The sequence below is a fragment of the Tachysurus fulvidraco genome, chromosome 5 (assembly GCF_022655615.1).
Source record: "Tachysurus fulvidraco isolate hzauxx_2018 chromosome 5, HZAU_PFXX_2.0, whole genome shotgun sequence".
Lineage (NCBI taxonomy): Eukaryota > Metazoa > Chordata > Actinopteri > Siluriformes > Bagridae > Tachysurus > Tachysurus fulvidraco.
In genome coordinates, this window is record NC_062522.1 from 12425728 (window position 1) to 12555389 (window position 129662).

Sequence of the window (129662 nt, forward strand, 5' to 3'; positions counted from 1 at the left end):
CGCACAGCTCTGGCTCCTCTCCAGAGGCCATCATTATGTGGATTTGTTCTGCTTGCACTTATAGTCTCGCAGATCAATCGGCAAAATAAATAAATAAATAAAAAACCTCACCAGTGTGCATTAAAGCCTGTTACTGCAGTCGCAGTTTTGGGGAAGGATTTGAGAGAAGCGTTGTTTTCAGGGCTGGATCGTCTCCTGAAATCCCCGTCGCCACCACCCCCACCACCTCCCACTTTCCCTCGAGCCCACTCTGCTAATCAATTAGGATGAGAGACACATTTCACGCTACCAGTGCATTACAAACATTAATGTATCTGCTGTAATAAAAGTGCCTTTAGGTATATTTTCTTTTTTTTTCTTCTTCTATTTTTTTTATAAGATAACGATACGCTCTCAAACAGGTTTTTAATGCAAATGTTTTAGATTTTGTTAAATGTCTAGCGACTCTCTTGAACTTTACTTTGCATGTCTCTTGACCACTATTAAATATATTATATTTTACATTCAATCATCTCATCACATCAAGCACATATTTATAACACAAACAGTGAGAAGGGGAAAAAGAACAAATGTGTGTGTAACAACACAGGATTTAAAGTTCTTTATACACCAAAATATCCAAGTGTGTGTGTGTGTGTGTGTGTGTGTGTGTTGCTCGGTAAGGAGGGTAAAAGTTTGCAAACTTTCTGATGAACTTTGCTAATGGCTTTATTTGTATTTCTGCTTTATTAATATTAGACCATATCATAAAGGAAAGAGCCAGGTGTCAAAGGTCATGTTAAAAGCAGTAAACTGACATAAGGCATCATTTCTATTTCCCACATCAGAAGTGTTAATAAGGAGAGATCGAGCATGCATATGGCACGGCTTTCCAAATCTGGGCCGCAATCTGTACCGACACGGACGTCGTCTTGAAACTTACACATGCTTTAAAATGTCACTTACGGTTTGAAGAGAAGAAAAAAACTAACGGAAAGTAAAACCGGATGCGGATCTCTTTAGCGTTCACCTTCATCGGTTTGTTCGGTTCTAACATTTATTTGCCACTGAGAGACCAAAGACGTGAAAGGGAGTGAGAGAATTTAGGCGATTTAAGGCACAATGGCTAATGTTTTCATCTTCAGACAGAGAAGCATGTGATGAATGTGTTATTTGCTCTACGAGGTGAATTCAGTTACTCACGTGTACTAGGGAGTTAAATGAAAAGGTAGCAATCAAATAGGCATTCTATGGACACTTTAACTCTGGACTTGCACAGCACAGTGCCACTTTATACACTATTTAAACACCATAATGCACCTGAACACTTTAAGGACAATCTTCATATACCATACACATCTATGTATATGCATACTATGCATATGTATATACATTATTTCTTCATCTATATTTTCATATTTTTATATAGTTTTCTTATATAGTTTATACTTTTATATATCTTTTTTTCATTCTTATACCGGACAGTTGCATAAAGCATTTCACTGCATATCGTACCCTGTATGTATGTGTATGTGACAAATAAAATTTGATTTGCTTTGCTTTTGATTTGATATTTATTTTGCTACTTCTCTCCCAGATGGTGATCGATATTTTATTCTACCAAAGAACTCTATAAGAAATATCTAGACATCGCCGTTATATAGCATGAGGCACAGAGAAGCCCAGAGAAAGCAGTACGTCTCTACGTCTCTGTAAGACGCAGCGTCCCCTTCGTACATTTTCCTGTCTCTGTCATTTTTATCCTATCTCACGCTAGAAATGTGCAGTCCACTTAGTATACGGAGAGTGATCCATAGAAAGTGCCCTCTGCCGAAGACAAAACTCAATCATCTGATGAATAGGGGAAAAAAAACGGAAAAGCTCATTAAGGAAAGACGAGAGACTCGAGCAGAAAGAATGTGTGAGAGGAGAGAAGAGGATAGATGGCGAAGACGAATAAGATAGGAGAAGAAAGTAGAGGAGGACAAAGAGGAGAGGAGCTGAGGATTATGCGTGGATACAAAAGCGAAAAGGAAAAGGCAGAAAAGCAGGATGAGGTATAGAGGAGAGGAAAGAGGTCAAAGAAGAGATGGCTGGTGAGACTTACAGGACTTTTCTTTGATGGACAGCGATGAGTCACAGGCAACTAACTGCGGAGGGAAAGAAAGAGAAAAAGAGAGAGAGAGATTCCTTTTAGTGCAGGACTTAACATCTTAACATCAGGACAAGACATCCACGACAAACTCCAGGAACACACCCAGCTTTTGTCCTTTATATACTTTTTCAAAATGATCTCACACAATGACTCTGTGAAGGTATGCCGAACTTCAGTCTCTGACTCAAAACCCCAGTAGAGGATTGTGGGATATAAAACTCTAATAATAAAACTAATAATGACAGCAATAACAAGAGGGGGAAAAAACACACACACGTACACACATACACACTCACAAACACACACGCACACTATCACACACACACTCACACGTACACACAACTTGCTAAGGGAGCTGTTCTCCTGGTTTATTTCAGGAGAAGTGTGTATCCTGTTTGGATGCACAGGTAAGAGTGGGACGGGGTGTGTGGTGTTTGCTCTCTACGGGCCCACACATGCATTCCCAGCTCACAGAGCGACTCCTTTGTTCTCAGATAAATCGACACTGTCAGGTTTCCCACGTTATCAAGAGACCACGGGGGGATAAAAAGGAGTGGGAGCGGCACTGCTACACGCGATCACACGTTTCATTTGACTGTTACGGTTTCTGCGCCCTCCCCCTGTCCCTTTTTTTTTTTTTGGTAACTTTACTTTCTATCTGCAGAGTCTGCACAAGCTTTCATTTCAAAGCTCTGATTGAGGGCAATGACACAACAGAGATCTCTTTGTGTGCAACCTGATATCCAAATGTGGAGCGTCATGTCCATGTCGTCTGGAAACTGAGAAGTGCGAGAGAGATGTATAGCACGCTGATAAGCCACTCGTTCAGATGTGTAATTACGATTGTTCTGCCAGCATACAATGTGTTAAAATAGCAGCACTTTAGTGAATGTGGTTTGTCTATAGAACAATTAAAATCGCATGAATGTTGCTTTATATACACTGCAATACACAAAGCACCATCACTGACCATTTACTGTTTAGGTATTGATCCATTGGGGCAAGTCGTGGCCTAATGGTTCGAGAGTCTGACTCGTAATCCTAAGGTTGTGGGTTCGAGTCTCGGGCCGGCCACGACTGAGGTGCCCTTGAGCAAGACACCGAACCCCCCAACTGCTCCCCAGGCGCCACAGCATAAATGGCTGCACACTGCTCTGGGTGTGTGTTCACGGTGTGTGTGTGTGTTCACTGCTGTGTGTGTGCACTTTGGATGGGTTGAATGCAGAGAACGAATTCTGTCACTTCATTCTGAGCACTGGAGATCTTCATCAGTGAACATTCAAAGACTTCAGCAGTAAGGAGTTAGTATGAAGAGAGTGAACAGAAGAGTGAAGAGACGTTACATACGGCCCATACTCAGAATTCGTTCTCTGCATTTAACCCATCCAAAGTGCACACACAGAGCAGCGAACACACAAACAGAGCAGTGGGCAGCCATTTATGCTGCGGTGCCCGAGGAGCAGTTGGGGGTTCGGTGTCTTGCCCAAGGGCACCTCAGTCTTAGTATTGCTGGTCCGAGACTCGAACCCACAACCTTAGGGTTAGGAGTCAAACTCTCTAACCATTAGGCCACCACTTCCCCACCCTTTTTTCTTTTTTTTTAATAAGTCTGTAATGTACTCTGACCTATCAGTTCCTCAGGAGCTCTTGGGTGCACAATTCAACTCGACTATAAACTGTTGTAGAAATGACATCGTTTACATTTACATTATTTACTGTCCAGTGTCACCCAGATGACAATGGGTTCCCTTCTGAGCCTGGTTCCTCTCTAGGTTTCTTCCCTATATAATCTCAGAGAATGTTTTTTTCCTTGCCACCTCACCGCAGGCTTGCTCATCATGGACAGATGTTAGAGATATAAAGTAAATGAATATTAATGGCACTCGCAGTTCAACATCTATATAATATCAGCTCAGTTCTGAACCATAGCAGCAGATGCACACCAGTCAGTAATGGCATAGAAGGTTTTACTGCTAAAATGGGCAACATGTAAAGGCAGATCAACTCATCACAATGGCATTAGTATAAGGTGAAATGGATAGCGTGATATGATCTAGTACATACAATGGAGACAAAGGTTTAGGAAAGTTCAACTCAGTTCAATTCCAATTTTTTTGAATAGCGCTTTTAACAATGGACATTGTCTTTAAGCAGCTTTATAAAACATAAAATGTTTATGTACATTCATTTTAATTTATTCCTATTTATCCCCAATGAGCAAGCCTGTGGTGAACGTGGCAAAGAAAAACTCTCGTACATGGTATGAGGAAGAAACCTTGAGAGGAACCGGACTCAGAAGGGAACCCATCCTCATTTGAGTGACAATGTAGAGTGTGAATAGTGTGAGTGAAAAGTTCATAAACTTTACATCAAGATTGCCTTGATGCAGTGAATGATACACCAAAGAGTCCTAAACGTGGCTTACTGCCTGAACCGAGGTTCAGGATCAAACCGTGTCCATATGAGTCTTCTCTGACCTTTCCAGTTACCTCCCATGACGACGTACATGTATGTTTTGGCAGTCCAAGATGTTGGACTATTTCCCGGATGCTTGTTATTTGAAATCCCAGCACTGCCAAGCTGCTACTGTTGGGCCCTAGAGCAAGGTCCTTAACCCTCACGTGCTCATAAATGAGATAAATGGAAGTTACTCTGAATAATAAATAAGATAAATGTAATGACATTTCCAGGATTGCTCAATCCAGGATTTTCCCACCTCATGCCCAACGTTCCTGGGATAGGCTCTGAATCCAATCTCAACCCACGCCAAGATAAAGAAGTTACTGAAGCTATATATTTATACCACGGGCACAGAAACCATTTCGTTTTTCTTATTTTTTCCAATAAATAAATTTCAATAAATGCAACTCCTGCTATGTACCTGATGTGGAATCACAAATATAGTCTATTTATTGTGTCTATCTAAAATGATCTATTTAGACCTTGTCTATATTTACACACAGAAGACAAAACGTTATGTTGCAATTAAACTAATACGTTGAATAATACAGAACGACGCTGTTTACACAACACGCCGAACGGGTTTAATTGAAAAGGACAAGAATAAAACATAATAGCAACACAACCACACTGTTACCCGGCGATACCCGTTATACACACTGTACTGTATATCAAACCCGGCCCACTAGGGGAAAAAAATCCCAATTCCAAGTAAACCCTGAGGTCTGATCAAGAATTTCCTGCCAAGACAAAGGAATCCAAATCCATGCCTCTGTTTCCTCTAAAACATTATTTTCATAGCTGTCTAATTAAAAAGAATGCGTCCTCGGTGCTGAAACACAACCTCAGCGGATCTAATCCAGACGTAGGCCAAGTTTCCAGACTGGTGGAATGACTCACCTAATAAATTAAAGCGACTCCAATAAACTCCAATAAATTCTTCATGGCTTGCAGCCAAGAGCGAAATCCACAGCCAAAGACAAATTCACTGCACTCACTTCCGCTTGACAAGCTTCCCTCATCTAATCATTATATTAATTAATATTATTATTATTATTATTACAATAAACTTCTGCCAGCCACTTCCGATATCCAAAAAAATATAAATAACAAACATTCGAATCTGCAAGTCGGCTCTCGTCGTGAAAAAGTCTGCTGTTCACTAGCAGTTTCGTCCTCCAATAATTCAGGCTTTAACTCTTTTACTCTCCTATTTTAAGCACAAATGGCAGCAATTTGATTTCAATTCCAATTCCATTAAGATAATTGAGGTTAAACCTTTTTCAAGTGCATAGACAAAGGCGGAAAGACAAATTCTCACATTATCTAAGTCATTTGCCGAGGGAGAAGGGGATCTCAAATCATATTTAAACAATAAGGCAATTCAAGAACATTAGGTCATTAACACATTTCTAAAGAGGATAATCTGTCAAAGGAATGCAATTTAGCTACTGAAAAGTACTGCTTCTTTTACATATGGGAAAAGCTCCTTATTGTCAAACGAAATATGGCTTCTTTCTCTTTCCTGACCCAAAGTGACTCCGTCGCTCTGCCACGCAGGTAACCTTAGAGAACATGGCAAAGTGACCTTACTCTAATGTCAGTCTTTTTAACAGACCCCAGATCTGCATAGAAGCTGTTCAAAGACGTCAACAGCTTTACAGTTATATAGTGTTTCTGCTTCAGCTCCAAGATCCACAGTTTAACCCTGAGCTTGAATTTAAGATTTCTGAAATTTAGTTACATGTTCCAGTCTCCGATTCTTCCCGGTTCCCAAAAACATACTAGGATCGAGTGGTGGATTGAATACTAAGCGTCAGTACAGTGTCCTATGAAGAACTGCTTTCCCATACTGTCTGAGTTAGTGATTAGAAGGTAATTGGATAAGTTAATATACTCTGGTGGTAGAATGAACTTCCCATCAATGTCAGAACAGCCGAGTCACTGGCTGTCTTCAAACGACAGGTGAAGACCTTCCTCTTTCTGAAATCCTAGCACTTATCTTTTCCTGTTTTTACTGTTAAAAAAGTGTGTGTGTGTGTGTGTGTGTGTGTGTGTGTGTGTGTGTGTGTGTGTGTTTTATTTCCTCCCAACGGTTTTTAAGACTTAATCCGTGACCTAGCAAACCAAACCAGTATTGATATATTCGTTGAAAGAGACTTCAAAGTTCTTTTGTACACCGCACTGGATAATGGCGTCTGCCAAATGCCATATATGTAAATGTATTACCCACAATGCAACGTGAGCACAGGTCAGTTTAAGCAAGTACAGTACAACACTAGCTTACAAATAAATATATGATGAAATAAGTCGTTTTTCTTCAAACTTTTAAATGGCTAAAACAGGGGCGGTTCTAGGATTTCATCTTTAAAACAAGAAGAGTTTTATATAATATATTATATGACAACTCTGGTAATAAGAATAGTGAAATTTCACTGCTTTTGGTTGCCGTCTTTGCGTCTTTCCGCCGATTAACGTTATAGATAAACGCCTCCGGCTCTGACTGCGCGTGCACGCTGCGCGTACCTGTGCTTCTCCGCTCAAATAAAGCAGACGGCTGATGATGCACTTTTGAAAGACCACAACACACGCGTGTAAAAGCAAAGTAAAAAAAATCGCTCTTGGATCAAACTGATAAATAATTTTCTTTCCCATCGACGACATGTCCTGCGTTTTAACATCATTTTTATTGTTTATTTATGAAAGTAAAAATTATCCTTATAGTTTTAGGGTGGCTGAGATCACAGACAGGGGGCTGAAGCCACCCTAAAAAAAGGGCTAGAACTGCCCCTGGGCTAAAATATTAAAACATAAGGGTGGACAATATCATGACCCTAGAAAAGTTAGAAGTTAACAAGATGGATAAAAAAAAGACTGAGTAGGCCTAGCTGACCTGAATGATGGATAAAGATAGCATGAAGAAAAAGGGTTACTTACAATAACATTACTGATCGTTACTGATTCTTTACTGTACCTTAATTATTCCTGTCAGAGGACAAGCTGTAACAAGCCACGGGCTTACAGAGCGAACTAGCCTGTTGACACACAGAAGAAAAATATCCCTAAGTTGAACAAGAAACAAGGGAACACCTAGAAAATATTCCAACGCTGAAGCCACCTCACTGGTTGTGTATTGTAACATTCCTCATTGTGCTAGCTGTAATTAATGTGCAACATGCAACCGACTTGACCAGTCCCTCTTCATGCTTCATTTGAATCATCTATTCGAATCTTTTTTTAAGAAAACTCATGCCCTTTACCCAAGCACATGTCCATTTTAGCCTCAATTTTAGTTTATGGAGCGGAGAACACCTACTGTATTAAAACCCTCAGCTGAAAAAAGTACCCTGCTGATAGCCAATGAAAAATGCATACCCATGAAATCACCTTCGCCTTTTTACCTTGATTCTTTACAGGATATAAATGGGAGCGATTCTTTTGGCTGCAGGTGCAGGAAACGCATGCAGTGAGGGTTAAATGCCACCACTAATGGGTTTTGATAAAGGGTTAGAGGGCCATTAGTGGCAAGAGGCCCTGGGAGACTTTGTTAGGCTTTGCTCTTTAAGTCAGTCAGGATTTTTTTGTGTGATTCCATTCAAGCCCTGATTTACGTAGACTCCGAATAACAAGCAGTAATTTGACTGAGTAATTGGATAAATGTAGTTAGTGGCCATGTTGTGGGTGATGTGCAAACATTATTTGTAGAAATTATATCACATGGAAAACAGAGGAAAGAAAAAAAATATATAAATGAGATGAGATTTGTGTGTGTGTGTGTTTTGTGGCAAAGAGAGTGCTTGTGAGTGAGAGTGTGTAAGTGTGAGTCAGTGAATGTTTGGGAGTGTGTGGGTTTGTTTGTGGGTGTGTGTATGTGTGAGTTTGTGAATGTGTGTGTTTGTGAGTGTGTGTATGTGTAAGTCAGTGAATGTGTTTGTGAGTGAGTGTGTATGTGTGAGTTAGTGAATGTGTGTGTGTTTGTGAGTGATTAAATAAGTATGTACGTATGTGTGCATGGGTGTGTGTGTTAGTGAGTGAGTGTTTGCGTGGGTGTGTATTGAGTGAGTGTGCGTGTGTGTGTGTGTGAGCGTGTGTGTGTTTGTTAGTGAGTGAGTCTGTGTGTGTGCGTGAGTGTGTGTGTGTTAGTGAGTGAGTAAGTGTGTGTTAGTGCGTGCGTGTAAGTGAGTGAGTGAGTGAGTGAGTGAGTGTGTGTGTTTACATGTGTTAGTGAGTGTGTGTGTGTGTGTGTGTAAGTGAGTGAGTGAATGAGTATGTGTGTTTACATGTGTTAGTGAGTGTGTGAGTGAGTGAGTGTGTGCGTATGTGAGTGTGTGAGTGAGTGAGTGAGTGTGTGTGTGTGTGTGTGTGTGTGTGTGTGTGTGTGTGTGTGTGTGTGTGTGTGTGTGTATGTGTGTGTTCTAGTGAGTGAGTGAGGTAATTGTTCTCAATAACTGTGACAAGCTCAGTGACAATCTTAAGAGACTTAAGAAAAACTCATGGACCTGAAACAGAAAGTCTAGTGTAAGTCTGATTACAGGCTGTGAAACAAACAGAATGAAAACAATATGACATTTATTATGAGAATATAAAAGAAATATAAATGCTGTTGATATTGGAGGTGGAAGCCTGTAGTGAATATCTAATCAGATTATTTTACTAAAGTCACTTAGAATCATTACTCCTCACACGCCACATGATGAGCCCAATAACAAAACTCTGAATTCTGTACTACAGACTGTGTGACAACACGTTAGATTAGACAACAAAGTTCCTCTGACTACAGACCTGTGATTTTAGAAATTCAATTCAATGTTATTTGTATAAAATACTTCTCATAATCTTCAGTGTTCTAATACATCTGATCAAATCCGCATTATATAGCAGAATAGCATCTAGTGCTTGCTAACATTGTGAACATCATCAACGCTAATTCCTCTCCGCTAGCTTTTCTTTTTTCTACCATCCCGAGGCATCCAGAGATTGTACCAGCTCCAGGTGTGTTCTGTGTCATGAAGTATTCTGACATCCAAAGAGGAGATTCCAACTACATGTGGTCTTTAAGCACAACAACCTTCTCATCGATACACAATTGTCAGACTGTATATTTATAATCGCACCCTCCGGTGTCACCTAAATGAGGATGAGGTTCCCTTTTGTGTCTGGTTCCTCTCAAGGTTTCTTCCTCTTCCATCTAAGGGAGTTTTTCCTCACCACAGTCACTTCAGTCACCTCAGGCTTCCTCGTTGGGGATAAATACAAACATGAAACAAAAATGAAACTTTTTGTATTATGTTTCTTGTGTTCTGTAAAGCTGCTTTGAGAAAATGTCCATTGTTAAAAGAGCTATACAAATAAATATGAATGGAATTGAATTATTAAAAAAAAACGTTTAACAATGCACATTATTACAAAGCAGCTTTAGAGAAATATATAAAATGTGCATATAAATTTGAAATTAAAACACTGACCAAAACTGACCAGAGGTGAAGGAGGCAAAGAAAAACCTAGAGATGTCAGGAACCAAAGTCTAAAAGAGAACCCATCTTCATCTGGGTTACACTGGATAGCGTGAAATATAAATAATTTTGTTCGTATGTCTTTGTACTATATGGTCAAATGGTGAAATTGTGTAACCAGGGACCTATGAGCAACTGAATTCATTCATTCATTCATTCATTCATTCATTTTCTACCGCTTATCCGAACGTCTTGGGTCACGGGGAGCCTGTGCCTATCTCAGGCGTCATCGGGCATCAAGGCAGGATACACCCTGGACGGAGTGCCAACCCATCACAGGGCACACACACTCTCATTCACTCACACACTACGGACAATTTTCCAGAGATGCCAATCAACCTACCATGCATGTCTTTGGACCAGAGGAGGAAACCGGAGTACCCAGAGGAAACCCCCGAGGCACTAGGAGAACATGCAAACTACACACACACAAGGCGGAGGCGGGAATCGAACAACAACCCAGGAGGTGTGAGGTAAACATGCTAACCACTAAGCCACCGTGCCCCCCTGCAACTAAATTCATTCTAGTTTTAATTTGAAGTTATCTAATCAACTAATCAATGATGCAGACTTTATTGCAAAAGTGTTGGTAAGGATTCCAGACCTGAGGTCATCCAAGGAAGAAATCTCCAGCCACCTCTATGGTTTCTACATGATAAGGTGATCCTTAATGCATAAACTCTAACAGGTCTCAGGAACAGAAACTCTTCTTGAGGTAATAAGAATATTTTCTTGCATTATGTACACTTCACCACCTACGTAAAATTTTAGACCAGCGGTGTCCGATCTTATCGGAAAAGGGCCAGTGTGGGTGCAGGTTTTCATTCCAACCAAGCAGAAGCCACACCGGGGTCTACTAAAAGCCAAGAACAACCGATTAAACAGGTGGAATCAGGTGTAGCTTCTGCCTGGTTGGAATTAAAACCTGCACCCACACCGGCCCTTTGTGGATAAGATTGGACACTTAGACCATTCTCCTACTGGTGGCTTTCAGACAAGGGATGTAGCACTCTCTGATGTTTAAATAATAAATTCTGACTTTTCCATCTGCTGTCTTTCATCTCTATGACACTAAACTGACTGCCGATGAGAATATTATTTATTTTAAGACCACTAATCACTCCTTACAACCGAGGAATTCCTGTATCGTCTTGCGTTTTGTGTCCGACAGCAGAACTGGGTTGAAAACGATACGCCGTAAACGAGGTTTGTGAATTTATGAATAAACTTGCTCATTATTGGCTCGGTGTCCTTGGCTCCCTAAGTGACTTTCAGGTATAGTGAACTGAAATGCAGGTGAAATGACATCTAAAATAAATCGATGTGTATTTAATCAGTAAAAAAAAAAACGTGCATACTCATTAACGCTGAACACGTTAAACAACACACGCAATTTGGCTCAGAAATGTATATCTCGAAAGACACAATACGATGATTTAACAACAAAAAAAAGGTTCAATCAGCTTGTAGTGGTTTTACACATGCAAACTTTTAGATCCAAAGCCCCAAAATGCAGGTTTCAAAATAGATAAAGTAGGGCAATGTTAACTTTATACTATTGGTTGAGGGTCTTGAGACAAAATGTGTGCTAGGAAAAGCAGTTAATTTACATCTTGTCAAAAGAAATCTGGTTACAGACCCATGGGAGATTTCCAGTTGCATGGCTGAGGTCTATATCGTTCTATACGGCATGTTTACTTCATGTCACTATGCACCGTGCATGCGTGTGAGTGTGTGTGTGTATGTGTAAATTGGCAGGTAATTGCATCTTGCCTGTCTGAGTGAGTACCCGAAGCTTCCGCTGTCTCCTCCATTGATCTGAATGAGCAACTGGTGAACGTGGCACATTTATCACATCAACATCAGTGGCCCTCGCGGGAACTTCTGAGGTGCCACAAATCAAACTGCAAAATAAAACTCTGCAGAATGGACTATCAGCCACAGCCATCAACATGAAGGACAGCCCTCGAGTAAATAGGATTCCAAATCACATGCAGCCTTTTTACATGGAGATACAAAAGCGGCACAATCTCATAACTCTCACATCTGAATGCTAGTCTATCGTCTGTTTAGTGCGATCCTGTTCAGCCCTCCATTAACTCAGGAATGCTCAGTATGCAAGCAATTTGGGATGGGAAACAGACATCGTAGAACTCCGGAGTGGCCTTTTCCGGTTTATCGCTCCCTATGCCTGTGTTTAATGGAAGAGCGCCAACCCTCTGAGTCGCTCGTCAGTCAGAGTCAGAGCGACATGCTGCATAACCAAGAGCCGATGTTTCTAACACGCACTACGATAACTGACCTGGTCACATTAACCTTTATTTTCGTGCTGAATTTAGAAACTATGATGTTAAAATAAATCACAAAAAAACAATGGATTATTAAAATCTATGGATTAGATGAAAAAATATCCAAGAAATATCCACTAAATCCTATGTGGGCCAAACACTGTAGAATAAGCGTTGGCTCAGTGTTCAATCGCAACATCATCGGCTGGGCTTCGTGCCTGTGGGCAATGTGTTTACACACAAAAGCTCCTGGAAAAAAAAAAAGATCAAACCAGTACTCGCTCCTGCGGCACACACTTTATCTGCGCTGGATAGTATTACAACTCAGTTTAATGGCTCGACAGAGACACATCACAAGCTAAATCACTTCAAGTGCCAGGGGCTGATCTTTCTCTCTCTCTCTTTCTCTCTCATATTCTCTAGTGAGATGACACACATGTAGCATCCATCCAAAATCTCCAAAAAAAACTCAGCTCTGTTTATCCCCACTGCTTCCATTGAACTAAACAAAACAAAATTAATCCCATGACTTCTGGGGTAAAGTTCTCAGACCACGGAGTTTCTATCACACCTGGTATGCAAATATGACTGGCCTTGACACATGGGCTTAAAAAACATCATTCCAGTCAAATGTGTGGGCATGTTGAGTCATTTTGCTTTGTTAATTCCTATTATTTTAATTATTCAGATGGATGACTGGTCCGACTTCAGAGCCTAGCGTTTGGGGTATTTGTTGCTGAATCGTGAGAATAACCTAGAGGTTTGTGCTGCGACACGAGAACAATCAAATCTGCAGAAAATTCTCAACTGACAGGTGACACGGAAAGTTTCTTTTTGAGAGATCTGAGAGAAAATCTTTAACTAACAATAAAATTGGTCTGTTTTCTCATTTTAATTTTGATATGAGGAATAACTTAACCAACCAGCATCAGAGTTTCGATAAAGTTAGCTACAGTCAGCTTAATGTAAGTTTTTAAGTGGTTTAGAGTTCATGTACCATGCATAACATAAGCAGCATCGGGGTACCAGTAGATTCCTCCACTGGAGCCAAAGAAATTGTATTCCAAAATAAATGGCATTCGTAGCTGAGGTAAAAAGATTCCTTAATGCTTTTACAAACTACTCAATCTGGTTTATATCTGTCTGCTGTCAATAAAATGCCTCTCATTCGAACCCCCTCAGCATTACACCCAAACACTTTAAACCGTGTCCATCATCAGAGGAAACAGCAGTAAAGACAGTCTTATAGACAACGACAGTAACACAGAGGAGACGGAGACACACACACACACACACCTGTATAAATAACTGCTCATATAATCTAATCTCTCTCATCTGCAACACACATTATAATTTATTCATACAAATACATCTACACACCATTTTTTCCCCAAGTACACCCATATAAACTGTTACTGGACCAGTGGAAAACATTTATTTAAGCTTTTTCTTTCCCCGTTGTTGTGATAACATAGAAAGCTGCTGGGTGGTAATCTGTGACAGGCAACTGTTTGGCTTGTGAGAGCAGATGGGAGAACCCATGCCTGATGTCTAAGCGAGGTCCACTGGGGAACACAACACACTCAACCCTGCACACAAGAGCTGATCTCATTTATCCCCCTCCTCTCATACTGGCTTTTACAGCTCAGCTTTTTGGATTTGGAATAATCCCACTTGGCTCGATCGTGACACTCTGTCTAATAACATCTCAGTTAGGGATTCTTTGAAAAAAATCTGTCTCAATATTTGGACAGTAAGCTGTTCAAAACACAACACTGATGTCACTACATATACATTTATTTAATTTGGCAGACAACCTTATCCATAGTGACTTACATTTCTACAGCTGAGTAACTAGCGCCTTGCTCAGGGGCACAGGAGTGGCAGTTTGGTGGGCCTGGGATTTGAACTCATGACTCATGATTATTCACCTAAACCACTGAGCTACCACATCCCTCACAACCACAGACATTATTAGAGTATATAGAAGCATGGCCTAATGCCATGTCCTGGCAAGTGGTAGCTCTGTGCACTGTTGGAAAGGTTGTCAGCTCAAATCCCAGGTCCACCAAACTAGGCCCTTAACCCTCAAGTGCTAAAATGTATAATGAGATAAAAGTATGTCGCTCTGGATAAAGACATCTGCCAAATGTAAGAAGCAGTAAGTAATGCAGGAATTACTGCAGAAACAGAAATGTCTAAATGTTATTCTCTCAGCTCACTGAAGCAAATGTCTTTATAAAAAGTAGAAAGATACAAAATCACAGATTGTTTCTTCTCTAATTCCTTTATTATTTTAGTCCTAACTTAACAGGTTACAAGCGAGCTTAACATAAAGAAATGATATGGCTTACTTTTTGTTTTGACTCAAGCTGGAGAATAGAAATAAGTCATCTACACATAGCGTCTCTGTTCACAGGAGACCTGATGATCTTATTTAATATCAGGTATGTTTTAACTGCTTTTTAGTTTCTTTTACAGTTATGTAGGGAATCGGAAAAACTTTTTCATTCAGAACTTACAGGTTTAGAAGCTGTAAATTTAGACATGTAGATATGACCTTTACTAAGCAAACACAGGATTTTGACAGCGTTATCTAAAAGAACAAAATCACTGTTAGAAAGCAGAAAAAATACCATTTCTTCTATGATGATTGACTTTCGGGTATGTTTTGACCCTCTTACTGTATTTCAGACTGTGCATGGAACAAATACACAGTGAAACACAATACAGGAAAGGCTATAAACAGTGAAGCAAAAACCAGAAGCTGACGACATAATTAGCTAAACAGCAAACATTGAAACAGAAAAACTTAAACTTGAGGGTGATTGTGGTATGTGATGCGAAGGTTATTATCATGTGACATGCAGGGGCTTGATGGGAAATGTTTATTTCGGCGTTTGTCGTGTAGTAAATTTACTTATTATCGTCAGCCACCGCTACAGAGGACGTTTACGCCTGTCTGTCTGAGAGAGGCCCATTATAATAATAAATACAGCATGTTTCATTCTGAGAATAAAATGCAGATTTGAAAACTGTTTAAAAACGAATATAATGTTTTTGGTACAACTGGTGAAAGTAGACTTCTGGTAAATAAAGCAATAGAAAATACACTCTTTCAGTGTATTTACACCCTTAAAAAGGAAGCCTTGAGATGGCATCAAACGTTCTTGATTTAGAGGGACCGTGCAATTTCCGAATGCTGTGAACATTAAATTGATTGCTGGTGCTTGTATTACAGCCAAGCGATACAAGGCACATGTGTGTGTATTGTTCATATACAGTACAGACCAAAAGTTTGGACACACCTTCTCATTTAAAGAGTTTTCTTTATTTTCATAACTATGAAAATTGTAGATTCACACTGAAGGCATCAAAACTATGAATTAACACATGTGAAATTATATACGTACATAACAAAAAAGTGTGAAACAACTGAAAATATGTCATATTCTAGGTTCTTCAATGTAGCCACCTTTTGCTTTGATTACTGCTTTGCACACTCTTGCCATTCTCTTGATGAGCTTCAAGATGTAGTCACCTGAAATGGTCTTCCAACAGTCTTGAAGGAGTTCCCAGAGATGTTTAGCACTTGTTGGCCCTTTTGCCTTCACTCTGTGGTCCAGCTCACCCCAAACCATCTCGATTGGGTTCAGGTCCGGTGACTGTGGCGGCCAGGTCATCTGGCACAGCACCCCATCACTCACCTTCATGGACAAATAGCCCTTACACAGCCTGGAGGTGTGTTTGGGGTCATTGTCCTGTTGAAAAGGTGGTGTGTCCAAACTTTTGGAAGGTGTGTCCAAACTTTTGGTCTGTACTGTACATTCAGTTTTTCATCGCATAACACAAACATTCATATTCTATATTCCTGCTACTTAATTTTCCCATTCCTCATATTATACATTGTTGTTTTGTTTTTCATATTTGTGTACGGGAACATCGAATGTCTAAACACCCTTAACATCAGAATACGTACACATATATTAGAGAGCAATATATAAAATATTGATTGTGAAAGAAGATCTGCGAGTGTTCTGCCTCGGAGGGTTGTGTTTTCTTTTACAGAGCTCATTTTCTGCTCTTTGATCTTTTAAAACTGTAAAGAAGCACTTTTGACATTTCACCGCTTCATTCCGTTCAGTACATTAGAGCCCTTTTGAGAGTTCGCAGCCCGGTGTGGTGCAGACTGGCCTTGGTCCAACTTTTCCCTTTTTTTTGGCATCTCAAACAAAAGAGACAGCTTGCACACGCTGACTTTTATCTCTCCACCAGATCAGTATGTTGACCCATATTAAGTTTGCATGTTATAGCCGCTAATACTTTAAACAAATATGTTTTAAAAAATAATTAAAATGATTTAAATATAGATGTCAAAACATGGAAAGCTCCTTTGGAAGAAATCCAGAGGACAAAAAGTTCCTTACAGGACCATTATTGTGTGTATAGATTTGACTCATGAGCGTCAATGAGAGAAAATGAGATGACTGTAAATGAATATGGGTCAGCACTGAATGTGTGTGTGTGTGTGTGTGTGTATACACAAGCAAATTCACCCCAAGGTCAGACCGCAACATGCTTAAAGAAGTCTCCAAAAACCTTAAAATATTATCATAGGACCTACAACAAGCTTTTGCTACAGATGATGTCAAAGTGCATAAATCTACAAGCAGAAAGAGACTGTACAACTTTAATTATCACGGGAGGTGTGCAAGGAGGAAACCTTTACTGTCTAAGAAAAACATGAGGACAAGACTGAAGTTTGCCAAAAAACACAGAAACAAAGGCAAAGACTTCTGGAATAATGTGCTTTGGACTGAATTATTTGGACACCATAACAGAGGACATGTTTGGTATAAACCAAATACAGCATTTCAGCAAAAGAAGCTCAAACCAACTGTGAAACATGGAGGTAGAAGTGTTCTGGTTTGAGGATGCTTTGCTGCAGCAGGACCAGACCAGACCATCATCGCAGAATCCATTATGAATTCTACATTGTATCATAAGGTGCTTAAGGAACATCTGAGAACATCTGTCAAAAAAAACTGAAGCTGAAGCTGGAACTGAACCTTACAACATGACAAAAACATACCAGTAAATCCACCAAGGACTCACTGAAAAGTAAAAAACAGTGAATTCTGGAATGGCCAAGTCAAAGCCCAGATCTAAATCCTATGAGATCCTGTGTGGTGATTTGAAATGGACTGTGCATGCAAGGAACCCCTCAAACATACAGATGGAAGAATTCTGCATTGAGGACTGTGGGGAAACTTTAATCCAGTTTGTCAGAAACTGTTAGACAGCTAAAAGAAACATCTCATTGAGGTTAATGGATGTTGTAGCTCAGTGGTTAAGGTGTTAGATCACTGATCAGAAGGCCATGAGTTCGAATACAAGGTCCACCAAGCTGCCACTGCTGGGCCCATGAGAACGGCCTTTAACCCTCAATTGCTCAATTGTATAAACTGCAATAAAATGTCAGTCATTCTGGATAAGAGTTTCTGCTAAATACCAGAAATGTAATGTAATGAAATGTTATTTCAGCCACAGTATAAAACACTAGATATTAGGGTGTCCTTTCAATAAAGTCTGCGGTCACGTTGAGCCTTTTGACAAGAGACAAGGCTTAAATAGTTAACCAAAGCTAATGACTATAGTTACATACATCTTCCTAAACTCTATTTTAAAGGTTTAAGAGCTATAAGTGATGCAATACAAAACGCGATAAGCTGATTAGGCTGTCTAATAGGTGGAAATTAGTCTAATCTGCTCGCAAACTTACCTTCGTGGCTCACGGGTTTCTTTCTGCATAGAAGCATTACAGCTATCGATTTTTAACAAAACAGGCCTACTCAAATGTATCTAACCTATTTTCACTTGTTAGTGTCCAAAAAGCAGTGTTTTACAAGCACAGTGCCAAGAGAGGCATTGTCTATAAATAAGTAGGCTGACCTAAAGTCAGTAAAATAATAATAAAAACAATAATTTAATAGTGGTATCCAAAACATTAAATTTAATTCAAATATTATATTAAAAACATTTTAAAACGTCAATGAGCATGTATAATAAGCAGTAATAACTCAATCTTGAGGAGAAATATGCTGCGAAGCTCTCCCATGGAGTGAAGAAGAGGTGGAGTTACGAGATTTCTCAGACAGTTGAAGTGTCCAAAGGAGTTTTGAGATTTGCACTCAAGCTATTTTCAAGACTTTAGATTGGTTAATAACTTGTAAAAATAACAGACCCATGTGGGGACTGACCAATAGCATCAATATGTGAAAAAATATGAAATTGACAAAATTTGGACACAGCGACGTTCTCCAGGTACAATTGAAAATAAAATCTGAAACTGGCATGTTGACACACACACACACACACACACACACATTCATTCATTCATGTATGTATATATATATATATATATATATACATATACACACACACACACACACACACATATATATATATATATATAAAATTCCAGCTGCATCCTGAAATCCCTTTAATCTGGGATTAGATGAATCATAGAATATTGATGTTATGCAATCACAGCTTTTATGTTTTTCTTTGTACATAATAGTTATAAATATATAAGTATTTCATCCCCAGAGCAATGAAACCACTAAATGCGACTAATTACCATCGACTAATTACCACCTGATCTCAACAGAAATACTGTACCTGTTCCTGGAAGGCCCCAGAGCTTGCAAGAGAACATTCCTAGTGGTTGCTAGAGAACATATCTAAACAAGGAGCTTTCAAAACAAGTCAACAGCAAACTTCTGAAGAAGTCCCAATTGGGTTTGGGCACAAAGAACTACTCAAAGTTTGTGCATCCCATGGAGCACCATTAAACTCATTATTAAAAATATGATGAAATGATTGAGACAGCAGTGTGACTCTGCCTAGAGGATCTGAGCGAGAGAAATAAACATTCAGCAACCTGGTAAAAAGGGCATTAGTCAGTAAGGTTGGGAACCGGTTCTGTTTTTTTAACAGGAACCGGAACCGCACAGAATTTTTAAGTTTCGGTTCCAAACACAGTTCTGATGCAATGACGGGCAAAGCTCTGGGAGCGGTCACTTTAAATAGCCATGTCTTACCTCATGAATATTAAATTGTTTACACTGTTTACAGTCACGCAACCAAATTAACACAGCTTACCACAGAAATCAGTCACTCGCGCTGCTGTGCTGAGGGACGCTTTGTGTTAAACAAAAAAAACGCTTTATGTCTAAAAAAAAAGTCTAAAGTGTGGATTCATTTCCAAAGCTACAACAATGAAGCAAATTTACCCCATCTGAGAAGGTTTTCTCCACAGCTGGAGATACAATAAGCCAGTAAAGGTCTCGTCTTCTACCAGAGAAAGCAGACATGTTAATTTTTCTTCAGAAAAATTGCTAACTGTTTTGCTAAGTTGTAATTCGGGATGTTAAATTTGATGTTGGATTTATTTAAATTGATATGAATTGAAATGCTCTGTTTAAAATATTTAAAGAATGATTAATAAACACAAATGGAATTGTTTAAGTATTGTGCATTATTTTTCACATTTCTTTTATTATGGAATCGGAATCAGAACCGGGAAACGTAAGGCAGAACTGAAACCGCAATCGGACCCGGAAAATTTAGTTTAGTCAGAGAAGCAACCAAGAGCCGGGCTTAATGAAAGAGTGACAAGCCAGATTTAATAACATGTTGGAAATTCAGCAAAAATGTGGAAAAACTTCTCTAGTTTGATAGACCAAAACCGAACATTTAGTTCTTGGTACAAAGGGCTATGTTTGGTAGAAACCCAAAACGCTCAACACTCTGATATCATCCACACAAGTGAAGCATGATGGTGGTAGTATTATATTGAACTTAATCCTTAGCTTCTAGTTTGCTTATCTGACTAATACCTTCATGCACTGTAAGCAGAAACAATTAAACTGTCTCCATGAAAGCAAATGTCCTAGCAAAAGTTCACTGATCATTTCAATTCCTGATGTATAAAATCATTGTATACAATGGCATGGGATATGTAGCTGATCATTTTGCTACACGTGTGCGAGGTGGCAGCTAATCAGCTTGCAGCAGTGTGTACTTCAGGAACCTTCAGTACACCACCAATAGGGAAAGGGAAAGAAAAAATATCAACAAATGCTACACTGATCTGTTTGTTTCTGTTTTATTTTTAATTGTTTTGCTGCCACTACCTAAGCAGAGTTAAAACACCACTCCTGCCAGTTGGCTGATTTGGGTCAGTAGTTAATCGTACTACTGAATCACAGAGAGCTCAGTCACAGATCATCACTAAAGGCCATGTGAGCCACGAGCACGTTCACTGAGCCAAGGAAGAAGAGAGGAACAGACAGGCTAAACACACACACACACACACACACACACACACAAGCTCTTGTAGCACATATATTATCTAGCGCCTGTTTGCTAGTGTATAGATTTCTGCACAGAACAACTCTTAATACATTACACAATCAATTAGAACTTTTACAAAAGAACTAAAACTGCCCACAGCTATTTCTCCATTTTAGAACTGCTTTGTGAAGTGCGACATCCACAGAGACATATGTTTTTGTCCCCCCGTGAGTTTACTTTTTTGTTTGTAGGACACTGTCACTTGAAGGACACTTAAAGCCTCTTAAGCTGAGTACTTAATCAGGCTGACACACCTGTCTGTTCACACTGAAGTTTTCAGACATAGAATAAAGATATTTCCCCATATAAGACAGATGTCGAGACTATCCTATTGCGTGTGGGAATCTTTTGCGCCTTTACAAATTACCCGTGTGTGCTTGTAAAATTGTTGTCAGACTATGCTGGAAACCTGCTTTGCAGCCTGCTATGGATGCACGCATGGATGGCGTAGACAAAGACGCTCTGGAGTCTGAGTGCTGCTTGATGAACAATTGCAATGTTTGTCTGTTCTGCCTGATTTCCCAAAAAAAAAATCTGGCTAATCTGGCTTTTAAAGCTCTAAATAGCTTAGCACCATTGTACCTTACTGAATGTCCCTCTCACTCAACACGTGAGCTAAAATCTGCTAATGACTGCTTTCCAGAAATACCCTCAGTAAAAGTCCAACAAAGTGGAAACGCCTTCTTTTATTACTATGCTGCAGAATAGTGGAACTCATTACCACTTTGCATTAAACAGCTATTAAAAGCAAGGCACAGCCATTTAATTGAAAACGCTTCTTCGGCTTTGATGTTTATAGTTTTGTTTTCTTCCGGCATTTTTAAAATTCTTTATGATTTGTTTATTCTAAATGTTATTTTTTATTCTAATGATAATTTTATTCTTTAAAGTGCTTTATTTATACTATAAACACTTGAATAAGAAATCAAATACACCTGCATGTTCATGCAATTATCCAAATCGTCCAATCAGGTGTCTGTAGCACATTGCAGACAAAAGAGCTTCAGTTAAAGTAAAACCTCAGAATCAGAAAACAATGTGATCTCAGGGACTTTCACCTGGCATGGCATGATTGTTCTAAAAAACTGCTGCGTTCCTGAGATTATCAACAGAACAGAGTTTATAAAGAATGGCGTAAACACCAATGCCCAGATTGGATAGGAAGAATAAAAATAATACCACTTGTTACAATCACGGTGAGCAGAAAAGTATCTCAGAATGCACGTTTTACAACATCATATAACCACATCAGCTTGAATAGGAATCTTTGGCTACACTGAGCAGGTTCTCTGAAATTGGACAGATGAAAATTTCATAGCGGTAAAAAAATAAATCTTAATAAATTGGGTCTGAGTGAATATGTATCATTTTACTCCATAGTTGTGTACATTTTGGTCTCCTTACGCGCTTATCTTTGCATTATTATTTAGTCTGTGTATATTCTTTCACATTATTTTGAATGATATTTAATTTGTTACTACTTTATACTGAATTTTGGAGAACCTCATGTATGAAAAGTGCTCTATAAATAATGTGTATTCTTGTTCTTATTATAATTAATACAGCTAAAAGTAATACAAGTAAATATCTGAGGAAAAGGAACGTGGAAACTTGATACATGGTGGAAAATGGCAGACTGGTTCGTTTCTGTTGGAGTGTCAGATAATTAACGACATATGACTTGGATTCTTGGATATTGCCACCACGTGACTTACAGAATTCTGTTTGTATGTCAGCTAATGTCACGATGTCAGGACACTTAAGGGTATTCTGGACTAAGTGAGCTGAAACTCTCTAGGAAGAGACTTCATGCTCTTGTTTGTCCTTCAAACACAGTCTGTAGTGCATGATAGTGAGACTTTGCAAGAATAACAAAACATTCCTAAGAAGCCAGTGGACAATTTGGGGAAAGACGTTTAGAAAAGAAAACAGCATAAACACTTCGGCTGATAAAATCCAAGTGTCAAGCATCACAAGGGAAGACAGTAAAAAGTTATTTAGGAAGTTTAATTGAGCTGACTGTTTTAATGGGAAACTAGAACAAACATTTCTTGGAGTATTTTACTGACACTAGCTAAGCTAAACCTTTTGCGCTTCCTTTCCCATCTGTCTGAAAACATTGGCTACTACTGGGCAGTAATATCTAATATTAAAAATATTACAAACAGAGCAAATACATCTACATACTTTACAATTGGGGTGTCTTTTAAAACTAGAAATTGTGTCTCAGTAGGAACACTAACTAACATTATGCTTTTACACTGGCATTTCACTGGCATGACTGGCATGATATATATTTTTTTTACCGTTTAGATTTATTTTACTGCTATTATGTGTATATTACTGTTTTTACTGCTATTACACACACACTATATATATATTAGATAGATAGATAGATAGATAGATAGATAGATAGATAGATAGATAGATAGATAGATAGATAGATAGATAGATAGATAGATAGAGAGAGAGAGAGAGAGAGAGAGAGAGAGAGAGAGTAGAAACATAGCAGTAAACATGCTCAGTGTGAAAACAACCCAAGACATGACCACTAGCACTTGAATGGACTTGAAAGTCCACTTTTACAAACAATGGGAGAGCTTCTGAGAAGACATAAACAGTGAAACCCTCATACCCTGATGGATCACAAAGATAAAACCTGAATCAAGCACATTGTGGGCTACATTAGGACACACACAGCAATTTCACACGGAGTTTAAGCCAACACTGTCTAGAGGCCAGAATCTAGGTTTACCAGAACAGCAAATTGTTTATGGGAAGGTCCATTCTCTCATCATACATAATACACTTACAGAAGATTGTTTTTGTTCATGATAACATGGGTTACATCTCATTATGCTATTCACCACACACAGCTCACTAGAAATCTAGATTTGGTTTGGTCAGAAGGTGTTGATTACGTTTCTAAAACAACATAGTTCTGACAACGGACTCCCAAAGTAAACAGATTGGGGAAAAAATGTGTATTTGTTGGATTGGTGAAGTTTTGAAATATTTATTTAGCATTTTTGGCAGGAGTCTTCAGTGTAACAGACTGATTTAAAGCTTGTGACACTGAAAATTCTTCAGTATTTTGTGGTTTCTCTATATAATGACAAGTTTTGGCTTTTTTTGGCATGTTTTTGTTTCCTTTATTAATTTGTAGAGGGAAAAAATATCAAGGGTCTGGTGATAAGTGTAATGTTGTCTCTAGCTGTGATACAAGAAAAACAGACAACAAAACAATCCAAAGCTGATTATCTTCTCATATCAACACATTCCCAAACTTTTTTGTACTCAAAGACTAAGTAAGCATTAATTACACTCTTATCTTCAATTATCACTAGACACCCGATAGAGACTCAATACTGAAATGAACTGTTTATACTCTATGTCTCTATTATCGTGTTATGCAAAGTCACTTTGCGACCTTTTTGTGTACAAAATGTGTGTTCTGAATTTATATATTCCTGTAAAGCCGCTTTGTGGAAATGTCCGTCGCTAACCCTTGTGTTACATTCACTCTTCGGACCCTTAGATACCGTTTGGTTCCCGGAACATTATTGGGGTTTTAAAAGCACTACAGAAATGTAAAAAAAATAAATACAGTACAATCTTACAAGTCATGTACACATAATGTCTTTATCTCAATCCCAAACAATATAGGTAATATTTGTGATTAAATGTTAGCAATGATTAGATCACTTTTAACAATAAAGTGTCGTTCGTTTTTGTGATAAAGTTAGAATTTGTGTAACAAAATATACTGTAATAAAGAGTTTGGTGATACGATGTCTAGAATACAATATAATGGAAAATTGTTCATTTTTCATTAATTATATCAAATACAATGAACCATGACAGATGAATAAAAAACTAAAAAATGTATTCAGTCACTGGCTAATAAATACAGCTCTCAAAAATGCTGTATTTGTAAAAATGCAAATTGTTGATTTACAACAAATACAAAAGATGTTTAGTAAACATATTAAATGGGTCAATTAGAACTAAATATAGCACAAAGGTTAAAAACGCTTTCCCAATAAAATTGAACTGAATCAAAAAGTCAGTGAGGCTGATCAGAATGTTTCAGTATAATACAAGAGAGAGAATACAAGCCTTTAATTTGTCACATTTACATTACAGCATAGTGAAATTCTTTCTTCACATATCCCCACTTTAGAGGTTGGGGTCAGAGCGCAGGGTCAGCCATGATACAGCACCCATGGAGCAGTGAAAATTAAGGGCCTTGCTCAAGAGTGGCAGTTTGGCAATGCTGGGGATTGAACACTGATCCACAGATCAACAACCCAGAGCCTTAACCACGTGAGCCACCAGTACACTGCTCAGTACAATTCACTAATACTGGACAAATTTGTTCATCCGTATGAAATATGTGTATTGCTGTAACGGCCTGGATCTATGCTCAAACAGAGATACGGTTGTGCTCAAAGGTTTGCATCCCCTTGGAGAATTGGTAATGTATGAACCATTTTTCAAGAAAACACATCAAAACACATTCATTTTATTACTTATAAGATTCATATTAAACTTTAGGTTAGAATGGCACAATCATAAAACAAAACATGGCAAGAAAGAAAGAAAAAATATAGCTGGTATAGCTGTAGAAAAGGTATAGCTGCCCAATCATCTTCGCAAAACGCCTCCAGGTCAATCTCTTTAGTTTGTGAGATCCCCCCAAAGTGGCTTGATGATATTAAGGTCAGGAGACTGTGATGGCCACTCCAGAACCTTCACCGTTTTCTGTTGTAACCACTGGTGGGTCAACTTGGCCTTGTGCTTTTGGGTCAGTGCTGTGCTAGAAAGTCATGCACAGCTATCGTACAGAAGAATGTTATTGTCTGCCATCAATTTTCTCAAGATTCCCATTTAGAACTCACACAGCTCCAAAACATCAGTGAGTCACCCAAGTGCTGTACAGTGAGAATGGTATTTTTTTCACTATAGGCCTTGTTGACCCCTGTCCAACCATAGAGCTTAGTTCATGTCATCACTCCAAATGACAGTGTGCCAGAAGGTGTGAGGCGTAACAAGGTGTAGCCGGGAATATTGTAACTAGGCTTTTTTTTTTGTACAGAAAGGCATCTTGCTGGCAATTCGCCAATGCAGCTAATTTTTGTTCAAGTATTGTCTGATTGTGCTTCTTGAAACAACCACACCTTTCTCCTAAGGTTACCTGGAGGTGTTCCTTTGTATCCCGAACAATTCTTCTGGCAATTGTGGCTGAAATTTTTCTTGGTCAAAAAAATCCCAGAATTTTCCACTTTTTAATAAATGACTGAACAGTACTGATTGGCATTTCCAAGGTTTTGAATATCGTTTTATATCCTTATCCATCTTTATAAAGTTCCAATACCTTGTTACCCAGGAATTATGTTCACAGTTCAAGTAGCCAGTTCTTTTCTGCTCCCCATGGCTCAGTATTTAGACTGCCCAGTGCATCAATGTGAGCGCTAGCAAACTTACTGACTATTTATACACAGACACTAATTACATTTTAAAAAGCCACAGGTGTGGCAAATTAATTTATCTATAATTGCCATTTAAACCCTAGTGTCACCTTGTGTGTCTGTAACAAGGACAAACCTTCGAGGCTATGTAAAATTATGATCAGGGCCATTTGGGTGATTTCTGTTATCATTATGATTTGGCCAATCATCTATGTGATAATAAATGGATTGATATGATCAGTATTCTTAAATAAAAAGACAAAAAAAAAAAATTTCCGCATGACCAGTCATATTTTTTAAATCAATGCCAAGATTTCACAGTTTCTGCCAGGATAAGCAAACATTTGAGCACAACTGTACCAGAGAGAGTCATTATTGATAAATTTAAAGAATTCATTACACATCGCTGATCAGCCTAACAGGTCAGCAACCCTAATGCACAGCTGGATGAAAAAAGAACAAAGAAAGACCTGACAAAGACAAATAAACAGAGTGATGGTACAAATAAGTAGCTGAAAATAAGATTGATGTGTAGCTCCCTCCCATCTCCAATAACATTATGTTGCTCCATTACTGAGCTGCTAATACTTAACAGCAATTAATGACCTACACTATAAATCAGAACCAGACACCATAGACATATATACACTGCAATTATATTGTTGCATATTTCTACAATATGCCTTTTTCTACTATATGTATACTGTATATTCTCCTCCTTCTACCTGGGAAAAAGGTACAGAAGCATTTGGACGCTCGAAGGCAGACTGTGTCTTCCCCAAGCCATTAGACTCCTCAATTTGAAGAGACTGGACTGACACACACACACACACACACATTCAACTGCACATCTCTGCACTCACTGAAATTTTTGCACACCATTTTTGAAATGCTATTAAATGTTTTGCTTTTCAGGAAAGCATCTTTACTTGCTAGCTACAGAACTGTATTCAGGCTGTGCTGCACTGTGTACACTACTGTATTGTAATGTATTGTACTGTCTGTTTTGCACTGTTTGTACACGTGCACATTATGTGGATCGGGGTTACTTAGTTACTTAGTCTTTAGGTCTGTGTTGGCTTGTATAACTCTGTGACTTTCTACAGCACCATAATCCTAGAAGAACACTGTATCATTTCACTATGTACCTCACCAGCTACAGATGAAATGACAAAAGCTTCTTTAACTGACTTAATTAACAATTGACTTAACTGACAATAATACACAGATTACAGTTAGAAAATCTTGGACTGAAATCCAGTTTAAACTGTCTTATGCTACGAAACACATACTGTGACTTTATTTTAAGTATCCTGTCACTGTATTATGAAGTCTTAAGTAGGTGTTCTCACTATATATAAACATATACAATATAACGAACTTATTAACTATTTATACACACACACTAATTACATTTTAAAAAGCCCCAGTTGTGGCAAATTGATTTACATTTAATTGCCATTTAAACCTGTGTGTCTGTAACAAGGCCAAACCTTCACATTTTGATCATATATATATATATATATATATATATATATATATATATATATATATATATATATATATATATATATATTGATCATATGTATATTTGATATAGATATATATGTTGTTTTGTGTTCTGTGTATATGGGGTTATAAGTGACTGAAGATTTTACATTTTTCGAGAATCCTAATTCGGCATAAACTGTAAAAATAAAGGTTTACTGTGCTGTTCTAATACCCTCGTCTCTTGCTCATTGTTGGGTAAAGAACCTGTGTCCTTTTGGGACTGTTCCCCTCATAAATTCAGGGGTGGCATAGTCAAATGTATAAAATACAAGCAGTGTTTGTGTTATTTTTCACGGATCATACGGTCTCTATGGTCTTTAATCTGCATATGTATAAAGTTAAACAGTATGTTGTCCTTAGACACGACTACTTATTCTAGTCACCAACGGCCGCTGTTGCTCATTTTGCTGGAAGGCATCATATCTCAGTGAAAATGAATGACGGATTATTGCTTCATCATTGATAGTCCAGTTAGGCCACCAAGATATCCCAAACCACTTTTAATACTCATTGACATTCATTTTACAAGACTCTTAAATATTTATCCGTTTCTCAGGTGTTCAGTGATTTTACTTTTCTCTCACTAAGTTAAAAAAACAAACAAAAAAAAAAAAAAACACTGTAAAACATATCTTAAAAAAGACAATAAAGTTAACAGAAACGGGCAATTAGCATTCTCTATAAAACCCACAACACTTTGCGCATCTATTTATTAACACATTATTGCTCTCAACACCCCCCCCCCCCAAAAAAAATCCCATTTTCTTCTTTGTGCTGTGTAATACAAACAATTTCTATTAGTAATGCATTTTTTTAAAGCCTTTATATTAATTCAAAAATCAGATTTGTGGAACCTCAGCAGCTACTGCTAGGCAGAAGGAAAAAACAACAGGCAGCACAAAAATGCTAACGTTTATATGCAGATTTCTACAAATTATTACCAGAGTAATAAATCACCCCAGGAAAATATACAGCTTTAAATGGAATGATATGCAATGCCCTGATAATTAAAATAATTTGTAGCACTGTCTGATTTAGAAACACTTCAAAAAACTGTGATTGCTGCAAAAGAGTTGATGGTTGTTTTTTTTTTAATCACTTAGCATTCAATAAGTGTATTGGTCATCATTATTCCAAACAAATGCACTAGGCCCGATAGGTAAAAGACTCATGCCAAATGCACCGTGTGCGTTTTCTGAGTGCTGTAACCAACCCACTCCGTCAAACACAGCTGGACTCATGGCTAAGAATCAACATTTATCATTTATATATGGTTTATTCAAACAGTAAGTCCCGGATCCGGTGCACATACTGTATATAAGGTGCGATTTGACTCACTGTGCTAAGCTGCAAAAGTGAAATAATAATGTCTTAAATCTAGTAGGGAACTGGGTATATTTTACTTCCTGATTTGTACTGTGTCCTCTGAGGAACAGCTGAAACTGAACTGGTTTAACTAGAGGGTGAACTACAGAACTATAGAACACACAGCTGAACTAGTGACCTTCCCTAAAATAATGTTTATTAAAACCAGGAGTCAAAACACTTCCGTTTTTAGCAACATGACCATAACATAGTGGGCAGAAACCGCATGAGAAAATTTGTTTTCCATTAATATGAAGTGTGCCGGAATAATCTGGAAGTGTTTAGGGTGAAGGCTCCATTTTTGACAGGAATACAGCAGCAACGATACAGCGGCATTTTACTGGTCCTCATGGGAACAAAAATAATTGCCGTTCAAAATATAAAACGCACAAATACACGCACGCATACATGAATATACACACAAAATTTGGATAGGTTGGGTAGAATGTATAATGGGGTTATTAAGATGAGCAGTTGATGATAAGACAGACGATAAAACCACAGTGTACAGGATTTTTTGTCAAAACATTTGATTACTGAGTCAGAGAGCATTAAAATATGATGTTCCCGAGTTACTGTGAGTCACCCAGATGGTCCCGTAATAGCACTTCAAAGTCAGAGCTGTAGAAGGTCGAGTGTTCAGAATTGCCCCAAAAATTTGCATTCATGTGTAAAACACCAGCTCTGATATCAGATTCAATCAGCCCCATGCCCCGACTTTCAAGCCCGGAAGAAGTCGTCGAAACACTGACTAGGAGAAGTCACGACCAGCAGGGTATTTTGCATTCTGAGAAGAAAAAGCATTCATGGTTTCTGCTCTAGCATGATGCATGTGAATGGAAGATGACAACAGCTGCTTCAGCCTTGTTGCAAGGTTTGTATTGATAGGAGTCTCTTTAGATCATCAGCTAGGAACAAATCAGACTAATTGGACTAATTGCATTTCTGTGTATTTTTAATAAACTTAGCTGTGTCGAACAGCCCCAGAGACATACAGAGTCTCGGGGAAAGCCTCCCCGTTCATCCCGTGGTCCAGTGCACACCTTGTGATAACAGAGGAGCAACCGAGCTACAGCCAGAGCTTATATTTATAGCTAGCTAGCTAACAATATCCGACTCATTCACTGATGTAGGTTATGAGGACAAAGCGAGGAGAGGCACTGCTGCTTGAACAGGCAGTCACAATACGAGCTGATAACAGCTGATAATAGCTAGAAGCTCTTGTTGAGAAGCAGTGATAAATACACACAATAAATGAATACTTGGACGACATCCACACTACACCACTGGCCTCATCCCTTTTCAGGTATACTACTTAAGGGTGAATTATGAGGATTGGTACACAGCCCATATGAATTCCATTTGAATGTGGGACAGTAAGGCAGCAACAATCTCGTTACATTAAGAAATAGCATTAAGCATAATAACATTAAGAAATGCTATAGCATTTTTTACCAGAGAGGATGATAATCAGACATCTTGTAGCTTTTAAAGTTCATTTTTCTGGCAGCTAACAGTAAACCGTTTGTCTGAAAACAAGAGACTGTAAAATCTGTAATCAAATCTCTGATATGCATTGTTAAAGAGAGGACATAAACATATTAGTGCTGGAAGATATATTTTACCTGACAGCTCTGTCAGCAGTTAAATCGTTAATTAATCATTGAGACTGGAGTTCCCTGCTGTTCCGTTGCTGGAAACCGAAGTCTCCAAAAGCACAAGAGGCTTTGTGCTCTCACATAAAGCCTCAACACCAGTCAAACTGATCATTGTTGTAGCCAATGTGAAAAACCTCAGAAATTGCTAATGATTGCCCAAATTGGACATCTTAATAATCCTGTGTAGACTAGCATGGGGATGCTGAAAACCTATACAAGAGCAGAAATGCAGTAGTGACATTTATAAATGCTTCTGAAAGTCATGATGCATGGCCTCTTTATTGGCAGTCGGAAATTTGCAAGAGATGAAAGATTTGAAACATTGAGAAAATGTAAATGACACAATCATCAAAAAAAAAAAAGAGAGAGAGAGAGAGACAAGCATTAAAGAGCCAGCAAGCCTGGAGCTAAACAGTACAGGCCTGCTTAGCAGTGAGTCAGAGCTAATGGGATTATCACACTGCTCTATCGTTCACGGCGAGAACATTGCCCCTGTCAGCTACACAAAATCCCATTAACACTACGCCTTTTTCTGCGGTAGAGGCCGAAGCTGAGCCTGTAGTGACAGCCCGAGTCCTGGATGCAAAAGGCAGACGACACATACCTGATACCGATACTGATACTTCAACATGGCATTTCATTAGAGAAGTGAAAGCACTTCAAAGCTACGAGCAAAGATTTCAAAATCTGTTTCTTTCCACTTCAGATTGGTGGAGAATTCCTGCCAACTTCAGATTTTTTTTTTTCCCCAAACACCAAAAGAAAAATAGGCTTCTGGAATAAACAGAGGCATCCATCCCATTGTTAGTAAATAAGTCAGTGCTTTAAATACTTTAAATATTCATTGTTTATGCTGGTGAGTCAGAAGCAGTATTTGAGAAGAATCTAAACCTCTACTCATTACGAAATGAAAGCCATCCACAAAGAAGACGGTCAAAAGCAAATGTGCAGTTTTAAAACAGATAACTTTCTTTCCCAGATGTGACGCCACTACTAGCTAAGCTTCATTTGCATTCACCAAATTCCTTGCCCAAACATGGGCCATTTATGCTTTAAGAGAGAGAAGGAGACGTGTGTTTTTCTAAAAGGAATGATGGGTATTATTTCTGCTCTGTCCAAGCATTAAACCTCCCCAAAAAGTTCTGACACTGTTCTCTGGCACTCGGTCTACAAAGACCAAACAAGGCTTTGCTCACAGGAAAACGTTGGGGTACAGCTATGATAAATAAACTCGCCGAATCTACGACGCCAAAGCGTCAGGCACCTGCTAGACTTCCTCCCAGACAGCAGCAATAATAAACAGCGATCTGGAGATGAGTCAAACCAAGACGAGAGAAAAAGTTGCAAAAATCGTGGAAAAAGCATGTTCAGATAAAAGTAGAAAACAAAAAGTCAGTTTAATCAGCGTATAAGAACTAGTGACAATCTACAGAGGCAATGATCTTTTTTTGTGCTTTGGGTATCAGACAATTAAAAAAAATTAATGAGCACAGGCAAATTGACACAATCTTATTAGTTAATGTCAGTCATCCTAATGTGATTAAGATGGAAATAATCCTATATGACCTACTTGATTAAAAATTCAAATGATCAGTGGATCAAAAAAAATAAAATAAAAAATCTAGTACTGGTCCAGCTTTTAGGTCATACACAGTCTCCGATTTGGGCAACATTTAAATTCAACAAATGTACTTTTTTAAGCATCGTAGAGCTTTAAGCAGCTATAATTTTAGCAACTAAACATTAACAGACTATGTATGTCTATGTAAAGTCTGCACTGTGACAGCCAGCCGTTAGCATTCAACTCCTTTCCATATTCAATTATTATCTAAGTAAATATATAAACTAGTATATGCTAGCTAACAGATTAGGAATAAAGCTATTGTTATTTGGGCTGAGCTAATATTTCACCATGTTTAGTGAAAAGGAGGGTATTTGTGTCCTATTTAAGAAAGATGTCTTTTTTTGTAATCCTGCTTGTACTTTTACTTTCATACTTTGAACACATTTAAGGATTACAACTTCGTTACTAAAGCAGAAGTACAGGCAGCTGAGGGAGCGACAGTTCAGCCCTGGTTTTAATTCATAGCTGCATGGTGGATGTGTAGGTTCAAAAACCAGAAAAAGAAAAAAAATAGTCTGCATTAACTTTCAGACATATTTTTATTTGTCATGTAGGTTTAAAGTTAACTGGTAAGATCGTAGCTGGACTCGAAGGGATTCTCCATGTGAAAACGACCATTTGCTGATAACTTGCTAATATTTTTTTGGGCACAAACACCATATTCTACTTGATCATACGATTCTAACATCTATCCGTAATAAGCAAGATTGATGGTGGCAAGAAAAACTCCCTGAGATGATATGAGGAAGAAGCCTTGAGAGGAACCAGGCAAACGCAGTCATTAGGTTCCGTCAGAATGTAGTAATACATATGTTATCATGTTACGTCAGCTACCACTTTTTAGCCTAGTCATGTTCCCCAGGCAACCAAACCACGGGACTGGGAGTCACACTGCAGCTCTTTGTTGCCTGATTTTTCCGAAGTCTGACTCTTCGTCCCTTCTTTTTGATGTTCTCCCCGTCTTAAACCAGATGCATGAAAACAGGGCAGGCAATCAAGATGACTGACTTAAACCATCAATAATAAACCATATCTTTGTATATTTAATGTCTTCAAATTGCCCATGTCAAAAAAAAACACTTCCAGATGCATGTAGATAGCAGAGTCTGCGGACTATGATCCATTAGTGGCCGTTTGGACCTTTTCAGTAAAAGTACCACTGATCAAAGTATCCAACAGTTGCATTAACTCAAATACACAACAACATACAGCAAAACCATAAGGAGAAAAGTAAAAAAGTAGCATGTTCAGTATTTCAGAGATTGAAATAGAAGGAAGAAGCGGTGTATGTGGTTTCTAGCATTAAATATACATAGAATAATGGTACAACAGAAAAAAAACTTGCTGTACAGTCATTTGTCTGAAGTACAAACTACACACCATATTTATAGTATATTAAGTTTCGTTTGAAATCTTCAGACATTAGCATTAAAACAGACATAATATTTAGAGTCGTTAATTAAATACATGTACTACAATTTACTTTGGAGTAAAAATAAAGCTGTTTTATTTATTACGATGTATTGCCCTTTTGTTAACTCGGACCCAGTGTTTCGCTACAGAGATATAAAGCTCATGATCGGGATTAAAAGGCAGAAACAGGCCCTTTAAAACATCACTCAGACCTGCCAAAAGGTTAAAAGATAACTATACAAAGACAATTGACCCATTTTACTATTAGTATGCGATATGAATGTTCGTTTTGCCCCGGTCAACACGATAACAAGTGAAAACCAGCAGATTAATGAGCCCCGTTAGACAACATGATGCACTGCGGTTCTAAAGCGGTCAAGGGAGGGCAATACGCTCCAGCTAGTCAATCATCCATGCCCAAACACATCAACAAAACTGCTATCTCCATACCATATCATAGTACAATGAAACCGTGTCCCAGCTCACAGCCACATCCCCTTACCTTCTTACATTCGCTTAGACACAAAGCCAAACAGACACAAAGAGAATAATCAGAAGGTGAGACTGAAAGGGAGAAGAGTTCAGTATAAAGGATTGTTAAATACTCACAATGTATCCGGTGTGTGTGTGTGTGTGGGTGTGTGAAGACAGAAAGAGAGGAAGAGTTTGTGTGTGTAGCCTCAAGAGCAATCCTTCCTCACTTTGGCTTTAGTGAGGAGGATCCACAGGCAGGCCCTTATGCTGTTCAAATGACTCATACGCAGTCTTCCTCCCGCACTGTGCAGCCACAAGGAGGTAAACATTTCCAAATATGGAGACAAAAATGGGAGAAAGATTGGGGGGCAAAAAAAATTTATTCAGCTTGCTCTCGCTGCCTGGAATGCCACTCGCTGGCCGCGCTGGCCAAAGTCACTTGGAAGCCAAACGTGTGGTTCATAGCGTCTGCAATGCTGTCAGGATAATGTTGATAATGGTGTAGGGTTGTGAGAAATAAAGGCAGTCTTTTCAGAGCCAAGTGCCTTGTCAAGGTCTACAAGAACCAGAATGCAAGTAAATATGGCGTGTAAACACAGAACTAAGCAACCCCACACAAATATGCTCGACATAATGACAAACCTTAAAGCGTGTCAGCCTGAACACATGCAGGACACATGGAGTGTACTGAACTAACACATTCCCACACTGATCAGCTTAAGGTACCTCAGTTTGATTTGGTTTGGCTGATTCAGCATAAACGCAAAGAATAATGTGTGTGTGTGTGTAAAAAGAATATATGAAGGAACTGGCCAACTATGGAAACTGTTGCAGCCTTCATCAATCAAGCTGAGTGCTCAGAGGACTACAAGCATGGCTTTTCATCAGGCCACAAAAATGCTTGGCACCAGAAGAAATGCCAAACATCACAATTTGTGCTTTTTTGCCCTTCTTTGTGTATGAAAGAGAATGGAAATATATGAGCACACCTTTGCAATCTATTTATTACTTCTGTGCTATCATTATTACATAAGATTATCCTCACGCCGCCATACTCTATACTTATTACTTGCGGAAGGTGGCACGTCGACATCGTCTTACAGTTTTTTTTTTAAGCGAGCAGCCTCACAGAGGAAGTGCAATCTCATAATGGTAAATGGAAACGCTGGCACACCGCACAAGACAGACAAGTGACCGCTTATATAGCAACTTAGATATAGAGATGTATGTTATACAGAAGAAAAACTGACAGCTGACTTACACTCGTCCACTTAAAAGGAAAAGCTGTTCAAAATCAGTCTTGTTCTGCTATGGTGAAACCTTTCTGTCCTAATGGGTGTGGTTTCCTCTCGGATATCCCCGCCCACATCCGCGAGGAGTTGATGAACGGATTGATCAGGATAAAAATGATAGAAATCAAATTCAATTCACTTTTATTCGTATAGCAATTTTAACTTTAAAAAAAATTATTTTATAAATTTTATACATTTAAATGGATCTCTAATGCCCAAGCAAGGGGTAATGATGGTGAGGGAAAAAACTCCCTGAGACGACATGAGGAAAAAAACCTCGAGAGGAACCAGACTCAAAAGGGAACTCATCATCATCTGGATGATAGTGTGATCACAAATAATTTCCCCTTCTATAACTGTACTATATGGTCAAAACCAGGAAATTCATTCTAGTTTCCATTCATTCTGTCTATCGTCTTGAAGTTATTAACTCTTCAGTTATAAGAGACTTGAGAAGAAAACAGAAATGAACAACAGGAGATTTTGGAGTTAAACGGCATTCTGTAACACCATCATATCAACGGAGAAAAAAAACTTAGCTAAGAATTCCTCTATTGTCCCAGCTCCTTACCAAGACACTTAATATCAGAAGTGGGAGTAAGTCACACATGTGCAAGTCACAAGTAAGTCTCAAGTCATGAATGTAAAGTCAAAGTCAAGACCGAGTCCTTTTTTTAATATTTGTCAAGCAAGTCTCAAGTCTCAAATTTGCAGAATGTCTGATAAGTAAGTAAATAAGGCAAAAATCTCACAGAATGTCTGATAAATAAGTAAGTAAGTAAGTAATTAAATAAATATCTAAATATTCATGCTACATGTCAGTATCACTGCTTGTGTGACTGAACTTGTCATAAATAATTTTTTTTTTCTTTTTATAATTGATACCTCGCGCCATGCGTTTGAGATGAGATCACAAACCAACACAATGTGACAGTGAGATTATTTCTCCTTTGTAATGATAAAATAGTCTAACTGGTGTTTCACTTTCAAGCAGAGCTAAAATAAGTGTTTCTCGACTGAAACCACACAGGGGGTTTTCAAAGGTAATAATAACCCATTTACAGCGAGGTTAAAAAGTGTCAGAGCGACTGACTTCAGGTGATTAAGGACGACTAATTACCCATGACCCGGCACTCCCTTCGAGATCTTTGCCTTGACACTCCTCTAAAGTCAGAAAACAGAAGAAAAAAAAAGCATGGGACAGACATATTTACACTTCGAATAATAATTTGCAAGCTCGTGTGATGATGATGATGATGATGATGGGTATCAACAGCAAGCAGATAAAAGCCTCAGTAATGGCTACAGATACACACTGTTCAGCTGTCTGTCTGTCCAGTGAAGCAGCGTCAGAAATCATGAGACGATACTGATTATATTCAACATCTTATAATCCCAGAGCACCATGAGCACTTACACACGCTTACGCACACGTGCTCGCACATACATATGCACACACACTCACACACACTTTTTCGCTCGCTCACACTCACTCACACTCGTCTCTCGCTCACACACACTATGTGAAAAACTATGTGATGTCGACATGAAATCGTGACTGCTGTGGATCTACAACACAAAAGTAAAAGAAGAAAATAAAGAATACCTCTAAAGATGAATGACTTCAATAGCTCAGTTCTTCAGAAACAATCCAGTAGTTTCTCTTCTGGACAAGGTCTGATTAGACACACACTGAAACCTGATGAGCGATAACAGAAAGGTATTAAATTCAATTGGAATGGATCCTTTTCTCTTTTTCAACCAACAAAATAAGCAAGAAAATACACAATCAAAAGTTAGTTACTGCCATGTGCTGCATTTATTCATTGATCTCCGCTGAGCGAGGACTGGGTGATAGCATCAGTGACTAAAAAAAAGCAAAAATGCAGACGCTATTGACTCAACTGTCAGTTAAAAGTAGCACCAGACCCAGAAAGACATGAAGACGTTATTCTTACATGTGAACCAAGAACAGAACAGGAGATGAGAAGCGCAGCTATTTTCATCGAAGAAAACCTCATTTAACGGACAGCCTGTCCTTCCCAAATGATTTCATATATGTAATCTCACAGCACGCTTGCGTTTGTCAAAGCTGGCTGTTCTTTCATCACATCCTTAATCACCTCCTTAGGTACCCTATTTATTTCAATCATCCTACAGCTCGTTCCATTTTGGTCGGCAGAGCAGGACTCGATCTAATAACTGACTGATTCTTTTTTTTTATTCATTTACCAAATATGAAAAAAACTAGTTTTTTAAATGTGTTTTTTCTTTGTAATGATGAAGTGTTAATATGAGATATAAGCAGTTTGTTTAAATTTTTCATTTGGTTTATCTTTTTAGGCCCATTCTACCTATTCATTAAGGCTAGATTTCGCTGAATTTAAAAGACAATAACAAAGAGAAGCCTTTATTTTTGTCACATTACAGCACAGTGAAATTCTTTCTTCACATATCCCAACTTTAGAGGTTGGGGTCAGAGCACAGGGTCAGCCATGATACAGAGCCCCTGGCATGAGGGCTAAGGGTCTTGCAAAAGGGCCCAACAGTAGCAGCTTGGCAGTGCGGGGGCTTGAACCCCAATCGTCTGATTAAAAATCCAGAGCCTTAACCACTCAAGCCACCACTGCAATGAACTTCAGTCAGGTTTTAGTGTTGGTTCAACACCCAAAGCTTAATAAAAAAAAATATAGCAGCTGTAAAATAGTCTGGCGTGATCATGCAAGCTCATGTTAAGGCCTTCTTGATGACCTCAACACTGACTTTTTACTTACTGATTAACTGATTTTAATAATAATCAATAGTAATAATTAATAATAATTAATAGTTAAACTATTACCAATTTTTTCACCCAATCAAGTCTACAATCTACAGTGTTTTCATCCGTTTTGTGTCCAACTGTGAACATAGGGTAGATTTTGCAACCTCCCCCCTCAGAACGTTGTATTTCTTCATCCATTACTATCTCAAATTCACCTTTTAATGCGCGCTTCTTAATAAAAATCTTTCTAATAATGTATAAAATTTTAAACAGTCTATCCTGGATTTCACAGAGTAAAATGCTTGATATTTTGTGCTTTTTACAAAAAAAATTGTAATACAACTTGTGTTTTGTTCTTTTTTAGCCAGCTCAGGATTCTTCTTTTAAACTACTATCAGCGATGGATAAGCGATTACTTGAAAGTTGTACTCATGATGCACGTGAATCTGAGAAGGCTTCGGCTGACGGTGTGTTGTGATGACGGCAAACGAAACCTCTTGACCCAAATCTGTGGAAAATCTGCAGCGATTGTGAAAAACTTCAAGATCCTCTGAATATTGTGGAGTTTGCTTGATGTGGGGTTAATGCAATCGTGAAAATCACAAAATCCAGGAGGGACTGTTTAGAGGATTTGCCTTTTTTGAGCAAAGAGACTTTTTTTGTAGAAAGATTTTCAAATCCATAACATGATATTTTTTAACTTGCTTAGCATATTGTGAAATTTCAAAACTCCCTTCAGCCCAAAAGCAGTCACTTTATTAGATTAAGACAAATCCCTACCTTATAATGACAAGATTCACAGAGCATGACATTCCACTGACCTTTACTCGCTTAACAGACACTATGATGAGACAAAGTGAGCTTATAACTTGTTTGTTAGCTGTTAGCATCTCTGCATCGCTAAGCATGCTACACTTACACACTGATTAAATCCAGTCGGCTAACTAATCAGTCAGCTAACCTTGAACAAGTAAGGCCCTTAATCCTCAACTCTGCTCAATTCAATTCAATTTGTTGTTCAATTCAATTTGAATTCTATAGCACTTTTAACATTGTCTCAAAGCAGCTTTACAGAACATACACAAAACATTCAAGATTAATATCTTACAAAAGTTCTAAGTTACGCCTCTGTCACCTACAAAAGGTGACTGTGGTGAGGAAAAACGTCCTCAACTGTAAGGTGAAGAAACCTTGAGAGGAACCAGGCACAAAAGGGAACCTCATCCTCATTTGATGGACACTGGAGGTTGTAATTATAAACTGTTATAAACACAGGAGAATGTTATAATGAATAATGTCCTTTCTATAGACATATGCAGTCTGACAATTGTGTATCGATTAGGAGGTTGTTGTCCTGTATGTGCAGTAATCTTCACGCTTAATGTCCAGAAATGTTGTATAAATTAAATAAATATAAGTCGCTCTGGAAAAAGATATTTGCCAAATGCTGGGAATGTAAAAATATAATATACACCATCCATCTGAAACAACTAACACACTGTTTGTGTTTAGAGTGAGACACTAAATGCGATATAGAAATAAGTCCTATGGCTGTGGCACCATAGACATAATTTTACAGTAGACTCTATTTGCTTCCTTATTATTCTATTTTTGTATCTTATCTTATTTTTAATTCTATTTGGAATACTTTTTGAACCTTATCAGAATTTTATTTCCACACAGAAAGTAGTAAGAAGCGTTTTAATACATTTTGTACTATATATGAATCCTACTTCTCCACCACCTCAGAGCAAATACAGACAAAACACAGACAAGTCAGCTTTATATCAGCCTTAAAAAAAAACAAGAAATTGTGATTACAGCCACACAGGCAGAAAGGCAGGCTAAGTCCAGGAGGAAAAGCTTTACCTAAGACCAAGAAGTAGCCTTTACTTCTAGCCTTCATTCCTCAGCCATCAGACTGAAGTCAATACAAGTGACGTCATAGTTAAACGGCTCGTATGATGTTTAGGTTTTCTTTAAGCCGCTCTCTTAGACCTCATTGCTAACATTTGAACTGCTTTAAAATCAAGCAATCTACAATATACAGCCATGTTCAAAATTAATATACGGATAAACGTGGATTCTTGTGGATTTAAATATTGGCATCCCCTAGAAATCTTATAATAGAAAATTTAACAAGCATTTTCGCTTTTAATATTTTACTTTTGGTTCAACTAAGTGTTTAGCAATTCTTGAGCGATCATTCATGACTTCCTGTTTTACTGTTGTATAAATATAAGGCGAGACAAAGGTGAAACTGCCTTAGTCATTCAAAAAGTCTTCACAAAAGTGCATTGACTTTCATAAACCTCCATAAACAGCTTATAAACAGCTTCACACCTAAAAATGTTAGTATACAAGTTTCAAAGAGCCAGCATTGTAATGAACCTGTCTGGAAGTGGATGTAAGTGCCTCAGCATGTAGTGACGATGATGATTATAGAGGCAAACATTTCTCCAATGATCAGTGTTGGAGGTTTGGAGAAAACAGACACAGTTTGGGGACTATGTTCTCTAAACGTATAATTAAACACTAACTTCCATGTCGGTTTGGAAAGTGTGTAGAAGAAAGCATCTTTGTTCCATGTAACCACAGTCATAACAGTCTGGTGTTTGCCAGATAATACTGGAACTTTGACTAGAACCAGGTTTTATGGTCAGATGTGTTAAACAACAATAACTCAAGGCTGGTTTGATAAAAGTAGGGATTGTTATGCAGTAGAAACTCCACTCTTCACTGCTATGTACAGTGGAGGATTTGTGATGATATACAGCTCTTTATCCACCATTTGATTTGGATATATTGTCTATATCAAGTCAAGTCAAGTCAAGAAGCTATATATTGTATTCTTGTGGAATTTGAAATAAATCTTTGTTAAAATAAAGCACAAAATGAACAATTATTGTAAAGACTGAAAGCTAGACGTGGAAGTTATTTTGATTTCCCATGTCAACAAAGTATGATAATACTACTACTACTAATAATAATAATAACAAGCAAGATATTTCAACATCTGAGGCACTTATTTATGACTTATGGCTCAATGCAAATTAAGATTTGATAAATGTACTCAAACTCAGGTGAATAAGTAGTATAAGAAGGTCTTTTAACACTCAGACAAACCATTTTCATACAATATGGTCATATCTAGCTTGATAAACGAGGCCCGTTATCAAATAACACTTGGATACAGAATAATCGAAATATATCTAAAAACTACATTAAGATTTCTTCCTTTTTTTTTATTTCCTCACTCCACTTAGCTCATTTTAACAACCAAACCATGATGCTTCTAGATAGTACATTCCCTTTAGTTTAAAAAGAAAAATGAATAAATAAAATTAAATCCCATACTATCCCAGCAATCACATGCGCACTTCTGCTTATTCTGTCAGTGTACAGTGATAGAGAATGGTGTTTCTATTTGAGAAAAGACTGTATTAAAATTGCAACGAGACTTAGAGCAGCTAACAAAGAGAGACAGCCTCAAAGCAAGACTTAACTTTTAACTCAAGCATCGGAGAGCCTGTCAAACACGTCATTTCTAACTAAAGGTTTTAAAGACAGTCAACGTTTGCAATGGTAAAAAAAATAAAAGTTCAAACATCTGGTGGCGAATGACGGCGAGATTTGGTTTGATGACTGATCCCTGCGAGTGGCTTTGATGTTATCGATTTGAGATTTATATCAAAGTGAAAACCTGAATACCCTTACTGTATGGGGACAGATAAATATTTCAGCACATTAGCTTCTTTAGAGAAGAACAGCGTCTAGACACGCTTGCCAAGCTGTGACAGAAATGTTTGTCTTCCCTGAAGAAAAAAATGCTCACTTTTATGACAATATGAAGAACAGTGGCTGCATGTAACTTCTAGGTTGTTAAGAAAATGGTTTAAATATGCAAACCACCCATTGTAGTGCATCGAGTCCTGCCCTTAATGCATGACAGATGGGAATCACTTTCCAAGTCAAACACATGATGACCATTACAATGTGAGAAGACCATAGTGATGATGTAAATGAATTAAAAAAAAAATACCTTTCCATCTTATCAGATAATCCAAAGATGTTATGTGAACATTAGAAATACATCTCCAGAAACATTCAGAAAGTTGATCTACTTTGCAATATTATAAAAGCCTGAACAAAGCATGCAGCATACCAGCATATATACGTTAACCACAACTGCAGAATTGTGAAATTAAATATGTGAATAAAATGTCAGTGGGTTAGTGTGACTCATATGATCTCAACCATCAGCACCTACACCTTTCCTGTGTCCCCATGCAGCAAAATGTTGCAAAATAAAAGAAATATCAAGGAGGAACCCAGCTCAAACTTCAAAGATTTGTATTCTGAAATATTTGCAAAGCACTTAATAATTCTGGTGCTGATTCGTTGGTCGGTGCTGTATTTTCGTTGTTCAAAATGCTAATGGTTATATGATGCACCTATGTCACAGCAGAATGTCGCCAATGAAGCTACAATAGGGTTTAATTCAAGGGATTTTGCTTTTAGCACTGAAAAACAAAAGTGCAAGAGTTTCGTTTCTCACTCAGACTTAGCTTGGTTGTCTTGGTAGCTGACAAACACATTGGTACCCAACGTATTACGTATTCGAGCGTTTTTCTACCAGTCAGATTGCTTGTAATTCTTGCAACAGAACACACCATTACACCTCTCACATTCAGGGATATTAACATGAAAGTTAAAGCAAACCACGGCGTACAGATGAGGAGGTAAGTGAGCTGCACAGACTAATAGACTAAAGCCCTGCTGCATCGTTCTCTTTAGGCGGAGTTCAAGCAAGGTAACGTACGAAAACAAAGTAAAAATAATCCATCAACCATCATACCAATGAAATAAGATTAAATATAAAATGTCAACTAAATCTTGGATGGCAGCTGTTGATTATAAGGATAAATATCCAAGTCATTGATAGTGGATATTTCCTTAAAAAAATCAGACAGAAGTATCTATATAACTACATTTTAGAAGTGAGAAAGTGATATGAGTGTAAAGGTGTGATTGTGGATGCTTTAAACCACCAAGCTTGGAAACAGCAACTAGAGCTAAGTTGAAGCTTGTTTGCTAATAACGTTAGCATGTAGCTTGTGTACTGAAGCAGCTGAATTCTGCTCCTTCACTCTTTCACTGAATCACTGAAGCAAACTTAACGTCTATTTGTCGTTCATATCTATCCTACAGACTCGTTTATAACTGACACATCGGTCTGTGAGCATCTCTTAGAGTAGATTGTATATAGTGATACGGAATTAAGGCGCATTATGAACCAGATACGTCTACATAAATCTGCACTGCTGTTCCACTTCCGCATTTTTGCGACGTTTAACTGAAAGCCTCCACAGGGACCCGCGAGGCGTCTCCAGCTTCACTACCAACGCTGAATCGGTTGATATCAGAAAAAAAGCGACACTTCATTGTTAAAACGTGTAAAACGTTGGAATGTGGACTCAAATGCTAAAAGGATGCAGTTCTATCCTATGCAAAGCCCACGCCCTCCGTTTTTAATCCTTTCCGTTCACCTTTTTAACGTACAGCACAGCGGTTCCGATTCGGTTCAACTAAACGATTCATGCAGATTAATAAACAAAGTGACATTCTCGAAAGGATCATAGACAGAGATTAAGACAGGGGGGGAAAAGACGTCGGTTCATTCCGCAGTGTTTCTCTTACCTCGCTTTCTATGAAATCTGGGTTTCAGATCCCACTTAAAGTGAAACAACTTTTTTTCCAAAATCTGGGAGAGGAACAGGCAGTGACGTCAGAGGAGCAAATTCCAGCCCCAAAGAAGTTGCCCATGTAAGGCAGTGTGTGGTCTGTAATAACCATGCTGCAATAATCAGTTCCTCATTAGCATGTCAGTGTGATTGTGCAAACACATGCACACACACATTCATCTCCATGTCTTAATGGAGTGTTGCTGTAGATGTAGATGTCATGCAGGCAACATGCATATTTACTTTTTTTCAGACATAGGCATTGGAAAATCAGTACTAATGATCAATATCAGCCTTATGTATATATTTTTTGCAGTGATTAGTAATGCCACTTTACAGCTTACAGGTCCCTGGTGCCATTCTGAGCTCTGGTTTAATCTGCGTGGAGTTTTACGTGTTCTACCTGTCTGTGGTTTCTCCAGGTTCTCTGGGATTCTCTTGGTATTTTGTGACCGTGGGTGTATGGTGCATTATGATGGACTGACATCCTATCTCAGGTGTATTTCTTTTGTTCCTCAGTAAACTGTATTACAAAATAAGGGTTGCTGTGCTCAATGGAATATTTGAAGCTTTGGTTTAAATCCTGCTAAAAATGATAAATTACACTCAATAAATGAGTCACAATCGGGCAACCCTTTATAACATTTGGCAGACACCCTAATACAAAGCAACTTACATTACTGTACCTCATTTTTATACAACTGAGCAATTTAAGGTTAAGGGCCTTGCACAAGGGTCCAACAGGGGCAGCTTGGTGGATCTGGGATTGAACTCACAACCTTCCAAGTGGTAGCACAACACCTTGACCATTAGGCTACCACATGCCTAATATGTAAAACATATATTTTCACTAGTATAATAGTGTTTAGTATAGTTCAATCCAGCATCCATCTGAACCACCAGAAAAAAGCAAAGAGAACATGTGTAGCTACAGTTATAAATAAAGATGAACTGCTTAAGTTTTACACAGATCACAGAGTAAATGGGGATTTATGGTTATTTGAATTACCTAATATTTTAGTACTTATTGAAAATGAAAAAAGACTTTGAGACTAAAGAAGTGTTTAGTTTGTTCTCTTTACTGTATATATATCATATCATATATCATATATTTCATATATATATATATATATATATATATATTTATATATATATATATATATATATATATATATATATATATATGAAACATCCAGGGATGTGGTAGCCTAGTAGTTAAGGTGTTGGACAGGTGTTATGTATATATATAAAACCCCTAAAGACCTTTTAATGATTCTAGATATTAGTTACAATTTAATCTTTAAAACTCATTCAAACTGTGCTGGCTTGTTCTATCAAACTGTCTCTTTCCAGCCACCCGTGTCATTCATCTCTTGTTTTTTTTTTTATCCAGCCAGCACTGTTTGAGATGTGGATTATGGCTTTCAGATAGCACTCTGCTATTTGCATATTCTTTGCATGTTTCTGTTCACAATGCAAAGATCATAACTGCTCTTTAACTGCACTCATTATGTAGATATCTGACAAGAGATTTCCCCCATCCTGTCACTCATTCACGGTGACGCCAACTGAGAAAAACCTTTTTTAAAAGTCTATAAAAATGTAAAATAAAGAAAGGAATCAGATAAGATGATCTGGATAGGATAAAGCTTCTACACACTCTGTTATTTGTTTATTTATTTATTTACCAAAATCTTTTGATCAGGTGTCTTTCAGCATTATTGCTCTTATATACAAAGACATGTTTCATATTCAAATTAAAATTTTATTGGTCACATACATAAGTGATGGCTCAAGAAGTTAAGCCTCTGAGTTGCCCAAGCACTGGCAAGACGTAATTTTTGGGCCCTTAAACAAGGCCCCTAGCCTTCGCTGCTGCAGTACGTCATGCAGTGAACTGCTTTTTTTCGACATTTCAATATTTTTTATTGTATCCATTCCCTTTTAGCTTGTGCATGGTCTGTTTCTATCAATAGACCGACAGAACTACAGAAATGTATAGATATACCTAATTATGAATATATTAATCATTTGTGTCCTAAGAAGATACAAATACAGAAATGAGGCACGGTATTAATTCTCCCTTTTTTTTCTTTTTTTTTTCAGAACATTTTCCAGTAAGGTTCACAGGGCTTCTTATTGAGAAATGTGAGGTGTGTCACATGAATGGGAGGTTTCTACTTTCATGCCTGAGAAAGGGAGTGTCAGATATGAAACTTATGGAACAAATAATCACACGGTCCTTACTACAAAGGCACAACCTCCTTAGTAGCGACCTGGTTAAGGTTGCATGGCTTAAATTAGGCGTCTAGTTTGGTTGAATTTTGGGAAATTGAGGCAACTAAATTAATTATAAAATATTGTGTACAGGTACAAAATATGACTTCATGAGTGAGATTAAAAACATAAAAACATGGATATTTTGAAGCAGTAAACAGATACAGAAAGTGTATAACATATAGTGTTAAACACCTAGTGCTTTTTACGCTGTTTTGCAACAACAATTTTCACTTTGGAATTTTGAAGATTTTTTAAATTATTTCCTGGTTTCTTTAATTTCCTGAATTGGGGAAAAAATGGTCTTTATTGAAGCATAAAAGTATTTAAAATATAAAAAATGTAAATAGATTTAAGATATTTAAGACTGAAGATACATACAGTCAGGTTAAAGAACAGAAACAAATGACAGAACCACAGTAACCCCTGTATTATCAAAATCAAATCAAATCAGATCTTATTTGTCACATGTGCATACATACAGGTTATGATATGCAGTGAAATGCTTTATGCAACTGTCTGGTATAAGAATAAAAATATAAAAAAAAAGCAAAAAATAAAATGAGAATAAAATAATAAGAAAGTATAAACTATATAAGAAAACTATATAAGAAAACTATATAAAATATGAAATATAAAGAGAATATGAAGAAATAATGTATATACATAAATATACATATACATAAATGTGTGTTTTTTAAAGATTGTCCTTAAAGTGTCCGGGTGAAGTATGGTGGGTAAATAGTGTATGGAGTTTATAAAGTGGCACTGTGCTGTGCAAGTCCAGAGTTAAAGTGACAGTGACAGTCCTGAATTAGAGTGTCAGTACAAAAAAGGGGGGTGCATAGAACAGTGGGGATGGAGAGAGAGGTCCAGCGTTAGATCCTGCGTGTCTCCTGGTTTAAGATCTGAATGGCCTGCGGGAAGAAGCTTCTCCTCATCCTCTCTGTGTTTGCTTTCAGGGAGCGGAAGCGTTTCCCTGAACGCAACAAAGAAAAGAGTCCATTGTTGGGATGGCTGAGGTCCTTTACAATCTTCCTGGCCCTGGTCCGGCACCGCATGCTGTAGATGTCCTGCAGGTCAGGGAGCTCGGTGTGGATGGTACGTTCAGCTGACTGCACCACCCTCTGTAAGGCTCGCCTGTCCTGCATGGTGTTGTTCCCGAACCAGGAAGTAATGCTACCTGTCAGAACGCTCTCAGTGGTGCAGGTGTAGAAGGTCTTTAGCACCTGAGATGGTAGTTTGAAGTCCCTTAAGCGTCTCAGATGGTACAGTCGCTGCCGGGCCTTCTTCACTAGGGTGTTGATGTGACAGGACCAAGACAGGATCTCTGTGATGTGAACACCTAGGTACCAGAAACTGTCCACTCTCTCCACTGGGGTCCCGTTGATGTTTAGCGGTTGGTATGACCGCTCCTGTTTTGTGCTGAAGTCCACTATCAACTCCTTAGTCTTGCTGACGTTCAGGAGAAGATTGTTCTCCTGGCACCATCTCTCCAAGTTTTTAGTTTCCTGTAGGCAGGCCGTCTCGTCGTTGTTGGAGATCAGGCCCACCACAACAGTGTCGTCAGCAAACTTGATGATGAGTGATAAGTGTACAGTGAGTACAACACAACCCTAACGGGGGTTCCAGTGCTGAGAGTGAGGGTGGATGATGTGTGTTTGCCCACCCGTACAGCTTGTGGCCTGCCTGTCAGGAAGTTGGAGATCCACTGACACAGCGGCAGGCCCAGGACCAACTTAGCGGTGAGCGTGGAGGGAATTATGGTGTTGAAGGCTGAACTGTAGTCCACAAACAGCATTTTCGCATAATTCCCTTTTCTGAAGTCCAGGTGGCTCATCGTGGTGTGGAGAAGATGAGCAATGGCGTCCTCAGTAGAGCGGTTCTGGCGGTACGCAAATTGTAGTGGATCCAGTGTGTCTGGTAATGATGCAGTGATGAAGTCTCTGACAAGTCTCTTGAAGCACTTCATCACTACTGAGGTTAGAGCTACAGGGCAGTAGTCGTTGAGGCAGGTGGGCTGGGGTTTCTTCTGGACAGGAACAATGGTGGACTGTTTGAAGCATGTGGGGACAACAGACTGTTCCAGTGAGAGGTTGAATATCTCAGTGAACACCGGTGCTAGCTGGTCAGCGCAGGCTTTCAGAACCCGACCTGTGATGCCGTCTGGTCCTGCTGCCTTCCTGGTATTCACTCTCCTGTATACCCTCCTCACGTCATGAGATGGTGAACATGTTCACATCTCCAGCTCTCTCAGCGTGCGTGCTGTTTGTGCCGCTAGCACCGCTAGCGTGGTTAGCTGCAGCCTCGAAGCGAGCGTAAAAGGTGTTTAGCTCGTCAGCCAGAGAAGCGTCCGCATTCCCCATTCTAGAAGCAGGTGTTCTATAGTCAGTAATGTTCCTTAGTCCCTGCCACAGGCTCCTAGAGCCGCCATGTTGGAACTGTGACTCTAGTTTCCTCCCGTAGCGCCGCTTTGCTTCCTTCACCACTCTGCGCACACTGTAAGACGCAGCCTTGTACTCGTCAATGTCCCCATTAACGTTAGATGCTAAGAGCTATCATTGGTTTTTTGTTTCTCTAATTAATTCTACTAATTATCATCATCTATCCTTTGAGCATCATTGTGAGCCTGCCAGGCTGCAAGTGGCAGTGAAGTCTCTTAACTATTTCCTGTAATTGGCAGCTTGTACCAGGGCAGCTGGACTTGCATTGTCCAGCCAGATTTTTTCCTCTGCCATGGAGGATGGTTTGTTTTGGATCACTTTCACAGATTTGCCATCTTTAGTGAGGGTGGAGGTACCTAAGGTGCTTTGGTCTGAATACATCTGCTTGTTTAGGTAAGTGAGTGACGTGACATACGGCTAAGTATGGTGACCCATACTCAGAATTTGTTCTCTGCGTTTAACCCATCCAAAGTGCGCACACACACAGCAGTGAACACACACACACCGTGAACACACACCCAGAGCAGTGGGCAGCCATTTATGCTGCGGCACCCAGGGAGCAGTTGGGGGGTTCGGTGCCTTGGGGTTAGGGTTACCTTAGCAACTTACATTAGGAATCGGTCAGACTCTCTAACCATTAGGCCACGACTATGTTCTTTATCAAATTTCGGTGCCTTCTAGTAACAAGTGTATTTATTTTGAGATCATATGAACGCCATGTGGCACACACGTGATCCTGCATATAATTACTTGTGTGACTTTTGAGAGGAAAAGTATTATTTTATTTTTATTTTCATTTCACCTTAATGTTATGGGTAAGTTTGCCTAGATTTGTGTGATATTATCTCAATTTAATTTCTAGCATGTAACACGTATACTGTATACTCATAGACTCATTGAATGTTAAAAATTTCAAGCGGGTAAATACTTAGAAAAATGGCCACAAAATCCCATCCATGAGGCCAACGATGTAATAGACTCCATTTGCCAGTTAGTTAAAAACAATCCACACTGTCTGAATCACATGATCACAACAAATGAGGGCTATTAAGATGCAGATTTTGCTTAAAGCAAGGTGCTGCCTCACTTTAGACATTGTTGACACCCGATTAACTCTTACTCCAAGCACTTTGGCAACTGCTTTGCACACCCTGCATTGAGAATCAGCAGCAAGAATACCACTTGAAGATCAAGAAGGGAGATAAATCAGGAAATCGTGCTTGTTTTGCTGTAGCTGGCACTGTATCCCCTTGCATTCAGGTTCCAGGGCATGCTAAAAAGGTAATCTCATTTGTACTGTGTGACAGCTTATTTGCAACTTTGCTTACTGGCAATTTTCTAATTTTCCCTGCGAGTGGTGCCTCTTCAGTCTCCCCATTGCCCTCTTGCGCTCTCATTTAGCTGATCAAAACAACACCCTTAAACCCACATGAAAACAATTTACCCTTGTCGCAGCATTAAGCCTTCTCTCCAGCCATCAATCAAACAGCAATTAATGTTTCTTCTTCTACGGCAAACATTTACAGCCTGTGAAGTAGGATGTTACAGGAAGTTACGTCAAGGGTGAGTAAGCAAGAGTAAACATTCTGTGCCTTTAAGCACTATGCATAAGTCACATTAGCAAGATGTATATTTACATAGACTTTAACAATAACACACAAAGTTTAGGGGGGAAAAAAGACCTTCATCATCCTTGTACAATTTCAATAAGATCCAAAATAAGTGAAATGATAAAACCAGGACTGTTGCTGTGAGTATCACGGGCCATTTTTTTCTTTCTTTATTTTATCATCACTCAGCATAAGGCTAACGTCTCGATGGTCGGATATCCTGTTGTACACGCGCTTAATTGTGAGCGGCATTTGCTTCTCTCCATACCACTTCCTCTGAAGTTCGGAATTGACCTCAAGCAACTGTGAAAAGAAGATAGAATAGCTTTATACCGACATTGGATTACTGCCTGGCGTCTTGCTGTAATTTAGTCTTAAAACATAGATTAGAATCAGAAGCCCTGTATATAATTCACATAACTGCACTAGGACCATCTTCCAGACATTATTTAAGACATCAGGTCTCAACCGTTGTAAAGCAGTCGAGTTTTAGTCCAATATTAGGATATGTCAGTAAAAGTAGACTTCATATTTTGTTATTTTTTTTCCTGTCTGAAGAAAGTAGTCACTGATGGAACAGGTCAAAACTCTAAACAACTTCAAAAAGCTTTTATTTTTGACACAAATGCCCTGTGCTACTTCAAGTTCTTTATAAAATCCACTGTGAACCCCAAAATAAATGGATTTTTTGTAATATTGCAGGCCTCTAATTTTACAAACCCATTCATGAGAAAGAGAAAAGGTGGATGGTGCACAACCCGAGCACAAAAACCCATGTCCTTAAGCATTTAATCAAACAACTCAACATCTAGATCTAGATGCTAGATTACGCTAATGAATTCTAATTTGTGTGTTTAGGCATGTAAATATTCATCAGGATCGAAAACGCAGACAATCCCCCCCTAAGGCCATGGCTTTTTAAACTGAGCCCTCAGCAAAAGAAGTATAAGATTTTAACCTAGTTCGGAGACTCAGAATCAATTGTTCTTTGCATTTAGATGTAGAATTCTGTTCCTTGTGTTCATTCGCTTGATGTCTTGTGGATAAATTCTGTTCAGAGGGAAGATGTTGTTTGGAAGTGCGTTCGGATATATTTCTGCGTGAACCTCATCATCTTCTGAAGAGATAAGATGAGATAAGATAAAGAGAATACACACACTAACTGAGAAACAGATCAGCAACTAATTCTTCTGACAGGGGTTTGACCCCTCTGGAGCAAGAGTAGAGTAGAATACACAGTGTATTTCGTAACGTAATGGTATGCAGGAGGAAAAAAGAGAAAGGTGAATGTTTTCTTGTGTCGCTTCCTTTGTTCTCAGCAGACAGACAATTATGTTCCCACAATAGCAGTGAGTTGATAAGTAGTTTGTGCACATCTGAAACCATGCATTTTGAGTATACAATTATGCTCCTGGCATTTACGAGGGGAAAAAAATAATAATAATAATAAAAAAAATGAAAATGTTGTGTATTTCTTAATGAAGAGAGCCTTTCTAGGGAACTAAATGCTCCCAGTACATCATGTAGAATTCACTTCTATGATATCTTACTATCAGCTGCACTGAAAAAGTCAAACCACATGATCATGTTTGATCTCTCTCTCTCTCTCTCTCTCTCTCTCTCTCTCTCTCTCTCTCTCTCTCTCTCTCTCTCTCTCTCTCTCTCTCTCTCTCTCTCTCTCTCTCTCTGTCTCTCTCTCAATTTTTGTGATTGTTGTTGATGCTTGAATCAAATACTTGATTTTGCTGCAGCTTTTTTCCCCCTAAATTTGTGCTGCAAATTGCTGAGGCTTTTTTTTTTTTTTGGTGTTGTCGAATTAGAAAATATGCAAGTCAGGATTTTTCTTCTAATCTCCTAGCAATGAAGACAGACATGTGATTACTTTCTTTGATAGCTGCACTCATCCTCGGCTTTGGCTAGATGTGCGTTGTGATGAGGTCACTCAATGCATCTTGGGCAAAACTCGGGGAAAATCTGGGGAAATTTTGAAGAAAAAAAAGGAAAAGAAAAAGAAAAGAAAAGAAAGCTCCTCTGAACATTGCAGCGTTCGCTTGAATTTTTTTATTTTATTTTATTTTTTTTTGGCTTTTTTTTTTTTTTTTGCGAATCGCAAAATCCTAGAGGGACTGAAAATGGCACTAATGCTGTTTATGCAACATGATGCAACATGAATACTGTTTATGACTGCCAGTCTTAGCTCCTGACAAAAGAAATATTTTATGATGCACAATTTATGTCTGAGACTGCCGAGAAACATCCATTAAAAAAAAAATAAAACGCTTTCAGACAACTGAAATGTAAGCTAGCAGCAACTTTATGTACTAGATCACTTATTCCTGAATCTAAGCACACTCAGTCATTGCAGACTTCAGACAACACTGTGTCTTCCAGAGTTATGACAAAAAACAATAATGCAATTGTATAAACGCAGCTGAAATGCAAGACACAGCTGAAATGCTACTACACCTGATGAGATGAATGTTATTTGGTTTTTGGAGAAAACATACACACATGTACAAGATATCGACTGTATGCTTAATTTAACTAAATAAACCATGTCTAGTGAGTTGAGAAACTTCAGCAATGACTTTATTTTACATTAACAATCTAGATCGAACCTAATGAGGAAAGGCCAAATTTATGTAAAAGGTTATGACTAAAACATGTCAGAGTATGTTGTTATAATAACTCCATAGCCTCCATATTCTCCATATCCAAAGCACTGAAATAGAGTCCGGTGCGGAAATAAGTGTTTAGTATTAGAGCTATAATGTAAGTGATAACAGGAACTAGCGTCTAGAAGTTCTCTAATATTAAAAGTAACTATAAATGGATTTTTAAAAATCAATTGTTTTTTTGTTTGTTTGTTTGTTTGTTTTTGGGGGTTTTTTTTGTTCTCTTACAAGACGAATAAATTACTTTGGGATGTAGGAAAATAATCTTATTACATCACACCATTCTGACATGTATTATTTTCCTATAATCGCATGCCCCATCATGTTTTATTCCAACAAAAACATAAGAAACTCAAGTTGTTCGAAATCCTTTAACCCTCAGTGTATAGAGTACTTGGAAACATATGTCAGATCTCCATCAAATTAAACTCCAGTTATCTCAGTGCATGATAAATAAGTGTTATCTTGCATGTGTAGTGACTTTGAAAGCTGTTTTGTCTCAAGGTTGGACATGGACTGCAGTGTGTAATTACACACTCCAGTAAGTGTTTTATCATTCCATCACACCTACTCGCAGCTAGCAGTTACTTCCACACAGGTTGTGAAAAAAAGTCCGCTGTGTGAGAGAAATAATCCCCCAATCAGCCAAACAGGAAGAGGTCACAGTGCTCTCCAAACTATAGACAGATAACGCTGCAGCTGTGGCTTGAGACGTTTCCACTTGTTTACACACAGCCAGAACCTTTTCACCTACTTTTTTTCTTTTCTTTTTTTTAATATTACTTCAATAGAAATAATCTATTCTTTTTCTGATATATGAACCAGTTTGTGTATGTAAACCTTAGCCTTAACCTTCATAACCTTTCATCCAGATTATATGCTACTAACATCATCTACAATCTTCTATTGCTATATTCTTAATAATTTTTTGCTTCATGCATTCATTGTTTCATCAATACTCTTTCATGATCTGTTGCATTATTCCTCTCTTGTAAAGCACGTGTACATTAATATGTAATGTAAAGCACGTTCTTATTTTTGCCACTGGCATTTAAAGGTGTAACACAATGACAGAATCTGAATTTGTAATTGTTTAATGCACAAAATATTCTAATGTATCCCCAAAAGTGGCCATGGACTAAACCAGAAGGTTTTCTTTCTTTCTTTTTCTTTCTTTTTTTCATGCGCATGTCAAAGCTTTAATTTAAATGAACGATGGAGGATTGAACACTGTAAATGCAATATGCAGCCGTACATTTTAATGTTAATAACAATGGTCGTTCGACCTATACATATGACCTGCCTGCTAAAGGTCATGCAAAAGCATAAAGTAAAAAACAACCAAATTCCAGTAAATATCTCCATGAATTTCTCTAAAAAAAAATTGACTCTATTCATATATGTAATTGTGTCTATATACATCCCATTATATATATATGTATTGGGTTATCATGCAATCCCCAAATCTCCAACCTGTCACATTGTGTCTCCTGTGGCAAACACGGGTAGTGTCACATACATCTCTTTTTTTTAGCTCTCAGTAGTCTCAACAGTTTCCTCAGATTTGACAGGATTCAGATTTTCACACGAACCTAAATTTGATTAGATTAGATTAGATTAGATTCAACTGTGCAGGTTTTATTGCCAGTAATGAGAGTCTTGCACAAAATAAATACTTTCAAAATAAACATTACTTTCACAATTCTGTCTGTTTGTCTGTCTGTCTGTCTGTCTGTCTGTCTGTCTGTCTGTCTGTCTTCCTGTCTGTCTGTCTGTCTGTCTGTCTTTACTCAATTAATTGATTTCATTTACATTTCATTTTCATTTCCATTTTTGCATTCATTTACAGTATTTTTCAGACTCACATATCCAGAGTAACTCACAGACGTTACTGTGAAAAAGCCTCCTATCACCCAGCTTTTCTGTGACAGAGTTGATCCATGTATAAAATACAAGTGACAATCACCATTAAATTTCCTGAGCTGTCAGAGAGCAACCTTTGAGCAGTAAAATGTCTCCCTGGGGTGACATATTGTGGCTCTTAAAGAAACTTTTCCAGGATTTATACTCCAAAGGTATTCAGACTCATAGAGTAAACCAGAGAAAGCTGCTATATATGTATATATAAAATAAAATATAAAACACACACACACACACAAACACACACACACACACACACACACACACACACACACACACACACACACACACACACACACACACACGCACACACACACACACACATATATATGTATATAATATATATATAATATTCCATCCTCATCTGAGTATATATTTAGTTCTTTTTCATGACTTTACAGTTCAAGTAAATAGCCTTTGCACGTGCCACAAGGTTGGTGGTCTTGGATTATCAACCAGAAGGTTGTGAGTTTGAATCCCACATTCACCAGGCTTGCCCTGCAGGGCCCATGAGCAATGCCCTTAACCCTCAATATCTCAGTTGTACAAATTGAGATAAAAAAAAGCATAAGCCGCTCTGGATAAGTGTGTCTGCTAAACACTGGAAATGAAATGACACTTAAGAGAATGCTTGAAAATCAGAAGTGATATCTGGCCAAGACATGGAACACTTCATTTAAATCAAACACCAAAGTATATCAGAATATCATGTGTATCAACCGTTTGTCCCAATGACAGAGAAATTAACGAAATTAATTAATGTTTGTAAATTTACCCATAAAAGAAATATGTAACTGTTTATAACATACCAAAGAACATGAGTGTTAAATAAGTGTTATACCACGTTCTCCATTTCATCTCAGCCCTCAAAAATGGCATAGCCTTTGCCATATGACCTCATAATGAACACACCACACACAGACACAAACACACAAACAAAAAAAACACACACACATACACAAATAAGAATAATTCAACTTAAAACATAAAAATATTTATTGAAAAAAAAAAATATGTCTAAGAAACATTTATGCAAATCCTTACCTCTAAATACCAAATATCCACATTTCCAAAATGATTGGCTATAACATCATGAGCTTGTGCTTTTCATTTCATTGAATATTTAGATTTATTTAGGTTCTTGGGCAAATCTGAATCCAATGCATTAAATGCTTTATGATTGATCACATGCAGCACAGCTTAAATACAACACTCAGAGACACTATCCAGTCTCCAAAGCATGAAATTACAGGCAATGCTAAAGTGTGAGGACACTGTGACCTTTTACGACATCTGATAGCAGTCTTGTGCATGTCAGTGCGTGCTGCACCGGCACAAAACTCTGCTACCACAAAATGCAATGCTAGATTACACCGTCTTAGCGTCACACTGTGTGGTTATGACAAGCCATTATCACAACGATAGCGGGATCATTTTATATCATCTAAAGCACAACAACTCCCCATCTCTCCAGGAACTTCAGTGCATGTTGTCAACACTAATTTAGACAAATCTGTATTATATGATGTACATTCTCTGCAACCTTAATCAGTAAGACATTTGGGAAAATAACTTCAGGGTTTGCTGGAATATGCATGACAATTCAAAATTGTGTCTCTAAAACTGAACACTATCTATATAGATTCATGTAAGGGCAGAATAATGATGGTAATGTTTAAACAAGCAACGGTTAGATGTTTTTCAGAATGCTTTCACCAAAATAAATCTAATGCAGAAATACAGTGCCAGTGTATTAGCTTATCAAAACCTGAACAATGGAAACAAGTCACCAAGGTTACATCTATTTACCTAGATAAAATCAGGTGCTTCTAAAGCAACATTCTCATCTAAAGAAAACTGAGCATTTCAGGGTCAAGAGGCAAAAATGACTTTTCATAGAAAAATACAACTTAATGTAATGGGATAGAATAATAGATACTGAGGAGTTTAGGTCCAGGAATGAGTTATTTTATATGTGACGTAGTACTGTAGATTTCAGGGATTCACTGTATGGAAGAATGGAGGCTGTCACCTAATGCCTGAGTTCCTTTTAAAAGATGACATCTGAAATATACTACTATCCTTGCAACATGAAAAAAACCACAAAAGCGTTACCCCCTTTGGTATTTACAGTGACCTATTTTGAAAGTATTACATCTTGTAATATGTGTTTCTTTCATATGTGTTTCTTTCACTAACAGAAGTTGAAAGGACACAAACCCAAAAGCTGAAAGCAGATAAACCCAAACCTGCTTCAGCATGACAAAGCCCCTGTGCATGAAGACATAGTGTAGACAAATGGACATAGCATGGTGTAGACAAACTCCTTTGGGATGAACTGGAAAACTGACTGCATGCCAGGCGTCCTCGTCTAAAATCAATTCCTGAACTCACTATTGCTTTTGTGACTGAATGGTGGAAACTCCCACTCCTATCTTCCAAAATCTAATGAAAAGCCTTTTTAAGGTGAGTGAAGGCCCTTATAGCAACAAATTGAGGACTAACTTTGGAATAGGATGTTCAACAAGCATACTGTTGTGATGGTCAGACGTCCACATACTCTAGGTCATATTAGTAGACGCTTGGTTTGGTCGTATCTATCAAAAATGTACCCTACTGCTAGGTCATTGTCAAACTCTGTTAGCACAATAATAAACAAAAACACACAAATAAAAAAATAAAGCTAAATAAAAAAAAACAATCTTTAGTCTTTGTTAGAATACGGCCAGGGATTTAGCTATTCAAACAGCCATTGGAAGCTGGGGTACGAGTACAGAGAAAAGGGGTAACATGAAGTGACTAAAGTTATGATGTAACTGATTAAGGGAGGCTATGATGCACAGTAGTATTAGGTTCCCATTTTTAGTGATAAATTGGTTGGTATGATTGGAAATGTGATCTGTAATGATGTAATATCAACTCCCCTATTAATATTTTGTTACAAAAATCAATAGTAATGACAGTAAAAAGAAAAAATGCTGCTGCATAAAAGTTTGGTTTATAATACAATGTTTAATGACCATTTGAAAAACTATAATCGGTTAGAAGCATAGTAATCCATGGTATTTGGGATTGGGATTTCATAAGATTTTTTAAATCAGATTCATTAAAATCAATAGGGAGAGCTTTCAGTCAGCTCACTTCAGCTCTTGTCTACAGCAGCATCTTTCCCACGTTCACTAATGATTTATGTGACTTCATCACTACAGTCTGATTTGTGGGTTTTACTGTAAAGGGCAAAACAGAAGCTTATCGTATGGTTTAACAGCAAGTAACAACCATCACTGCCTATGCCTGCCATATTTTCATTTTTGAGCCTTTTCATTCTATACGAGCCATTTTATTCCAGTCTGTTAAATGATTTGTTCAGTTGCTGGGTTTGCCCAAATGTGGCACTTGATCATATAGTCCAATCATGTTGTCATATGGAGTGAAATACTTGAAAAAAAATGAGAAAAAAATGTGTTTGGTGACTAGGTGTGGTACAGTCCCTACTATAGGTGTCCTGTTTTTTTTCTAAACCAAAAAAAAAAAAATTAACTATCCCATTCAGGATCTGGATCTAAAATTGCTTTGCTTTTACATCAGACTAGAGTGTTGGCCTCTTGCCTTTGTGTTAGCTCTAGCGTCTTTGATGCTCTCACAGTAACTAATGCATAACATGCATTCTCCATTAAGTTTACAAAGGTCAATTATAAAAAGAATCATTAGACTGCTTGACTTATTGATGGAACACCTAGCTACTTCATTTATGGATGCAGCCATGAAATCATGTGTCAGTAGCCACAGATAACCCATATGCAGAATTCTGTTGTCAGGCTGAGATGCTGATACGTATGAACAAGACTCACAAAAACTATTTCAGTGTTGCCTGAATGATCAGTTCATGGACTGTTAGCCATGTCACAAAAACTGTGTCAGTAATGTGTCTGAATGTTGAGAAGTTGGCCTAGGGCATGTTTTCTCTGTGTAAATGGTAATATATTAAAAAAAAGAAAGGTTGGAGAAGGTTGGAAGAGAAAAACGTGAGAGTAAAAGATAAAACAAAAGAAAAACATGGTTGGTATCAAAATAGCAAAGCTGTGTGGGTCAACTTTTACATGTCAAGTGTCAGGAGGATGCCATGAACACATAAAGATCTGTCTGAATTTTGAGTCTTTAATGAAAACAGATCTATTTGAATTGATATTCCTGATAAGTCAACCTCAGCTTATCATGCTTCAGATCCACCAAAAAAAGTGGTTTACCATTAAAATTAATAAGGCCTATTTAGGGGGATTTGTAAGGTTGTAGGTTGTAAGGTTTTTTTCTTCGTCTTAAAGCAAATGTAATACAAATAAATTTCCTTCAAATGATAAATCAGACTAATGTGACTTTAATAATAATAATAATAATAAAAAAAAGTGTTGTGTCTTTCATCCTACAAACAAATTTATTTCCAGAGATATAAATTACGTTTGTTTACTAGGCACAATTACTAAAGGTTTTTCTATGATCGTGTTGAAAAACAGTGACTTCCTGCTGGTTTCTTAAACACTATTCTAAATCTTTATATATATATATATTATTTTTTCTTCAAGAATGTAACATTTAGTTAGAGGTGGAGCATCTTTGTGTGCCCAGTGGGAACCTTATTGGGGTGAAGCCAAAAATTATAACCATAGTCAATATTAGGAGCCAACACACAGGCTGGCAGTATTAGGATAATAATCATATCATCACAAATTGTGAAAAAGTCCAGGGATAAATTAACAAGACACATGGATCATAAAAGACAGAAATAGGAAATAAGATTCAGCACTTACAAAAGCAAACAAGAAGCTTTTGCAAAGATAAATGCTTTAGCTGGATGATTTGTAGACCTATATTGTTTACTGAACACATCCGAACCATTAAGCAATGAATACTTTCTTAAATAAAATGAAATTTTCTGTCTTTACTTATGATGACCAATCGGCTTATTGTGCAGTAAGCAGCAAATTCTCACTAAAGTATTTGCTGTGCAAGTCAATGTTGTTTTTGCCTTTGCTCTTTGTCATTTATTAAAAATTCTCTTACCGTTATATAGGATTCAACACAGGTTATGGTTCTATGCTGATAACCTTTTACTTTATCTATGTCACCCACTTTCCTCCGCTCATGTGGTGTAATCCATTCTGCAATGTCGCACATTCCTTACACTCTTCAGGAAATAACTGATATAAGAAAATGTTATTTTTTGTGGTAGAGAACCTGGCTGCTCTCTCTTCCAGGCAATGTAAAATGTGCCAGATAAATATCTTAGCAAAATATTTACCTTTATATCACTACCTTTTTTCCCAAATCAAATTAATGAGATAGGCACAAACAGTAGGCAAGAAGCTCAATTTACATTGGAAAGAGGATCCGTCAGGCATCAACAAAAATGTGGCCTTGCAATTTCCAGCTTATTATCTCATTACCAGGCTGCTAACATTCAAAGCCTGACTTATGAATTATTTGCTTAAATTCCCAAGAATAAACTGTTCCTGATTAAAATTTCAAGTATGTCATATTTACCTGCTGTGGTTTCTACTCCCATTCACTCTCTCCTATATGATATATAGAAAACCTGTGGATTGAAGTCCATTTAAATGTGTCCTTTAAATTGAATTATGCTTGCACTATGGGCCTGTTCATAATAATCGCATCGTGTTTCCGTGCAAATCTCAATTTTTTTTTTCAATATTTGCACTAGGTAACGTATTAAGTCTGATTGCATTAGCTGTCATTAAGCCCTTGATGATGTGATCTTTATGATAGCAATGTATTTTGCACATCTTTATCATTATGCTCAAAATATATCCTGGTTTATACCCACTTCCTTCATTACTTTCAACTTTGAAATTATTTGTCTCATTTCCCATACGTCCTCCCAACTCTCCATGGGAAAGACTCTTGAGACTCTTTCAAACCCAGAAGACATTTTTACCACAACCTCATTTCCTGGAGAGACTATAGCATCTCCAAAACAAAGTCTAAATGGGAGCAGTAACTCTGACAAAAACTAGCTTAGGAACTGAGAAAAAGAGCACACAGGGGACTGAACTACTCTCCACTAAACCTCTAAACTCCTCAGCTTCATTTAGTTGAAGGTAGATAACCAGCAATAATCAACAATAAACTCAGATTAAGACCCTACATGTAAACCGGCCTATACTTTCTACGTGGGTGAATGAAAGGTAGAGACTCAGAAAGGTATGGGATAAGAAGATAAAGACAATTGTGTAAGTGATGTGAAGGAGTCAATATAAAGGAACTTTGTGTAAAAGGTAGTAAAAAAGGATTATCTGATTTCGGAATAATCTTGCTGCCTTCAACTTTTTAAAAATAAGAAGGTCGAGTCAATGCTTGATTTAATCCGTATGTAAAGCATTCGAACTTGCAGCTGCCAACGTGTCTTCTGCCTGATGGAATATTTTGCTGTCACATGGAGGCAGCAGTTATGTTAACCTGGTGACAGACTGCCCAAGGGTGACTTGTCAGAGAGTAGCAGCAACAGAGAACCATTAGGCATGATACTTTGCTCATCTTACCCTGACCTGAAGTATTCAGGTGCTCCAGGATGCATGACACAAAGTTAAGCAGAGTGCTGCTGAGTTTGCGCTCACCTTCTGTACCCTAGCCGCTGGCAGCGGCTGAAACGAAACAGAAGTTAAGGCAGCTTATCTTAAGGATTTAAAATAGGACATTCTCACAGACCTGGCAAGCTGTAATGATCAAGTATCCCTAGACATGCTCAATGAACTATCTATTCTCCTAGGATACCTACTGAAGAACCAAGGGGGATGCAAAACTGAGCTGAATTCCTTCCATGAACGAAATTCTTTAGAGCCCATGAAACTTGGACGAGCCAAGCCAACCTCTGTGAAGAAAAAAAATCATCAAAAGAAGAGACATCTATTCTACCACCCAATGTTCTATAGCACATCCAGAAGAGAGCTGCTTCCTCCTTTCTATCTGACACAGTGAAAGTTTGCAATTCTTATACAGATAAAGCACTTAGAAGGACTCTCTACCATTACATCCATGACCAGCTTTAGCACAGCTGGCAACTTGATCAACATGCATTTTCAAAGGGTGAAACCTGACCACCCAGAACTGGAGAGCCATAAGACGAGGGTATTAAACGTCTCAGGCTTCATGTCAGTGCCTTGCACCAAGAACACATTTCAGTGATTATCACAGCACCACCACTGTCCACTTTCTAGAAAAAGAAGCTTTGAGTACTTCATATTGTTATATGGGCTGTAGTGTCTGTGTTTCAGTTTCTTGACATCAAGTCCTCATAGACATGGTAAGCAAAATTTTCACACCCCATTGAAAAAAAAACCACAGCCATCACCTAACCTCTGAATATTCTGGCACCTCTCCATGAAAACCGATTCAAAAAAAAATTATGTTGCTAAGATCTACTAAGGATACATTATCAGCCCAAGCAAACTCTCACTGACTATGAAAGGTCACAGCAGTCAAAATCTGGCCCAGTCTCTCCACCATCAAGGGGTTTGCCAACTTTTATAGCAGCTTATCAGGGGTTTTAATTCCATTGCTGCACCCCTCATATCACTGCTCAAGAAGGTGAAAAAAGACTCCAATGGAAAACTTCTTTATCACCAAGCCTTTGAACCTCTTAAGATGGCAATCTCTTCAGCCACCATTCTGAAACACCCTGATCTTTTCAGACCCACCTCCAAACCTCCATCTAGTGGACTTTTTTCTTGACTTATCTTGTCAAGCCGTCCTGGAGGAGTGGCATCACTGACTGGGGGATTTCACCCATTCATAATGTATACTGAGCATAAGAACCTTAAATTTGATCAAATAACACCAAATCACATTCATTATCTCCTTCCCCTTACAAAGCACTTTTCACAGTCATGTTTTTTGGGGAAATTACCCTGGGAACTCAACATCACTTCTAACCAAGAATCCCCACTCCATGTCCACCCCATTTAGGAGACAAAATCACAAATGTGTAAACACCTCAGAGGCTACTGGACAGCCAGGCACCCACAGAACTCATCATCTCCCACAGTGTAAATACTGGTGTTCCCACATGTTCGCTGATAGCCATAAATTCATGGCCCTCATGTACAGCCTGTGTTTAAGCCAAAGTTTGCAACACTTTGCAACAACCAGCCTGTTCTGTGTGACAAGGGGTCCAATACGCATCATTAGTTTGAAGGAGTTTCCTGGAAAATCTGGTAGTATCCTTCTAACAGAAAAGTAGAGAGAGCAATAACAAATATATTATCCACTCTCTGCACTGAGAACCAAGAAGACTGGGTCTGGTTCACCTTTAACACCTGGAACAATCTGCTCAAGTAAACAAGAAATTTGCCAATCAAAACTCCCAAAGATGGGCATTACAACACATTATACACAGAAACTCTGTCACATTCTTATACTAATAACACAGACCTGGGCTCAAATCCACAGTTTTCTTATCTGATTTTGTACATTGCCCAAACATTCTCTGTTTTGTGACTTGATTAAGGATTTGTTTGCCAGTTGTTTAGTAAAGAATCCTAACCTGTAACTTCTGCTATCTTTGGCACATGGCAACAAATGATAAGAACTCAATTTGTGGGTGTTTGAATCAGAAAGCCACTACTCATTTGGTTTTATAGTGACTTCTTAGTCATTTTGCACATATATTGCTAGTATGTCTTGTGCCAAATATTGCTAATATCCTGTTAATATATAACATCAGGAACCACAGGATTTAGATAGAAGTTAAGCTCTGCTTTAACTCGTGCTTCAGTGGTTTGAGAGAGATGAAACCATTTACTGTTCATATTTTATGAATATATATATATAGAAATGTATGTATAGAAAACATAATATATAATAGTATATATACAAACAACACACACACACACTTGTACTATTATCGTATGTGAGTACAATATACAGAAATGTGACCGGATGCTTAATGGCATAAAAAGGAGCAACCCAACTGTTTACAGTCTTATTTCTGCCACCCACATGTTAACCTCTCCTCTTCACCCATAACACTGCAAGTTGGGGAGTACGGAAAGTTTCAGAGAACCCAAAGCCACCTCTACAAAAGTTCAATATGAATCATATTGAAATCATAATGAAGATGCATGAGAGGTGTAATTTAAGCATGTGACTTGTTACATAAACCCCCCCTGATTTGGGAAATCCATTGTCTTGTGCCGAAGTGTGAGCTGAGAATTCAGCATGTGATACTCACTTTCCTGCTATCCACCAGGTGGCACAGTTTTGATGGGAGCTTCAGGGGAAAAAAGGACAAAAATCTAAAACGTCCAACCCTATAACTGCATTCCAAACACACCTCTCCACACCCCCTGTCTGTCTGTCGGTCTCTGTCTCTCTTTCTCTCTGTCAGTCATACATGATAGTCAGTCAAATGTTTTGATCTACTGATATTCTTGATTATTTCATTTTAATTATCCAAGCTGCACCTATTCCAAGAACAGAAAATAGGCCGGACGTGATTATTCCTATCTCCCTACTCCTACGCCACAAAATTGTGAGGGGTCAGCAAACAGGCTGTCACCATATGTTTCCCTCAAAAGTCCTGGTTGATTCCTTTGAAGGTTTTCTGGCAGATATACATCAGCAGAGAAGGAAGATTAGGTGAGAGTGGGCTAAAAAATAAAAACCTCTTTCAACAACACCGCTGCTTAACATTGTATGATGTACTTTATTGAAAACACAAAATATTCGAAAGCAGTAAAACCACTGGAATTTTGCATAAATATCAATATGAAACATGAGATTTGCATATTAAAAATAATTGCGTGCCTGTCTTCGTGCTATAAACCCATTGAATTGCTGCCACTTTCTACAAATTAATGATGGCCCTGGCTGTACACCCTTATGAGTTTGCATTCGAGGACAAAAAGATAAGTTGCAGCATATTAGGTCATCCTGCATGATAAGATCTTCTGCAAACAAAACAGGAAAACTGCTAGGCAGCCTAACCTCTAATCTCAGTTTCAGTCCATCTTGAAACAAGAGGTCTGTTACAGAACAGTTACAGGACTTCCTTAGTCAAGCACTAATACTTATCACATCAGGAAGTAATGAAGCGTATACATGCAGAGTGAGTGGCATATCTCAAAATTAATCCTGTTAGCTCATTGTGTTAATTAATACTGTGACTTAGTACTCTAACTCTACTGTAGAGTGAGTACAGTTAATTTAGGTTGAGGTAAATATAGCTTAATTACTTCTCACACAAAATTCACACTTTAAAGCCAACCGTGCTAACAAGTTGCTTTGAGACAACAGAATCAAAACCCCAAAAAAAGCTTATGCAAAAAAAAAAGCTCTCACAGGAAGCTGATCCATTAAGTACACAGAATGGACTGTGCTATATGCTAATAAATGTCGTATTGAAGCTCCTAACTTCGAGTGTTTGTGCAAGATGAATATTTTAGAAACTGCTAAGCTAATGGCATTTCACAGAATAGTCTTTGGAGTTTGCACATAATAGTGTGACAATACAAAATACATCCAGTGTGGAGAGGTTCTGTGGGCAGAAACACTTTGTTGATGCGAGCAGTTAGGGGAGAATGGCCTGACAGGTTAAAGCTTAAAAGATTAAATAACCACTCTTTACAATTGTGGTGTGCAGAAAGCATTTTAGAACACACAACATGTCACACATTGAGGCTGATGGGCTACAACTGCAGAAGTTCCTCTCCTGGGCACAGACTCAGTGAAACTGGAAAGTAGAAAACCACTGGGATAAACCTGGGCGAAATTAGTACATATCTATTAAAGTTACCAGGAGGTTATTTTATCTTAGGGTTTCATTTAGTATACAAACAAACAAACAAACAAACAAACAAACAAATAAATAAATAATATTGCTTTTATATTATCCTAAAGCTCAGGCTTTCAGGTTAAGTAACATCCTTAAAATGGAAAATATATTTATTAATAATGCACAGTCACACATTATGTAGTGTTGCCTAACACGGACTGTGATCAATTTAATTGGGATTATATTTCAACAATGAACACAAAACAGCCCATAATATTGGATTGGGGGAATCAATATAATTTAGAAAAAGAAAAGAAGTTTTGTGAAAGCCTTGAAATTCATGATTTAGCCAGTTAGCACCAGACTTCACGTATTTCCTCGAAAACATATAGCTTTTAAAAAGCAATTAGTGTCACGTTAGAATGTGTCGATATAAATACCATAAAAATCTTTGGAGTATGTTAGAGTACATTGCTAAACAATTAGTTCACTTCACTTGTAGGTTATAACAACGTGATCAAATAAAAATTTCAAGGAGAGGTGAATATTTATGCGAGGCAACTTATGTGTTATTATATCCTGATATGTTAAAGATTAGCTCTTGTATTAGTTTATCAGCATTAGTTACTTTAGAATATGCTTATTTGTGGATCTCAAAGTAAACTGTTCAAAAGTTAGATAAGAAATCATTGTGTTGTCTTGGAATTATGAAATAGTCTACGTTAACTAACATGTTTTGTTGCCCCGAGCATGGATTGAAATATTCAACCTGTTCCACAAGTATACAACTAAAGACTTGCTGATGTAAGAGAAAACATGTCAGAAGCTGTTTGCTTGAGGAAGTCGTGTGATGCTTGTAACGTCAGCAGGACAGCTGTGCGCACTCACACCCCCCCTCCTCACACATGCACACATACACACCACCCACTCTCAGGGTTCAGAATCAATGTTCCCACTCCTCTATAATGTCACAATGCTCATACCTAGCAGAGGAAGTGGCACAACAACTCCCCAGCAGTGCACCTCGAACCTGTGACATCCTGTGCTGATGTGTGTGCATGCACCCTGACACCACATGGCCCACACCGCGGTCCTGATCTAATTCCACTTTAAACTGGAACATCATGCAATAACCTATACAAGGGTCGATTAATGAATTCTCAAGTTGTGTCTCAAGTTGTGTTGCGATTGCTTGTCTGTGAGAAAAAAACAACGAAATGGCTGAATTGATACAGTGAGATGGAGGGAAATGAAGAGCCAAACCACAGAGAGCCTCACGATCTCACCACAGAAAAGGAGTTTCATGACTGCAAATACTGTAGGTGTCTGGAACACACTAGTTTTACCTCTCTGTCAAAGCTTCGTCTGATTTGCAGAATTACAGTGTGGTCTCGACGACCCTCCAAGTGCTAGCACCCCCACCACAATCTGCCGTCTGACAAGGGTTTAAGGGATGAAATTAAAAACACTGCACACTGTGAACTTTGAAATCCGATTGCAAACAAAAGCACTGTGGAAGAAAAAATGTCACAGCAATATTAGTTACAAATTGGATAGTGATAGTAACATATTGGTGAGAGATACATACACATACAGATAAGGAGTTTGGGAATTAGATTAGAAAAAAGGTCAATATTAAAAAAACCCCACAAAAAACAGAATAACATCAGTGTCAATAGAAACTTTGACCCTGAGCAGTTAAGAACACTGTGCAGAGGTGAGAAGTGCATGGGTTAGATTGTGTTCCTTCAGTCGTCTGACCATGACTCATGCTAACACTCCTACGGCTCTTTCCAGAGCTGATGCTCTCTAGACACACGCTATGCATACTATGCACATTTTCATGTCTGAAATAAATAAATAGTCTCTTTGCTGTTTATTTTTTTTTTAATATCATTTATGACAAAATAGAAAAGGTGATACGGTGACATTTAACTGATAATAAGCCACAGATCCACTAAATCTCCACAGGTAGGAATTGCATTCAAGAAGATGCTGTGTATTAATCTGCTCCGAAATGAAAGAAAAACCATGATGTGATGAATAGAGATGAAGGAACCACAGAAATAGCCCCCCAACTCTACTACACATGCATCAAGTCATACCACTGTGACAAAAACAGGCCTGACTGATAACAATACTGACACTCGCAGCTTCCTTTCATCTCTGAAAGCAATCTGCCCTTCTATGAGTGTACAAAGTGCACTTTCGCTATCGGGGAAATAGATTTTATCGATCAGGGTGCAGAGAATGCTTCATGTCAGCACGTGGTTTTTGAAAATTTGAACACAATTTCATTTAGAAGAGACTGACTTCATAATTTCAACACAAACGGTCAAAAAGCTCAGATATGAACTGCTTAAAATGACTTTCGCTCATGTAGTTTAATGTATTGTGGTAATTTTTTTAAATTGTAGAGATTACAAGTTAAGCACATATTAATTACTGAGGAATGAAGCTCATCAGGGTGTGTTGATTGTATTCCAATAACGACACAGAAGTGTTTTTAATTTCAAACAAGATTAATATTAAACTTATATTTAAATGTGTTTGTATTTATCCCCAATGAACAAGTCTGAGGTGACTGTGACAAGAAAAAACTCCCTTAGATGGATGAGGAAGGAACCTTGAGAGAAACCAGACTTAAAAGGGAACCCATCCTCATTTGGGTGACACTGGAGGGTGTGATTATAAATTGTTATAAACACCAGTGAAAGTTATTATGAATAATATCCTTTGTACAGTCATATACAGTCGGAATATATATAATTGGATGGTTGTGAGTTCGATTTCCATGTCCACCAGGCCACCTGCTGAGGCCCTGAGCAAGGCCCTTAACACTCAATTGCTCTGTTGTATACAATGAGATAAAAAATGTAAGTCGCTCTGGATAAGTGTGTCTGCTCAATAATGGAAATGTAAAAAAAATGTATGAGAATTGTGTATTGATTAGGACGTAGTTGTCCTCAGAGACCACATGGAGTTGGTAAATTCTCTTTGATTGCCCACGATCTTCAAGAACACAGCTGGAACTGGCACAATCACTGGATGCCTCGGGATGGGTAGAAAGCAGATTCCTCCGAAGACTGTTCTGTGGCTGAAACACACTGGCTGTTAAAGTGCTCAGACTTCCATAAATGTTAAATAAACATCTCTTTTCAGAAAACTCCACCATATCAAGTGAATTATAAATACTAAAAAAATAGCAGTTTTAATCTTTAATTATTGGTCTTAGAATTACACGGAGCATCTGTCCCACATGTCTCTGTGTATGAGCTGTTAGAAATGATAAGAAGTGTGTTTATATACAATGTCAGATACAATAAACTCAGATACGACTCTGTGGTATTAGAAATTTATAAGACGTCACATGCTTCAATATGAAAATAACACCGCATTAAAACTTCATATTCATTCCCACATTACATCTACGTAAGTCAACCATCTTTCTACTCTCTGTTATGTTTATGATATGTTTATGTTATGTTTATAATAAATCCAAATTTTAACTAAGCATCCTTCTACGTGTGTTAGTTCATGCTCAGATGTTCTTTTTTAAGCCTATTTTGATTTATTATCGGGTTAATAGGACCCACGTCATCCATAAGCAACATTTTAGCTGTAACAGCCTGCTTTTCAAAATGTCGAACCCAAACATTAAAGCACAAAAAGCAACTATGCATGCAAGGAGTTCAGCAATAAAGGGACAACATAAAATGAGCAGTAAATTGCTGACATGATAAAAGGAGCTTAGTCCTCTACGGACACAGAAGGAGGCAAAACCTCCTGCAAACTTCATAACACAAAAAAGTGGCTTTCTTTTAAAGAGGAACTGAGAGGGTCTTGCCGTACGCGCTAGCAGCAGATGTTACAGCATAGTTGCATCATTCCTCTGACAACCAGGCCAGCTCCAGTCTTCGCTGACAACGAGAGCTGAAGCTGGCGAAAAATTTTGCTCTGAGACGGAGGAAATTTTTGCCATTCATGTATGAAAAAAAGCGTGAAGAAGCTCCCAGTGCAAAAGCTTTTGTTAACCGTGCAAAACAGCAACCAATTTAGCACAAACAGACTCTTGTTTCATGAGTCCTGACACACATTTGGATCCGTATTAACAACTCAAACAGCAGTGCTGTGCGTGAAGCTCATCTGCTTTTATATAGGGAGTATTTTATTCAAACAGGAATGTAATAATAAATTGCACAAGAAGGAGTCTTAATAAAAAAGGAATCACCCTCTTGCCCTCAGGATGGAGCAGGTTTTTGCCACGTGGCAAATTTGACCCAGAGGTACCAATCAGACCGTGTCTAATCAGACAATATTTCACTGAGCATTGATCGAGGCTCCTTTATCACTGTACCCTCCCATTTTTGTTTATTTCTTTCTTTTTTTTATCTAAGTGGGTCACTTATTTTTGTGAAGAAGTTTGCCAAGGTTTCGCAGTAATTATCTTATTCGGATGTTGCTGGGCACTGTAGGGGGCTGCCGTAAATTACACGTTTCCACACTAAATCTCTTGGATGCTTTACAGTCGGGTATTATGCACAGTCTCATCGCTGTGCCCTAAAACAACCCCCGAGTGTGCTGAGATAAAGTTGATGCCGCTCTTTGTTTTGGAACTCAACAAGCTATTTATTTGGCAGTGCTGAATCAGAGCCTTAATTATTTCAGAGATGTTTCTCCCTGCTGGTTTGAGAATACCTGTGATGGGTTTAATGGGTCGGATCAGATCTAAACAGGCCGATAGCTGAGAGAAAAATGTTTCCTGCTTTATAAAGGACATGACAAACAAGGTTAAATTGAGTCCAATCAAATAACAAGAACAACTTTATTCACTCGTGCTGCATGTCGTTTCTCATTAAACCTATATACATTTTTTAAAAATATAAATTTAGATATCAAGATTGTTCATTTGCATACTTAATATCTATCTATCTATCTATCTATCTATCTATCTATCTATCTATCTATCTATCTATCTATCTATCTATCTATCTATCTATCTATCTATCTATCTATCTATCTATCTCACACACAGTATTTGCAGTACGTGCATGATTGCAGCACTTGATGAAATATAAGGATTATTAAGTATTCTGTTATTATACATTTTTGTTTTATTGTTCTTATCTATACAATGTTTTGAAGGTGTTATACTACAAATGAAGTCACATAATATTTATAATGCATAGACTTGAATATATTAATACGTTAATACTCTTGGTTCCATAAGACACTAAAAACAAACAAAACATATTTCAGTCAATTTAAAAAGTTGAATCAGTTGCCTCCTTCAGGCAAGACAATTTTTTCTCAACAAAGTAGGTCAGTTGGTGTAAAGCGGAAGATTGTCTGTAAGTTCGTAAACTTCTCAATGCTCACAGCATTTTGTGTGGTTTTCTGGTGAAATTACTGTGCACATGGTGTACTGTCATCGTCGATATTCCACATGTCAAACAGTGTTTCTGCCGAAACACACCGAACAATGATGGGGAAAAGAAAGGACTCGAGAGTGATATTGCGCACGTCTGCTTTAGCACCGCTCTATATCAACCCACACAATCTGAGGTGCAGCTAGCCAAGGTAGCGCAGAAGCAGTCTATTTTTGGAACACGTCTTCCTGTCTTTCTTACCTCAGTGCTGGCAACATGCGTACTCTGATATGCCAAATGAAAATTAAGTTCAAGCGATATTGTAGTATATAAAACGTGCAGCGTACATGAGAAATGTTGGGTTTAGCGCTGAACAACAAGGACACATGCAGAATTGTTTAGAATCAAGTAGCATTTGTAATCATCCCTATGCTTCGGTTATCTGAGCCAAAACGAATTCAATTTAAAGTCAGAGGATCAATTCTGAGATAATGAAGTCCTAATGTGCAAGGCAGTGAGTGAGACAATTCAGTAAACAAGCATGGGTTAAATTAGAAAGTAACTGCTTCATAGATCTGACTAGAACATGCATGCACTTTTATTTCCTGACCTTACAAGTAAACTGAAAAAATTTCAGTTCGAGAGACTCAAAAAATTTCTCGGACTGGGCAACAATGCTTTAGTCGGTTTCAGAATATCTCATTTTAGACCGACAAAAAAGAAGACCTGAGTAAGAAGTAAAAAAAAAAAAGCCACGTGAAGTTTGGCAGTTTTGCGAAGGCTGTATTTCCCACATGGCTGGTTTGATCTTCAACTTCTTATCTTGTGGGGTTATAAAAGTGCAAATGCTATATAAAAGTTTCACACATTCTTCCCTTAATAGCCCTATGACAGTGCAAACACAAGATGACTAATACGTGAGCGGTGATCTGTGTATATCATTTAGAGACATAAGAAGAGATCAGAAATATGTATATTTATTAAAATGAAATCATTATTTAAAAAACAATTAATGATTAATATCTACATATGAACATATGAAATATATAAGTGTAAACAAATACCAATGAATTAAGCACCGTTAATAATTTACTGTGTGTGTGTGTGTGTGTGTGTGTGTGTGTGTGTGTGTGTGTGTGTGTGTGTGTGTGTGTGTGAGAGAGAGAGATAAAAGAAAACAACCAATTTAAATATACTCTTTAAATACAGTCTAAAAGTGGTGACATTTTAAAATTTATAAATAAAAGGTTTAAGAAGTTCTATTAGAGATTCTTTTAAATTCACTACATTGTTCTCTTTGATATTCATGCGACTTCCATATCTCTTCTCTATGCATGACTCATGCTCTGTATCTTCACGATAAGAACAGACATTTTCTCCCAAACTGATCATAGGTCCTCTGTGGTATTGGCAGTTTATAGGCTTTTGTTTAAATAGAGTGATTACTTAAGCTGAAACGTAAGCTTGATGGAGTAGCTGTAAAAGGGTATGTAAGGAGAAGAGCATGTATGAAAAACAGTCTCTTCCACAGATGGTGCCACACACAGATCACCATGTTCACCCTGGGGATAATTCCTACTGTACATGTTACCACACACTAAACTGAAAGACAACACTCGCACTACGCACACGAGGCTCCCGTATCTGTATGTGACTTTCACACACAGAACTGAAGGGATGTCCTGCTTATAGCAAAGCAGCTGCATGCAGAAAAGCACAAAATATTTACTGTTCCTAGACAAAACCCAACAAACGTGCAGTAGATTGAGAGATACACCAGACTGTTCAAACAACATCTGTCCACAGATCATTTAACCCAAGTTAAATATATGATCGTCTTTGTAAATAGACACTCAGAGAATAAGATAAGTAATCGCAGATTAGAAAGAGGAGCTCGTTTAAGCTTATGTAGGCCTTCATAGCAATGCTTGCTTGCTATTTCTCTCTCCTTTTTTTCCCCAAAACGAGCTGAATGTGAGCCCCAAACTGAGCTATATACATCAATTCCTTCACTTTGTCTCATTTAGCCTGACTCTCCTGAGAAACGTGAATCAGTGAAGCTAGGACAGAAGACCAGAAAGATATCTTACAAGCTGTCCCTCTATTTTATTCTAGGGCATGCAGTGATATTACATATTCATATCACAATAATTGCTTTTATCGTGGTTTATGATACCAGAATAAAAAGTCAAAGTAAGAAAAGTAATATAATAATAATAATAATAATAATAATAATAATAATAATAATAGTTAATAATTAATAATAAAGTAATAGAAAAGTAATAAAACTACATGTTTGCTGCTCAGGCCTTTAGCCATTATAAGTGACAATATGTCACCCCCCAAAAATACTGTGTTTAAGCAACAGTAAAAGAAATGTTTTACAGAAAGAATGTTTACACCATTACTTCTTCACAACAGTATGCGTTCCAAATGCATTTACAGTTTTTGTGGTGGCTTGGTATGGTGGAGAATGTAATATGGCTTAAACATCGTAAAGAATTTTAAATAGTAATAGTAGAAATAGCTCTAGTTTAAAAATACAAGAGATGATGGGAGCATATCAACATCAACAAGGGTCAATGTAATATTTCAGCTGAGCATCACCATCACCACCACCATCATCGTTATAATTCATAATTTATTTTCATTAATTCATTATTTTAAATTGTAAAGGTGCATCTGGGCGTGTGTGTTTGTGTGCTATTTTTTTTTGTAATTGATCAACTTTTATTTTGAAAACATGTGTCTTTTATGTTTGTGTTAGAAAATGCCTACAGTGTGGAGTGTAATGTGTGTAAGTGTAGGTGTCATTTTGGTATTTAAAGATATTTAGTGCTCAGTAAAGCATTGGGCTCTGCTTAATACTGAGGCGTTATTTCCATTGAAAGAAAACAGAAAAAAAGTCCTGTGAGAAAGCAGTAAATGAGCACATACAGAATACGACTGCATGTAAACACAGCTGTTTATTCACCTAATCAGTAGAGATCCCGGGTCTGTAGTAACGACATTCTTATCACTAGTTTATCTACCAAACTATCAGCTAAGCATCAATCATCAGACTTCTATCATTAGTCCTCGGATGGCTCTGACGTGAAACATTAGACACAATAAACGACAAAACTGTTACATCATGCTTTATTATTTGTTATTTCCTGATCATGTCATGAATGTCAGCAGTACTGGAGTTAAAATAAAATACTGGACCCTGACTGCAAGACCTGTACCTTGTTCGGCATCTTTCTGTATAACGGATTATTGTCCCATATCTATTTTATACATTTAATGAATATGGTGTAATGTTAAGTAAACTGTGTATGTCTGAGGCAAAACTCAATATTGAGTGGTTACTCACCATCCAGCCACCAAGGACACTGTCGTTTCTCAAGCTGCTTTAATACAGTAGCCCCTACACACAGCGAGATGACGATAGAATCCTATTTTACTCATATTATATACAGATATATACATAAAAAAGTTAGTTGCAAACAAATTAAAATGAGTTTAGTTAGTGATGATATTAAAATAACACTTGATTGTGGTTCCAAATGATATATACATGATAATTAGTGTGTATTAGATGTCAAAATATTAGATGAAATAATTATTTACTAGACTTTACATTCTTCCTGAGAGGCACTAATACATTTCAATGTACCATATGTCTCACTTGAAATGTCCTTGTTCTGTTCTTTACAGCATGTAAATTAAAGAGCTGAAATCAGAGTTACTGACAAACATTTTTTTATTGGATTTGGACAAGTTATATTTGCAGAACGATAATAAAAAAATTTACATTCGATGCTATGCAAACAAGTACAAAACACAGAAGTACATAAACACACTGCAGTTTGGGACATTTGGGGAAATAAGCCGTCAGTGGTCAAGGTCCTATTCAGTACTGCAAATGTAAAAAGACTGTTTTGTAAATTATTCACAGACTGAACATTACATGAATGTGACCTGTAGCACTACAAGGTACATGCATACACAAACATGTGCAAACCTACAGGCAATAATGACACTGTTCGTATCAGGCGGCGCTGCTCTGCCATGTCAGCAACAGGTCTCAGGTTGAAAAATATGCAAACCTGCCCAAACAGCACACGCTGGCTGTGCTGTGAAAGCATGTGGGTGAATGGTGTGCTCTTTTCCCACAGACTCTTCAAACTAAAAAGAGCTAAATATTCTAATCAAACTTGCAGTCAGCTTAGATCTAATACATTCATTAGGCAATAGATTTAAATTTGCCTGCATAGGTAAGACATTTCTGATACAAAAAAACAAATAGAGCAGGTGAACTTGCTGTTGTGTGGCAGAATCTCACCCAACTTGGTTGCCGAGCTAAACACGCTCTATTGTGGGTTAAAGGCTGAGCCAGGTTTATCTAGAACATTTTGTTCCTTAACATTCATGGTATCATTCCAGTTCAGTGACAGTGATGCATGTAGAATGTGGCCGACAATAACAAACTAAATCTTTTCTTGAAAAACAATAATTAGCTCAAGGAACACTAATCTCATCCATCTCAGTTAAAATGTACGAGTTGTGTACATTTAATACCATATTAACAACATTATTACACAATATTATTATTATTATTATTATTATTATTATTATTATTATTATTATTTAGGACCCCTATGTGAACTGAATCTGTCTGTAGTGTAACTGCTTTAGCAGTGTTACCAATAAAACACGATTGCCATTTACCCCACAGGACAGTGTGTTTAGTTTGGACAGTTAGGCCACTTTCTCCTGCACAGCATGGAGTCCCACCTGTAATTATTGACCTGTGTTTCTTCAACATGTCCATGCAGCCACTTAACATCGCTTCCACCATCACTAAGAGTAAACAAGTGGAATTAATTCTTCTTAATTCTCAGATTAAAAAGGCCAAAGAATGTTAGTCCCCAAAACCCCTCACCCAAAACAACAACAACAATAAAATCAATTATTCTAAAAGTTTTCATGCATGCCCTATCATCTGCTGTTGCGCGCGCACACACACACACACGCACGCACGCACGCGCACACACACCCCCACACACACCCTACAGGCAGATCAAGCTAACCTGTCCCTTATTGCCTCAGTACACGGTGTGAGAAGAAGCATTCATGTCTTTTAAAATAAAATCACAGCAAAATGGCTGCAGATTTAACCCTCAGGTGATCATCTTAAAGACACACGTCACTTTCCACGTCTGCTACCGGTTCCATTTCACCTTGTTTAGTTTGTTCCATACACCTATTATTAATATACTAATAAATGAACCAGTCTGTTTACACCAAGTCACCACTGCTGCATGTTACAAACTGTTCACTTTTATCAAGAGCAAGAACAGGGTTGAGACATGTTTACCATTTAAACCGAAGGTAAAAGATCCAAAGCAACACTTTAAAACTTGTCCACTCGGATTATTACCTGATTATCTGAGATCACGATTGATCGGTTAATTAATTGATTGATTAACTGTGTTCATGCTGAAGTAAGAGTCTCACGTGGAAACACTGTATATTAAATACACAGCAGGGTCACAGCAGTAAGCACTGCATGTTTACTCTCACATCCTGTCCACCGGTTTGTTTACACATTTACACGTTTCACACACAAGACACCAGCATACGAACGTGTTACTTACACATGCACGTTTCTGACACATACAACTCGGACAAAAGGACAAAAGCAGGCAGAGACACCACACGGATCGAGTATCATTAAATCCAAGATGTGAGAAAAAAAATAAAACAAAAAAATTAAATTAAAAGTGCAGTTTTTTTTTTAAAAATCTATACTGTCTAATGTTCCGGAAAGTAAGTATAGTGAGAGCGACATAAAGCAGCAGCTCGGTCCTGGTGAAGGAGCTCCCTGTGCACTGTAGTGTGTGTAGGAGCACTGGGGAGGTTTTAACACGCAGCGAATGGAACAGAATAGTAAATTAGTTCTGAGAATTTTGAGGCTGGGCTTAACCACGCGGGCTATTCTACATACTTAGTACGCTAGTATGCGCGTTTTGGACGCAGCCTACACGCCTGACGTTGCCAAGGTTTTTTTTTTCTTTTTTCCCCTTTGTATCACGTGACCGTCTGAGTTTGGAACGGTCCAAGTCAGAGGTAGCAACTCATACTCTGAATCACTTTGGTCTACTAAATGTATAAGGTTTTTCTTATTTTTCTTCACATTTCTAAGATAGGTTATACGCTGACGGAGTTTATTCACGTCGTTTGGTGGTTTGAGTGAAAATTTAGTTTTTATTTCGGCGAAATAGAGACGCGTTTTAAATTCACGCACACCCCCGCCCTGTAAAAATGGTACGACCGCAAGCTCAAATTCCGAGAATTGAGCAGAGCTGATTCTTAGAACAGGGGTTCTTAGAAGTGGTGATGCAAGAAGTTTCTAGGAAAACGCTACCAGGTGATGATATTTTTTTTTTACATTATTTTTTCTCACTAATGTGCCGCTTGTTCTATGCTGCTGTTCATCCACGCGGCTGTTCAAAATTGTTTCATAAGATAGTTTTATTTTTAAACCTTATTTTGTGTTTTATGTCCGTGAGACTGTTGTGTATTAGTTTGAAGTGCGGGTTCAGTGTTTAATGTTTTATCAGGACGCTTTGGTGATATTACGCCCTTGACCGATCCAGCACGAGACGCTTACGGCTTGAGCTCGCGCTGTGTCGTGGGCTGCGGCGCGAGCGCGCGCGCGAGAGAGTGTGTGTACGTGTGTGCGTTTGTGTGTGTTTGAACATGAAGAAAAATGTTGAAGCGCTGCGTGTCTGGCCAGGACGGATTAGCTAACTGAAGTAACGCCTGGACTTTAAAAGTCGCTGTAATGTTGATGAACCGTGTGATTTGGGGCCGTATTCAGTCTCGCGCTTGTTTAACGGCTTTTTTTAACGGTTTTTTTCTCTCTTGCTCTTTTTTTTTCTGGTCCTTTGGGCGATTTTACACTGCGCGCGTTTGTGCTGTGTGTTTTTGTACTTTTCTCTGCGTCTGTTTTTGTGTTAAACGACGTGTCACAGCGTGGCTGTCAGTGCCGTCCGGGCGGATTCACGCCACTCTTTTAGCTCACGGCTAATAATAAACATCCCCACAGTTTAGCTCACGGCTAATAAACGTCCCCACAGCCGTTAGCTTCGTTAGCACACTGTTGACTTGTTATGTTTTTCTCTCTACACGCCACCCTGCCAACTTTCAGCTCTCCTCACACGCCGTAAACACGCCTTCATCAACTCTTTAGCTCACAACCTGTTGCCCAACTGAACACGTTTAAAAAAAAAAAAAAAAAACCCTTAACCGACCGAAGCCGTTACTCGGGCGCTCGCGCACAAACCGTTTCCCCAACCGCTTTAAAGTTCAGTTGGTCGAAATCCAAACAGCTCGCGCACATTATTTACTGTGCTGCCTATTAGATTAACGGGGTTGAAGCACGCGCGCTCTGTACTCCGTGTATGATTAGAGACAGACGTGTTTGTTTATGAATTGCATTGAAATATATTGCGTTTCCTCGCCGTGACGCATGCATGAAGGTACATTTGTGCTTTTTGTTTTGTTTAGTGTCGTTCTTTTGGGACCGAATCGTTTGCAAACAGGTCGTGCACTAGACTTTGGCATTTAGCACGAGGGTCATAAATCAGTGCCGGTGAAGGCGCCGCACATGCTTGCTATTTCTGGAGCAGAACTCGCAAACCTGCGGGTTGTGTTCAAGCAAACACTCGGGCTGGAATATTTTATGTAGAGTTTTAATAATAATTCTGTAGAAATGTCATGCATGCACGCGCACAGTTTATCAAATACGTAAACGTTTGAACGGTTTTGAGAGATTTCGTATTTATTCAACGTAAATTTATTCCATTGTCACCCGGAGGTCTGTGCGCATCTCTGACTTGTTGGAGTTGGACAAAAATAAACAGTGAAACGTGCATGACTTGAGGTGGCTGCTGTAGGAGCAGGGCTGAGAATCTGCCAGTTAATTGTTTGTGGCCTGTCACTAAGCGGTCAGTGCAATAGTAAAGACTTGGTGACATCTTGTGGTCGACAGAGTGAGTGTGCTGCTTTTGGGACACAAGCGGATGCAGTGAGTTTTGGTCCGAAAGCACCATGACTTCATCTCGGCTTTGACTGCGTCACAAACCGCATGCAACACAAGCCGAATGCTGTCTGTGACGACCATAGACACGTGTGATCACGTTCTGTTTGGCTCTTTTATCTAGTAGCTTGTCTTTGGATTTAATGCAAAAGTTTTTTTTTTGTTTGTTTGTTTTTTTTTGGTGGCCAAGAAATGTTTCACTTCCACAGTATTTGACTCCATTAATCACCAGACTGCACTGAATCAAAGTAGTGACTTGGACAAGGGATGCAAATGTGCACAATTCAGTTTTATTTTGCAGACTGAGAATTTGCTTTAGAGGTGTAAATGAGAGAAGACCTTTCGGTATGTTAAAAGTGCCACAAGAACCTCTCGGTTGGAGAAGATGAGTGGGTGGGCTTCTTGTATAGAAGATAATGCATGGATCAGTGTGCCTGAAAACTTGGCTGTTGAACAATCCAGCTTGGTTTGAGCAGCTGGCAGAACGGGGGTCAAGCTGGTAGGCCGTCTGTGCGGCTGGTTAGTGCTGGAGGATGGAAAGTTAAAGCAACAGGTTGTGAGGAAAATGACACCACACAGGCAATCAGGAAATCTTATTTATCGATCAGTTTAGCTGGAAGAGATGGGCCGGTGGTTTGCTAGGGTGGTCAGGATATCTTAACTCAACAGTCATCCTTTGTGCTTTTGGGAGAGTAAATGTTTAATAGTCGTGTAGAATTTTTCACCTTCATCAGCAGTTCTGTATGTCTTGAAATTGCATTAAAGACCTGACTATTTAATTTGTTTTTCCTCTCTTTTTACACACACACACCTGAGTTTTAGTGTTGCTAGGACACTGTAGCAGAATTTCTCTCGACGCAGACACACAATGTCTTTAACCACAAAACAGGTTTACAGCAGGAAATAACTTCGAAATGTTTTAAGTTATTCTGCTGTTTGATTTACAGTTCTACTGGGGAGGGAACATCTAATGCTGTTGTTTTAAAGACACCAACATTCATGTGTGTAAAGTCTTCAGTAGAAAATTGATGTTCTAAAACCGCTGACTGTTAAACATCAGCTTCGTTTCGCTGTTTGTGGTGCCGGAGCACCTGGTTCGTTCCTGGTTTAAATTCAATTCATGAATCATAAAATACAGCATTTGTATAAGAAATTGTCATTTTTCAACACCTAAAACACCATAAAGTTACCAAGACGAACGCTTCTGTTACTCGGTCTTTGGCGCCACCTAGTGGCCTCGAGTGCGAACTACAGCCCCGGTGAAATATGAAATGGTAATAAAGGAGTCATGTTTATTAATTTGGTAATAAAAGAAGTGAAATGTTAGTCGCTTGACTTTTGCTATTGCAAATGAGAATACAACGATACATTTGTCTTTCATTTAAAATTATGAATGAAAGATTAAGATTAAATTATACCAAACCCAACAAGACCTAGCGATGAGCTGAACTTTGTGTATTCGAGGCTGCCGCACTACCTTTTGTCAATTTCATGTGTTTATGATGTAGAGCCCATGTTTTAATATTCTTTCACTTGCCAGTAGGTATATGACTGGCACAGAAACTCATTGTTTTGTTTCTTTACAGATTTTGACAAAATGTCTTGCGCAGCAGACAGCTGCATCCAGTTCACACGCCATGCCAGCGACGTCCTGCTTAACCTAAACCGGCTGCGCAGCAGAGACATCCTTACAGATGTCACCATTCTGGTAAACAGACAGCAGTTTCGTGCCCACAAGACTGTCCTCATGGCATGCAGGTACGCTAGCACTTTATTATAGAAGGCTTTTCGATACAATGTTTAACACTAATGCACAGAAATCAATATATAATTTTTCTCTAATGTTAAGACTTGAGGGAAACCCTGTTTTAAAGTGGTGCTCTTCTGCCTCATTTTTCCAGTGGGCTCTTTTACTCAATATTCACTGACTCTCTAAAATGCAACATGAACGCCTTCAGTCTGGACCCGAAAGTTGACCCAGAAGGCTTTGCAATCCTCCTGGATTTCATGTACACTTCTCGTCTCACTCTGAAGGAGAGCTTCATTGTGTCGGTCATGAACACGGCCATCTACCTGCAGATGGATCATGTTGTTGACACCTGCCACAGATTCATTAAGTCCAGGTATGAGCTGTCTTTCAAATGATTGTTGAGACCTGTATGTTGGTTCAGCCTTTTTTCGTGTGTAACTTGCCCGTAGTAGTTTTGTGTTAATAGTGGTGCCTTTGCTATTGCTGATATGTGGCATTGTTTCTGATACTGATACTTGATACTGAAGATTATACTGAACCTATTGTCTAGGTTTTATCTTCTACCTTTTTCTCATGTATACAATTGTTTATTTACAGTGACTCCTCAATCAAATTGCCCAGAGAGGATTTCCTGGTCAGTCCTCTGCTTTTACATCAAGATGTTCATGGTTACAGGCCACATGAGGTTGTGGAGAGCATGGCAGCCCGATCAGGCTCTTTCCGTGACGGAAGGTCTTGCAGTGGTATGTTTAATGTAGTGAACCCTCCCAACAGCGCCTATCATGTTTATAGCCAGCTCCCCATGCAGGCTTTCCCTTTCCCTATCTGTAAGCTGACAGATGCCAAAAACCCTTTCCCAGACTTCGCCAAAGGCAGCATTCTCCAACACAAACACTGCCCGCCAGGCGAAGACTTCGCTCGGAGCACCAACTCCAGCCTCTCTAGCTCATGCCACACTGACGCCTACTCCTCCCGGTTGCTGGGAAGAAATGATGACATGAAAAGGGACAGTGTGCAAGGCATGGCTCAGTCGGTTGGTACGAGCTCTAGAAAGCATGGACTCGCCACCCTGTCCCAGGAGCTTCAGAGAGACTTGAGCAAAGAGCAGACTCCTTTGGCTGAAGACGAGCTGAGCCAGCGGCCCTATTCTGTGGGTATGGCCTCCAGTGGGCGCAAGACTCAGATTGGCAGCCCGCAGAGCCCTTTAAAATCCGACTGCCAGCCAAATTCACCCACTGAGTCGAGCAGCAGCAAGAACGCCGCACTCTCCCACACCTCTCAGCCTCTGACTCCACAGGGCACGCAGGACCCGAAAGCTCGTAACTGGAAAAAATATAAATTCATTGTGCTCAATCAGAGCACCAAGGAGGAAGAGAGCGGTGCTCATGAACCTGATATGCGTTCGCCCCAGAGGCTGGCATTTCATCCCTCGTCTGAATCTGAGCATCCGGACATGCAGTCTGCCAGCACAAAGATCACTGATCATGGAGATGACTTTACTGTGCCCCAAGCCAGCCGCCTCAACAATATCATTAACAGGTAAGCACTTTTTAAAAAAAAAAAAACACTGGCATGTACCCCTTCCCATGAGTCCTACAATGTGATCAAGTCCATGCATGTAAGATTTTACTGTATCTTCTCCATAAGTTGGCATGCATGCAAAGCGTTCTAGTGCATCTCATTAAGCACAGATGACTTCACTAACTCTATAGGTTTAGTGAGACCACTATGCAGTGCACTATGCTTTAGGATTTTGGATGAATAACAATGGGACCAACTGTGTAAAATTGTCCAGCAGCATTTTGAGTCTCAATTTTTTATCCTCGCTACAAACACAGAATTTTTTTTTCATCAATTTTACAGCATACCCAAAGACTGTTCCTGCTTAGCCAGGATTTGTCAGTGTTGCATATCTAAGCGTGTGCAGCCCTGCCAGAAGTGGCTGGTTTTTAAAAAGCGGGAAAAAAAACATTTTCTAAAGTAAAACCTCACATTCTCTTGGCAGAGGTCTGGAGGGTTCACAGAGGAACGGTGACTGCCACTCTTCTCTTTATATGAGCCACTTAAAGTGCACATCCTGTGGCTCACAATCCCCACAACACTCGGATGTTTGTCCCAACACTCCTGGCTTGCACCTTAATGAGGAGATGGCTGAGCTGCACTCTGAGTATTCCGACTCCAGCTGTGGTACGTCTTTCTTTTGTGTTTGTTTATTAAATAAAGGAACAGTTCAGCCGCAACACTTCATTCGTACAATAATTCCAACATTTAAGACTAGATTAGAAACTCTTTTCTCATAGGTCTTATTATAGATATTATATATTTGTTTGCTTCATTTTGTGTATTTATTTATTCGTTGAATCCACAGAAAACGGTACCTACTTTTGTAACGAATGCGACTCCAAATTTGCAGAGGAGGAAGTTTTAAAACGACACATGCTTCAGGTCCACAGCGACAAGCCATACAAATGTGACCGTTGCCAAGCAGCATTCCGCTACAAGGGAAACCTCGCTAGCCACAAGACGGTACACACAGGTAAGGGATACAGCAAGGAAGAGGGAGAGAGAGAGAGGCACTAATCTCAATGGACTTTCTCCTGCACTTTATAGATCCATTCCTCTAATGGCCCTGTTCACTTTACAGGAGAGAAGCCGTATCGATGCAACATCTGCGGCGCACAGTTCAATCGACCAGCTAACCTCAAGACCCACACGCGCATCCACTCTGGAGAAAAGCCATACAAGTGTGAGACCTGCGGGGCTCGATTCGTTCAGGTACTTAATACCTCTTGTGTTCAGGTGTAATTAGTAGAAATAGTCAGGTTCTAGTCACTCGGTCCTAAAACTTAAAGTTAAGCAAAAAGCTGCTTAGTTTAGGTGAATGAATTATTCTATTGAAATCCAGCATTCAAAAAAATCATTAATTGTGGGGAAAATTTACAAATGTGATTCAGCTGCCAATTGTCATCTCTAGACAGCAAATAAAGTAACCTGCAAAGATTAAGGTATTATTTAAAGCCTGGTGCATTAATACACGCATCAGGAATCTTACAGCCGCTTTAATTGAACGTCGATCAGATTTTAGAAGCGAAAACGATACAACGTTCAAGTTATATTTCGCATCCAGGTGGCTCACTTGCGTGCCCACGTCCTGATCCACACGGGAGAGAAGCCATATCCCTGCGAAATCTGTGGCACACGATTCCGGCACCTACAGACGCTCAAGAGTCATCTGCGCATACACACAGGAGAAAAACCTTACCATGTGAGTACAGAGAAAAGCACCTCGACCAATGTGAAAGTATATGATGAAGTTGCACAAATTGATGATGAAATAAAAGAATTGACATTTAAGAATCTTCTTTGTTTTGCAGTGTGAGAAATGTAACTTGCACTTTCGCCATAAGAGCCAGCTTCGGCTGCACTTGCGACAGAAGCACGGTGCCATCACCAACACCAAGATACAGTATCGTGTGTCCACAGCAGATCTGCCAGATTTGACCAAGGCCTGCTGAACGCGCGCACGCACACACCCCTAAGGGCCAAACCACAGCATTTCTCTGAGCCCTATTTGGACAATCATCTGAAACTGTAGTGCCACACTGTGTTGATACGAGAAGAAAAAAATCGAGGCATTTAATGCCGTTCTACGGGTTTCTCTATATGTGAACATAGAACCACATACGGTCTCTTGTCACTTTATTGTTTATATTTGCATAGAAATATTCAGTAATGTTGAGTGTTTTTAAGCTTTCAGTTATTCAAAAAAAAGCTTTATTTTGTTGGGGGGAGGGAGGGATGCAATGGGGGATGAAGTGAAATCCAGTTTTTGAGATTACAGTATTTTATATCAAGTTACTTTTCAGAAAGTATTGGAATTTTAATTGAAGGTTGGTATATTTTATGGCAGTGTAAAGATTTGTCCAGAGCTGACGATGTGTACAGGATACACCGCACTAGACTGGCGTCCTTCACAAAAAAAAATCGCATCTTGGCGGTGCCTATAATTGGGGGCTTTGTATATGAGCTAACGATCGCTCTTAAAGTGTAAAACATTGCATGAGGTGGGTTGCTACTGGACAACATTCATTAAAGTTAGAAAGAAGTTGGACATGATGCATAGATCTATTCACAAGATTGCCTTCTGCTGGCAGAACCAATCTTTAATTAAATATAAAAATATGCATTAAAACAGCTACGGTACAACAGTTATTTCACTTCAATTGTGTTTGTATAGAAATGTGACCATTTGTTAGCAAGTGAAGGTTTACATTTTTGTCATTGTTCTAGAAGCTACAGTAAAGGTATTACTGCGCTTTTTGCCCTCTATGTATACACACTGTGTATTTAAGGTGCCTTTCTTAGTGGTGACTGAATTGCTTTCTGTTACTCTGCTAAGGTACAAATGAAGGACACCACTTGTCCTGTTTTGTTTTTTCTCCCATTTCGTGTGTACATGTTTTTTACATGCTTTTCACAAGTTCAAAGAGGAAAAAAAATGCAATGCAATTCATTATTGCTTGAGCTGTGCATCTTTAGGACTCTTTTTGGGATCGGGCTTTTTCTAAAAATGCATTAAGCTAACTGTATATGTGTATGAATGTAAAATAAAAGTATTGAATTTCTATGTACAACTCTGGAGCAATGCCTCGTTGTTTCAACAACTAATAAATTCAGTCTGACTACATTCTCACACTGAGTTCGAGTGGATGAAATGCAGATTCTTTGAAGATTTGCATCCTCCATGTGATTATTAAGCTCAGCTATTTGAGAACAAGCACAATTCTGATATCTAAATAATGTCCCAAATTTGTTATGAACCCATCTGAATTGACTAGAAGTCAGGCCTTAAATAAACAGAGTTAATTTTCTAATTGTAGTTTTACTATGCTACAATGCTGCTTTATGTATCTACCAAGCAAGTCAACGGCAATAAGAACATATGAAAAATATCCTGAGGAGAATTGAGATTCAGAATGGATTTTCTCTTCATCTGGTTAACACAGAACAGAGTAATAACATAAGAAAAATTACCAGTAATATTTAAGGACATAAGTCAAATGCTTTTGTTGAGAGGAGTCAAGATTCCTGGGATAAGATGATCATCAGTGTTAGATTCTAAAAACTGACAAGGGCCTGAATACGAACCGCTTTATGATCGAAGAGAACATGAACAAAGTTGTAGTGCGTTAAGTGATCAGGAAGTGGTTTTCAGTTCAACTTGTGTGTAGCTAATTACAGCCCGTAACACACCAGGTTATTAAACGGGAAGTCTGTTCTGTGTCCTGTCCATCAGGAGGATGGAGGTAAACGCTGGATATTCAGGCGAAAGCAAGAAGCAAACCTGTAACTAACTAAATCAGAAGCAGTACAGCAGGATGACGAGTATAAAGTGACACCGTGACATTAGTGCTCCTCCATTTTATGGTTAAAGCCGAGAGAGCGTGTGGGAATAGAGAAATGACACTAGACACCCACTTTAGTTTCTTCATCAGTCAACCCAAAGCCTGTTATCTCGAAGGTGGAAGTTTGGTCAAAAAGCACAGTCTAATAAGATTAGTCTTGAAACTAGAAACTAGACTGTTTTTGTGACACAAACACTTGGATTAAAAAGTGATTCACTTACTGGGGTCCTTGTAGAAAAACAATACATTTAAAAAACTTGAAAGAAGGAAGTCAGGATTTCAGCAGTGAGTTCATTTTGATACTTTGGTAAAATACCATTTAAGCATTTTACAGGTCAGTAACAGCATTTTGTAAGCAGTAGAAAAATTGTATTCAACACATTGGTGCTACAATGATTTAAAAATTTCCAGTTAATATATTAAAGAATTGTGAAAATAAATTGTGAAAAAATGTTTCAACGATTTAAAACACCTTAAAATAATCCTCATTTTTTCAAAGGATAGTATTCTTTCACATAAGCTTGGTACAGTAAATATATTCACATTTACAGCATTTGGCAGATTCTCTTATTCAGAGTGATGTACAAAAGTAGTCAACAATGGATATATATCGATACTGGGTCATTAAGATACCCATGAGCCTACAACTCCTTTGCGAGGTAATAGACAATTTTTTTTGACACCGTTACAGAATATTAACAATTAATTTGAAATGAAGGTTAACATTCTGCTTTCTGTTTTCATTCACACTCAACACCAATGGGGGAAACCAGGAAAGAAACCTGTTTACATAAAGAAAGTGCAATCATTAAGAAAATCTTTGTTTCTGGTGTCAGTAATGCCAGATTTTTATCACTCATAGCATTTTAAACTTTCATGACCTGGAAATCAGGCCTGTACCAATATCTATAGATTTTATTTATTTTTTAAACACACATTACACCTGTGTTCAAAATGCATTTTTAAAATAAAAATGTCACAGAGAAAAGCTTTAGAGTTTAGAAAAAGAGGAACACACCAAATGATGTCGAGGACTGCATTTCCCTAAAAGTACGTTCTCACTATCATGAACTCGGTTCTCTCCTAAGCTTAAGGAAAAATGAATGTGTACATTTGCATCAATTTCTGCACACAAGATAAATACTTTACCCAATAATGTTGATCATCATATATAGGATATTAGAATACTTAAAGTGCCAGCAGTCCTGGCCTTTTGATATAACCAATGGTTTGCAGGCTCACATATGCTTTATGTGACGGAATAGAGCCATGGCATAGGTGTGGCCTTCCAGGACTGGATTTTGAGGAACCAGGACTGAATGATCATGAACATACACGCAATGGAAAAGCCACATGCAAGCAGCAAAAGTGGAGTTGTTAGAGAGTCACACAAAAAAAATAAAAAATAAAAAAAAGGAGTAAGGAACTAAACATGCAGATCCAGGAGGTAGTGAAAAACCATAAGAGAAACTCTGTACTGCCAACTTCTCATTTCCATTTTAAAAACAGTAGTGATAGGAAAATAATAAACAGCAGTATGGTTCAATCATTTTCCAGTGACCTGAAGAGGTTTTTCCCTCTTATACCACAGCCACTCATCAACAATGTATATATTAAAGAATGACAGCTTTTAGCCTGTTTTCTGCATCATGTTTGAATTTTTTTCTTCAACTTCAATGGATAAAATCAGCTGTTAAAAGAAAATAGTAAATAGTGAATTAAACCATACCTAAAAACACAAGAGCTCCAAATGAAAATTTCCATTTATTTTATTTATACATTAAAATTAAGCTTAATTATATACAACATTGCATTCAAATGACAGGAAAAAAGAGAACGATTCAGAATGTAGCCCTGTGGTAACAGCATGAAATGAACTTTTTTATTTTATAGGTCAGTTGATCATCTCCGTAAAAGCCCTTTTAGTAAAAGGGTCTGTAGTATATTGTAAGCCCGATACCACAAAAGGTGCCACATCCCTTCGAGTTTACGGTAAGGATAGTTGTGACGGTCTACATTTCCCTCTTTAGGGCATCATCGTTTTTGTCTGGAGTCCTCACTGGAAACAAAAAAAAGTGCTACAATGCTTTAGCCTAACAATGTCTCTACAGGAAGAATACCACACAAAAAAACCCATAAAATGCTTATTTTAAATAGTTTAACTTAATAAAAACAACCCATGCCAGTTTAAACACTAAAAGCCCAATATGTGCACCTTTACAGAGACTATGAATCAGTCATAGGAAGGGTGTCATTCAGGTCTTCAGGCCCAAGCCTCAAATGCTCCTCTTTCTTTGTTGAAATCTTAAAAACACACACACACACACACACACACACACACACACACACACACGTTACCAGCAAACCACCATGAAACATACAGGGTCATGACTGACCAAAAGATGCTATAATTCATACCTCTTCATCTGAGAAGTGACAGACTGAGGAATTGAACACAGGGATGTCATTGAAAGATCCTTCCATCTAAAAGATTTAATCCAAATTGTTAATATCGAACAAATGGTAGTTTAAAAAGTAGAAATCTCTCCAGTATTTAAAGTACAAGTAAATGAATATGCAAACACTCACCTGGTCCTCATTCACACTAGTTTCTGAAACATACTGTGGACTTTGGATAACACACTCCATAAGGATCTCTTTCCAGTAAGGGGGAAAAATAGCCACAATAGGTGTTTTGTTGGGTAAATTAGATCTCAATACTCAACACTTTTTACAACTGAATTTAAAAAATAATTAGTTAGGCACAGGGATAATATCCATTATTACTAGTTTAACTTGTATTGATAATTTGTGTAGTTCATGTTAGGCAGAGTAAATCTATTTAAATGCAGGCACAGTTGGTTTCTGCTCATACTGGTGAAATAGACTGGTTTTGACCATGTTTATTACCACGAGGGTTAATTTAATTCATTTACTGTACATTTATTTGTAAAGCACTTTTAACAATTCACAGTCTCAAAAGCAGCTTTGCAGAAGTATAGAAATGGAAAAGAAGACACCCCCCCCCCAATTCAAAAGACTGTTCCCTGAACACGATTTAAAACAAACAAAAAAAAAAAAGTTGAAAACCATTTCAAATTACAAGGAAGTCATAAGAGCCTTAAGCCACAAAATCAGCATTATGTGCAAACTAGCTAAAGGCTACAGTATGTGTACACACACACACACACACACACACACCCCTTTTTCCCCCCATCCTTGTAAAAATCAAGCCCACTATGAATATTGCTTTGTTGAAGTTAAGGACAAAAATGTTAAAACACACTTATATAGCTTTATATACCAGTCTAGGGCAGGCTGGTGACGTATCTAGCAGAGAATTGTAACCCTAGGACTACAGAATCTGTATTGTAGACAAATTACAACAAATAGACCTTTTATTTCTTTTATCTTCCATTTCATTAAGAACAAGGTTAAGTCTGTGAGACATTCTAACCAACCCTTAACTTTCTGCCTATAGCTACTGTTACTGAAACCCGAAGAGAAGAAAATTAAACACTTGTTTCCAGACAGTACAACTCTAAAACAAAGATTTATTTCTGAACAAGGTATCAACATTCCACAACAGTAACATCTGAGCAGCTAGCTTTAAGTCTTTACACCTACACAATGCTAGATAACAGTAGAAAAGTACTCTTGGTTGTGATCCGTATAAGGCTAAAGGTCACTTTTCTCCTAAGGGACATTACTTGTGTTACATGACATCAGTTATTCATGACTGGCACTCATTACTCACTCTCAGTATGTTTCACTACAGGGAAATCATGTCAGCATGCACCACTAATAATCCACCGGATTGCCCACAAACACATAAAGACTGGTAAGTCTAACAATCATCAGTCCTTGGGTTGTTTTCCAAAACTAACAAATCTATACGTAGCTCATAAAGGATGTAATGAATAAAGGATTTGCCGAATAAGTTGAGTCTGGTGTGTTAAATCAGAAAACGTGAAAAATGTGAACTTGTGGACCAGGTCTAAGCAGAACAAACTCACAGCTCTGGTAGTTGAGTACTCCAAGTCCTGCAGAGTAGATTTAGTGTTTTCACCTGCTCTAACACACCCACTTTAACTTAACAAGAGCTGTTAATTAGCTGATTAGGTAAATCAGACATGGTGGGGGCAAGAAAAATAAAAAGCTGAACTCACACTTAAGGAATATGGCACAATGTGATAAGGTTAGGTTTAGATATAAACATGAACGAAAAAATTATAATGTATGGAAGTTTTGAGAAAAATCTGGTAAAAAACAAACAACTAAATTGGTTCATTATATGTTTTGTTAATTATAAAATATGGGAAACGACACACAAAATGATTATTAATGAATAAATGGCATAGTCCAGCTGAGTTGGTGTATAAACAGATAAATTGAACTAAATTAGAATTATACAAAAATTATACCATTATGTAATGCAAATGAAAATATCTTCTCTTAAAAGGGTCAATTTTGTTGATGGGTAAAATTGTATAAATGTATGTACATGGGTAAGTGAACCATAAAGTGCAGTATTTTTGTCTTATGTTGCTGTAAAATGTGAACGCATGCTTAGAAACAAGCTTCTGAAATCTCCTTGACTTAAAAAAGCAAAATGCTAAAAAGTGTAACTTTTCCCTGGGCCTGAGACAAAGCTAGACACAGGATGCACCAGGTTTTATGTCACATCGTGGTTCTCAAAACACTATTCATTGATTTATGCATCAGTTAACACTTGATCAAGGTCATGATTAATCTATAGTGTATATTGGGAACAGCAGGTACGAAGAGAGACTACACCTGGGATAGGACACCGGTCTATTACAAAGCACCATGTGTGTGTACACAATCATTCACTCCAAAGGACAACTTCTATTCACCAATGTTTTTGGTAAGCAGATGATAACCCACACGGATAAGTTTAATGAAAAAACCCCAGAAGCTTCTGATCTAGAATTGTAATATGTGGGCTGCCTGAGGCTCCCTAAGAATTACAGCAGAGAAACTCTGAAAAACTTCTAATCTTCCAGAAAATGCTGTGGAAAAAAGTGCACATGTACAGATCCATGGCAGATACTGTATCTAAAAAGGCAGCAGGGAAGGAAAGCCAGAAATGAAACATCATAAACATTAACACAAATATTCAATGTTACATCAGGTTTATTGTCATTTCAACAAAACAGAAGTGGGACACTACAGTGTCTGAATACGAATAATCAATCATTATGGGGTTCTTGTTTTCTGATCCAGTCAAAAAAAATAAAATAAATAAAAATAAACTAAATATAAAAACATTCTGCATTTTTGGGATAAACACTACGATAACCAAAAAGTCAAAACCCAGGTAACCCCATGTGTATTTCAAGAACATTAATAAAACCTGAAGTGTGAGGAGGGAAACCTCATTGTCAGTATCTGTCACTCGTTAAGTTAACATGTACTGAAAAGCATACAGCATTCCTTAGTTCAAGAAAATTGTACACAATTTGGGCTTAAAAAAAAAAAAATCCAATGCTGTTCAATTTTTACAAGTCCACCAAAAAGAGAAAGAACAAAATCAGATAAATCATTGTTTCTGTTGCATGGCTTCTTTGCGTGCTGCATCCTGTAGTAGCTGTGTGTCCACCTCGTCAGCCGGGAGCTGAACGTACCGCACCACTGACCCCCGGATGAAGCAGTTCTTCACGGACAACTGAAGACAGTAAAGGATGAGGTTAGATTACGCAAGATTCACTCAATGTGAAGAGAACTCTTTTTTGAACTCTTACTAACCATGTGAGGATACTTTTCAGGGTCGGTGACACTGATATCTGTGAGTTTGATGTTCAGATACTGTGAGAAGAGAAAACATAGCATTAAATGCAGAAACCAATAGGCAACAAAGAAAGTGATTGATATGAAAGAAATAATAGAAACACACCTGATCTACTGAGTGTAGGGTTCCGCATATGCTGTAATGTAGAAAGAGACTGAAGTTAGTGTACGCTCTTTGGCAGATTCTTAAAGCAGCTGTATGTTTAGTTTCTCAATACATTCACAAAAATGATAAACAATCATGTACAATCATAAAACAAACAAAAACAAACAAACAAAAAACACCCACCTTAAGTCATTTTTTAACTCCACCACCACATCTTTACCCACCAAGGACTTGAAGAAGGAGTAAAAAAGCTGCAGAACAATTATAATAACAGCAAATAATTAGATATGGATATAGTATTCATGCACAAAGCCTGAAAATCTACACTTACTCCAGGGTAAAAGAGTAAAATCTAAAGGCCATTTTTTTCAATACACATTTCCTTTCAAAATCAATTAATTTATTTGTATTTTGTTTTTTAATTAAATTATTTATTTATTTCATTCATCTTATCTTCAGTATTTTATCCTGGAAACACACACACACACACACACACACACACACACACACACACACACACACACACACACACACATTTTAGTGTAACCTACACTACACAAGATGGACTGCTTTCAGGTAGCAGGAGGAAACTGAGCTTTTCTGTTCTTGTACACATGGACAGCTTTATGTAGGATTAAATGGCTGTATTGTGGAAAATTAATGCAGTGAAACTCAATGCAAACTATCAGCAACAGATTTCTGCAGCATTTACTGAGTGAATATGTGAATATAATTGTTGTCTTTTGTCCTGCACTGTTTGCACCAGGTTCCACAGTTGCACTTTATGTATCTAGGACTAACTTACATAACTTACATAAGTCCTTAGCTTTGTTTTATCACAAAAACTATTTAAAGACAAACAAACTACAATAAATAATGATGACACTTCATTGTGGCTATAAAATAGTATGTGGTTGTAAAAGTTACAATTACTTTAGAGGTGATACTTTGTCTCTCTCCCTCTCTCTCTGTGTCTGTCCGTCTGTCTGTCTCTCTCTCTCTCCCCCTGTCTTTCTGTCTGTCTCTCTCTCTCCCCCTGTCTTTCTGTCTGTCTCTCTCCCCCCCCCTGTGTCTGTCTCTCTCTCGCTCTCCCCCTGTCTGTCTGTCTCTCTCTCGCTCTCCCCCTGTCTGTCTGTCTCTCTCTCGCTCTCCCCCTGTCTGTCTGTCTCTCTCTCTCTCCCCTGTCTGTCTGTCTCTCTCTCTCTCCCCTGTCTGTCTGTCTCTCTCTCCCCTGTCTGTCTGTCTCTCTGTCTCCCCCTGTCTGTCTGTCTGTCTCCCCCCTGTCTGTCTGTCTGTCTCCCCCCCTGTCTGTCTCTCCCCCCCGTCTGTCTCGCCCCCCGTCTGTCTGTCTCTCTCTTTCCGCCCTGTCTGTCTGTCTCTCTCTCTCCCCCCTGTCTGTCTGTCTCTCTCTCCCCCTGTCTGTCTGTCTCTCTCTCCCCCTGTCTGTCTGTCTCTCTCTCCCGCTGTCTGTCTGTCTGTCTCTCTCTCTCCCCCTGTCTGTCTGTCTCTCTCTCTCCCCCTGTCTGTCTGTCTGTCTGTCTCCCCCCCTGTCTGTCTGTCTGTCTGTCTCTCTCTCTCTCTCTCTCTCCTGTCTGTCTGTCTGTCTCTCTCCCCCGTCTGTCTGTCTGTCTCTCTCTCTCTCCCCGTCTGTCTGTCTCTCTCTCTCTCTCCCCGTCTGTCTGTCTCTCTCTCTCTCCCCGTCTGTCTCTCTCTCTCTCTCCCCGTCTGTCTGTCTGTCTCTCTCTCCCCGTCTGTCTGTCTGTCTCTCTCTCTCCCTCTCTCTGTCTGTCTGTCTCTGTCTGTCTCTCTCTCTCTCCCCCCGTCTGTCTGTCTCTCTCTCTCTCCCCCGTCTGTCTGTCTGTCTCTCTCTCTCCCCCGTCTGTCTGTCTCTCTCTCTCTCCCCCGTCTGTCTGTCTGTCTCTCTCTCTCCCCCCGTCTGTCTGTCTGTCTCTCTCTCCCCCCGTCTGTCTGTCTCTCTCTCTCTCCCCCCGTCTGTCTGTCTGTCTCTCTCTCTCCCCCCGTCTGTCTGTCTCTCTCTCTCTCCCCCGTCTGTCTGTCTGTCTCTCTCTCTCCCCCCGTCTGTCTGTCTCTCTCTCTCCCCCCGTCTGTCTGTCTCTCTCTCTCCCCCGTCTGTCTGTCTCTCTCTCTCTTCCCCCGTCTGTCTGTCTCTCTCTCTCCCCCCTGTCTGTCTCTCTCTCTCCCCCCGTCTGTCTGTCTCTCTCTCTCCCCCGTCTGTCTGTCTCTCTCTCTACCCCGTCTGTCTGTCTCTCTCTCTGTCTGTCTCTCTCCCTCTCCCCCCGTCTGTCTGTCTGTCTCTCTCCCTCTCCCCCCGTCTGTCTGTCTCTCTCTCTCCCCCCGTCTGTCTGTCTCTCTCTCCCCCGTCTGTCTGTCTCTCTCTCTCCCCCGTCTGTCTGTCTCTCTCTCCCCCCGTCTGTCTGTCTGTCTCCCCCCGTCTGTCTGTCTGTCTCTCTCTCTCTCTCCCCCTGTCTGTCTCTCTCTCTCCCCGTCTGTCGGTCTCTCTCTCTCTCCCCCGTCTGTCTGTCTCTCTCTCTCTCTCTCCCCCTGTCTGTCTCTCTCTCTCCCCCCGTCTGTCTGTCTGTCTCTCTCTCTCTCCCCCCGTCTGTCTGTCTCTGTCTCTACTCTCCCCCCGTCTGTCTGTCTCTCTCACTCCCCCCGTCTGTCTGTCTGTCTCTCTGTCTGTCTCTCTCTCTATCTGTCTCTCTCTCCCCCGTTGGTTTTTATTTGTTTACACCGTCTGTCTCTCTCTCTCTCCGCCGTCTGTCTCTCTCTCTCTCCCCCGTCTGTCTGTCTCTCTCTCTGTCTGTCTCTCTCTCTATCTGTCTCTCTCTCTCCCCCCTGTCTGTCTCTCTCTCTCCCCCCTGTCTGTCTCTCTCTCTCTCTCCCCCTGTCTGTCTGTCTCTCTCTCTCCCCCTGTCTGTCTGTCTCTCTCTCTCCTCCTGTCTCTCTCTCTCTCTCTCTCCTCCTGTCTGTCTCTCTCTCTCCTCCTGTCTGTCTCTCTCTCTCCTCCTGTCTCCCTCTCTCCCTCTCTCCTCCTGTCTCCCTCTCTCCCTCTCCCCCGTCTGTCTCTCTCCCCCCTGTCTGTCTCTCTCCCTCTCTCTCCCCCCTGTCTGTCTCTCTGTCTCTCTCTCTCCCCCCTGTCTGTCTGTCTCTCTCTCTCTCCCCCTGTCTGTCTCTCTGTCTCTCTCTCGCCGCCCTGTCTGTCTCTCTGTCTCTCTCTCTCCTCCTGTCTGTCTCTCTCTCTCCTCCTGTCTCTCTCTCTCTCTCTCTCCTCCTGTCTGTCTCTCTCTCTCTCTCTCTCTCTCCTCTTGTCTGTCTCTCTCTCACCTCCTGTCTGTCTGTCTCTCTCCTCCTGTCTGTCTGTCTCTCTCCCCCCCTGTCTGTCTGTCTCTCTCTCCCCCTGTCTGTCTGTCTCTCTCTCTCTCCCCGTCTGTCTGTCTCTCTCTCTCTCCCCGTCTGTCTGTCTGTCTCTCTCTCTCTCCGTCTGTCTGTCTGTCTCTCTCTCTCCCCGTCTGTCTGTCTGTCTCTCTCTCTCCCCGTCTGTCTCTCTCTCTCCCCGTCTGTCTGTCTGTCTGTCTCTCTCTCCCCCTGTCTGTCTGTCTGTCTGTCTCTCTCTCCCCCTGTCTGTCCGTCTGTCTGTCTCTCTCTCCCCCTGTCTGTCTGTCTGTCTGTCTCTCTCTCCCCCTGTCTGTCTGTCTGTCTCTCTCTCTCTCCCCCTGTCTGTCTGTCTGTAGCACCAGGGTCCTGGAGAAGCTTTGTCTCATTTTACTGTGTACTGCAACAGCTATATTTGGTTGAAATAACAATAAAAAGCTTCTTGACTTCACTTGAATAACACAAAGAGCAAGTTTACATTTACATTCCTAGCATTTGCAGACACTTTTAACCAGAACGACTTACCTTATGTCCCGTTTATACGACTGAGCAATTGAGGGTTAAGGGGCCTTGCACAGGGGCCCAATAGTGGCAGCCTGGTGGACGTGGGATTCAAACCCATGACCTTCTGATTTATTCATTGAACATAATACCATAATATCTCTACAAATAGCTTAAACAGGCCGGATCTGATAGGGGTTTCTATACACTCGTGTATTCCTACATCACACATGTATATTTATATTTATTAAGGACAAAGCCATCTTGTGTGTGGCGTGTTAAGAAGAAGCTAATGAGCTAACTAGCTAGCCGTTATAACACGCACCAAGATAGAAAGACATAATAATGCAGTGCAGATGAGGTGCAGGTTCTTTAAATAATAATAAAGCTTTGTTAATAACAACACCGTACGACGAGACGCCAGGAATAAAAGACGTTAATATATAAATATATACACTCACCATGTTTACGCGGTGTTTTGTGAACAAAAATCACGTCATCAAATACGGACAAATATCAACCAAACCACCTTCCCATTGGTCAGCAACTAGAGTGTTGATTTATTCTTCCTACCCATTGGTTAGTACTTATTTGGGCGTCATAAATGTGAGACGTATGGTTTCAAACGTTAGAGATGTCAAACGATTTTAAATTAATTTAATTGACGTCGAGGTTAATTTCCACATCCTTGGATTTTAATGAATTACTGTAATGTGTACGCTGTGCTGTAAGTGATTTATAAAGTGCTATAAATGACATTATTACAGCGCTTACGAATGAACACTAGAGGGCAGTGTTTACAAAGCGTCCGCATATAGTTTATCACAAAAACTATTTAAAGACAACCAAAATACAATAAATAAAAGACATGCTTCATTGTGGGTATAAAATAGAACGTGGTTGTAAAAGTTACAATTACTTTAGAGGTGATAATTTGTCTGTCTGTCTGTCTGTCTCTCTCTCTCTCTCTCTCTCTCTCTCTCTCTCTCTCTCTCTCTCTCTGTCTGTCTGTATCTCTCTCTCTCTCTCTCTCTCTCTCTCTCTCTCTCTCTCTGTGTCTGTCTCTCCCTCCCTCTGTCTGTCTGTATCTCTCTCTCTCTCTCTCTCTCTCTCTCTCTCTCTCTCTCTCTGTCTCTCTCTCTCCCTCCCTCTGTCTGTCTCTCTCTCTCTCTCTCTGTCTGTCTGTCTGTCTGTCTGTCTGTCTGTCTGTCTGTCTGTCATATTTACAAGACAGTAGTCTTGTAAATATGTTTAGGTGTTTGTGCACATTTCTTCTTTTTTTTCTCACTGGGCCATTTTGCTCCCTGTGCACTGGTGAAGGGGGTTTGGGTTTTCTCACGCGGCGTCATGGGGTAAAAGTTGGGACGTCCGTGAGTGTAGAAGTGTGTTATTTAGCTGTGGCGAAGGTGGTGGAATGAACAACGCCATAGTGTTGTTTCTCAGTTCAGTATATAAAGCCACTGAACTGGACGAACGTTGTATCGTTATTGATGGAGCTCTCACTCCTGTTTTCCCTCTTTCAACAGCACCAAAAAAGTAACTATCTCGAATGTCCCTCCGTTTATTAGTGAAGATATTTTAAAACAAGCCCTCTCTCTCTACGGGAAACTAATCTCCCAAATTAAAAAGATCCCCATTGGCTGTGAATCTCCTACACTGAAGCATGTTGTTTCGTTCAGGAGATTCACAAACATGATTGTAAAAGACGACACTAAGCTGGTCCTAGCGCTAAAGTTCAGAGTGGATGAATTAACTGCGTTGTCTTTGTTACAACAGACAAAATGAAATGTTTCAGTTGTGGAAAAACGAGACACTTACACTTACGTTTGCGCTTGTCCCAATAAAAACAATGATGGACAAACGGAGAAAATGAGAAGGTTTCAGCTGAGCCAGTCCGGGCGAGGCAGAGCCCGCTGTTAGGACCGGACCTGCTGTAGAGGGGTGTGCTGCTGGGCCTGCAGAGGCTGGACCAACCACAACGGAGCCGCCAATCACAGGCACGAGCGGACATACATCAACACCACACACCGATAATAAACTGAGCAACAGTGATATTGAACAACCAGAAAGTTAACAGGGGGATGATGGCAGTGAAATGGAGACGGAGCACATAGTGTTTAAAACACCAATAAAATCCAGACAGAACCACTGTAGACTACATAACAAAGCAGACTTAGATGAATCAGAGGTGAACTATCTGACTCCAGTACAGTTCTGTCTCAGAGTGAGTGAATAGGCCAGGACTATAATGTAGATGACAATAAACTGTTTTTAATGTTGACAAAAAAACAAAGAGGGGTACAGGTTAAGGACTATTTCCCAGATTTACAACAGATAAATCTAAAAGCTTGATGGCTGAAGGGAGCTTTAAAAACATATAGAACTTAACTTGGACAGAAACCATGTTGATCCTCATTTACCATCACAAAGCCATCTTATTAAAATTATTAACACACATGAACGAGGTAATCCGAGGCAGAACACTTGGACATACACACACACACGTCATAATGTTTTATTTCTTGCAAGATTAGACAGGTTTTATGATTTTAGACATCCAACTTAGCATTTTCAAAAGCATTATCTTACCAGTCAGTTTCTAAGATCACAATATGGTACAGTGTTCTTTTATCCTGAACTCCATCAAGCCTCAAAGCGCTTATTGAAACTTCAACACTGCTCGTGACAAAGATATTAAAGAAACTTTTACATTTTTGGGGGATGATTTTAGAACCACAAAACTTTCTTTTCAGTCGATACAAAGTTGGTGAGATTTTGGCAAAGTACAAATACAACAGTTCTGTCAACAGTATACTCTCAACAGCTCTAAAGAACTAAATAATCCTTAAAAGCCTTAGAGGCCCATATAAGTAAACTACAAGAATTAACAGAATCCACACAAGAGCAACAATATACAGAGCTTCTCTCTAGGAGAAAGACTCAATTGACTGAAATTTTAGGTGTGAATGTGCTCAGGTTCCAAAATGTATATTAGACGGACACACCATCTAAGTACTCTTTCAGCCTAGAAAAGAGAAACGGGCAAAAAAGACTAATTCATGCCCTATGTTCTGATACTGGGGCAATTTTGTAAACCCCTGGGGAGATAAAAAAAGAGAGCAGTTTATTTTTATAAACAGCTGTGCAGAAGCAAACTCGGGCCAGAATACAATCAGGATGGTGTCCTCTTTAATAGCTCACTGCAGGTATCCGAGGAAGCCAATATAGAACTCTCAGGTGCACTGATACTAGAGGAACTGCACAGAGCCCTCCAGGGGGTGGAGACAGGGAAAGCACCAGGGATTGACGGGCTTCCTTTTGAATTCTTATTCAGACAGTGCTTATGGGAAGTACTAGGCAAAGATCTATTACTGGTAATTAACAATAGTCTGGCTGAAGGAAGGCTACTGCTGAGTTGTTGTGGGGCAGTCCTCTTCTACCCAAGAAAGGGGACCTTACCGACATCAAACACTGGTGCCTAGTTTCTCTAGAGTGCTCTCAAAAACTCTAGCTAATAGACTGAATAAAGTAATTGACCAAAACCTCCATCCAGACCAGACTTACTGTGTCCCCAGTAGGTACATTTTTGACATTGTGTCCTTCATTAGGGACATTATTGAGGTCTCTAAGCTGTTGAACGTTGGTTTCATCTCAGTAGATCAAGAAAAGGCTTTTGGCAGAGAGTTGAACGTCCATACTTGTGGAAAACCTTAGAAGCCTTTGGCTTTTGCCAGGATTTTATAAACAAAAGTAAGACTCTTTACTGCGATAAAAGAGTATACTTAAAGTTATTGGTGACTTATGCACTCCGTTCAAGGTCGATAGAGGAGTAAGGCAGGGATGTGCCCTATCTAGAATGTTGCACTCTCTTGCCATAGAACCTCTTCTTCAGCAGATAAGGTAAAGCTTACACGGCCTTCACCTACCAAACCAAAAGAACGCAATTCACCTATCTGCTTATGCTGATGATGTGACTATTTTAATTAGCAGGTAAAGAGATGTGCAGGTTTTAATAAATTTGTTTAATGATTTTAATGTGTTGTCCTCTGCAAGGGTAAACTGGAATAAAAGTGAAGCACTGCTGTGTGGAAAATGTACAGAAGGTAAGCCAAATCTCCCTGACAGTCTGACCTGGCAAAGAGATGGCTTCAAATAATTAATTGTGGTTCAAATAACCTAGGGGATGAGACGACCACACAGAGGAATTGGGAGGGAGCCGTAGAAAAGGTTAAAGGTAGACTAGGCAGATATTTCTGGTGTTATCCATTTCTGTCATATACAGGGGGGTACATTAGTGGCCAATAACTTAATAGCTTCCTGTTACTGGCACAAGTTGGCCCGTGTAGGTCCTCCTCCACGTCTCCTGGCTGAGATGCAAGCTGTTCTGGTGAACCTCTAATGGGACAAACTGCACTGGGTGCCCCAAAGTGTGCTGTACCTTCCCAAGGAAGAGGGTGGGCAAGGCACGGCAAAGCAGGACGGGAGCCTTTCGGCTGCAGTTCCTACAGAGTCTTCTTAAGGTTGCAACTTCCAGCTGTCAGGCATCTGCATGCACCTTGCTGCACAATGCTGAAGGACTACAGATGGACAGGAGTCTCTCACTGCAAAGCTGGGCAAGAGCAGGTTATCAGCATTTTTCAAAAGCCTTTTAAAAGTCTGGGGCTTTTTCTCGCTGCAAAAGGCACACATTACCCACTCACTTCACTTGCTTCTGGAAGAACCACTAATCAATGGAGCATGGTTTGACATTGCAAACAGCAACTGCTCTTTTCCTGGACTTAACAGAATATTACAAGCATCAAGGAAGGTCACTTTGGGGCACTTGGTAAACTGGGCTGGAGCGGACTTTGAGAGCACAGAGGAGGTAGCTGCACGCCTGAAGATTAGATCAACATGAGCGGTCGCTCAACTGCTGGCAAAATGGAAGGACATTCTAACAGCTGAGGAAAGAACAGTGCTTTCTGAACACTGCAGCCGGCAGCTACCCCAAAGACCCTTTTTACAGCATAAATCTACAGCCCAAACTGGTGGACTACACGGGACCTTTCTTGGAAGCTGGAAAATCAACAGGTTTAGATTTCTCACATGTCACAGGGAAATGTTTTTATAAAGCTTGTGTCACGTTTTTTAATAGAAAGATCCTAGAGAAGGAGGTAGACACACCCTGGTGCACTGTGCTTAGTCTGAATATAAATGTACAACCAGAATGAAGATCAGTGAATAAGCCACCATTAACCAAAAGGGCAGGAGACTTACAGTGGATTTTGTTTTCATGGGGCAGTTGCTGTAAATGCTTTTATTTCTGTTTCACACCCTGAGGTTGGAACAGAATGTCCTTTTTGTTAAACAGGGAAACTGTGTTTCATGCTTTTACACAATGACTTAGATTAAACGCACTATTTATGATTTTATAGAACCTGTTTAACGCTTTTAAGGAGACATTTTCAATGAAATCTTTGGTTTTAAGTATGTTCATAAGAATCGTTTTATCTGTCAGCTGATAATTTTGATCTTGAGCCAGGCAAATTTGGCCATCTATGTCAACCTCATGATGTTACAACACTATTCAAAGCATACAATATGTCAAGTCGAGAGTACCGATTGACTTTTGTTTTTTTAAATTCCGTTTATGATCTTACTGGCTTTGAAACAAGATGGTGTAAAAACGAAGCTTTGTGCTGGGTTAACGAAGGGGAAGTAATTTTTACACTTTTCTAAACACACCCTGCCTGCCTTTTTTTTTTTTTTTTTTAGCACCTTTTAGAATAATATGTACAGGAAGATGTTTATTTTATTTGTTGTGTGTTGTGACTTTGTAAAAGTGCTTCCATAATGAAAATAAATGTACTTCAATCTCTCTCTCTCTCTCTCTGTCTCTCTCTCTCTCTCTCTCTCTCTCTCTCTCTCTCTCTCTCTCTCTCTCTCTCACACACACACACACACACACACACACACACACACACACACACACACACACACACACACACACACACACACACACACATTGTATTTGAGAAACAAAGATACATGCAGTTTAGTTCAGTATATTCATTTTTTATTTCATTTTATTTTACCAGCATACCTTATTAATAGAGAAATTCACAAAAACATTGGAGATCGATCAGGAAGTAGAATCTTCGAAACAGGAAGGAACAAAACTGAGACTTGAGCACCAACCGACTAACAGACTATTGAAATATGTTCATCTATATATTCATCTATACCAAATGAAACAGTGTCTGTGTGTGCATGTGTTTGTTTGTTTGTGTGTGTGTGTGTGTGTGGGTGGGGGGGTAATTTAATATTCCATTTAATTAATTTTAATATTTAATTTATTAATTACAATTTGTTCTCACAACAACAATTTTTTGTTTATAACAATTAAATTAAACAACTGTTTGTTCATAACAAAAAAATCAATTGACCAATAAACTTACCACGTCTTTCCTTTTCCATTCATATATAAAAAAACAGAACTGCTATTTACAAGTTACATCTGTACAGTAAGACAAATAAACATTTTGCTGTAGAAGACCTAAAAAATGAGAATATTACTGTATCTCCAGCTACAGATTTGTGTGGTAACATATAGGAGTAATACTAAATCACTTGTATTCAGTTGCATGGATCCATTCGTCTGTAGTGCTTGTTAACATCTCATCCTTTTAGATCATAACTCAAATAATTTGTGATTTGCAGTATCAATAGCCAACCATGTAAAGAGTGTCTTATTTCAGGTACATTTAACCACCTCAAAGAATCTTTGCTTTAACTTCATAGATTTTTATCCTCCTAGATTTGAGGCTACACTGATTTGAACAGGTGTTAATGTGTTTCACTATTCATCAGTCTTAACAGCTGGCATGAGCAGAAAGCTAGACGAAAAAGAGAAATCCAAACACAGTGTGGTCAAAGAGACATTTGAGATGAGTTTTAATGCAATGGCGTAAATTCACAAGATAATGATCCCAGCTCATCAAATACAGATCCTTTTTTTTTACACCCATAAATGTAAATGTCTGCCTAACTGCATGGATTTACAAAAAAGTTCATGTGATCACTGCAAACTTATTATTCTCATTGCTTTATGTTCATTTATTAATTATCCATATTATTCAGTAATTTATTCTTCTTATTCTTCTTCATGACTTACTCTCCAGTTATCTCAGCACAGCATCCAGGAAATTACAGTGTCAATCAAACTGAACGTTGGATCACATTACACAAATATTCCCAGAAAATCTAGCAAAGAAAAAAAAATGCACTGAGATATGTATGTAGATCAGTAATCATTAGCCATCCACATAAAAAAATGAAAGAATCTGTGGAGAGATTGGCAATGTTGAGTTTCATCTGATGAACAATCATTATGCATAGTCTCTAAATGCTGCTAAATTTGGTGTACTGTACTGTACTGTACATTCATTTGTGTTGGACCAGAAGAGTTCAAGTGTGCAAGATCATGGCACTGTTGCTGTATCTATTCATCTTTTTATTTCCTTTTTTTTCTATCTTGAAGAATGCTGCACACAAAGTGAAGCTTGTCTTGCTTTTTTAATGTGCCTTAAATTTGCTCTGATCACAGTTGGTCTCTGGAGAACTTAAACGTAGGCTTATTTCAAAGGGCGACCTGCCTTTGGACTTGGTGCTGTCTCAGGATGCACTGGCAACAGAGAAAACATTTATTTTAAGAAAATTTAAATCAACAGTTGGTAATTATGAAATAAATGATTTTTCATCACCAGGGGCATTATGTCATACCATCTTTGGGGAGTGGCTGGGATGGTCTGGAATGAGGCCGCATCTTGCCTGGTAACTCTGATGAGTCTCTGTAGTCTCTGGGCTTTGACTGGGGCTCTGGTATTTGACCTGGGCGAGATTTTGTAGGCAGTTTTGGCTTTCCAGACATCATCCCTCCTCCTTCAGAGCGAGAGGGTACCACAGGCTTCTTGCTGAAGGACTGGGGCTGTAGACTGCTATTGCTGCTGTGGTTGCTGCTGCAGCTGTTGGTGTTGCTGCAGGGAGTCGAGGAAGGATTCTGGCCTTTGCTCTCTGAGCAGGTGAAGGAGCGAGCGCGAGGGGTCGGGACTGGAGGTGCGCGATCAGCGTCAGACTCACTGCCTTTTGGAAAGGCAAAAATCTCAGGAATCACCAAGTGATCTTTACGGGACATCTCTTGATCCTTGCCACTTCGTGACACCCCCATTGATCCATAAAGTGGATTGTCAAACATCTCTGCTGGTTGCCCATCTTCAGATCTAACAAGGTTATTTTTTTAAAACACAAATGTCATGTGTTGTTTACTGGTGGCTTGGAACAGTGCCTAATGAATCTTTTCTTTTTCTTTCGAAAACAGATTCACTATATTTAAAGTTAACTGACAAGATTTGATTTTATAATAGCTGTTTGAGAAATTTATAATAAAATTGAGATATGTGTAAAATCCTGTTCATACACCATAAAAGATGAAAATCTTTCCGGCAGCCTGGGAAAATCTGCCTGAAATATGTGCAGCTGAATTATGACAAAGAGCCAATTTTCTGCCTATTGCATACTTTTATATCTCTGTGTCTACCTGTACTAAATCCGGTATGTGTAGTTGTTCTTCATAAAAGATGAAGTAGAAAAATTTCTTGAAAGAAGACTAAAGAGTGAACATTTCTGTAGAACATGCGACTGTATAGTTTAAGGAGATGTACTCACGTTGGACTGGACAGTTTTCCTGTTGGGCTGCATGCAGAATAATCATATGCAGTCTTTTTTGGTGAGGTGTTTCCTGTAGCTGTGTCTTTAGCTCCTGGTCTGCTGGACTGCATTGTATAGCTCCAACCTGACTGGTTGTTAGTTTTGTAGCCAACATCCATATAATTAGGATTGCTAATATCAGTGGGAAGAGCCAAAGACCTGCAGTTTATATAAAGAAACCTCAAATTCATAATTCTGCAGTAAACAATTACTTATTAATGAATTAATTAAAAAAATAGAGTAAAATTTTAACATAAAAAACTGAATAATAATATTTGATATTCAAAGATAGAAAGCTAGCTAGCTTTTGGCAGACAAATTTCCATGCTACTGTTACTGCTAATATGGGTAGGTGATAATAAATACACCAAAAGGCTTTACTTGTTGCTATAATCTCCTGATTTGGCTTTACCAGTTCCTGAGTCGTCACCAATCTTAATGAAATCTGCAGAGAAGAAAAAAAGTAAAAGCTGTTTACTTTGACTTTTTCAGCTTATTAGAATCAAGCACAATCTATTAACAAATCCAATTCATCCAGCAAGTATAAATATTACTATTTATATGAAAGTTTTTAATAGCTTATTGTATGGAAGGTTTAATGAGCTATAGGCAGTGTTTATTATTAAAGAACTGGCAGTGTTTAGTATAGAAAATCTAAAATAATTTTGAGTATTTAATATAAGTCATATAGGTAATTTATATTGGTCCAGTCTTGCAGAAGGTTAAATGAGTGTAGGGGTTTTAGCATGCATATCCATACTGTGTAAATGTGCAAATGTTTGTGACGTGTTTATTTGCTTACCATATAGCTTCTCTGTCAGTTTCCCTTCGGATGTACGTAGCTGGATGCCTCCTGATAACATACCTGTCTGCTCACCATGATGTGTAAGTGGGACAACAAACTCTGTGTAATCTCTCTCAGCAGCCCGCAAGGCCACACATGTCTCGCCTGCATGCAAGTTAGGCAACTGATGACTAGTATATTCATAAGTAATTTCATTCACAAATACAGATAAAAAAGAGCTATACTCAATAATAAACCTTATTGTTGTTATTAAGTGGTCCATCATGCTTAAATAGACTGTAGAAGCTCTCAGGTGTACCTTGATTATGTACCTTCTTCATTTAAAATGGACCTAAACTACATCAAGCACAAGAGACTGTAATTAGATTTAATGAATTTACCAAACCTGGAATTATGGTTGGGTTTTCAAAGCTTACAGCTAGTGTGAGTGCTATGAATCTATTTAGCTGACTTCATCAAATGGTGCAACCTTATTTACGGAACACAACACAAAGGAGTATATTGTTGTACAGTAAGACAATAATCAGCGACAGGGTGGTGTGATGCAGAGGAGTTACTTTTATCACCTTACAGTAGAAAGCTGAACACCATGTTAAACACTATTTTATTTCTTAAGCAGTTTGGGAACAGCTACAATATTAAATCTTTTAATGAAATACAACAATATTAACCATTTATTTTCACATTTTATGATGTAGAACATCCGTGAGACAAGCTAGTTTCTGCTAACACTTAAGTTCTAACATCTATAAACAGCCATTCCTTTACCAGCTTCTCTTTGTTTTTCTTTTATTTTTGTTAATAATTAAAAAAAAATCTAAAACTAATAAGCAATTTGATGTCACTCAGAAACATATAAATAGTCCTCTGGGCTGAAGACTCATGGGTTGAAAACCTAATTACCTTTTGGCACACCTAAAAATCACTCTGGAAATGTTAAACACTTACATGAGTATTCAGAATATCTATGATGTGTTTTTCTTTGTTAAATAATGTATGTTAATTCATTTATTATTAGATTTAGATTATGTGGAGTTTCTATGTTACTACAAAAAAAATGTGCTAAAGTGCTAGAATGGCTGCTTTAATATAAACCTGTGACTTGAATTACAGACAAAGGTATGGTCAGAGCTGCTGTTACTGAACGTCATCAATACCTTATAACCAGTTTTAAATATTCAACATTGCTGTAGTATGAAAGAATATGCCAAATTAGTATGAGATCGAAGCAAGTACATATTGTAAACACACCTACCATAGGATTCATCGCTGTCTGTAGAGGTTATACTGATGAGTATGTGCTGATCTAGTAAGTATTCTGGGTCTGAAATGATGGGAGTAAGCTGTAGAATGGATAAAAAACATTAATTATATTGTTCATTGATTTAGTTTCACATGTTAAGAATAATACAAAGCAGATTACCTGTACATGTGCTGCAAAGCGAACCTTTATGGTACCTTCTGTGCTATCTTGATTATCTATTTCAGAACTCTTGACAAATTCTATGAATATATTGTTTCACAGAAAATAAAAATCTGTCAGTAGGAGGTTTAATCTGTCAACTCAATGACAAACAGACTTTCTATACAGCAGAAGTGCACTTACTTTCCAAGCAGCTTGAATGGTATTCAATGAAAAACTTTGTCTTGGATTTGGTCTTAAGAGTGGCAACACAGTTCATAAACTTAATTGCTCCCTGAGACTCTTTTGTTGGATCTGCATGAAAAAATTAATCCTATCATTAATCTGCAGAGATAAAAAAAAGTTTCTGGAACATGATGGTTCTCTATGTAGAATTAGTTTAACCAGGTCATACGATATACAGTTTGTGTGATTGAAAAAAGGTCCTTATCTCTCCTTGGAATATTGTATGATATACAACCATTTGCATCATTTAGCAGACACCCTTATCCAGAGCAACTTACTCATTTTTATACAACTGAGGGTTAAGGGCCTTGCTCAGGGGCCCAGCAGTGGCAGCTTGGTGGAAATAGGAATCGAACTCACAACCTTCTGATTAGTAACCCAACACCTTAACCACTAGGCTACCACATCTCTATATCACATCATACAGAGTGGTGAGATAAGGGCATTTTTATGGCTTGGAAACAATCACAAAAGCTGGTAAACAAACTAATATTATTTATTATTTTCAATAAATATTAAAATAATATTATAATTTAAGATATAATATAATAACTGGATACAATATTCCAGACATGATCACATTTTAGGCAACGTGCCCTTTGTTTACACCTAACAATGTGGTATCATTTTGTATGACAAGAAGAAATATTAGAAAATCTGTTCCATGATACAGTGAACAAAACAAATCTGTCAACAGTCATTGAAGATGGTAGAAATCTAAGAATGAAGGTCTTCTAAATAGTACAAAAAGAATATTCCGCAATCATCAGGCAGCTGTTTCAGTCAGATTAAGCTTGATAAAAAGGAATATGGTTCTGTAAGACAAATGGTCTGGCCAAATTTTCAAATTCCTCTGGAACAATTAATCATAATAGAAACCATGCGGATTCAACAGATTGTCAAATCCATTGAGTTTTACTGCGGCTCCTAACAGTAAACGGTTAAAAGGTACGTTATTACGTTATTTAATACGTTATTGAGGAGCCCTTACAAATTCATTAACAAGCTTGAGTCATCAAATATTCTCAAGTATTTTTAAGGCAGTTGTTGTTAGCCTCCTTTTCAATTTTTCCACAATAAAAATTTACAATAAACAAGCAGGATAGGTTTCAGTCTAGTTTCTGGATGCATCATAGCACAGAGTCATTGCTAACAATGAATAATGACCAACTGCTTGCACACTTAGTTCATACTTGACCTTGACCATTTATTAGCAACAGTGAATTTGGGATGGGATGTTCGACATGGCTCTATATTAAAGCTGTTTCTCATTTATATAGAACTTTGCAATATATGAATGGGCAATTATACTTACTGTATGCCATATAATATAACTTAATTATATCACAACTATTATAGAACTCAGTTAAATCAATTTGACAAGATTCAACAGCGCAAACATACAAAAAAGGAGACACATTTATGACAATCCTAAATTCTGAACTGACTAGAAATGTGCATCTGATGTTGAGTGATATTTTATCCTAGCATTTGATGACTAATCAGTGACACTAAAGGGTACAGTGAAGGACTTTGTTGTAGCTCTTAATGTCAATCCATTATTTCATATTTCATTAGCATTTTAGTAACAAATAAACCAAGTATTATCATCATAACCAGGTTGTAAGTACTTCTTCAAAATGAAGAAACAAGAGCAAGAGACAGAATATGAGAGTAAGACAACTTAATTGGTCAGCACAAAGCCCTGACCACAACCCCAATGAACAACCTTCACGTATATTAAAAAAGCAACCACACCTCAGACCTTCTTGTCTAACCCCACTAATGCTCTTGTGGCTGAATAAGCACAAATCTCCACAGCCATGCTTTGAAATCTAGTGGAAAGCCTTCCCAGAAGAGTGGACCTTAAACAGAGGAAGTTATTATAATTGGACTAAATGTGATGTTGAAAAGCACATGCGAATGTGTCAAGTTTTGGACCACCGATAAGAGGTTGTGAGTTCAAATACCAGGACCATCAATCTGCCACTGCTGGACATCAATTGCTCAATGTAAATTGCTCTGAAAGACGGCTTCTGCCGTAAATGTAAAATTTTTTTGGTCATATAGAGTGTATATCATGGGGTTAGTAGATAACGTGCATAAACAGCATACCATTCTTAGAGACAAACTGTGAAGTCACTCCAACATCAAATGTAGCAAATACAGGACAGTGATCACTTGTCATGATGTCATTTGTGCATCCTGGATTGGATAAAAAAAAATGCAAGTTCAATAATATTATAATCGTTGAAATATACACTTGAAGTCCCCACTGCATAAAATCTTTTAAATACTAACCATATGAGTGACAAGCCACGTGAACATGTGGGTAGGACTTGCGAAGCACACGGTCACACCATGAGGGTAAGTTATATTTAGTCTGTTGGTGAGATAACGAGAAAAAATTTAACTGAGGCCAATTAAAACCTTACCCTAGAAACAAAAACGTAAAATGATTTTTTTTTTTTTATGAGAGAGCATACTGCTGTTTACACTTTCTAGCAGAGTGAGCTCGAGCTAAGTACATCTTAATAGAGAACTAAAAAACTAAAATTAATTAATGAAAAATAGATAACCATTTTTTCCTGTCAACCTTTCCAAAATCAATGTCAACAAATGTTAGTACCCCTGTTGCTTTGGCTTTGGTGTAGACATATCTTTCATGTGTATCTTTCTCAAGACGATATGTTGGGGGAAACGTGATTTCTTCTTCTTCTGTAAAAGTAAAAGCAAACAGATAGAAGATAGAAGAAAAATAGTGTGAATTTTTATGGCAATCATAAAAAAGCATCGATGAGGAATTATAGAAAAACTGTAATATATTATAGTATATATTATATATATATTATAATATATATAATACTACATGCACATGAAAAAATAGGTTGAAGTTAATATAGTCTAAACTTTTTTTTATGTTTAGCTTTTTATCTGCTTGAATACATTTGCCCAAGAGGCATAAATAGTAATGTTGGTCATTCAATGGACTCAAAGGTAATCAAACTCTAGAAGGCTTTTGAGCAAACTGAACTTCTGGGCAGTATTGGAGTGTGAACCGACTGAAATTTTCAGGTTTTGCAATGCAGATGTAATTTGGGCCAGAGCACAACTTCTCATATTGTACTATGCACAGTGAGTTTCATACCAAACTGAATTTCTAATCTGGCCTGATATAGAGGGAGTTTGGGTCAGAAGTAAAATTATCAAATTGCATCAGAAAAAACTATTGTGAAGTGAGTTTGTGTCAAAAGTCGATTTTTAAGCTGCATAGAGTCAGAACTGAAATAATCATATTTTACTGTAAAAAGAGTTTGCTACAGAACTGAATAATTACTGTAGTAAAAGAAGTATAAAAGAAGTTTTAGCCAGAATATTTTCAAGCTTGAGTAAGTTTGGGCCAGAACTGAATTTCTTGTGTATGGTGTAGAGTGAGCTTAGAAAAGTAAGAAAAGGCTTGGCTCCCACCGTAGTACAGAAAAACCTTTTCATCTGCCCTTTCCATGTTGAGCTGATCTCTGCTTAACAGTTCCTGATACTGCTGCTGTTTGATCTTCATCACAATGTTCTCAGCTTCCTGGAAAATGCAAAACAACAGTACAATAGGCAGTGTCTCTTCCTGTCTGCTTATGTTAGCCTGCTCTATTTAACTGCATATATATAAATATATATGCCACTTCTACGTAATATATATTTATGTGTGTGTGTGTGTACAGTATATATATATATATATATATATATATATATATATATATATATATATATATATATATATATATATATATATATATATGTACATGTGTATACGTACCGTTGGTGGAAGGTCAATACGGTAGTTCAGATCCCCCAACCAAAAGAGGTGTGTGAAACGATGTGTAATGTCGAACAGATTAAGTTTCTTATCTCCTAGATTCAGAAAGCGCAGGATGTTGACATAATTCTGATTTCGTCTAAAAAGAATACAAAAAGTTAATAAAAATGAAATAGAGGTTTTACAAGTTTTTATGAACTAAAATGAACCCAGACATTTGTGGCTTTACCTGATCTTCTTTTCACTGCCTGAGGTCAAATGACTGTTAACAAACCCAAATGAAGTGTCATTAAACATAAATGATACTCCCACTGCTCCTTTATTTCCTGAACAATGCAAACACAAACACACAATTAAAGATGCAAGTCAAACAATCCCTTCTGTGTTTGTGAATCACATTTGTGAGGGTGGAGATGAACTGACCCAGGGCATTAGCTATTCCAGTCTTAACACTGTGGCAGAAGACATGGGAGATGCGGTTCTCATGTTCCGGCTTGGCAAGAACGACGATTCTTATATTCCACAGTGTCTGAGTAGCTATCTGGTGAGAAATTAGGAAAATTTCAAACAAAATCAGTACTCATAAGAAGGAGGAGATAGGTGATTTAAAATAATCAGAATTAAACCCTTTTTTACTGCAGGGAAGTGATGCCCCTTATTCAAACATGAATATTCAGAAATGTGGCATTTCATATAAAATTAGTTCTACAATTAGTTCTACTCCCCACAGTTATTGATGACTTTTATCTGAATGACAATTGTGCTTTTGCTATCACTCTGAATTCTACCTGAAACCGTTAACCAGGAGACTACAAATATGCTTCTTCTGTATCCCTTTTTAAATCAAACCTAGCCTTTGGGAAAAGGCTTTTGTATTCAATTGAAGAATCACCTGAATTGAACCTTCACATCACAGTTCCCATGGTGACAGATGCTACATACTTTATTTGTTCTGATTGTGATTTTGATGATTCTACATCTGTTTTCATCCTCTTTACATACATGGGTTTGTTATCTGCCTGTATTCTCCTGTTCTATGTTAGTCCTTGACTAGGTTGTTTATGTAAACCCTGCTGATTGCTTGTAGCCTTGTAGTTTATCCCAGTTCTGGAATTTAGTTTGTTTTGATACAGGTTTATGTACCAATGTTCTGATTATGTCTTGTTTGACATCCTCTGTTATGGTTATGATTCTTGGATTTCTCCCACAAAAGAATATATTGCATTACTACAGTACATTTTTATTATTAAGCCAGTGGTAAGAGGTACATAGGAGAAAATTTTATAAACTAAATGTACTCACTAACTAAAATGGTATAGCTGAGTGCTGTTTTCAAACCTTTTCTTCTTTTATTTTTTTTTTCAATTAGAGTAACACTATTTATTTCATTCTTACACTTCTAACAATCTTCAAATGACTAACTCAAGATAATGACTCTTCAGTTTGTGCAGTCTTTGTTGCTGTATGAATCATTATTGGCACTTTCAGTAAAATGACCCCTGTTTTATTTTGTGTATTATTTAAGGTCAAGTTCTTGTTGAATGATGAAATGTTAGCCTTTACCGAAAAATCCCATGAATTGACATTGAATGAATTTAGACATTTTACATGCTATGAATATCACATTTTGTCATGTAATGGGCTGTTCACATATAACGTCGATTTTAACACAATTCATTTCAGAGAATTTACACTTTTTACCATTTGTGAATATTACGTTGAATAACGTATTTTTAACGTATGTGGCTTCTAGAAGTAGTTTGCCTAAGATGAATATTACAGAATATTACAATGCACCCTCACACATGATCAAAATAAAGGACTTTTGTATTCTTCTTTAGCAGAGGATTGTCTCCCCTTTTGTTTTTAGAATAGGTGATATTAAGAAACAAATCTAGTCTGAATACGTCTGGATTGTCGTACCTGTTTAAAGCTGATGTTTGTGATGTCCCTGAGGGTTCCCCTTACTATATCTATCCAATCCTTTTCTCCCAGTGGGTCTTCCTGCGTTCCAATAACATAGATATCATGTGGGATCTGACTGGCTGTGTCATCCCGGCTCTTCCCTTGCCCCTTGGACTGAAACCATGAGGTAATGTGGGGTGGTGGGCTGGCATTTCCTGGGAAAAAAAAGAGCAGTTAATTCAATGCTCTAAGATTAAACTGAACAGAGATATCATAGATAACTTGGCTTTATTGTCTTTAAAGAAAGGTGGATATGGATTTAGGTCCCTATAAACCTTTGGAGGATCTAAACTCAAAACTTGAGTGACAGTATCATTCTACAGTACTAAATATGTTGAAACATTTCAGCAATTTGTGACCTGGACTGGGATGAACATAAGAAAGGCTTTATGATTACAGCAGCAGTCCTTAGGTACAAATCTACAGTATCCAGATGAGATTGTTAACTGAAGCAAGGGTGAGAGTTCCTGCTTTGGGTATAAGGTTTGGTAAAGGCTGTTCATATAGAAACTTGGTCTGGAGCAATTAGTGGCGCAACACTGAAGACAGTGCTGACGACACACTTACCCATGTTCCACGTTCCAACAAACAAGCTGATCATATCCGGCTCAGCCTTATCTGAATGCTTGTTTTTCATCTGCTGAAGTAATTGACAGAAACCTTCCCTCTTCTGAAAAATTCAGACAAATATAGATAGATCCATGTGAAAACTGAATCCCTTGATTTCATTGTAATTTGTATGTTCAAACGTCCAAATATTTGGTGATAAATATGTAAACATAGTGCAGCTTTACCTTTGTGTCATTAAAGACAAATTCTTTACGCTGGGTCTTCTCCTTCTCGGTCTCCAATACTATCTCCAGTTTGGTGTGCATTTTCTTGGACTTTACCAACTGTAAGACTACATGATAAAAAACAGACTCATACCATTAGTCATTTCTTCTTACTTAAGTTCCAAATTAAGTCATTTTGATGCATAGGACTTCCCTAAATAGTCTTAAGGAAATTGTGACTGTATACAGCATGTTTGCAGATCAGAAAAGTCTGATCTTCTGAGAATGATCCACTGAATAAAATAACAGGCACCCTGCACTTGTTAATATGTCACTGTTAATGAGAGAACTTCATGGTTAAAAGGCAGTTCCTCTTTAAGTTTACTAAAACTTTGAGCCCTTTCACACCTTTTATTCTTTTCATAAAAGAACAAATACCTACTTTTATTGTGCACAAAGTATTTGTCTTCAGGTCCATCTTTGGACTTCTTGAAGTAAACTTTCCCACTTTCTACATCGACTTTTAGGAACATTTTGTTTGAAATGCCAAGCGAGTCTGATTTGACCTGTTATAGAACAGAAAACAGGAAACACAGAATATAAATAGACATATGTCTCATGAATTTTTTTTAAAAAAGATTCTGTACGTATTCTGTACAGAGACAACCACATGACAATAACCTTGCGAACAGGCAAACATGACTCTCCCTGATTTGCATGTGGCCGTCAAAGGCAAACTACTACAGGAATATATAGAACCTATTCAGATTTTCACTGCTGTAACATAATGAAAGAGATAAGCCATAAGGCCAATGTTAAAATGCTGGTAATGTATAATTACATATATAAATATATATTTTATACACTTATATCACGATGATTGGTTACATTAAGTAGCTAGTTTTAATAATACTGGCTGTAAGGCAATAATAATAAGAATAAGAATAATGTAAAAATGTGCTGCTACAGAAAAACTATCAACTGCCCTTTCACATAAGGCAGCAAGACACCACCATGTCGTTGCTCATATTTATTCCAATAAAAGCTTTATTTCTTACTTCAAATGTTACAGGAGGGATAAGTGACTTCCTGTGGCCTCCATCATATCCAGCAGATTCAAATACTGTGTTCTTAGCCTAAGAAAAACGGTAGAAAGCTTGTTTGTAAGTAAATTCTTGCAGTTGTTGTATTATCAAAAAAAAAAAAAAAAAACACAAAAAAGTGATAATACCTTGTCTTCAATTGAATACAAAAGCTTGGTCAGTTGCTCAAGCCTAAAGCCCACAGACTGGCTGGCATCAAGTGAGAGCTAAAATATATATAAGATTAGTGTATAGAAATCACCAGAGCTAAAGATTTGAGTTTTTAGCCAGTAAAGAACAGTAACCTGTCCTCTGAGTCTCCCAGCTCCAGGTGACATGGGCTGATCTACAATTCTCTGTAAGGACTCCAGAGTTGGGAGTGTACGTGAGATCTCACTACAAAAAGTAAAAACAGAGAGTGTTACTTGAAATAAGATGTAATTTATTTATAGGAATTTTCCCATGAAGTCCTTTGTGCTTAAAAATACCAGTGAGTATTAATTTCCCTCAGCATGTTTGAAGAAATCTTAGGTGAGATCTACCTGGTGAGGCCCTTGCAGATGGTTTTGAGCAGCTTCTTCAGGTTGGGGAGTGTGGGGTTCCCATTGTGTACCTGCTCCAGATCCAAACCCACAGCCGAGCTGAAGTACTCCTGGATTGCCTTTTGGTGCTCTTCAGAGATGCTGCATGTTAAACAAGTTTTTTAAGTTAGTTATAAATTATATCTAAATGCACTGTTAGACAAGATCATGTATAATGAATCATTTTATGATATAAATCATGCAGTAATGTGAGACTGTCTGTTATAGAAATCATGTAGTACTGTGACATGTCGACAAGCTGCAGCCTCTGATGGTACGTGTCTATGACTGACACCCGGCTTTGCTCTATTGTCTTTACTGGCTCAGCGTGACAATCTCTACATTCGCTGGGTGTGATGTTCCGCGGTGGTAGCTGAGGAGGTGAAATGAATTGATCTGCAAGAATTGAAATGAACAGAACCAAATTATAAGGCATCCACCACTGGTTATGCATGCAAAAGTTCTTGCATTCATAAACTAAACTGTAAATCTAAGCCCCATTGCATGCAAAAAAAAAAAGTCTGAAGTTGGGCCTTTGCTGGTATTTTGTATCTTTATTATTTTATGTAAACAACTCATCAGAGAAAGATAAGATTTAGATTTAAAACAAGCTAATGGGGACTAACATGCTAATTAGGACTTAACAACCACTATTGTATCATTAGTGAGCTTTAAAGCTACACCACCTTCACATGCCCAAAGATACAGGAAGTACAGAGAGGGTACCATCTTAGCAATCCTGTTTAGTACCTGATTCATCATCTGGCTCCTCTTCCTTCTGCACAGGATACTGCAGATGTGTAACTAAACCCATGTTCTCCTTATAGTATGCTTCAACCAGCTCTGGGAGCATAGAGAAGAACCGAATGGGGACACCTTCTGATGCCTGAAAACAGAGGGGAAGGAGAACAAAGACATTTTAGTGCATTGACAGCACATACAGCTAAATGCAAAAAGTTTCTGTCTGAGTTGTTTTCAAAATATTAAAAGAAATTGACTTTTATCATTTAACTCCATTAACTAAAAACTACAGTTCACTTAGGTAGAAGTTCACGGTGTGATATGAATATGAAAATAATTTATTTCCAAAACAAAGTGATTTGTAGTTCATGTACTGTATAGTTATTTCCTCTTTTCCAAAAAATAAAGTCAAATAAGTCAAATAACATCATGTATGAGCAACACCTAAATGAACAGGTTTGACGCTGTTAACTGGAAAGTTTGCACCTGCGGTTGAAACTTATATTTTACACTTCCAACATTTACACACAGAGATCTGAGAGCATGATCTGATCATGCTGTAATTTATTTTACCTTATTTATGTGGATTTATTTTTAGTCAGGGACTGGATGAACATATATTGTAAACATATAAACAAAGGACAAATTAGCTGTGTTAACTTACTTTGTATTTAGTGAGCATTATTTTTGATGTGTTAATATTTCAAGGTTTACTAATCTTAACTAATCTAGAAAATTCTTGTTAACAAAATGCACTGTAAAAGACCTTTTTTATTATGTTGAACGAATTTGAACTTAAATGTTATTTAATAACTCTGGAAAATATTTGCTTTTTAGGTACCTTGGTTATCACCATAAAACTATACTGTAGATCTGTTGCTTAATTTCTTTCTACTATGTTTTTTTTTATTTTATTTTATTTTATTTTTTATCAAAAGAAGCTTGTAAATACAAATTAATTTTATTGAGATGATATGATGATGATATGTAATTTTAGGGTTCAGATTCATTCTGCAATGCATAATGGAAAAAATAGATTTAGGGTGTGGTACCTGACCTCAAAGCATGAAAAGTATTCTCAAGGGGTTGTGAGTAATATGATGTGAAGTACGGCACTAAACATTAAACTCTATTAGAAAAATCTATACAGTTTAGTGACAAAGTTAAAATATAAACTGGTAACTCTAATATGCTGTGGAGAAGATTATTCTGAAATGGACTGGATACAAATCTCCTTATAGCAAAGATTCTCAACTTTAGCCCAAGAGGAGGGCTTTAATGGTGAATTGAACATGAACATGATCATGAACATGATCATATACTATGACCTTCACAGTCAGCAGATTTCAACCAAAAATAAACACCTATGGGAGATTTTGAAAGGACATGTTTAGACAATGCTCTCCATCGCCATCATCATTAAAACACCGACTGAGAGAATATTTTACAGCTTTTGGTAACAATGTGGCTATCAGGAGAAACTATAAGCTGTAATAAATGCAAGACATTTTTCACACATTTCAACATGCCCTGCTAACCACTTTTTATCAACCCAATGAGAGATGAAAAACTTGCATTTCAGAAACTTTCCATGCAGAGCCCAGTGTAAGAGGAACCCTGTGGCTTGACTTACGCCTACACTAAAAGATAATTTAAAACTGAAGCTTCGCTATAGTTTTAAAAGAGGAAGAAACATGACACAGACAGATATTAAAGATAATTTTAGAGTTTTTCACATGACAGACCACCTATTGTATGCAATGCCAGCTTCTACAAGAACACAATAATGTTCCTGAGAACCAAGTTAAAAAATGTGCAAAGTCCATTTTAATATAATTTCTTTTTGTTCTGTTGCACTCAATGGACCTTTAGTGGGCAGTACAGTTTTGCACTGTATCACCAAATAGACAAGTGTTGTTGCAGCTGCAGTGGTGTGCTGTTAGCTCAGTGTCTGCAGTATAGAAGCAAGAATAGACGTTGCCTTACAAGACAAGACACCCACACACCAGAGACAGGGTGTCCACAGCAGCTGAGCAGACAGCTGCCATGGGGCCACATGTTCAGAGAAGAACTAAAAACATTATTAACCAAAACCCTCAAAAGTTTATATGTTAGATGATAGATGTCTGCAGCTACTTGCTGTGAAACTGTTAACAATAAACTTGTGACTCTACGGCAGGTGACATGCTAAAAATACTGAGTTATAATAATATCAATCACAGATATAGCGAGAATGGATTCGCAATGCAAAGTTGAAAAATATTACATCCAGCACCAAAATATACAGCTTAGATTAAATCAGCTTTCAAGTGAGGTGAAATCTGACCCAAAGTTAGAGTTGAGCATTTAGGTTCACATGTATTACCCAAGTACTGATAGGAACTGTCCAATCTCAATCTCATAACATTCCAAAAAGTAAACAATAGTCTTTTTCTTTGGCTGTTTCTAACACAATCCATTGAATAATATAGACATAACTCAGAATACTACAACATCAGACAACATTAGAATATTAAGACTGATAGAAAAGCCTGCTGTATTCGATATAACCATTCACCAGTGTTGTATCCTGTCTGAATTATAATTCACTTTGGATAAACATATGACAATTTATTATATTTTGTTATAATTTTATATTCGGAATAAAACACACCAGAGAATGCTGTAACAGAAAAATAATCAGTGACAGGTTGGTGTGATATTTTACCAACACGATGTTGATAGTTTCTAACAGTACATCCTGAATGATTTTATACCTCGTTAATCACAGCAAAACCAACTATTCAAACCTATCAATTATTAATGAATGACATGTCATACTGTTTACAATAGAGACTCTTTTCATATATACATGGAATATATGTGTTGTGTGTGTGTGTGTGTTCACGTGTGTGTGTGTCTGCATAAGCTTCAGTGTTATACACCTGCAACATTGTAGGTCTCCAAAGGATATTTAGCAAATTAAATATTTAATGACAAAAAATATTTCCTCGAATAGTGGAAACAACTTATTCTTAAGCATTTTGCTCTCATATATTATTGGTTTCAGTTCAGCTCATTTTAAGACCTGAACTCAGACTTGATAGGGTGATGTCTCTCTGCATTCTCTTACCTGCACAGAAAGCTTTTTCTCTTCATTGGGTAGAATTCTATAGGTATATACACAGTTCTGGTACCTGTACATGCACAAACATAATGCTGTTTCAGTTAAGGTGCACAAACTTATGAATTTATAACTTATAAAGTTATGCATCTAAATGCTAATATAATGAATTTATAATTTGTGCATGATTTGGGCTGAAAGAAACAGGAAATGGTGCACTTTTGTATATGTGCAAGCTTTAGCAGATTAGCCATGACTTCTATATATAGAGTTCTCTATTAAACTTGTACTTTTTACTTTAAACATGTCATTTCACAGTTATGAAGAAATTCAGATAAGGTCAGGTCTTTTTTTTTATGTTTGCTGCTCTCTATAAGAAGACAAATTTTGCATGGACATATTTAGCTGACCAGGTTGCAGCACAAATTGTATTGATTGCATATATAAAACATTCACCTTAAGAGTTATTTTTATGTGGCTTACAAAACTAGTACACTTAAAGAGTTTTTCAGTATAGTGTGCTAGCTAAGACTAATTCTAAGGACTTTCACAAACAAACAGCTTGCAGTCAAATATTTTGTTTGTTTCGGTGCCTCAATAATTGGAAGATTACTGGCATGCATCATTTCTGGGAAATAACTGCCACATAGTTTAGTCACTTTTTCATATAAGTAGTAATTAGTTGTAGCAGTAGATCTTAGGTATGTAACGAGTTTTTTATGTCTCAGTAAAACTCAGGAGGTGGACAAAAGGCATAGAACAGCTCTTGTTAGCTGTCATATACCACTTTACATAACTGTCACTGCATGCAAAAAGCTTAAGCTTTCAAGGCTGTCAATAACATTGGTTTAGTTTCTTTTCCATTAGAACTATGTTGAAAGCCATCATACATGACTTGTGATTTAATCCTGAAGATGTTTTTTTTTCCCCCCAAAGCTGTTTATAAGTTGTAGTCCACGCATAACAGGAATGGAAACTGAGGTGACTAAGTCTTCAAATGAAAACACAGCAAAAACCCAATACATTCCATAAACAAGCTGAAAACCAGAACAAAGAAACACCTCATTATAAAGGAAAAATGTAAAATATGGGGAGGGGGAATAAAAAATAGATGACCGTCAAGCCACTTTAACTTAGAAGATTAAACTACAAACTAATCCACCTTAATTTACTAGATCTTGTTAAAAAGATTTAGGAGGGTATTTTCGTATACATTAGAATTGTGGCCTGTTTAACGCTCAGCAGAAGTGACCAAGCTTGGTGACCAGAGTGGTGTACTCACAGCACGCAGAGGGCATAAGCTCCTTGTATGGACTCGCTGTCTCTAAGGAGGAAGCTCCCATCCTTAGCATTTTTGGAGAGCAGATCCTCTGCCTTAGAGCGAGTGATATTGCCGTGGTACCAAGGCTGATGGGACGACATCCTGTCCAGTGACCCCTTCTCTCAGCACTTACTCCTAAAATCACTAGATTGGCTTCAGAAAAAGAGTTGAGGACTTGAGGTCAGCTTCAGCGTCCCTCCAAGGCCTGTTTCATGGCGTTATTTGCGTCAGAGTGCCGCTTGTTCTCTCTCTCTCTCTCTTTCACACACACATAGACACACACACACAAACACACACACACACACACACACACTGGCTCTTTCTGTCTCTCTTCCTGTTAAAGAGGCGAAAGCTGCAAAAAGGAAGCTACCACAAACGCAAGGGTGAACTTCCTCATTCTGTGTGCACAAGTGAGAGAGAGAAGGGCCAGAGTACAGAGTGGTTTACACAGACAGCACAGCAGAAATAAATCATATTAATAAAAGAAATGCTGTCCATGTACTTGTATATAACCACATTACTCTAATCTGAAAGAATGTGTCTTCATGATATCAATGCATACTGTAACAAAAAATATATACAAATACAGTGATTTTGATACTTGCAGTTTTTATGGGTTGTGATAAGTGCACACAGGCAACACGGTGGTGCAGAAGGTAGTGAAAGAAGCTAAAGTTGCATCTGCAGCATTGTGTGTGACACTGGTCATGCATAAGCATACTGGTTTATAACTACATAATAAGATATATATGCTTATTTATACAGGTTGTGCATAAGAGCACTAATTTATGACAATATAATTTGACATACAGCAAAGTGTTTACTTGCACAGGTCATGAATTCAAATGTTAATTTATGTTAATATAGTAAAACCTGAAGACAAATACCTTTCCATGGGGACAGGAAATCATTTATCAGTGTACTCCCTTCTTAAATAAGCAGTATACACAAACAAAAAATTCTTAACCTTTCAGTGTTTTTCAAAAGCTTCTCTTTTTTTGCCATGTTGTGCAATCTTGAGTAACTAGACAGCCACCTACACAGACCCACACACCAATGCATGTTAAAGTGGGCCTTCCCCAATGGTTGCTGATTAGACCTATTGAAGTCTACCATAGATTTTCTTGTTTCTTAAGATCCATAGATCTCTATTTTGGTTACTGATATGTAAAAATATCTTTGGAGAAGAAACTAAAAGTATATAGAAAATGCTGTTGTAGTTGTAGTAGTTGTTGTTGTTGTTGTTGTTGTTGTTGTTGTTGTTGTGTAATTTGAAGTACAAACTGCATGGTGGGACGGTCAATACATAATTTTGTGTGATTTGGCTGCGTGACTGAGATGACTATCAACAAGTACAACTTTTTTGTTTAGCACAATTTCTTTTTAGAAGACAGAAAAAGACTTTAAAAAGTGATTATCAATGGTGTTGTCTGTCTGCTTTAAATGAGTGTATCTCTGTTTATATGCGTAAAACCTATGATGAGGCTTCATATTATAAGCCTAAGTCATTGCAGAGTGCAAATGTAAATGAAGATTGGGCTTTTTTCTGAGCACTTTCTTGTTTCTAACAGTGATGTCTTAATATTGTCTGCAAGCTCTTATTCATATTAGATCACGAAATAGGTCAATGACTGTGCAATCAAAGCTCATGTTACTCGTCTTTTAATCTATCATTGGCGACAGCAGAGGATGGCTTAATGTGTGAGAAAGTGAGAAAAAAAAGGGAAAATAGAACGAAACTTTCTGCTGACAAAATAGTCACATGATATGAAAAGAGAACCCAAACGCACACACTGCAATGGGGGGTTTCCATACCTCTCTCTCTCTCTATATATATATATTCTATATATTATCTATTTATATATTTTATGTTTATATATATATATATATATAAAATATATATGTTTTATTTATTTGTTATATATATAATTATATCTATATGCGTATATATATCTATCTAATATATATATATTATATATCATCTAAATATATGTATTTATTTCTTTTTTATATATGTATATATACATTATATACTTATTATATCTATATCTTTTTCTCTGTTTCTATTATTATTCATGTATATCTCTTCTATTCTATATATCTGTATCTCTCTAATTTGAAATTCTATATTCCTCTATCTACTATCTTCTCTATATTTATCTCTCTTTCTTTCTCTTTTTCTCTCTGTCTCTCTCTCCTTCTCTCTCTCTCTGTCTCTCTCTCTCTTTTTCTCTGTTTCTGTCTCTCTCTCTGTCTCTCTCTCTCTTCTTCTCTCTGTCTCTCTCTCCTTTTCCCTTTTCTCTCTCTCTCTCTCTCTCTCTCTCTCTCTCTCTCTCTCTCTCTCTCTCTCTCTCTCTCTCTCTCTCTTTCATTCTCAGCATTCATGAGAACACAGTAGCAATAGCCACACTGATGTTTGTGTGTGAGAGTGCATGTGAATGCCCACATGCTGTTAATAAATGACAAAGTCTCACGTTCATCTTTCACCCATTGTAATACTGCTTTCTGCTGTTACTCCAAAATAGTCACATGGCATGGTCAGCTCTGACAACACAAAGATGGAAATCATTTGAGTTCTTTGAAAGCACTATAAGAAATAAAACTTCACTGTGCTTTGAGATCATGTGATGCATCATGCTAACAATATTTGGTGTCCATGCTGCGCTCACACAGACTCCACCCTTTAATGTTACTGAGTTGTACATATTGATGAACGCATTAGCAATAGCAAACTACAGAAATCTGGTTTGCTAGTGTGACTTACATTTTAAAAAAATCTCCAAAAGTTAAAAATAGCAAAGAGTTTAATTTACACATGATTATAAAATGGTGCATCTAGCACACTTTATACAGCAACATGGAAATCGAGTAATATAAGTGATAAAACATCACATCCAAATAAACTGAATAATAAATAGCTTCATATGTTCTTCATAGTCACTGATAAAGAAATTAGCACATCAGAGTGATTAAATATATCACAGAAAAAGAGGTATTGCAATGCAATGCATATGTGAATTGCATGGCCACATAAGTATTGCAGAGTATAAAAAGCTTGCTGGAGTACAACATTATTGCAAAAAAAAAAAAAAAAAATCTGAACATTTATATTGGCTCAGATAAAATGAAGCTCAGTATATGCATTTAATTATTCTCAAAAGCATCTGTTATAGCATTGCAACATACTTTGCTTAGTGATGATTTTTTAAACATGACACATGACTGTATGTTAAACATTGGCAAACAGATAAAAAAAATTACTAATATTAATTTAAACAAATTGGCTATATTTGTGGAGTTTTTCTCCCACACTTGGTTTTTGAGTGTCTGTTAATTAGAAACATTTCTATGCCATTAATCAAATGTGTTAAGTCCAATAAATGCAATTTAAATATGTAATGTCTGTGAAACTACACACTCAAAAATGTGTCTTTTTTGCTGAACTTCAAATAGGTGATTCAGTTGAACTTTAGAACCTTTAGTTGTTAGTAAAACAAATGAAAAGTTGGATGAAGTGTGTCCTCTGATCGCTCTCATCTGTTACTTTTATTCACTCATTTCCTTTCAGAAAGCTTCTACTATTACTTCTAACTACTGCTCAGTAGTACAGTGAATCCAGAACCTTTACCAGGAAAACTGGGCATGATGTTGGACCCTGGATGTTAATTTGTAAATTTGCTTTTAGTGGTCAGAATGGTATCAAATTATGACAAATATTTAGCAAACATTTCCTTTTTTAGGCTCAGGTACTCTCAGACTAACCATAAGACTAAATCAACTGACTGATGTCTTTGGCATTTGCATAACTTCCCCTTTTCACCTCCGGTTAAGAAAATCACATACCAGCCAGCCAAGACTTTTAATTATGTTCAAATGTCTACACACCCCAAACCCATCGTCTGTGTACTTCATTATATGAAGACCAACACGGTATTAAATTGACCAAACATGATATATAGCCTTTATGGCCTTTAGGTGACTGAAAAAATGCTGTTTTCTCAAAGCTCTGATTTTGCACTCAGGGAACTCTCATGGGTCCCTTTAAGATCTCCACTGGTAGCTGCAGATCCACCTGATTTATCCCTGCACAGGAGTCTTTGCACAGTGCCTCTGAATTTCTCTGCTCCAAAAAGGTAGACCAGTGGATCCAGAGCTCCGTTCAGACAGGTGAGAGAGGAGGTGAGACGATTAGCCAGGGCTAGGCCTCGTTGTGATTGGCAAGACAGATCTGGATGTCCATAACCCAGGATAAATGTGGCCCGGCTCACGTGATATGGCAGGAAGCACACCACATAGATGAGCATGACAAGGCCGATTGTACGCAATGCTCGCACCTTCAGCACCGGTTCCATCCTCAAACCCTTCCTCAGACTGTTCACTATCAGCAGGTAGCAGGAAAGTGTTGTCAGGAAAGGAGGCGTGAATGCAACAATGAGCGAGACTAAGGCTCGGCGGGACGCTTTCTCTCTATACAACTGCAAGCACACTGTTGAGCCGTTGGCTTCTATAGTCTGCTTGGTGACCAACAGAGGAGCCATGGCTACAATCACCAGAGCCCATAGAGCAAAACTGGTTATGTGGGCAAAGCGGGCATGGCGGACTTTCAATGAGCTGACAGCATGAACCACAGCAAGGTATCTATCACCAGCTACGCAAGCAAGGAAGTAAAGACTGGCATACATGTTTACATAGAAAAGGAAGCCAGCTACACGGCAAGGAACTTCTCCAAATGGCCAGTGACCTCCTGTCAAGTGGTATGTGGCTCTTAGAGGCAAAATAATAACATATGAAAGGTCAGCTATGGCAAGGTGCATCAAGAACACATTAGCTGGGGAAGAGGCTCCTCTTTGACGTGAGAAGATCCACAGGGCAAGACTGTTGCCATTCAGAGCGAGAAGAAAGACTATGATGTAGTAGAGGCCAAAGAAGAGATTCTCCTCTGTGTTGTCTACAGGCTCACAGCTATCAGTCGTCTGATTGGGCAGCAGCGTGGGAAGCACAGCGGGAGAGAAGTCCATGGTCATAACTAGGAAAAAAGAAAGAGAATAAAGAAAATTTATTGCTTAAACCAACATTATATATATATATACGATCTTGACAACAACCTCATGCTGCTTTGGAAATTGGACAGCTGGTGTAGTATGTTTTCATTAGAATGTCACATTTAGTAGATCATTATAGAAAGCTACGGTCTGAATAAACTTTACACCTTTGCTTTCCGATTACTATATTTTGAATTGTTCCCATTCCGTCTCAACATTAGAAAATGGGAGGACAGTTGTTTTGGCACACTGGGTAAAGTTATGAAAATAACAGGATCCTCCTCAAGGTCAAGCTTAGGCTCCAAAGTTTCAGCCCAATCACAAGCAGAGCTCACAAGGTTTCTGTAAGGAGTGAATGTTTTGATGTTCAGTTCACTTTGCAGAGTTTACTAAGAGCTGTTTGGGCATTTGGCAATGCAACAGTGAAACAGGAGATGTGGTCTCAGGAGAATGTGCAGATGCAGGCAGATGGTCATTGGCGAATGGTGGGTTATATATGACGGCCGCACCTTTTCATGGTACTCCAGTGCTACGCCCTGCTATATTTTACAGCTCTACATTAAATATGTCCAAACAACCTAATCCCATGTAGAATTTATAGTGATCTTGATTTTGTGAAATAAATTTGTGTAAGAATTTCTCCAAACTACTAATGCTTTTGGTTCAGGGTGTGCTGGATTTTTTGTTATTTTTTAACAAGTACAAAAATCAAATGTTATATCCAAGAGTTTCTGATAAAGCATGCACTTTGACACTGGGTGTGACCATTGATTTAATATCCTTGCACAGTTCAGTTAATCTATTTTATACTAATTACAGAAGATAAATCAAATAGGTGTAAAAACTAAAAATTTCATCGAGCAATAAGACACTTGCCAAGAAACACTCTAAACTGATTTATTGCTGGTTTAGGAAAGAATAGGGAGACTAAGCATCAATATTTTTAAAACATCCAAAAAAATGTGAAATGGGTGTGTTAAGGAGTGTTTCAGGTCCTTAGGGTCTGTGCAGTAAAGATGTTGAGTGGGTTGGTAGTAATGGGGTGGGCGATTGAACAAACTCCACAACCATCCAAGCCTTTCACTTATGAGATAAATTAAGGCAGACTGTTACAAAACTCTGCTGTCAGGGGGAAAGGTTACACCGGATTGTACTTTTTTGCTTCAGCGGAAAGGCCTGCTTCTTGTGAAAAGAGAAGGCTGAGTATGTGGGTTGAGCTCTATGTGCATGGAGGTGGCTCTTGTACATGGGCATATGATGAAAAAAGCCCCCTAAAACAATCTGTGGGACTCTACACTAAGCCATATTCTCAGGGGAAAGTGCATGAATGACCTCTGTTTCTGACAATTTCAGAGTTAAAAAGGAAAGCAGAGCGAACTTTGCCACAGATGTGCAAAAATGTCAGAACAAATAAAAGGGAATGAGTCATTAAAAGATTAAGCAGGTTTCAAGGGTTTCTAACTTTATATGGAAATATTTAATAAACTAAAGGATTACAAAGATTTTTCAGGTAGTCCAGGACCAGTTATAGTCCATTTTTAAACTGATTTAAGGATCTTAGAAATGTTGGAGCTATCAGGTGTATATAATCATGAAAACATGTAATTTAGCATTCAGTTCTTTTATTTATTTATTTATTTGTTTATTTGTTTGTTTGTTGTTTATTTACTTACTTACTTACTTACTTACTTACTTACTTATTTGTAATCTTTTTATGTATTGTTAAGTTGCTATTTGTTTTGGGATGGAAACTATAGTTATATTATTCATAATAATTCCAAAACTTTAGGAATGGTCTGAAAGCCATGCTGAAAATAAAAAGTTGACTTAACTATTATAGTCTACCAGTGAGAAAGAGATAAAGAGATGAGCACTTACCCGTGTTAGTTCCTCTCGAGTCTGTCTGAGCAGTGCAGGCTAGAATGAGTGTAGCACAGTGAAGTAGAGAGGGTGTAGTTTGGCTCTGTACGTGGATTTGTTAACAGCTGCTGTGAGAGCACAAGGTTATTCAGCAGCTTCTTCTACATGCAGCATTTGTGGAGGAGTCAAGACCAGGTGGAGGACAAGTCTAATAAACGAATGAACCGCACAGTCCCTGCACTGCAATGTTTTCCAGATACATTACTGTCGCTCTTTTTGTGCTCGCAACAAATTCGATTACACAAAAGCAAGCCCAATGGGAAGGCTCTAAAGTGACCTCCGACCTCAGCCTTTTTTCGCAATGCCATTCTCCTCTGAGAGCCACTTGTGCATGCCACAAAGGCTTGAGTCAGAAGATGCGGTGCATTTCGGCTGAGAGCGAATAATGGCATGCCTTTACAATGTGAGGTCGGAAAAAGTGCCATGGCAACAGAGTCTAGCTCCATGCTTCAAAATCCTGCTGCTGCTGAAAAAACTTCCAAAATGACTGAGCCTTCGAGCATATCAATACACTGAAAACAGAGCCAGCATTTGACAGGCCTGTGTATGGATAAAGCTGATGAGATGATCCATTCTGTTAACGTCTCAAACTAGACAGAGAACCCCTAGAGTTCACTTCATGGTAAAGGAATGCCTACAGGCTGAGAGAAAACAAGCCTGCATAGACAGTATGGGGGTCTTGTTGCTTTGGAGCTTGCTGTGCATTGGGGGAGCATCAGAGACTGGGGCAGTAGAGAGCAAAAATAATCTAATCACATGATCAGACAGATGTGTAAAAGAGGCCCGACAGTACTAATAATCTGTCTTTCATTCTGGAGAGCCACAGCTGTGTAGAACACACATCTCCTCTTTCTGCTCTAATCAGGCCTGTCCTCATCGATATTCAAATACAGTTCTCTCTTCTGAATAAGACCACTATCTAGACTCCCTGTCCGACACTAGACTTTGCCTAATAATACTCTGCCAAGTCTTAATTGGGCTAGATCCAAGCCTCTGCATTTAACACACCCTCCTCTTTATACTGTGCCTATGTTTTTGATCAGAAGCAAAACAGTGTTATATGACTATTTAAACAAGAATAAAATAGAGTCACACAAAAGCAGAAGAGCTGGCAAGTCTACTTTCAGTAAATGACAGGCTTCTCAATGTTCCCAAACACTTAATAACAAACGTCTATTTGTAAATGCACAATAAGTTAAATAAACTCCCCAGACATCATTTTAAACGATCTTTCACTTGGTGTATGATTCTATAAATAAGCGACAATGTACTAAATAAGTCAATAAAAAGTGAGTCATGTTCTTTTTATTTGCCCATTTTTACCAAAGCAACTCTTTCCTTAAAATAAAATTTCAAATACAATGAAATGAACATGGCAAAACGAAACAAACCAAAATAATCAAATGATCACTACTTCATATCATGGTCTAAGCAAATTCTATGATAAAATCAATTTGAGGTGACATATAAAGTATCGAAACTTCATTCTTTGCATTTCGATATAAATAAATAAATGATCAGGAAAAAAAATTAACACAATTTAACAGTAAACAGAAGAGGAAAAGCCTAGAAATGTAATGCAGGAATCAGTAAGAGGCTTTTCATGACTAAACCTATCCTTTAACATTTATATTAAGCATGTTGGCAAATATAAGGTCTGGAAGTAAAAGTGTGTATGTTTATGGCAGAATAAAATAAATTCATTAATTTTTTCAGCTCAGTTCAGGTTTCAGTTAGTGCTGATTCCTGGTTCTCGATGCTTTGCTCTCATTCAGATACATATTGACGTAGGACGTCAACAAATCATCGATTTTGTAGCCCTTGTG

The 129662-nt window shown here is 38.2% G+C and overlaps 6 protein-coding genes and 2 long non-coding RNA genes across 17 annotated transcripts in view; 1 reads left to right on the forward strand and 7 right to left on the reverse strand.

The window, feature by feature from the left end:
* LOC113642945 (LIM domain containing preferred translocation partner in lipoma) overlaps window positions 1–44273 on the reverse strand; it is a 194911-nt gene extending 150638 nt beyond the window's left edge. For 2 of the 8 annotated variants that reach the window (XM_047813124.1, XM_027146778.2), the window contains exons 1-3: window positions 44123–44273; window positions 37268–37360; window positions 2087–2129 (exon numbers count right to left, since the gene is read on the reverse strand). The gene's annotated coding sequence lies outside the window, so the exon portion shown is untranslated. Of the gene's footprint in view, window positions 1–111; window positions 207–2086; window positions 2130–7568; window positions 7630–34504; window positions 34593–37267; window positions 37361–44122 lie in introns of those variants that run through there. The other 6 variants (XM_027146780.2, XM_027146784.2, XM_027146782.2 and 3 more) reach the window with 6 other exon arrangements.
* Window positions 44274–74971: 30698 nt separating this feature from the next.
* LOC113642881 lies at window positions 74972–77474 on the reverse strand. Its single transcript, XR_003440673.2, has 2 exons — window positions 76887–77474; window positions 74972–76089 (listed from the first exon to the last, which is right to left on the reverse strand). It is a non-coding gene; the product is annotated as an uncharacterized LOC113642881 (long non-coding RNA).
* A 34-nt stretch (window positions 77475–77508) lies between these two features.
* bcl6aa (BCL6A transcription repressor a) lies at window positions 77509–85717 on the forward strand. 2 transcript variants are annotated; one of them, XM_027146648.2, is made up of 10 exons: window positions 77509–77659; window positions 80920–81091; window positions 81235–81456; window positions 81681–81826; window positions 81944–82622; window positions 83089–83270; window positions 83452–83619; window positions 83728–83858; window positions 84211–84348; window positions 84458–85717. In XM_027146648.2, exons 1-10 carry the CDS (start codon window positions 77629–77631, stop codon window positions 84596–84598), a joined length of 2010 nt encoding a protein of 669 aa, XP_027002449.1. In that variant the 5' UTR covers window positions 77509–77628; the 3' UTR covers window positions 84599–85717. The 2 variants fall into 2 exon arrangements, with proteins under 2 accessions (XP_027002449.1, XP_027002448.1); XM_027146647.2 differs by having other exon boundaries at window positions 81681–82622.
* A 2522-nt stretch (window positions 85718–88239) lies between these two features.
* LOC113643159 lies at window positions 88240–90498 on the reverse strand. Its single transcript, XR_007140703.1, has 4 exons — window positions 90246–90498; window positions 89078–89145; window positions 88907–88972; window positions 88240–88792 (listed from the first exon to the last, which is right to left on the reverse strand). It is a non-coding gene; the product is annotated as an uncharacterized LOC113643159 (long non-coding RNA).
* A 1129-nt stretch (window positions 90499–91627) lies between these two features.
* Window positions 91628–96871, reverse strand: smx5. The gene is made up of 5 exons (XM_027146338.2): window positions 96761–96871; window positions 92589–92656; window positions 92406–92436; window positions 92258–92317; window positions 91628–92177 (listed from the first exon to the last, which is right to left on the reverse strand). The coding sequence occupies exons 1-5, from the start codon at window positions 96761–96763 to the stop codon at window positions 92052–92054; spliced, it is 288 nt and encodes a 95-aa protein (XP_027002139.1). The 5' UTR covers window positions 96764–96871; the 3' UTR covers window positions 91628–92051.
* A 6344-nt stretch (window positions 96872–103215) lies between these two features.
* Window positions 103216–121175, reverse strand: inpp5d (inositol polyphosphate-5-phosphatase D). 2 transcript variants are annotated; one of them, XM_027147113.2, is made up of 27 exons: window positions 120836–121175; window positions 119563–119626; window positions 116460–116595; window positions 115952–116105; window positions 115671–115811; window positions 115434–115524; window positions 115278–115355; window positions 115105–115182; window positions 114489–114612; window positions 114068–114174; window positions 113841–113943; window positions 113232–113428; window positions 111732–111849; window positions 111538–111634; window positions 111309–111447; window positions 110966–111074; window positions 110127–110215; window positions 109799–109880; window positions 109613–109702; window positions 107456–107566; window positions 107273–107352; window positions 107105–107192; window positions 105847–105993; window positions 105426–105489; window positions 105003–105176; window positions 104061–104557; window positions 103216–103962 (listed from the first exon to the last, which is right to left on the reverse strand). In XM_027147113.2, the coding sequence occupies exons 1-27, from the start codon at window positions 120973–120975 to the stop codon at window positions 103913–103915; spliced, it is 3348 nt and encodes a 1115-aa protein (XP_027002914.1). In that variant the 5' UTR covers window positions 120976–121175; the 3' UTR covers window positions 103216–103912. The 2 variants fall into 2 exon arrangements, with proteins under 2 accessions (XP_027002914.1, XP_027002913.1); XM_027147112.2 differs by having other exon boundaries at window positions 105003–105203; window positions 120836–121174.
* Window positions 121176–123660: 2485 nt separating this feature from the next.
* On the reverse strand, window positions 123661–128096 carry gpr17 (G protein-coupled receptor 17). Its single transcript, XM_027146299.2, has 2 exons — window positions 127795–128096; window positions 123661–125900 (listed from the first exon to the last, which is right to left on the reverse strand). The coding sequence occupies exon 2, from the start codon at window positions 125896–125898 to the stop codon at window positions 124873–124875; it is 1026 nt and encodes a 341-aa protein (XP_027002100.2). The 5' UTR covers window positions 125899–125900; window positions 127795–128096; the 3' UTR covers window positions 123661–124872.
* Window positions 128097–129115: 1019 nt separating this feature from the next.
* The window catches only part of LOC113643201 (unconventional myosin-VIIa), a 20550-nt gene continuing 20003 nt past the window's right edge, over window positions 129116–129662 (reverse strand). Inside the window, exon 48 of the mRNA XM_027147305.2 lies at window positions 129116–129656. Coding sequence (XP_027003106.2) covers window positions 129570–129656 — 87 coding nt within the window. The 3' untranslated portion in view covers window positions 129116–129569. The remainder of the gene's footprint in view (window positions 129657–129662) is intronic.

What these genes read in the sequence shown, in the direction of transcription:
- smx5 (XM_027146338.2), bottom strand. An exon ending in GAGTTAAAAAATGACTTAAG is followed by an intron (nt 92,437 to 92,588) that starts GTGGGTGTTTTT and finishes TCTACATTACAG; the next exon opens with CATATGCGGAACCCTACACT. An exon ending in CCCTACACTCAGTAGATCAG is followed by an intron (nt 92,318 to 92,405) that starts GTGTGTTTCTAT and finishes CTCTTCTCACAG; the next exon opens with TATCTGAACATCAAACTCAC.
- inpp5d (XM_027147112.2), bottom strand. Translation starts at nt 120,975, where the DNA reads ATGTCGTCCCATCAGCCTTGGTACCACGGCAATATCACTCGCTCTAAG. An exon ending in AAAGGTTTTTCTGTACTACG is followed by an intron (nt 110,216 to 110,965) that starts GTGGGAGCCAAG and finishes TTACTTTTACAG; the next exon opens with AAGAAGAAGAAATCACGTTT. An exon ending in CCAAAGCCAAAGCAACAGGG is followed by an intron (nt 109,881 to 110,126) that starts GTACTAACATTT and finishes TCTCACCAACAG; the next exon opens with ACTAAATATAACTTACCCTC.
- bcl6aa (XM_027146647.2), top strand. Translation starts at nt 77,629, where the DNA reads ATGCAAGAAGTTTCTAGGAAAACGCTACCAG. An exon ending in TTCTAGGAAAACGCTACCAG is followed by an intron (nt 77,660 to 80,919) that starts GTGATGATATTT and finishes GTTTCTTTACAG; the next exon opens with ATTTTGACAAAATGTCTTGC. An exon ending in ACTGTCCTCATGGCATGCAG is followed by an intron (nt 81,092 to 81,234) that starts GTACGCTAGCAC and finishes TCATTTTTCCAG; the next exon opens with TGGGCTCTTTTACTCAATAT.
- gpr17 (XM_027146299.2), bottom strand. Translation starts at nt 125,898, where the DNA reads ATGACCATGGACTTCTCTCCCGCTGTGCTTCCCACGCTGCTGCCCAAT.